The sequence below is a fragment of the Neltuma alba genome, unplaced genomic scaffold (genome assembly GCF_004799145.2).
Source record: "Neltuma alba isolate B1F8T4 unplaced genomic scaffold, ASM479914v2 tig00013420_pilon, whole genome shotgun sequence".
NCBI classification, from domain to species: Eukaryota; Viridiplantae; Streptophyta; class Magnoliopsida; order Fabales; family Fabaceae; genus Neltuma; species Neltuma alba.
The window spans coordinates 1-144,179 of record NW_021637673.1 but is presented as its reverse complement, the minus strand read 5'-3'; the positions used below and the strand labels follow the sequence as shown (position 1 = coordinate 144,179).

At 33.0% G+C, this 144,179-nt stretch overlaps 13 protein-coding genes and 1 pseudogene across 13 annotated transcripts in view; 1 reads left to right on the top strand and 13 right to left on the bottom strand.

Annotated features, from left to right (window-relative positions):
- LOC114737273 (uncharacterized) overlaps window positions 1–240 on the bottom strand; it is an 827-nt gene extending 587 nt beyond the window's left edge. The window contains exon 1 of the mRNA XM_028925183.1: window positions 127–240. Within this exon, the coding sequence (XP_028781016.1) occupies window positions 127–240 (114 nt within the window). The remainder of the gene's footprint in view (window positions 1–126) is intronic.
- Window positions 128–1,324, bottom strand: LOC114737260 (uncharacterized). The gene is made up of 4 exons (XM_028925170.1): window positions 1,283–1,324; window positions 815–931; window positions 572–700; window positions 128–480 (listed from the first exon to the last, which is right to left on the bottom strand). The coding sequence occupies exons 1-4, from the start codon at window positions 1,311–1,313 to the stop codon at window positions 380–382; spliced, it is 378 nt and encodes a 125-aa protein (XP_028781003.1). The 5' UTR covers window positions 1,314–1,324; the 3' UTR covers window positions 128–379.
- Window positions 1,325–2,361: 1,037 nt separating this feature from the next.
- LOC114737272 (uncharacterized) lies at window positions 2,362–3,017 on the bottom strand. The gene is made up of 3 exons (XM_028925182.1): window positions 2,828–3,017; window positions 2,675–2,757; window positions 2,362–2,583 (listed from the first exon to the last, which is right to left on the bottom strand). Exons 1-3 carry the CDS (start codon window positions 3,015–3,017, stop codon window positions 2,362–2,364), a joined length of 495 nt encoding a protein of 164 aa, XP_028781015.1.
- Window positions 3,018–7,903: 4,886 nt separating this feature from the next.
- Window positions 7,904–9,127, bottom strand: LOC114737271 (NF-kappa-B inhibitor alpha-like). The gene is made up of 2 exons (XM_028925181.1): window positions 8,756–9,127; window positions 7,904–8,041 (listed from the first exon to the last, which is right to left on the bottom strand). Exons 1-2 carry the CDS (start codon window positions 9,125–9,127, stop codon window positions 7,904–7,906), a joined length of 510 nt encoding a protein of 169 aa, XP_028781014.1.
- A 2,527-nt stretch (window positions 9,128–11,654) lies between these two features.
- Window positions 11,655–14,486, bottom strand: LOC114737270 (uncharacterized). The gene is made up of 6 exons (XM_028925180.1): window positions 14,327–14,486; window positions 13,651–13,770; window positions 13,018–13,167; window positions 12,573–12,898; window positions 11,866–12,485; window positions 11,655–11,658 (listed from the first exon to the last, which is right to left on the bottom strand). Exons 1-6 carry the CDS (start codon window positions 14,484–14,486, stop codon window positions 11,655–11,657), a joined length of 1,380 nt encoding a protein of 459 aa, XP_028781013.1.
- A 32,604-nt stretch (window positions 14,487–47,090) lies between these two features.
- Window positions 47,091–49,979, bottom strand: LOC114737269 (uncharacterized). Its single transcript, XM_028925179.1, has 6 exons — window positions 49,460–49,979; window positions 49,204–49,365; window positions 48,964–49,113; window positions 48,694–48,837; window positions 48,250–48,596; window positions 47,091–47,735 (listed from the first exon to the last, which is right to left on the bottom strand). Exons 1-6 carry the CDS (start codon window positions 49,977–49,979, stop codon window positions 47,091–47,093), a joined length of 1,968 nt encoding a protein of 655 aa, XP_028781012.1.
- Window positions 49,980–63,030: 13,051 nt separating this feature from the next.
- On the bottom strand, window positions 63,031–67,195 carry LOC114737268 (uncharacterized). Its single transcript, XM_028925178.1, has 6 exons — window positions 66,794–67,195; window positions 65,838–66,012; window positions 64,987–65,136; window positions 63,997–64,128; window positions 63,319–63,453; window positions 63,031–63,185 (listed from the first exon to the last, which is right to left on the bottom strand). The coding sequence occupies exons 1-6, from the start codon at window positions 67,193–67,195 to the stop codon at window positions 63,031–63,033; spliced, it is 1,149 nt and encodes a 382-aa protein (XP_028781011.1).
- Window positions 67,196–78,277: 11,082 nt separating this feature from the next.
- LOC114737267 (uncharacterized) lies at window positions 78,278–79,568 on the bottom strand. Its single transcript, XM_028925177.1, has 4 exons — window positions 79,049–79,568; window positions 78,793–78,954; window positions 78,553–78,702; window positions 78,278–78,441 (listed from the first exon to the last, which is right to left on the bottom strand). The coding sequence occupies exons 1-4, from the start codon at window positions 79,566–79,568 to the stop codon at window positions 78,278–78,280; spliced, it is 996 nt and encodes a 331-aa protein (XP_028781010.1).
- An 8,010-nt stretch (window positions 79,569–87,578) lies between these two features.
- LOC114737266 (uncharacterized) lies at window positions 87,579–88,933 on the bottom strand. Its single transcript, XM_028925176.1, has 4 exons — window positions 88,568–88,933; window positions 88,282–88,476; window positions 87,712–87,804; window positions 87,579–87,614 (listed from the first exon to the last, which is right to left on the bottom strand). Exons 1-4 carry the CDS (start codon window positions 88,931–88,933, stop codon window positions 87,579–87,581), a joined length of 690 nt encoding a protein of 229 aa, XP_028781009.1.
- Window positions 88,934–97,325: 8,392 nt separating this feature from the next.
- On the bottom strand, window positions 97,326–101,144 carry LOC114737265 (uncharacterized). The gene is made up of 4 exons (XM_028925174.1): window positions 100,955–101,144; window positions 98,094–98,285; window positions 97,666–97,988; window positions 97,326–97,571 (listed from the first exon to the last, which is right to left on the bottom strand). The coding sequence occupies exons 1-4, from the start codon at window positions 101,142–101,144 to the stop codon at window positions 97,326–97,328; spliced, it is 951 nt and encodes a 316-aa protein (XP_028781007.1).
- Window positions 101,145–110,483: 9,339 nt separating this feature from the next.
- Window positions 110,484–113,004, bottom strand: LOC114737264 (uncharacterized). Its single transcript, XM_028925173.1, has 6 exons — window positions 112,485–113,004; window positions 112,201–112,365; window positions 111,965–112,114; window positions 111,707–111,850; window positions 111,263–111,609; window positions 110,484–111,128 (listed from the first exon to the last, which is right to left on the bottom strand). The coding sequence occupies exons 1-6, from the start codon at window positions 113,002–113,004 to the stop codon at window positions 110,484–110,486; spliced, it is 1,971 nt and encodes a 656-aa protein (XP_028781006.1).
- Window positions 113,005–115,881: 2,877 nt separating this feature from the next.
- On the bottom strand, window positions 115,882–118,578 carry LOC114737263 (uncharacterized). The gene is made up of 6 exons (XM_028925172.1): window positions 118,013–118,578; window positions 117,758–117,913; window positions 117,293–117,409; window positions 117,057–117,179; window positions 116,623–116,960; window positions 115,882–116,493 (listed from the first exon to the last, which is right to left on the bottom strand). The coding sequence occupies exons 1-6, from the start codon at window positions 118,539–118,541 to the stop codon at window positions 115,882–115,884; spliced, it is 1,875 nt and encodes a 624-aa protein (XP_028781005.1). The 5' UTR covers window positions 118,542–118,578.
- A 2,132-nt stretch (window positions 118,579–120,710) lies between these two features.
- Window positions 120,711–122,829, top strand: LOC114737262 (probable GTP diphosphokinase RSH3, chloroplastic; annotated as a pseudogene).
- Window positions 122,830–129,523: 6,694 nt separating this feature from the next.
- LOC114737261 (uncharacterized) lies at window positions 129,524–140,648 on the bottom strand. The gene is made up of 2 exons (XM_028925171.1): window positions 140,142–140,648; window positions 129,524–129,769 (listed from the first exon to the last, which is right to left on the bottom strand). Exons 1-2 carry the CDS (start codon window positions 140,646–140,648, stop codon window positions 129,524–129,526), a joined length of 753 nt encoding a protein of 250 aa, XP_028781004.1.
- Between the last annotated feature and the right edge of the window lie 3,531 nt (window positions 140,649–144,179).

The window sequence follows — 144,179 nt, the reverse complement described above, 5'->3', positions numbered from 1 at the left end:
ACAAAACAAAATTTATAACATGAACTAGTGATCATCAAAATAAGAACAAAACATGTAAACCAAAATAATCTCCTAAACTAGCTCTTACATTAGGATCCAAGGGAGTACATATATAGGTTTTTGTACCTTAAACCAGAGGGCTTCATATTGCATTTGCATGAGAGAGCCATGAATTTGACGAGGCATGTGTTGGAGAAGAAAGGAGGCCATGTGCAGTACATTATTTCCATCGATATCCATAGCATCTCGGAGGGAATGTCAAAGAGGGTGATTCATCAATGACTTGAAAACATGGGTTTGTCTTTTTAGGACAGCCAAAAGGACGACTATGTTTCTTTTCTTTGGGTCAGTTTTGTTATAAATAGCCACTGGATAAACTTCAAGGATTCTCTTCACCACTTCTGTCAGACCATTCTTTGTTGCCACTAACAACGCTGTCGATTTTTTGTCCTTCTTTGACGCCGCTCTTGCCAATCAGATACAAATGGTTCATATATATTCCTAATCAATCAAATAACACTAGAATAAGTTGAAGAACTGCCTTTTAACATTGGTTTATATAATTATATTATACCTTGCTGGTTCTGTTTATCCCCAAGACTCTCATCTTGTCTGTAATCATACTCACAAGTTCGTTGCAGAAGTTCCTCCATTATCTGCCCACTCCATACATGTTTCTCTTTCATTCTCCTTATTGAACCTCTAATTTTCAGATATGAACCCAAAAAGAAATTAGAGTCGTTAATACATTATTAGTCAGCCAAGTGATTGTATTAACCACTCATTTGATTCCTTCAAAAAATAAAGCATCAACCTTGACTATGGTGGCCTATTGTTGGATCATCATCAGCTTTCAACCGGACAGAATTTCCAACCTCCAGAACGTGGGCCTCCACGTTAGCCTCAATTCTCAGCTTTTCTACACCAATGTCTTTACATAAAGAAAGCCTTCACTTCATTTCTTTTCATTAAAAACATAAGTGGAAATAAAAATAAATAACACAAATTCACAAGTTAGATAATTAATTTACGAATATTAAGAAACTTAGTTAAATTGATTATTTGTATCTCTAAAATATCTTTAATGGAATAATGAAAAAATTTTAACGCATGCAATTATTATTAGGAATATTTTAGAAATAAATAAATAAATACAAGAAATAATGTGAATTGAAATTTTATATTTAAGATCAAATTGAATTTTCAACTGGATTTTATATTTAGTACCCGAAGTGCATAACATAATATACGTATATTGCGATCGAGAGCAAATGATACTCACAACGGTACCGAAGTTTGTCCCACAAAGACATGGGCGTACTGCTTTCGAAAGCAGAAGGAACGGAGGCAAGGACATGAAGAGGCGTAACTCCATCATTATTCCCAACGCTGGCAATATTCTGGTCCTGATACAGATGAATGATCTCAAGTGCAAGATCTGTCCCAGATCATGCATGAATCATTAAAATATATACCTAGTTTTGTTCTCTTTAATTAAGCTGAAATAATGGGATTATTAGACTTAAAAACTCACATACCAAAGTATTCTCTTTGAATTGTGCAGGGAAGTATAGTGTCTCCATTAGCTCTTCTCCACCATGGACGCCGTAATAATTCTGTGCTGCTGTTCTGCATCTTCCTGCAAACTGAATGAAGATAGAGAAAGGTACGTTTACGGCCATTGAGAGCGGCCAAGAACAGAGGCGTGTCACCCAGCTTGTTACCTTTACAAGCCAAGGTTTCAAGGACCTGCAATATTCGCTTGCATATAGAGGGACAACCTCGTGTGGCAGCATAATGCAGAGGAGTATCTTGTTGGTCGTTCGTAGCTTCCAAGGTTTTGATGGCATCTTCGAGGTTGCTAACGTTGGTGTGTCCAATCTCATGAATCAGGTTTACAACCTTGACTTCTGGTGCTCCCAGGCTGATCGCCACGTGCAGTGCAGTGTCTTCAGATTTGGTGATCTTCATACTGCATTTGGAGTGCAGAGCCATATACTTCCCAAGGCATGTGTTTTGGTAGAAATGCTGCCATGTGCAACACATTATTTCCATCGGCATCCGCATCTTCTATGAGGCTATCCCAAGGTGGGTGTTTCATTAATACCCTCAACACATGGGTTTGCCTTTTTTGTACAGCCGTGTGTACTACGTTTCTCTTCTTTGGTTCTGTTTTGTCATATATCGCCACCGGAAGATGAATACAGGTTATGAATGGAGAGGGAGTAGACGCAAGGATTGCCAGAGGTGACTCGCCCCTCTCATTGGCAAGGACTGAGATGCCTCGGCAACATTGAATTATTATTAACGACAATTCTGCAAGTAGTGCACCAAAAGAATAAACATTAGCTAGCTACCCAGCTAGTAGCCCTTATTTGACAGATAGCTAGTTAATTCACTGGTGTACGTACCGAAGTATTCTCTCCTAATAGTGCAATGAGGCATAGAGTCCCCGTTGTTCCTTCTCCAATAGAGTGGGCTATCTTCACCTGCAGCAAGGTGGAGAACGAGGAAGGCCACTCGGTGATCATGAAAAGCAGCCAAGAAGAGAGGAGTCTCTTCGCTGTTATTACGCACCCCAATCTGCAGGGTTCAATATATTAATATTACAGCTGAGATTAATTCCCTTTAAGCAATGAAGTTGCGTAAAGAAAGATATCATTCTTATTATTACCAGTGATTTGTGGAACATTCCGATGATGGCAGCACAGATGCAGGCAGAGCCACGAGAGGCTGCGCAGTGAAGAGGAGTATCGCCTGTGTCAGACATTCAGTGACAGAATGTCTAGGGCTTCATCATCCCCCCGCTGCCGGGATTTGATTGCACCGATCAATCGTTCGACAGTAGCAGTGTCCTCTGTCTCAATGGCGGCGTACAATGCTGTGTCTCCCCACCTGTTGATCCTGCTCTTCCGAATCTCTGGATCATCGTAAATCTGCACAACACGCTTCCATTTGCGATTCTTCACTGCAAAACGCAGTTCCATTTCCTTACCCGTCAAATCGAACTCTCCCATTTCTGATGATTTTCCGACTAGCTTGCGTCGGGTGCAAGGGATCGATGGATGAATCGATCAGCGGGAATTAATTAATGATGACAGAGAGGGGATGGAGCTTTGAGATGATTTAAGTAGGCAAGCTGAAGCCTTATAATATTAGGGCCCCATAATGGGAGGAATATTACTTTCGTCTCATCATCCGTTGGAAAGAATATATATAATAACCTTCAAAATCTTAACGTGGGCCACTTTTTCATATATTCCAACTTGTCTGCAATTGTTTTTCAAATTAATTGTGCTTTACGATTAACATAAACAAGCTGCACATCGGTGTGGTTTTAACCAAAGGAAAGAGAGGGCTGTGCAATTCATCTTATCGTGCAAGTTTCAATTTGAGGGTAATTAAATAGCACTGCTTCTAGTTTTTACCGTAGATTAAAAGGTTAGATAAATTTATTAATTATAATAAATGTCATTTAATCTCTCTAAAATATTCTTGTGTGATATTAGATTATATATTAATTTATAATATATGTAAATTAGTTAAAAAATGATAAATATGATAAACAAATTAAATGGATCGAGGTGTTATATATTTATGATAAAATCCGAATAGTAACTATTTCCTATATTAAAAATTAGAGGGAGTATCTGTATATGTATACTTTATTTTTGTTTTCATTTTAAGGGATATTTCAAGTATAAGTTTTTTAAAGTAAAAAGAATGCTTATGCTTCCTGCCTTCAGTTCAAGGAAAAATAAAAGAGACCTGATTCCTTTCAGAAAGGAAAGAGAAAGAGAAAACTAAATGAAACGTTTGTTTGTTCGCTTTTCGTGTTACATATATGTTTTGGATGATTTTGATTTTCTTTTTGTTTCTTTTTCAAAATGTTTCTTGTTTTGGGACCCTTTTTTTGCTATCAATAATACACTACGGATTAAACAAACTTCAATGCCCTCACGAGGGCTTGTTTTGGGACCCTTTGATCATCATCTTCAGCTTAATTCTAACCTCTTGTTCCAAGAAAGTAGTCATGATGTGAACCTCACCATTCATATATAGCAACAGAAAACCAATTAAGTCCAACCTTTTAAGGAGTCAATATATGATAAATATTCATTCCGCCATGTCATATACCTTCTTAGGTCCACCTTCATAACACATAGGAGAGATGGAATTTTCCTTTTGTATAATTTCACATCATCCTGACTAATTATTATGTTATGGGGCAATATAAGTGACCTACCTGTGACAAAAGCTCTTTAATAATTTTCATGAACAAAACCAGGGTGAACTTTATTAAGCCTGCTGCACGGTACGTAATTCAGAGATACATTTATTACATATTTTAATATTATAAATGTTGATAAAATAATGAGGAGCAAATTCTAAATTGATCGATTTTATACTGAATAAGTGAGAACATTTAAAAAAGACAATGACCCTCTTGTCCTTAATATTAATCCTAGTTAACTAATTCATGAAAGTTAAAAAAATTAGTTAAGTCGTGTAAAAGATGCAAAGTAAATGGTGTGTGGTGGCTCTAAAATCAAAGTCCAAAATTAATCAATGAGGACCAGAACCAGGACGTGAACCACATGCATGCTTTGATGTGGTGTAATGAGGAAACGGTGAATATACGAGCTCGTTATATTTGGACTGTTCAAACATGATTTGGATGGTTTATATTTGATTTTGTTTTCATCTAAAATAAAAATAATTTTTTAATTATTATTTTTTTAAGAAAATAATTTTTTATTTTAAAATAATTAATTAAATTTTTTTAATCTAGACAGTTGAGACATAATAAGTTTGGGATTTATCACCTGAGTTGGTGAAATTGGATACATTTGTAGAGCCCACAAAAAACCATTAGCAAAGTTGTATTTTCCCATTGCAAGTGAATGGCAGACATAGGTATAAGGCTATGACGAGAAAGCTTGGCGACCAAGTGCAAGGCAGTATTGCCATGGACGTCGGATGCAAGGTGGAGATTCCGATTCCAGATGGGTGGCTTCTTCATGAATTGCATCAATAGGGTGGACTGTCTCTCTTCCACCGCCACCAACATCGCATTCTTCTTCTCATCACTTTCATCCTCAATTGCAAATGGCTTTTTTTCCAAGATTGCCCACACCATTTCGATCGCACCATACTTTGTTGCTCTCAACAATGCTGTCCATCCTAATAATGACGATGCACCATGCGCATGCATACTTATCATCAGTTACCCACATGTAAACAAAAATGATAAAATTAGTTAAAGAAAGTAATTTTTTTAAAATTTATTTTTAAGATCCGAGTGCCTTTATTATATGAAGGACGCAGCATTGGTAAGTTCGCCGGATGATCGTCGTCCATCCCCAACACCTTCATCTCCATCAAATTATCATAAAAAGCGTCATTGTCTACCAGCTGTTTCATGATCAGCGAACCAAATACATGTCTCTGCCAACCATGGACAGACATATTAAGCTTTTGAACCACTTTTTAATCGTGATTTATAAAATACGAAATGAATATGTATAAAGAGTTTTGTTTCGATTTACATAAAAAGCAATTAAAAGTGCTTATGATAATGATTCCAAACAAGCCCTCCTCCTTACCATATGTAAATCCTTTTTAACTAATTTTCACGTATAGTTAAATTATAACTAAATGTCTCAAATTAATAATTTTTTCAAGTTTATTCTTATTAAAATTCTCTCCCTGTATGTATAAATAATTTTTAACTCTGAATCTTCTTTCTTTCTTTTCTTTCCAATGATAATTAAATAAGAGTAAGATTGAAAAAATAATTATTAATGAGTAATAACCGTCTAAATGAACTTATGTTTCGAAATAAAAATATTTCTTCTATAAGCAACTTATAATAAGGAGTCGAATATTGGTAAATGAAAAGATCCAATTAAGCATTAAAATTAATAATTAATTACCTATGTCACTCCATAAAAGGGAGAATCGGGAGAATCCGAAAAGAGCTTCATGGGTGGTAAGCTGATCAGGCTGACTAGCATAATCCCAATCTGAACGCGCCCAAAACGTTGGGGAGAGACGGATCGGGATGACTTCGGAAATAGGAGAATGATCATTACGTCAGCAACGTCATTTTAATTAAGAAAAATTAATCTTCTTGGCTGCTTTATCAGTCATGACCAGTGATTTAATTATGATTGAGTACGACTGAATTTCTAAATATTTAACTGACTTACAAATGTTAACATTGACTTCTTTTATAATTTTTTCCACTCAAAAAATTAAAAACTCCTTTTAGAAATTTTATCCTTGTCATCCCTTGCTGTATGCAATTGGCAATATATATATATATATATATATATATAAATATGGATGAGCAGCCACATCAGATATGACTTCACATGAGGAGAGAAAGTGGGATCGAAAATTATGACCCAAGGAATCCTAACCTCAATTCACTTTTTTTTTTAATTTGTAATTCATTTTTTAAAATATTCATATTAATTACACATATCAAAAGATTTTTATTCAAAGATAGTCATGATTATATTAAAAAGAATACTTTAAGAAAATAAACTCATATTTGTTACAAATAATGAACTTAAATAATTTTTTTTTCATCCAATCAAATTAGTTAAGTAACTTTTATATTAAAGGTAAAAAAAAAAACTAATTAAAATTCTAGATGGATTGATGGAGGTGGGCGCACTTACAGTGGTAGAGAAGACTCTCCCACAAACTAAGGTGAGTGCCACTCCTAAATGCCGAAGGAATAGAGGCCAGGGTGTCCAGAGGTGCCTGCCCTTTTTCATCGATGATGGAAACCATGTCGGGGAGGAGACGCATTAATAGTAATGATAATTCTGCATTAATGATCAATTCAATTCAATTGCTGTCTCTTGGTTCTTAATGTAAAATCTAGTTTGATTTTTATTTTGATTCTAAATATAAGATCTCAATCAATTTTGTTTATCATATTTATGCATTTTTTTAGTAGTTCTTCTCATAATGATAGTTCTAGTTAATACACTTGATTAGTAAGGATATTTTAGAGAAAGCAACACCTACTCACTATAAATAACTAACTTAACTTATTTTCTTAATATACTTAAACTAGTCAATTATGTCTTCTATTTAGAATCGGAGGTACTATTACTATATTACTGTATAAAAAGCTAGATAATTAACTAATTTTTGAATATTAAGAAAATTAGTTAAATTAATCGTTTAAAATAAACATATGTTATTTTTCTTGACACAACCTTGTTAATCACGGGTACTTGAATTACCATAGTAACTCCTCAACATGTGCAATCACCGTAAAAATCACTCAAAGGCAAAATAGGTAAATATTAAAATAAAGTTAATTGGAGTCTTATATTTATGACTCAATTAAATTTTTAAGTAATTCTTATGTTAAAAATTGGAAGTAGTATATACTTTAATACTATTTATCAAGCAAAGGATTCCATTAGTTAACTAAACCATCATAGAATGTAAGTTTGAATAACGTATTATTCCATTCCATTCGATCCTAAACAAACAATACCTCTAGTCCAAAATATATTAGTCCTTTTTAACCATATCATCATCATTAGAACTATGGAAGAAAAAATAACTTGTAATTAAACCCGTCTGCAATTGAAATTCCCCCTCCCCCGCCGCCCGCCCACCCATATTAAGGATTTGAAAGAAAGAGAGAAAAGTATGAGGAGTCATATTTAAGCATTAATTAAAGGGATAAAATTAGCAAATAAGTATTCATTATTCTCAAAATAATTTATACTATGGACTAAAACAAATTTTCTAAAAAGTAACTTGCACTTTAAAGTGAAGGGAGTAGAAGACCTAATTAAGTAACTTATTTTTAAAATAAGTAAAATCACAAAATGAAGTACTTTCGCTGAAAGGTTAAATGAAGTGCAGATTACTCGTTGGGCTTCACGTAAGGAGCTGTGGCATGCTCAGGTTCTGCATGGCCATGGAGAAGGAGGAAGGCCGCTAGGTGACCATGAACAGCAGCCAAGAACAAAGGCGTCTCTCCCTCGTTGTTACGCACCAGAAGCTTAAGAATCAACATTCAATATGATCATCATCATCACTAAGTTTTAAATTTTATATAAAACAAGTGACGTCTCAATATATATTATGAAATAAAGCGAGTTTAAAATTTTTGGGCTAATGTAATTTTGGGTAATTCAAATTTGTTCTCATTTTAATTTTAGTCTCTCAAATTTCAAACTATAGGTTTTAGTCATTCAATGGGCAAGATGGTTTAAGTTTTTATTGAATTATAAGAATCAACATTTTAAATGAAAAGAAACTTGAGAGATCTAAAGCAAAATAAAAACAAACTTGAAGGACCAAAAATTGTATGAAACTAAATTTTTTTAGTGATTTCCTAAAAATATCTAAAACTGCAACATTAGATATCAAAATGTCACCTACTTTTTGTAAAATCTAATAATGAATAGGTAAAAAAAAAAAACATTTGAAAAGTTGAAGCACTGGAGATGGATGCCCCTTGCCCCTCTCTATGCCAGTTAGACTCCGCAATGTTAATAGTTAGAGTGAAATATTCTAACCACTATTTTGCTTTAATTACACATATTTTCTCTCAAATTTAAAATATATATATTAGTTGAGACCATTAATAGCGTCAAAAAATATTTTTAAAACAAAATTCATGAAGAATTAAAAAACAGAATGATTAAGATTCAATCTCATCATGCAGATGCGCCTGCATCATGTAATCAATAAAAGAGATTGAATTAATTACGGCGCGGGTTCTGTGTTGCGCGGCGGAAAGGGCATCAAGGATGCGGCGACACAAGAGGGAAGAGCCCCTATCGCCGGCGCAGTGAAGAGGAGTGTTGCCCCACTGATTCCTGGCTGACACAATCTGCAGGACGTCTTCTTCACCTCCGTGCATTGCTTCGAACAGCTCATGGACGGCGCGGGGTGGCGTCCCATAAATGATAGCTGCGTGCAGTACAGTGTCAGCCCACTTGTTCGTCTTGGCCAGCCACAGCTCTGCACATGGTGGGAGGCCCCTCACTGTGCGCAGCACAGCGCCCCAATCGCGCATCCTTAACCCAAGACGCAATTCCCTAATTGCCTCATTCTTCTTAACCTCCCCATCCAAATTCATCTCTCTCCGATGTGTATAGACAGACACGCGCACACACGTCAACAAGATCTCTACAGAAGAGATCTATATATAGGCTCCATCTAACACACACACCACTATTATATTGCTGTTTCTTGTGCATCACTCCGTTCCTATTTATAACTTATTTATACCAAAAATATATTAAATTGGTAATTTTTTTTTTAACAGTTGCCTTTGTTAAAGAAAGAGCACTAACAAATATGTTTTGCGGAGAATTGTAGTAAAGTCTCAAAAAAAATATAATTATTAAAAAAATCTATAACAACTGAGCAGCATTTAATAATTATTACACACCCCAATCTGCAGGGTTCAATATATTAATATTACAGTTGAGATTAATTCCCTTCAAGCAATGAAGTTGCACAAAGAACGACATCATTCTTCTTATTACCAGTGATTTGGGGAACAGTTTTGTAATGAGATCACAGATGAGGACAGAGCCACGAGAGGCTGCGCAGTGAAGAGGAGTATTGCCCGTGCCATTTTTCAGTGACAGAATGTCTGGGGCTTGTTCACCTTCCCGCCGGCGGGATTTGATTGCACGGATCAATCGTTTGACAGTAGTAGTGTCCTCTGTCTCAATGGCCGCATGCAATGCCGTATCTCCCCACCTGTTGATCTTGCTCTTTTGAACCTCTGGATCATTATAAATCTCCACAACATGATTCCATTTTCGATTCTTCACTGCAAAACGCAGTTCCATTTCCTTGCTCATCATCAAATCGAGCCCTTCCATTTCGGAAACAAAATGGAGCCGTGCCATTTCAAATCAAAACTGATTTTACTACTATCTTACGTGGGGTGCAAGGGATCGATGGATCGATCAGCAGGAATTAATGAATGATGACTGAGATCAAACGGAGCTTTGTGATGATTTAAGTAGGCAAGCTAAAGCCGTATAATATCATGGCCCCATGATGGGAGGAATATTACTTTCGTCTCATCCGTTGGAAAGAATATATCTATATAATAACCTTGAAAATCTTAATGTGGGCCACTTTTTCATATATTCCAACTTGTCTGCACAATTGTTTTGCTCATCAATTGTGTTTTAAGATTAACATAAACAAGCTGCACATCGGTGTGACTTTGACAAAAGAAAAAAGAGGGCTGTGCAGTTCATCACTTCATCTTATCATGCAAGTTTCAATTTGAAGGTAAATAACACTACTTCTGGCCTTTGCCGATATCTAAATTAGCTAAAAAAAATGATAAATATGGAAAACAAATTAAATGAATCGATGTGTTATATGTTTATGATCAAATTCAAATACTAACTAGTTCCTATATTAAAAATTAGAGGGAGCATTTACATATGTATACTTTTTTTTTTCGTTTTTAAGGGATATTTCAAGTGTAAGTTTTTTAAAGTAAAAATAATGCTGATGCTTCCTGCCTTCAGTTCGAGGAAAAAATAAAAGAGATATGCTTCTTTTCAAAAGCAAAAAAAAGGAAATTAAAGAGAAAATTAAATGACACGTTTGTTTGTTTGCTTTTCGTGTTTAAGGCATGTTTTGGAAGATTTAGATTTTCTTCTTCTCTTTCTGTTAAAAAAGAAAGATGTTTGTTTCTTTTTCAAAATGTTTCTTGTCTTGGGACCCTTTGAGCATCATCTTCATCTTAATTCTAACCTCTTGTTCCAAGAAAGTAGTCATGATGTGAACCTCATCCTTCATAGCAACAGAAAACCAATCAAGGCGTCAATGATAAATATTCATTCCACCATTAGGTCCGCCTTCATAACACATATAGCAGAGATGAAATTTTCCTTTTGCATAATTTCACAACATCCTGACTAGTTATGACGTTGTGGGCCAGTATATTGACCTACCCTTGACAAAAGCTCTTTAATAATTTTCATGAACAAAACCAGGGTAACTTTATTAAGCCTGCTGCATGGTACTTAATTTAGAGATACATTTATTACATATTTTAATATTATAAATGTTGATAAAATAATGAGGAGTAAATTCTAAATTGATCGATTTTATACTGAATAAGTGAGAACATTTAAAATAGATTATGACCTTGTCCTGAATATTAATCCTAATTAACTAATTTATGAAAGTTAAAAAAAAAATTAGTTAAGTTGATTTTTTTTTATTATCGTGTAAAAGATGCAAAGTAAATGGTGTGCGGCGGCTCTTAAATGAAAGTCCAAAATTAATCAACGAGGACAAGAACCCGGACGCGAACCCGCGCATGCTTTGATGTGGTGAAATTAGGAAATAGGCTCTGAGTGCTCATCAAAATAATAAGCATATAAACTCATTAGATCTAAATTGTTCAAACATGATTTGGATAGTCTATATTTAATTTCATTTTTGTCTAAAATAAAAATAATTTCTCAATTATTATTCTTTTCAAAAAATAATTTCTTATTTAAAAATAATTAATTAAAAGTTTTAAATCTGTCTGACATAACGAGTTTGGGATTTATCACCTAAGTTCGTGAAATTGGATACATTTGTAGAGCCCACAAAAAACCATTGGCGAAGTTGTATTTTCACCTAAAACAAAATAAAGTTATTTGTAAATAATCAAATGCTACTGTTTCACATAATAAAATTCTCTTTATTTTGCAAAGAAAACATAAAAACTATTTAAACTTCTCTTCCGATGCCTTTGCGTCTTCATTTTTCTTCTTGTTCTTCCCTTCGTCTCTCTCTTTCTTCTTCTTGTTCTTCTCCTCTTCATCTGGCGGTGTTTCTTCTAACTGTTCCACATGGAATGGCCTGGACAATGGCACACGAGAAAAACTGGCTCTGAGAAGACGGCAATAGAGTGGAATTTGAGTTGCCCCGTAAAAGCAGAGAGGGATCAAAGTGAGACCAACGTACAAGGGGACATACGCAGACGACTTGTTTCTGGGGCCAACAAGTTCAAAGGTATGCGCAGCACAGAAAGAAATCAACATGGACACAACTGAGAGAAACAGAGAAAATAAACCCAAGCAGAGTTTCAATGGCAGACGTCGCCGGTAATGCTTGGGCCGATCACTTTGAGAGCTGTAAATGGCGAGAAAGGCGGCGAGCGAAGTGACGGAGGAGCAAAAGGAAACCAGTGCCGTGATAGCAAACATGTGAAACCCAGAACGATTGCCTACAATCGGCCTGCCGTTGCCTCCGTCGTAGCCTCCCGGGACCTGGTAGCACGTTGCAAATGTAACACTGGAAATAAGCGTCGCCGCCACAATGTAATTTCCGGACATTTCCTTCACCCACTTGTTACTTTTTTGCACCAGATCATGGTGTTCCTCCGCGAAGACCATCCCCGGCGTTTTGCCTTCCTTATTTTGCCGTTCATTGAACTCCAGCGGCATCATATTCTTCACATACTGCATACATAAATACAAACGTACAGTTGAATAATTGTAGCTAGAAATTTAATTAAGCTAAGTGATCACGCACACGCACACACACACCTCAAACCAGTGTACTTCCCATTGCAAGTGAATGGCAGACATAGGTATATTCCTATGACGAGAAAGCTTTGCGACCAGGTGCAAGGCAGTATTGCCATGGATGTCGGTTGCATGGTGGAGATTCCGATTCCAGATGGATGGCTTCTTCCTCAATTGCATCAATAGGATGGACTGTCTCTCTTCCACCGCCACCAACATCACATTCTTCTTCTCATCAGTTTCATCCTCAAGTGCAAATGGCTTTCTTTCCAAGATTGCCCACACCATTTCGATTGCACCATATTTTGTTGCTCTCAACAATGGTGTCCATCCTAATAATGGTGACGCTGCATGCGCATACATACTTATATCTTACTTATTATCAATTACCCACACGTACACAAAAATAATAAAATTAATTAAAGAAAGTCATTTTTTTTAAAATTTATATGAAGGATCCAAGTACCTTTATATGAAGGATCTGGCATGAATAAGTTCGCCGGATGATCGTCCTCCGTCCCCAACAGCTCCGTCTCCATCAAACTATCATAAAAAGCGTCATTGTCTAGCAGTTGTTTCATGATCTGCATACCAATTACATGTCTCCTTTTCTTTTCTGCCAACCATAGACAGACATGTTAAGTTTTTAGGCAGTTTTTTATGGAATAAGCATGTATCAAGAGTTTTGCTTCGATAACTTAGGTGAAACCTGATTAAAAGTACTAATAATGGTCATGATTACAAACAAGCCCCATTACTTACCATATGTAAATCCGTTTTTAACTAATTTTCACGTATCAAGCAGTGATAGTTAAATTATGACTAAATGTGTCTAAAATTGATATGGTTAAATTCTTATTAAAATTCTCTCCCTGTATGTATAAATAATTTTTAACTCTGAATCTTCTTTCTTTCTTTTCTTTCCAATGATAATTAAATAAGAGTAAGATTGAAAAAATAATTATTAATGAGTAATAACCCTCTAAATGAACTTATTTTTCGAACTAAAAATATTTCTTCTATAAGCAACTTATAATAAGGAGTCGAATATTGGTAAATGAAAAGATCTAATTAAGCATTAAAATTAATAATTAATTACCTATGGTACCCCTTAAAAAGTAGAATCCGAAAAGAGCATCGCCGGGTAGCTGATCAGGCTGTTCGGGATCATCCAAATCTGAACGCTCCCTATGCCAAGGCAGGCGACTAATCGGGATGACTTCGGAAATAGGAGAATGATCATTACGTCAGCAACGTCATTTTAATTAAGAAAAATTAATCTTCTTGGCTGCTTTAACTTTTAACTTCTAAGGCAGTCATCACGAATACTTTAATTATCACTCAATACGATTCAATTCTTAAATGTATAACTGACTTAAAAATGTAATGTTACAGCCACATCAGATATGACTTCGCATGAGGAGATCGAGAAGGTGGGGATCCAAAATTATGACCCCCAGCAAGGAATCCTGACCCGAATTCACTTTTTCATCTCAAATTTATAATTTATTCTTTAAAGTATTTATATTAATTACACATGTTAAAGGATTCTCATTTGAAGATAGTTATAATTATATTAAAAAGAATACTTTAAGAAAATAAACTTATATTTGTTACAAATAACTAACTAAATCAAATTTTTTGTTTCACTCAAATTAGTTAAGTAATTCTTATATTAATGAATAGAAATAATAATTAATTATTTAATACGAGCAACGCTAAATAAAAAAAAATAATTAAAATTCTAGATGGATGATGGAGGTGGGCGCACTTACAGCGGTAGAAAAGACTCTCCCACCAGCGAAGGTGAGTGCCACTCCTAAATGCCGAATAGAGCTGGTAATACGGGCTGGGCCCGCGCCAGCCTGCCAAAAATGGCGGGCTCGGGTTGGCAAAATGCCAACCCGCCAAGGTGCGGGCTACTCCAGCCTGCATCGTTTTCAGCCCGCTCCGCCGCGGGCTAGCCCGCTTTTTTTTTTTTTTTTAATTTTTAGTTTTATATAATTTCTAATATATTATACAACATAATTGGAGGATTTTAACCCCCAAATTTCATATTTACATCTTCTCATCCATGTAATTGCATATGTAATACATACATAAAAGATCTACTTAATTAATTTGGATAAGAAAAATAGTCAAATTAATTATTTAGAAAAAATATGTGTTAGTTTTTTTAAAATATCTTCTCAAATTATAAATTAATCCTCACATTATTTTATTATAACTCATTACTCAAGTTTAAAACTCCAAGTCCAATTTTAACATTACAAACTAAGCTCAAACTTATACAAATAATATATTTTTTTTTAAAAAAAAAAAGTTAGGCGGGCTCGGGCTCGCAAAATGCCAGCCCGCCAAAGTGCGGGCTACTTCAGCCCGCACCGTTTTTGGCCCGCACCGCTGCGGGCTGGCCCGTATCCGCACCGCCATCCCGCATTCCCAGCTCTAATGCCGAAGGAATAGAGGCCAGGATGTCCAAAGGCGCCTGCCCTTTCTCATTGATGATGGAAGCCAGGTCGGGGAAGCGTCGCATTATTAGGTATGAAAATTCTGCATTAGTGATCAATTCAATTCAATTATATTACTATAAAAAGCTAGACAACTAACTAATTTCTAAATATTATGAAAATCAGTTAAGTTAATTAGTTGTAATAAATATATATTATTTTTTTTAAAATAACTCCTTAACATATGCAATCATCATTTTAAGGGCAAATATGAATAAATATTTGGAAAAAAATAGATTTGAGTTTTACATTTAGGACTCAATTATTTCTAGCTAACTCTTATATCAAGGATCAAAAGTAATATATACTCTAATACCTTTTATCAAGCAAAGGATTTCATTAATTAACTAAACCATCATAGAATATAATTTTGAATAAAGTATTATTCCATTCAGTCCTAAACATACAATATCTCTAGTGCGTAATATATAAGTCCTTTTTAACCATACCATCATTATTAGAACTACGAAAGAACAATTTACTTGCAAGTAAACCCGTCTTCGATTGAAATTTCCCCCCTCCGTTTTACCCATATCAAGGATTTGAAAGAAAGAGAGAAAAATATGAGGAGTCATATTTAAGCATTAATTAAAGGGATAAAATTAGCAAATAAATATTAATTATTCTCAAAATAATTTATATCATGGATTAAATTTTTTTCCTAAAAAGTCACTTACGTTTTAAAACGAAGGGAGTAGAAGACCTCATTAACTAACTTGTTTTTAAAGCAAGTAAAATCACTGACCGAAGTACTTTCGCTGAATGGTTAAGTGAAGTACAGAATCCCCATTGGGCTCCACGTAGGGAGTTGTGGTATGCTTAGGTTCTACAAAGTCACTGAGAAAGCAGAAGGCCCACGGGTGACCATGAACAGCAGCCAAGAACACAGGCGTCTCTCCCTCTTTGTTACGGTTCAGAACCTTAATAATCAACATTCAATATCATCATCATCATCAATAAATTTTAAATTTTATATAAAATAAGTGACATCCCAATATATATTATGAAATAATGCAACTTTAAATTTGTTGGGCTAATATAATATTTGGTAACTCAAATTTGTTCTCACTTTAATTTTGGTCTCTCAAGTTTTAAACTATAGGTTTTAGTCTTTTAACGAGCAAAATGGTATAAGTTTTTATTGAATTATAGGGACTAATATTTTAAATGAAAAGAAGTTTAAGAGACCAGAATCAAACTAAAAATAAACTTAAACGACCAAAAATTGTATGAACCTAAATTTTTTAATTATTTTTTTAAAAAATCTAAAACTGCATAGCTAATATATATTTATATATATATATATATATAGAAATTGTGAAGAATTCAAAACTGCAACATTAGATATCAGAATGTCACCTACTTTTTGTAAAATCTAATAATGAATAGGTAAAAAAAAAAACTTCAAAAGTTGAAGCACTAGAGATGGATGCCCCTTGTCCCTCTCTATGTTAGTTACACTCTGCAACTTTAATAATTAATTAGAGTGAAATATTCTAACCACTGTTTTATTTTGCTTTAATTACACATATTTTCTCCCAAATTTGAAAATATATATTTTAGTTCAGACTATCATTATCGTCAAAAAACATTTTAAAAAAAAAAGAATCATGAAGCATGTTTCTAAGTAAAAACAGAACAATTAAGATCCAGTCTCATCATGCAGATGCATGTGCATCATGTAATCAATGAAAGAGATTAAATTAATTACGGCGCGGGTTCTCTGTTCTGCGTTGCGAAGCGCACGAAGGATGCGGAAACAGCAGGTGTCAGAGCCCCTATAGGCGGCGCAGTGAAGAGGAGTGTTGCCCCACTGATTCCTGGCTGACAGAATCTTCAGGACGTCTTCTTCACCTCCGGGCATTGCTGCGAACAGCTTATGGACGATGTCGGGCGGTGTCCAATAAAGGATAGCTGCGTGCAGTACAGTGTCAGCCCACTTGTTCATCTTGGCCAGCCACAGCTCTGCAGGTGTTGGGAGGCCCCTCACTGTGCCGAGCACAGCATTCCAATCTCCCATGTTTACCCTAAGACGCATTTCCCTAATTGCCTCGTTCTTCTTAACCTCCTCAGCTAAATTCATCTCTCTCCGATGTGTATAGACACACACGCACGCACACTTCAACAAGATCTCTACAGAAGAGATCTATATGTAGGCTCCATCTAACACGCGCACCACTATTATATTGCTGTTTCTTATGTATCACTCCGTTCCTATTTATAATTTATTTATACCCAAAATATATTAAATTGGTAATATTTTTTAGCAGTTGCCTTTGTTAAAGAAAGAGCACTAAAAATATGTTTTAGGGAGAATTGTAATAAAGTCTCAAAAAAAATATAATTACTAAAAAATTTTATGACAATCGAGCAACCTGTAATAATAATAAGTTTTATAATAAAAAGCAGCAACTTCTAACTTGTTATTGAAATATTTTTGGTATTTATTTTCTTTTCTAAGGACCTTATTGTAATTATCCTTATGCTTTATATTTCTCTCATATATTTATCTTATCTCTCTCTACATTTAGGATGAAACTATAAAAAATTCATTAATTACCCTACAAGTTACTTATATTTACAAAATAACTTTTTTTTGTCTACAAGTAACTTATAAATAGTAACAGAGTAAGACGAATGTGTCAATACGTAGCTTTCTTGTTTCCTGTTGCTCCAAACAAGTCTGCTTCCTTTCTACACTTCTGGCCAAATTATTCTTTTCTTGGTGTAAGACAAAATAAAGCAAACAAGAACGGTAAAGGACCCCGCCATCTATCAGTCTTATGCTGGACTTTATTGATTGCCAATCTCATTACTCATTCCGTTTCTTTTTATGAGGAATAATTATCAAAATCATACTATTCAAAATATTAATTAACTTTAGTTAAAAGCAACAAATACCTAAGTAATTTTTTCCCTTACTTATGAAGAGAGTAAAAGAGAGATAACGAGTAAATATCTAGTATAAATAAGAATAATTTATTGCACATGAATAATAAGTAAACTGTGTATATATATAATTAATGAGGGTGAAATGAAAAGATTAGTTTAAAATTTTAGACAAAAAAATTTATTACCTTTAAACCGCGTGCATTTGTGAGCCGGTTACATCCCACTGAGTCCAAGAGGTTGGGTCCTATTATCCAAAAAGAAAAAAGGGGGTCTGGCAAATTAAAGAAACAAAAATTTAAATGTTGACCTTCCACATGAAATATTACTCATTTAGAAAATAGCCATATCATATTATTTATATATATCATAAATAATAATAGGACTCGACTCAGTTTGTAATTTTACGTAAGACACGTGTGCTCAACCACAAATTAACGAGAGAATTAAGATGACAAAATAATGGAAAAATAACAATAACAAAAATCTATTGAATTTCAAAGAGATAAATAAGTTACGCTGACTATTTTTGTAATAGTTTTGACTATTATTGTAATAGTTTTGACAAGTTAAAATATATTAAAATTACCTATTTATCATTGTCAAATTCAACTAGTATTTTTTTAATCATTTTTCCTGGAAATTTGTGATATGATTAAATAAAAATAAAGTGTGCGCATAATACATACCATATTATTATTATACTTTGACCAAATGATCAATTATATTAAAAAAAGGATAATTAAATAAAATTTGGTGATATTTCCTGATCTTCTATTCTAATGGCCAATGTACAATTGCATATGAAAATATGTATTGGAAATATATAATCCTTATATATTATTTATAAACTTTCGTGTATATATGAGGGAATTGAAAGCCAAAGGAAAGCAGAATTAGCTGATTTGTATTTGAATTTTAATTGTGCCGCTTTGATTAACAGAAATTCCAAACGAATCAGATGCTTCCTACTTTTCTTTTTGTCTGTTTCACTTGCTTGGAATGTAATCCATCCATGTTCTTCACTTTTATCGCATCATCCATTGAGGACAAGTCAACAAGTGGGCAAAAATAATTCCGCTAAAAAAAATACAGAAAAAGGGAAAGACAATTAGTTTCTTCATTTCGGATCATCATCCCTTCATTTCTCTTTTCGTGTTTCACGTTTCGGATTTGATTTTCTTGTTGTTTTTTTTTTTAAATTTCACAGACAGATTTATCTGTAAATTATATAAAACGTATTAAATAATTAACTTGAATGGAACATGGTCCTATTTAATTAAATTGGTAATTTTTTTCAAAAAAATTGCCCTTATTAAAGAAAGGGTATTAACAATATGTTTTAGGAAGAATTGCAATAAAGTCTCAAGGAAGAAATATAATTACTAAAAAATTCTGATAAAAACCGAGCAACTTATAATGATAAGTTTTATAGTAAGGAATGACAACTTTTAACTTGTTATTGAAACTTTTTGGTGTTTATTTTCTTTTCTTAAGATCTCATTATAATTATTCCTATGTTTTATATTTATCTCTACATTTATAAAGTTGATAGGGATAAAATTAAAAAAATTATTAATTACCCTTCAAATTACTTATATTTATAAAATAACTTTTTTCCCTACAAATAACTTATAAATAGTAACAGAATAATATGTGTGTGTATATAGCATCCTTACTTCTTGTTGCTCCAAGCAAGTCTGCTTCCTTTTTACACTTCTGGCCAAATTATTCTTTTCTTGGTGTAAGACAGAATAAAGCAAACAAGGGGGCTAAAGGGCCCCGCCATCTATCAGTCTTATGCTGGACTTTATTGATTACCAATCTCATTACTCATTCCGCTTCTCTTCATGAGGAATAACTATCAAAATCAAACTATTCAAAATATTAGTTAAATTTAATTAAAAGCGACAAATATGTAAGTAATTTTTTCCCTTACTTAAAAAAAGAAAAGAAAAAGAGAGATAATGAGTAAATATTTAGTATAAATAAGAATAATTTATTGCACATGAATAATAAGTGAAGTGTGTATATCTATATATATATATATATAAAATTAATGAGGGTAAAACGAAAAGATTAGTTTAAAATTTCAGACAAAAAAAATTTATTACCTTTAAACCACGTGCATTTTTTACTAAAGCATAACTATCCTCCTATTGAAAGTAATCATATTCGAAACACTGTCAGGTACTAAATGTGGACACCTCTCTCAGTGAAGATTCAAAACCACATGCATTTGTGAAACCATAACCGGTTACATCCGACTGAGTCCAAGAGGTTGGGTCCTATTCTCGAAAAAGAAAAAAGAGGGTCCGGCAAATTAAAGAAACAAAAATTAAAATGTTGACCATCCACATGAAATATTACTCATTTAGAAAATAGCCGTATCATATTATTTATATATATATATCATAAATAATAATAGGACTCGATCAGTTTGTAATTTTACAATAAGACACGTGTGCTCAACCATAAATTAACAAGAGAATTAAGACGACAAAATAATGGGAAAATAACAAAAAAATATCTATTGAATTTCAAAGAGATAAATAAGTTATGCTGACTATTTTTATAATAGTTTTGATTACTATTGTAATAGTTTTGGCAAGTTAAAATATATTAAAATTAGCTATTTATCATTTTGGAATTCAACTAGTAATTTTTTTATCCTTTTTCCTGGAAATTTGTGATATGATTAAATAAAAATAAAGTGTGTGCATAATATATACCAATTTATTTGGTCATTTAATTTACGGTTAATAAAAATAAAGTGTGTGCATAATACATACCAGTTTTGAACTTTACAAATTCAATTTGGTCATTTAATTTTGAAATATATACTTTTAATCTATTAACTGTAAAATTGCTAACCAAAAAGACAGTAAGATCTTAAATATTGATAAAACATTCCCAAATATTAACATAATATATTTAATTTTTAAAATAATTATGATTATTACAAAAAATATAAGTTAGGCCGATGATTTTAGAATTAAAGGATAAAATACATGTTTTTTCAAAGCTAAGAGACCAAATTAAAACCTTATATAAATTTACAGCACTAATTAAATGTATATTTTAATTTTAATTTTTTTTCATGAATGCATGATTGCACCGTTGATTTTCTATTTATGAGAACAATTCATCAAAACATAGAGTATAGGTAAACTCCGAGAGTTAATTATTAAATTTAATTTCAAGATAAAGTTAATGAAACTTGAGGGTTTGCAATGTGTAAAAGGCGTCTAAAGTCATCATACCTGAAACCAGTGAACTTCCCATTGCATGTGAACGGCTGGCATTGGTGCATTCCTATGACGAGAAAGCTTGGCTTCCTCATGAATTGCGTCAATAGGGTGGACTGTCTCTCTTCCACCGCCACCAACATCACATTCTTCCTCTCATCAGTTTCATCCTCAATTGCAAATGGCTTGTTTTCGAAGATTGCCCACACCATTTCGATCGCACCATACTTTGTTGCTCTCAACAATGCTGTCCATCCTAATAATGATGATGCTGCATGCGCATACATACTTATATCTTACTTATTATCAATTACCCACACGTACACAAAAATAATAAAATTAGTTAAAGTCATTTTTTTTGAAATTTACTTTTAGGATCCAAGTACCTTTATATGAAGGACGTAGCTCTTGTAAGTTCGCCGGATGATCGTGGTCCATGCCCAGCAGTTCCCTCTCCATCAAACTATCATAAAAAGCGTCATTGTCTAGCAGTTGTTTCATGATCCGCGAACCAATTACATGTCTCCTTTTCTTCTCTGCCAACCATAGACAGGAATGTTAAGTTTTTAGACAGCTTTTTAATTGTGATTTATGAAATACGGAGTAAGCATGTGTCTAGAGTTTTATTCCGATGACTTATATGAAACGTGATTAAAAGTGCTAATAATGATTGTAATTACAAACAAACACCCTTACTTACCTTATGTAAATCCCTTTTAACTGATTTTCATTTATCAAGCGGTGATAGTTTAATTAAAATTGAATATGTCTTAAATTGATTAATTTTCTTTTTCAAGTTTATTCTTATTAAAATTCTCTCCCTGTATGTATAAATCATTATTAACTCTGAATCTTCTTTCTTTTTTTCTTTTCTTCCCAGTGATAATTAAATAAGGTTAAGATTGAAAAAATAATTATTAATAGGTAATAACCCTCTAAATGAACTTATGTTTCGAACTCAAAATATTTCTTGTATAGACAACTTATAATAAGGAGTCGAATATTGGTAAATGAATTATTATTTATTTATGCTTCGAGGCGTGCAGGTGCAGGTTAAAAAAAAGACCTAATTAAGCATTAAAATTAATAACTAATTACCTATGGTACTCCTTAAAATGGAGAATCCGAAAAGAGCTACACGCGTGGGAAACTGATCACGCTGTCCAGCATAATGCCAATCTGAACGCGCCCAAAACGCCCAAAGCAGGGGCCAGGGACGAGCCGGGATGACTTCAGAAATAGGGGTATGATCATTACGTCAGCAACGTCATTTCAATTAATTCTCTATTCATGTAATAATATTATCATAATGATACCACTAATGATAATAATAATCTCAATGTTAAAATCACATTTGGTCGTTTAATTTTATACAATATTTTAGTTTGATCTCTTAAATTAAAATAAATTATATTTTTAACTTTTTAATTCTAAAATTATTAGTATTAAATGATAATTTTTTATATAAACCATAGTTGTTTTGAAAATTAAACATAATATATTTGTATTTCAAAATTTGTTATTAATGTCCAAGATCTCAATATTATCATTCTTTATAAACAATTTTAGAGTTAAAGGATTAAAAAAATACTTTTTAAAGTAAAGCAATCAAACTGAAACCTTATGTATGGCTGAAAAACTAAAAATATACTTTAACTTGCTTCCAAACAGTATTTTCAATTGTTAATATAAGAATTATATAACTAATTTGGAAAGATTAAAGAAACTAATTAAGTTGGTCAATTTGTAATAAATGTGTGATAAATTTTTCCTAAATTACCTTCTTTAGTAATGTGCATTGGAATTATTTCTTGGTGAGACCTCTAACAATCAATAGAGATATTTTAGATAAAATATTATAAATTTAGGAAAAAAATAAATTAAAATCTTATATTTAGGATAAAATTTAATCCTCTAGTTAAGCACCAGATGCAGTATTATACATCTTTTTGAAAAGTTAAGGTTAGGTTTTTAACTGTAATTTTCGGTGTTTGAAAAAAGAAAAAAGAGAGCTTATAAATTGAAACATAAGTGCTTTAATTTGTCACATGACTAAATTGAGATCACTTACAGGGGTACCAAAGCCTCTCCCACCACCTCAAGCGAGGGGCACTCCTGAACGCCGAAGGAATAAAGGTCAGGATGTCCAGAGGTGTCTGCCCTTTTTCATTGATGATGGAAACCAGGTCGGGGAGGAGACGCATTATTAGGAATGATAATTCTGTATTAATGATCAATTCAAGTCAATTATATTACTATAAAAGGCTAGATAACTAACTAATTTATAAATATTATAAAAACCAGTTAAGTTAGTTATTTATAATAAGTATATGTTGTTTTTTCTAAAATAATTTTTTTTTGTCACGTGTGTTTGCATTACAATAGTAACCCTTTAACACGTGCAATCATTATTTTAAGGGTAAAATGAATAAATATTTAGAAAAAAAATAGTTTTGAGTCTTATATTTATGATTTAATTAAATTTCTAACTAACTGTTATATTAAGGATGGGAAGTAGTATACACTCTAATACCTTTTATCAAGGATAGGATTTCATTAACTAACTAAACCATCATAGAATATAATTTTGAATAAAATATTATTCTATTCAGTCCTAAATAAACAATACCTCTGGTCCAAAATATATAAGTCCTTTTTAACCATGTCATCATTACTAGAACTATTCTAAACACGTCTTCGATTGAAATTTCCCCTCTCCCTTTTACCCATATTAAGGATTTGAAAGAAAGAGAGAAAAATATGAGGAGTCATCTTTAAGCATTAATTAAAGGGATAAAATTAGCAAATAAGTATTAATTATTCTCAAAATAATTTATACTATGGATTAAAAAAAAATCCTAAAAAGTAACTTACATTTTAAAGCGAAGGGAGTAGAAGAACTGATTAACTAACTTATTTTCAAAGTAAGTAAAATCATTGACCGAAATACTTTCGCTGAATGGTTAAATGAAGTACAAAATTCCCACTGGGCTTCAGGTTCTACGAAGTCACTGAGAAAGCAGAAGGCCCTTGGGTGACCATGAACAGCGGCGAAGAACACAAGCGTCTCTCCCTCTTTGTTACGCTTCAGAACCTTAATAATCAACATTCAACATCATCATCATCATCAATAAATTTTAAATTTTATATAAAATAAGTGACATCCCAATATATATTATGAAATAATACAACTTTAAATTTTTGGGCTAATATAATCTTTGCTAATTCAAATTTGTTTTTATTTTAATTTTGGTCTCTCAAGTTTCAAAGTATAGATTTTGATCTTTCATTGGACAATATGGTATAAGTTTTTATTTAATTATAGGGACTGGTATTTTAAATAAAAAGAAAATTGAGAGACCAGGGCCCAAATAAAAACAAACTTAAAGGACCAAAAATTGTATTAACATAAATTTTTTAATGATTTTTTTAAAAATATCTAACACTGCACAGTTAATATATATTTATATATATAGAAATTGTGAAGAAGTCAAAACTGCAACATTAGATATCAGAATGTCACCTACTTTTTGTAAAAGTTAATAATGAATAGGTTAAAAAAACAAGTCAAAAGTTGAAGGCCTAGGGATGGATGCCCCTTGCCCCTCTGTATGCTAGTTACACTCTGCAACGTTAATAATTAGAGTGAAGTGTTCTAACCAGTAACCACTATCTTATTTTGCTTTAATTACACATATTTTCTCTCAAATTTAAAAATAAATATTTTAATTCAGACCATTAATATCGTCAAAAAATATTTTTTAAAAAATTCGTGAAGCATGTTTTTAATTAAAAACAGAATAATTAAGATCCAATCTCATGATGCAGATGCGTGTGCATCATGTAATCAATAAAAGAGATTAAATTAATTACGGCCCGGGTTCTCTGTTCATCGGTGGGAAGGGCATGAAGGATGCGGCGACACAACAAGGGAGAGCCTCTATATGCGGCGCAGTGAAGAGGAGTGTTGCCCACAGAATCTTCAGGACGTCTTCTTCACCTCCGGCCATTGCTTCGAGCAGCTCATCGACGATGCGGGGTGGTGTCCAATAAAGGATAGCTGCGTGCAGCACAGTGTCAGCCCACTTGTTCATCTTGGCCAGCCACAGCTCTGCACATGGTGGCCGGCCCCTCATTATGCCCAGCGCAGCCTCCCAATCTCGCCTCTTTGACCCAAGCCGCAATTGCCTCATTTCCTCAACTAAACTCATCTCTCTCCGATGTGTTCAGACGGACACACACACACTATTCAACAAAAACTCTACTATTGCTGTTTCTTATATATCACCCTGCTTACTATTTGTAAGTCATTTATATTTTAAACCTGTAATTCAAACAATACATTAAATTGATAATTCTTTTTTTCCCCACATTGGCCTTTATTAAAAAAAAGTATTAATAATATGTTTTAGGAAAAATTATAACAAAGTCTCAAGAAAGAAACATAATTACTAAAAAATTATAATGACAATTGAGCAGCCTATAATAATAAGTTATATAGTAAGGAGCGACAACTTCTAACTTGTCATTAAAATTTTTTGATATTTATTTTCTTTTTTTAGGATTTCATTGTAATTATCCCTATGCTTTATATTTCTCCCATATATTTATCTTATCTCTCTCTGCATTTAGTATAAAACCAAAAAAAAAAATATTAATTACCGTACAAGTTATTTATACTCGGGGAAAGTTAACAGAGTAATACGTGTGTGTCTATACGTGGCTTCCTTATTTCTTGTTGCTCCAAGCAAGTCTGCTCCCTTTCTACACTTCTGGCCAAATTATTCTTTTCTTGGTGTAAGACACGATAAAGCAAACAAGAACGGTAAAGGACCCAGCACATGCCGGACTTTATTGATTAGCTATCTCATTGCTCATTTCGTTTCTTTTTATGAGAAATAATTATTAAACTCATACTATTCAAAATATTAATTAAGTTTAATTAAAAACAACAAATACGCAAGTAATTTTTCCCCTTGCTTATGAAGAGAGTAAATGAGAGATAATAAGTGAACGTTTAGTATAAATAAGAATAATTTATTGCAAATGAATAATAAGTGAAGTGTGTGTGTGTATTTCATGAGGATAAAATGAAAAGATTAGTTTAAAATTTTGGACAAAAAATTTATTACTGTTAAACCACGACGAGAGAGATTGTTGCTTTAAAAGGAAAAATTAGAGGAGCTGAGGAGGTATTACTTGACATTACTGTACGTGCATTTGTAAAACCATAGCCGGTTAGATCCGACCGGGTCCAAGACGTTGGGTCTTATTGTCCAAAAAGAAAGAAAGAGGGTCCGGCAAATTAAAGAAACAAAAATTAGAATGTTGACCTTAAGCCATATTATATTACTCCTCCGGTCCTTATTATAAGACCCAATTTGACTTTTTATTTGGTCCTAATTATAAGACCCAATCCATTTTGTTTCTTATATTTATGCATTTTTTTCCAAGATAATCCTTCTAATAATGATAGTTTTAGCCAATATACTTAATTAGCAAGGATATTTTAGGAATGACAACACTTATTTATTATAAATAACCAACTTAACTTACTTCCTTAATCTCCTCAAATAAGTCAATTGGGTCTTATAATTAGGACCGGAGGAGTATTTATATATGTCATAAATAATAATAGGACTCGACTCAGTTTGTAATTTTGCACAAGACACGTTTGCTCAACCACAAATTAACGAGAGAATTAAGATGACAAAATAATGGGAAAATAACAAAAAAAATCTATTAAATTTCACAGAGATAAATAAGTTATGCTGATAGTTTTAACTATTATTCTAATAGCTTTGACAAGTTAAAATCTATCAAAATTACTTATTTGTCATTTTGAAATTCAACAAGTACTTTTTTTTTAATCATTTTTCCTGAAAATTTGTGATATGATTAAATGAAAATAAATTGTGTGCGCATAATACATACCATATCATTATTATACTTTGATAAAATGATCAATTATATTAAAACAAAAAGATAATTACATAAAATTTGGTGATATTTCCTGATCTTCTATTCTAATGGCCAAGGTACAATTGCATATGAAAAGAAGTATTAGAAATATATAATCTTTATATATTATTTATAAACCTTCGTGTATATATGAGGGAATTGAAAGCCAAAGGAAAGAAGACTTAGCTGATTTGTATTTGAATTTTAATTGTGCCATTTTGATTAACAGAAATTCCAAACGAATCAGATGCTTCCTACTTTTCTTTTTGTCTGTCTCGCTTGCTTGGAATGTAATCCATCCATGTTCTTCACTTTTATCGCATCATCCATTGAAGACAAGCTAACCAGTGGACAAAAAATAATTCCTCCCTAAAAAAAAAACAGAGAAAGGGAAAGACAACTAGCTTCTTCTTCTTGAATCATCATCCCTTCATTTCTTTTTTCGTGTTTCACGTTTCGGATTTGATTTTCTTCTTTTTTATTTTTTTAATTTCACAGACGGATTTATCTGTAAATTATATAAAACGTATTAAATAATTAACTTGAATGGAACAACGTCCTATTTAATTAAATTGGTAATTTTTTTTAAAAAAATTTGCCCTTATTAAAGAAAGGGTATTAACAATATGTTTTTAGGAAGAATTGCAATAGTCTTAGTTAAGAAATATAATTACTAAAAAATTCTAATGACAGTTGAGCAACTTATAATGATAAGTTCTATAGTAGGAAATGATAACTTTCAACTTGTCATTGGAACTTTTTAGTTTTTTTTTTTGGGAATCTTATTGTAATTATTCTTATGTTTTATATTTCTCTCTACATTTATAAAGTTGACAGGGATAAAATTAAAAAAAAATTATTAATTACTCTACAAGTTATGTATATTTATACAATAATTTTTTTCTTACAAATGACTTATAAGTAGTAACAGAATATGTGTGTGTGTATAGCTTCCTTATTTCTTGTTGCTCCATAAACAAGCCTGCTACCTTTCTACACTTCTGGCTAAATTATTCTTTTCGTGGTGTAAGACAAAATAAAGCAAACAAGGGCGTTAAAGGACCTAACCATCTACCTGTTATATCCTGGACTTTATTGGTTACTTTTCCTATTACTCATTCCGTTTCCTTTTATAACAAATAATTATCAAAATCGTATGATTCGAAATATTAATTAAATTTAATTAAAAACAATAAATATGCAAGATATGTACAGTAAATTTCCCCTTACTAATGAAGAGAGTAGAGGAGATCAGAGATACTCATGAGCTAATATTTATTATAAAGAGATAATAAGCATAAATAAGAGTAATTTATTGCAGAGGGATAATAAGTAAAGTGTGTGTATATATTTAATGAGGGCAAAATGAAGATATTAATTTAAAATTTTAGACAAAAATTTTATTACTTAAAAATCATCATAAGAGAGATTCTTTCTTATTAAAAAAATTAGAGGAAGTATTACTTGACATTGTACGTGAATTTGTGAAATCATATTGTCCAAAAGGAAAGAAACAGGGTCCGGCAAATTAAAGAAACAAAAATTTAAATAATAGGACTCGACTCGTTTTGTAATTTTACATAGGTTAAAGTATACTTTTAATTTTTTAACTTTACATGAGGTTTTACTTTGGTCTTTTAATTTTAAAAAGTAAACTTTTAGTCATTTAACCTTGAAACTGTTAACACAAAACAATGATATTGAGCTCTTAAATATTGATATAATATTACTAAATGCTAATATATTAAGTTTAATTTTCAAAATAATTATGATTGTTATAAAAAAAATATCATTTAAAATGAACAATTTTAAAGTTAAAGAACTAAAAGTATACTTTTTAAAATTAAGAAGCTAAACTGAAACATTGCATAAAGTTAAGGAATCAAATGAATACTTTAGCTTTTTACATAAGACATGTATGTTCAACTATAAATTGGTGAGAGAATCAAGACGATAACGTAATGGGAAAATAACCACACACAAAAAAGTATACTCTCATTTATAAGACACTTCTAACATGTTTCATATAGACCAAAAAAAAATTTAAATTACATTAACTCTTCATTAAAATATAGCAATTTTTCAACTTTACTCCTATTTAATATATACACCTTTAAAAAAAAAACTACCCACACTATAGTAAATGAAGGACAATGTAGTATATTCACAATAAAAATTTAATAAAATAACTTATAAATAGGACCCAAAAAACTATCTCTCTTTGTCTTATAAATAGGACCAAAGGAGTATATTAAATTTCAAAAAAATAAATAGGTTATGCTAACAGCTTTTGTAATGTATTGTAATAGTTTTGATAAGTTAAAATCTATCAAAATCACTTATTTATTATTTTAAATTCAACAAGTACTTTTTTTAAAACATTTTTCCTGAAATAATCCTCCACAAAATGTTAATCATTGCAAATCTTACGACACTATGGTTGCATAGAAATTACTTCCTCATGTTTTTAATATAAGATTTCATTTAACTTTTATTCTGATCCTAAATATAAGACCCTAACTCATATTTAATCATTTTTTTAAAATAATTCTTGTAATACTGGTAGTTATAGCCAATATACTTGATTAGTAAGGATATTTTTAAAAAGACAATATATATTTATTACAAATAATTAAATTAACTAGTTTTTATAATATAATCAAATTAGTTAACTAGTTTTTTTTATTAAGGACCGGAGGTAGTATTACTTCCGGTCTTTAATATAAGAGCTAGTTTAATTTTTAATTTGGTCTTAAATATAAGACTCAAATTCACTTTGTCTCTTATATTTATTTATTTTTTTAAGGTAGTCTAGTTCTAACTAATACACATGACTAGTAAGGGTATTTTAGAAAAGACAACACCTATTTATTATAAATAACTAACTTAACAAAATTTTTTAATTTATTCAAATTAGTCAAATAGCTTTTATATTAAAGATCATATTAGTATTATAACATTCACATCAGGGATCATTGGAGGCACAATAGAGGAGTCCTAGATTAAATATGCACATATCCTTTCTGGTTTGAATATATACATGCATGCACGATCAGCATAAATATTATATTCGATTAAGCATGCAGTACAGTGTCGGCCCACTTGTTCATCTTGGCCAGCCACAGCTCTGCACATCGTGGAAGGCCCATCATTGTGCCCAGCACAGCCTCCCAATCTCGCATCTTTACCCGAAGACGCATTTTCCTAACTGCCTCAATCTTCTAAGCCTCCCCAACTAAATTCATCGCTCTCCGATGTGTATAGACAGACACACACACAAACACTTCAACAAAAACCCTACAAAAGAGATCTATATACAGGCTCCATCTAACACACACCCTACTATTGCTGTTTCTTATATATCACTCCGTTTCTATTTACAACTTATTTATACACCAGGCCCGTAATTCCAAAAGTATATTAAATTGGTGATTTTTTTTTTTAACATCTGCCTTTGTTAAAGAAAGGGTATTAACAACATATTTTAGAAAGAATTGCAATAAAGCCTCAAGAAAGAAACATAATTACCAAAAAATTCTAATGACAACTGGACAGCTTGTAATGATAAGTTCTGTAATAGAGAATGACAACTTTTAACTTGTTATTAGAATCTTTTGATATTTATTTTCTTTTCTTAGGACCTCATTATAATTATCCCTATGTTTTATATTTTTCTCAAATATTTGTCTTATCTCTCTCTACATTCAGGATAAAAAAAAAAAAAATCAATAATTACCCTACAAATTACTTATATTTAAGAAATAACTTTTTTCCTACAAATAACTTATAAACAGTAACAGAATAATATGTGTGTGTATATATAGCTTCCTTATTACTCGATGCTCCAAACAAGTCTGCTCCCTTTCTACACTTCTGGCCAAATAAGACAAAATAAAGCAAACAAGGGCGTTAAAGGACCCCGCCATCTCTCAGTTATATGCTGGACTTTATTGATTAACCATCTCATTGCTCATTCGGTTTCTTTTCCTAAGGAATAATTATCAAAATCATACTATTCAAAATATTAGTTAAATTTAATTAAAAGCAACAAATACGTAAGTAATTTTTTTTCCTCACTTATGAAGAGAGTAAAAGAGAGATAATGAGTAAATATTTAGTATAAATAAGAATAATTTATTGCAAATGAATAATAAGTCAAGTATATATATAATTAATAAGGGAAAAATGAAAAGATTAGTTTAAAATATTAGACAAAAAATTTATCACTTTAAAGCCACGACGAGAGAGCCCGTTGCTTTAGAAGAAACCATAGCCGGTTACATCCGACTTAGTCCAAGAGGTTGGGTCTTATTGTCCAAAAACAAAAAAGAGGGTCCGGCAAATTAAAGAAACAAAAATTAAAATGCTGACCTTCCATATGAATTATTACTCATTGAGAAATAAGCCATATTTTATTATTTATATATATCATAAATAGTAATAGGACTTGACTCAGTTTGTAATTTTACATCGGACACGTATGCTCAACCACAAATTAACGAGAGAAATAAGACGACAAAATAATGGGAAAATAACCAAAAAAATATATTGAATTTCTAAGAGATATATAAGTTATGCTGACTACTTTTGTAATAGTTTTGACTACTATTATAATAGTTTTGATAAGTTAAAATATATTAAAATTACTTATTTGTCATTTTAAAATTCAACAAGTATTTTTTATTATTTTTCCTGGAAATTTGTGATATGATTAAATTCTAATGGCCAATGTACAATTGCATATGAAAATATGTATTAGAAATATATAATCTTTATATATTATTTATAGACTTTCGTGTATATATGAGGGAATTGAAAGCCAAAGGAAAGCCGAATTAGCTGATTTGTATTTGAATTTTAATTGTGCCATTTTGATTAACAGAAATTCCAAACGAATCAGATGCTTCTTACTTTTCTTTTTGTCTGTCTCACTTGCTTGGAATGTAATCCATCCATGTTCTTCACTTTTATCGCACCATCCGTTGAAGACAAGTCAACAAGTGGGCAAAAGTAATTCCTCTTAAAAAAAAAAACAGAGAAAGGGGAAGACAATTAGTTTCTTCTTTTTGGATCATCACCCCTTCATTTCTCTTTTCGTGTTTCACGTTTCGGATTTGATTTTCTTCTTTTTTTATTTTTTTAATTTCACATACAGATTTATCTGTAAATTATAAAAACGTATTAAATAATTAACTTGAATGGAACAACGTCCTATTTAATTAAATTGGTAATTTTTTTAAAAAAATTTGCCATTATTAAAGAAAGGGTATTAACAGTATGTTTTAGGAAGAATTGTAATAAAGTCTTAATTAAGAAATATAATTACTAAAAAATTCTAATAACAACCAAGCAACTTATAATGATAAGTTCTATAGTAAATAATGACAACTTTTAATTTTTCATTAGAATTTTTTGGTATTTATTTTCTTTTTTTGAATCTTATTGTAGTTATTTTTATGTTTTATATTTCTCCCTCCATTTATAAAGTTGACCAGGATAAATTTTTAAAAAAATTTATTAATTACCCTACGAGTTACTTATATTTGTAAAATAATTTTTTTCTTACAAATGACTTATAAATAGTAACAGAATGCGTGCGTGTGTGTGTGCATATATAGCTTCCTTATTTCTTGTTGCTCCATAAACAAGCTTGCCGCCTTTCTACCCTTCTGGCTAAATTATTCTTTTCGTGGTGTAAGACAAAATAAGGCAAACAAGGGCGTTAAAGGACCTAACCATCTGCCTGTTATACCCTGGACTTTATTGATTACTTGTCCTATTTCTCATTCCGTTTCCTTTTATAACAAATAATTATCAAAAACGTATGATTCGAAATATTAATTAAATTTAATTAAAAACAATAAATATGCAAGATATGTACAGTAATTTTCCCCTTACTAATGAAGAGAGTAAAGGACATCAAAGATGCTCATGAGCTAATATTTATTATAAAGAGATAATAAGCATAAATAAGAGTAATTTATTGCAGAGGGATAATAAGTAAAGTGTGTATATATATTTAATGAGGGTAAAATGAAAATATTAATTTAAAATTTCAGACAAAAAATTTGTTACTCAAAAATCATGATGAGAGAGATTCTTTCTTATTAAAAAAATTAGAGGAAGTATTACTTGACATTGTACGTTAATTTGTGAAATCATATTGTCTAAAAGGAAAGAGAGAGGGTCCGGCTAATTGAAGAAACAAAAATTTAAATAATAGGACTGGACTCAGTTTGTAATTTTACATAGGCTAAAATATAATTTTAGTCTTTTAATTTTATATAAAGTTTCATTTTAATCCTTTAACTTTAAAAAGTAAACTTTTAGTCATTTAACCCTGAAATTGTTAACACAAAACAATGATATTGGGCTCTTAAATATTGATACAATATTACTAAATACTAATATATTAAATTTAATTTTCAAAACAATCATGATTGTTATAAAAAATCATCATTTTAGACGAATAATTTTAAAGTTAAAGGATTAAGAGTATACTTTTCAAAGTTAAGGGATTAAACTGAAACATTGCATAAAGTTAAGGGACCAAATGAATACTTTAGCTTTTTAGATAAGACACGTATGTTCAACTATAAATTGGCGAGAGAATCAAGACGATAACATAATGGGAAAATAACCCAAAAAAAAAAAAGTATACTCTTGCCTATAAGACACTTTTAACATATTTCATATAGATCAAGAAAAACTTTGAATTACATCAACTCTTCATTAAAATATAACAACTTTCCAACTTTACCCCTATTTAATATATATACATTTAAAAAAAAAATAACTACCTCCACTATAATAAATGAAGGACAATATAGTACATTCATGATAAAAATTTAATAAAATAACTTATAAATATGACCAAAAAAATTTTCTCTCTCTGTCCTATAAATAAGACCAAATGAGTATATTAAATTTCAAAAAGATAAATAGGTTATGCTCATAGCTTTTATAATGTATTGTGATAGTTTTGATAAGTTAAAATCTATCAAAATCACTTATTTATTATTTTGAAATTCAACAAGTACTTTTTTTTAATCATTTTTCCTGAAATAATCCTCCACAAAATGTTAATCATTGCAAATCTTATGACACTATGATTGCATAGAAATTACTTCCTTCTGTTCTTAATATAAGATTTCACTTAACTTTTATTTTGATCCTAAATATAAAACCCCAACTCATATTTAATCATTTTTTTCAAAATAATACTTATAATAATAGTAGTTATAGCCAATACACTTAATTAGTAAGGATATTTTTGAAAAGACAGTATCTATTTATTACAAATAACTGACTTAACTAGTTTTTATAATATAATCATGGGAAAATTAATCTTTTAGTCCCTATAGTTTTCACTCATTTGTAACTCAGTCCCTATACTTTGACTTGGTGTAACTCAGTCCCTCTAGTTTTGACTCGGTTGTGACTCAGTCCCTGAAGTTTGACTTGCTGCAACTTGGTCCCTATAGTTTTGTCTATTTCATAGTTTAGTTGTGTTTTTGAGAAATAAAATTATATATCTAATAAAAGGAGGGACTAAATTATAAAATGGTTAAAAGTATAAGGACCGAGTTGCAGCGAGTCAAACTTTAGGGATTGAGTTACAATCGAGTCAAAACTAGAGGAACTGAGTTGCACCGAGTCAAAGTATAGGGACTGAGTTACAAATGAGTGAAAACTATAAGGACCAAAAGATTAATTTTCCCTATAATCAAATTAGTTAACTAGTTTTTTTTTTTTTAAATAAGGACTGGAGGTAATACTACTTCTAGTCTTTAATATAAGAGCTAGTTTAATTTTTAATTTGGTCTTAAATATAAGATCCCAATTCACTTTGTCTCTTATATTTATCTATTTTTTTAAGGTAGTCTTTGTAGTAGTTGCTCATATTAAATATTTCATCAAATAGTAGTTTTAGCTAATACACATGACTAGTAAGGGTATTTTAGAAAAGACAACACCTATTTATTATAAATAACTAACTTAACAAAATTTTTTAATTTATTCAAATTAGTCAACTAGCTTTTATATTAAAAATCATGTTAGTATTATAACATTCACATCAGGGATCATTGGAGGCACAATAGAGGAGTCCCAGATTAAATATGCACATATCCTTTCTGGTTTGAATATATACATGCATGCACGATCAGCATAAATATTATATTCGATTAAGCATGAAAGTTTTAAGTTAAATATATTCTCTGGTAAAAAAAAAAGGTTAACTATATTCAAAATTTTGTGATATGATTAAACGAAAATAAAGTGTGTGGGCATAATACATACCATATTATCACCATGCTTTGATCAAATAATCAATTACATCAGTAAAAACATAATTACATAAAGTTTGGTGACATTTCCAAATCTTCTATTCAAATGGTCAATGTACAATTACATATTAGAATATGTAATAGAAATATATAATCCTTATATATTATTTATAAACTTTCGTGTATATATGAGGGAAAGCCAGAGGAAAGCGGAATTAACTAGTTTGTATTTGAATTTTTATTGTGCCATATATATTAACAAAAATTCCAGGCGAATTAATTCGAAAGCACAGATGCTTCCTACTCTTCTTTTTGTCTTTGTTACTTGCTTGGAATTTGGTCCATCGATATTCTTCATTTATATCGCATCATCCATTGAAGACAAGCCAACAAGGGGGCAAAAAATAATTCCCTTAAAAAAAAAAAAAGCAGAGAAAGGGAAAGACAATTAGTTTCTTCGTTTAGAATCATCATCCCTTCATTCACTTTTTCGTGTTTCATGTTTCGGATTTGATTTTCTTCTTTTTTCAATTTCACAGATAGATTTATGTATAAATTATATAAAATGTATTAAATAATTAACTTAAATGGAACAAGGTCCTATTTAATTAAATACTACCTTTGGTCCTCAATGTAAGAGCTCGTTTAACTTTTATTTTAGTCATAAATATAAAACCTAATTCATTTTGCCTCTTATATTTATTCATTTTTTTTCAAAGTAATCATTGTAATAATGACAGTTCTATTCAATTTACTTGATTAGTAAGAATACTTTAAAAAATATAATATCTATTTACTACAAATAACTAATTTAACTAATTTTTTAACTATTTAAATTAATCAACTAATTTTTATATTAAAGACTGGAGTTATTATGTTGGATCTACTTGTCTATAGCAAATAACACCACAAGGAGGTGGAGAGGATGATGATATAGCCAAATCTAGCCAGGGCAAGCTTACTCGTACTGTCAATTCCAATTTAAGAAATTTTTTGACTTGCTTCATGAACTAAATAATTTTAGTTAACTCCACTAATAATATTTATCACTCGTAAAAAGTTATACTAGCTCCCTCATATCCCTAATATAAGAGCATTGATGGTTTAATTTGGTTTTAAATATAAGATCTTGATTTACTTAATCTCTCATATTTATTATTTTATTTTTTCTAAACTAATTTACTTAACTTATAAAATGATATATAATGTCATATCATATATGCATATTTTAGTAAGATCATGTCAAATTTGTCACAGTTAATTCATTTATTTAATTTTCTTAATTAATTTCTTTAAATTAGTTAAATAGTTTTTATATTAATAATGTGGAAGAGCATAATACATGTCATACATAGAATGATACTTTTGTATAATTTCACATCATCCTGACTAATTATGATGTTATGGGGCAATATAATTGACCTACCTTTGACAAAAGCTCTTTAATAATTTTCATGAACAAAACCAGTGTGAACTTTATCAAGCCTGCTGCATGGTACGTAATTCATAGATACATTTATTACATATTTTAATATTATAAATGTTGATAAAATAATGAGGAGTAAATTCTAAATTCATCGATTTTATACTGAATAAGTCAGAACATTTAAAAAAGACAATGACCCTCTTGTCCTCAATATTAATCCTAGTTAACTAATTCATGAAAGTTAAAAAAAATTAGTTAAGTTGATTATTTTTTATTATCGTATAAAAGATGCGAAGGGTGTGTGGTGGCTCTAAAATCAAAGTCCAAAATTAATCAATGAGGACCAGAACCAGGACGTGAACCACATGCATGCCTTGGTGTGGTGAAAAGAGGAAACGGTGAATATACAAGCTTGTTATATTTGGACTGTTCAAAGATGATTTGGATGGTTTATATTTGATTTTGTTTTCATCTAAAATAAAAATAATTTTTTAATTATTATTTTTTTAAAAAAATAATTTTTTATTTTAAAATAATTAATTAAATTTTTTTTAATCTAGACAGTTGAGACATAATGAGTTTGGGATTTATCACCTGAGTTGGTGAAATTGGATACATTTGTAGAGCCCACAAAAAACCATTAGCAAAGTTTTATTTTCATCTAAAACAAAATAAAGTTATTTGTAAAAAATCAAATCCTAATGTTTCACATAATAAAATGGGAAAATTCCAAAAAAAGTGATTGTTGAATTTTAAAATTTTAAATTAAGAATTATCATAAAAATATGTCATCATTTACTTTTCAAATGTAGTTATGTTTTTACGAATGTAGTAACTAATACTGATTTGAAATTTTAAAATTCAACAATCATTTTTTTATGATTTTTCCTAATAAAATTCTCTTTATTTTGCAAAGAAAGCATAAAAACTACTTAAACTACTCTTCCGATGCCTCTGCGTCTTCATGTTTCTTCTTGTTCTTCCCTTCGTCTTTATCTTTCTTCTTCTTGTTCTTCTCCTCTTCATCTCGTGGCGTTTCTTCTAACGGTTCCACATAGAATGGCCTCGGGATTGGCATAGGAGAAAAACTAGCCTCGAGAAGACGACAATAGAGTGGAATTTGAGTTATCGCGTAACAGTAGAGAGGGATGAAAGCGAGGCCAACGTACAAGGGGACATACGCAGATGACTTGTTTATGGGGCCAAAAAGTTCAAAGGTATGCGCAGCACAGAAAGAAATCAACATAGACACAACTGAGAGAAACAGAGAAGCTAAACCCAAGCACAGGGACCACGGCAGAAATCTCCAGTACATGTCGGGCCGATCACTTTGAGAGCCGTAAATGGAAAGAAAGGCGGCGAGGGAAGTGACGGAGGAGCAAAAGGAAACCAGTGCCGTGATAGCAAACATGTCGAATTCATAACGGTTGCCTACAATCGGCCTGCCGTTGCCTCCGTCGTAGCCTCCCGGGATCTGGTAGCACGTTGCAAAGGTAACGCCGGAAATAAGCGTCGCCGCCACTATGTAATTTCCGGATATTTCCTTCACCCATTTGTTACTTTTTTGCACCAGATCATGGTGTTCCTCCACGAAGACCATCCATGGCGTTTTGCCTTCCTTATTTTTCCGTTTACTGAACTCCGGCGGCATCATATCCTTCACATACTGCATACATAAATACATACGCATGTACAGTTGAATGATAGCTAGAAATTACTCGTATTAATTAAGCTAAGTGATCACACACACACCCACACACCTCAAACCAGCGGATTTCCCATTGCAAGTGAATGGCAGACATAGGTATAAGGCTATGACGACAAAGCTTGGCGACCAAGTGCAAGGCGCAGTATTGCCATGGACGTCGGATGCATGGTGGAGCTTCCGATTCCAGATGGATGGCTTCTTCATGAATTGCTTCAATAGGGTGGACTGTCTCACATTCTTCTTCTCATCAGTTTCATCCTCAATTGCAAACGGCTTTTTTCCCAAGATTGCCCACACCATTTCGATCGCACCATATTTTGTTGCTCTCAACAATGGTGTCCATCCTAATACTGATGCTGCATGCGCATGCATACTTATGATCAGTTACCCACATATAAATAAAAATAATAAAAATAATTAAAGAAAGTCATTTTTTAAATTTATTTTTAAGATCCAACTACCTTTATGTGAAGGACGCAGCATTGCTATGTTCGCCGGATGATCGTCGTCCATCTCCATCAAATTATCATAAAAAGCGTCATCGTTTACCAGTTGTTTCATGATCAGCGAACCAAATACATGTCTTCTTTTCTTCTCTGCCAACCATAGACAGACATATTAAGCTTTTGAGCCACTTTTTAATCGTGATTTATAAAATACGAGGTGAGTATGTACGAGGAGTTTTATTTTGATTTACATAAAACGTGATTAAAAGTACTTATGATCATGATTCCAAACAAGCCCTCCTACTTACCATATGTAGATCCTTTTTAACTAATTTTCACATATAGTTAAATTATAACTAAATATGTCTCAAATTGATAATTTTTTTCAAGTTTATTCTTATTAAAATTCTCTCCCTGTATGTACATATAATTTTTAACTCTGAATCTTCTTCCTTTCTTTCTTTTCTTTCCAATGATAATTAAATAAGAGTAAGATTGAAAAAATAATTATTTGTAAGTAATAACCCTCTAAATGTACTTATGTTTCGAACTAAAAATATTTATTGACCAACAAAAAAAAAGAACTAAAAATATTTCTTCTATAAGCAACTTATAATAAGGAGTCGAATATTGGTAAATGAAAAGATCTAATTAAGCATTAAAACTAATAATTAATTACCTGTGGCACTCATGAAAGAGGCGAATCCTAAAAGAGCTTCGTGGGTGGGAAGCTGATCAGGCTCTTGCTCCCTATACGAACGCCGGGGACGAATCGGGATGACTTCGGAAATAGAAGTATGATCGTTACGTATACGTCAGCAACGTCATTTTAATTAAGAAAAATTAATCTTCTCGGCTGCTTTAACTTTTAAGTCAGTCATGGCCAGTGATTTAATTATGATTGAGTACGACTCAATTTCTAAATATTTAACTGACTTAAAAATGTTAACATTGACTCCTTTTATAAATTTTTCCACTCAAAAAATTAAAAACGCCTTTTAGAAATTTTATCCTTGTTAGCCATTGCTGTATCCAATTGGCAAATATATATATATATATATATATATATCTCTCTCTCTCTCTGAATGAGCAGACACATCAGATATGACTTCGCATGAGGAGAGAAGGTGGGATCGAAAATTATGACCCAAGCAATCCTAACCTCAATTCACTTTAATTTAGTTCATTTTTTAAAATATTCATATTAATTACACATATCAAAAGATTTTTATTCAAAGATAGTCATGATTATATTAAAAAGAATACTTTAAAAAAATAAACTTATATTTGTTACAAATAATTAACTTAAATATTTTTTTCATCAACTCAAATTAGTTAAGTAACTCTAATATTAGGGATCAAAGATAGTAATTAATTAATAAGAATAAAACTAAATAAAAAAAGAAAATTAATTAAAATTCCAGATGGATTGATGGAGGTGGGCGCACTTACGGCGGTAGAGAAGACTCTCCCACAAACTAAGGGATAGAGGCCAGGATGTCCAGAGGTGCCTGCCCTTTTTCATCGATGATGGAAACCATGTCGGGGAGGAGATGCATTAATAGTAATGATAATTCTGCATTAATGATCAATTCAATTCAATTACTGTCTCTGGTTCTTAATATAAAATCTAGTTTGACTTTTATTTTGATCTTAAATATAAGACTTCAATCTACTTTGTCTCTCATATTTATACATTTTTTATCCAGCCAATACACTTGATTAGTAAGGATATTTTAGAAAAAACAGTACCTACTTATTATAAATAACTAATTTAACTTATTTCCTTAATCTACTCATCAAACTAGTCAATTAGCTCTTATATTTAGCATCAGAGGTACTATATTACTATATAAAAAGCTAGATAACTAACTAATTTATGAATATTAAGAAAATCAATTAAATTAGTCATTTGAAATAAATATATGTTATTTTTCTTGACAGAACCTTGTTAATCACGGGTACTTGAATTACTATAGTAACTCCTCAACATGTGCAATCACCATAAAAATCACTCAAAAGCAAAATAGATAAATATTAAAAAAATTAATTTAGGTCTTATATTTATGACTCAATTAGTTTTTTAACTAATTCTTATGTTAAAAATTGGAAGTAGTATATACTTCAGTACTCTTTATCAAGCAAAGGATTCCATTAACTAACCAAACCATCATAGAATGTAATTTTGAATAACGTATTATTCCATTCCATTCGATCCTAAACAAACAATACCTCTAGTCCAAAATATATTAGTCATTTTTAACCATATCATCATCATTAGAACTATGGAAGAAAAAATAACTTGTAATTAAACCCGTCTTCAATTGAAATTCCCACCCCCCCCAACCCATATTAAGGATTTGAAAGAAAGAGAGAAAAATATGAGGAGTCATATTTAAGCATTAATTAAAGGGATAAAATTAGCAAATAAGTATTCATTATTCTCAAAATAATTTATACCATGGATTAAAACAAATTTTCTAAAAAAGTAATTTACATTTTAAAGTGAAGGGAGTAGAAGACCTAATTAACTAACTTATTTTTAAAATAAGTAAAATCACAGACCGAAATACTTTCGCTGAATGGTTAAGTGAAGTGCAGATTCCCCATTGGGCTTCACGTAAGGAGCTGTGGCATGCTCACGTTCTGCATGACCATAGAGAAGGAGGAAGGCCGCCGGGTGACCATGAACAGCAGCCAAGAACAAAGGCGTCTCTCCCTCGTTGTTGGGCACCAGAAGCTTAATAATCAACATTCAGTATCATCATCATCATCAATAAGTTTTAAATTTGATCTAAAACAAGTGACGTCTCAATATATACTATGAAATAATGCGAGTTTAAATTTTTTGGGCTAATGTAATTTTTAGTAACTCAAGTGTGTTTTCATTTTAGTTTTAGTTTTTCAAGTTTCAAACTATAGGTTTTAGTCATTTAATGGGCAAGATGGTTTACGTTTTTATTGAATTATAAGGACTAATATTTTAAATGAAAAAAAACTTGAGAGATCTAAAACAAAATAAAAACAAACTTGAATGACCAAAAATTGTATGAACCTAAATTTTTCAATGATTTTTTTTAAAATATCTAAAACTGCACAGTTAATACATATATTTATATATATTGAAATTGTGAAGAATTCAAAACTGCAACACTAGATATCAGAATGTCACCTACTTTTTTGTAAAATCTAATAATGAATAGGGAAAAAAACATTTGAAAAGTTGAAGCACTAGAGATGGATGCCCCTTGCCCCTTGCCCCTCTCTATGCCGGTTACACTCCGCAATGTTAATAGTTAGAGTGAAATATTCTAACCACTATTTTGCTTTGATTACACATATTTTCTCTCAAATTTAAAATATATATATTAGTTGAGACCATTAATATCGTCAAAAAATATTTTTTTAAAAAATAGAATCAAGAAGCATGCATGTTTTTAATTAAAAACAGAATAATTAAGATCCAATCTCGTCATGCAGATGCGTGTGCATCATGTAATCAATAAAAGAGATTAAATTAATTACGGCGCGGGTTCTCTGTTCATCGGTGGGAAGGGCATGAAGGATGCGGCTACACAAGAGGGAAAAGCCCCTAACGGCGGCGCAGTGAAGAGGAGTGTTGCCCCACTGATTCCTGGCTGACAGAATCTCCACGACGTCTTCTTCACCTCTGGGCATTTCTTCGAACAGCTCATCGACGGTGCGGGGTTGTGTCCCATACATGACAGCTGCGTGCAGTACAGTGTCAGCCCACTTGTTCATCTTGGCCAGCCACAGCTCTGCACATGGCGGCAGGCCCCTCATTGTGCGCAGCACAGCCCCCCAATCTCGCCCCTTTGACCCAAGACGCAGTTCCCTAATTGCCTCATTCTTCTCAGCGTCCCCAACTAAATTCGTCTCTCTCGGATGTGGATAGACAGACACACTCACATACATAATTCAACAGGATCTCTGCAGACGCGCACACACACATACTTCAACAGGATGTCTACAAAAGAGATCTATATATAGGCTCCATATAACACACGCTACTATTGCTGTTTCTTATATATCACTCTGCTTCTATTTATAACTTATTTATACCAAAAATTGCAATATGTTTTAGGAAGCATTGCAATAAAGTCTCAAAAAAGAAATATAATTACTAAAAAATTCAATGACAATTTGAACAGTCTGTAATAATAATAAGTCCTATAGGAAGGAGCAGCAACTTCTAATTTTTTATTGAAATTTTTTTGTGTTTATTTTATTTTCTAAGGACCTTATTGTAATTATTTTTACATTTCTGTCATCAATTTATCTTACCTCTCTCTATAAATGGTAACAGAGTAACACGTGTGCGTTGATATGTAGCTTCCTTACTTCTTGTTGCTCCAAGCAAGTCTGCTCCCTTTCTACACTTCTGGCCAAATTATTCTTTTCTTGGCGTAAGACAAGATAAAGCAAACAAGAACGGTAAAGGACCCAGCATATGCCGGACTTTATTGATTAGCTATCTCATTGCTCATTTCGTTTCTTTTTATGAGAAATAATTATTAAAATCATACTATTCAAAATATTAATTAAAAACAACAAATACGCAAGTAATTTTCCCCCTTAGTTATGAAGAAAGTAAAGGAGAGATAATGAGTGAACAGTTAGTCTAAATAAGAATAATTTATTGCAAATGAATAATAAGTGAATTGTGTGTGTATATATATTTCATGAGGATACAATGAAAAGATTAGTTTAAAATTTTGGACAAAAAATTTATTACTGTTAAACCACGACGAGAGAGATTGTTGCTTTAAAAGGAAAAATTAGAGGAGCTGAGGAGATATTACTTGACATTACTGTACGTGCATTTGTAAAACCATAGCCGGTTAGATCCGACCGGGTCCAAGACGTTGGGTCTTATTGTCCAAAAAGAAAGAAAGAGGGTCCGGCAAATTAAAGAAACAAAAATTAGAATGTTGACCTTCCACATGAAATATTGCTTAAGCCATATTATATTATTTATATATATATCATAAATAATAATAGGACTCGACTCAGTTTGTAATTTTACACAAGAAACGTATGCTCAACCACAAATTAACGAGAGAATTAAGAAGACAAAGTAATGGGAAAATAACAAAAAAAAATCTATTAAATTTCAAAGAAATAAGTAAGTTATGCTCACTACTTTTGTAATAGTTTTAACTATTATTCTAATAGCTTTGACAAGTTAAAATTTATCAAAATTATTTATTTGTCATTTTGAAATTCAACAAGTATTTTTTTATCATTTTCCTTGGAAATTTGTCATATTATTAAATGAAAATAAAGTGCGTGTGCATAACACATACCATATTATTATTATACTTTGATCAAATGATCAATTATATTAAAATAAAAAGATAATTACATAAAATTTGGTGATATTTCCTGATCTTCTATTATAATGGCCAATGTACAATTGCATATGAAAATAAGTATTAGAAATATATAATCTTTATATCTTATATATAAACTTTCGTGTATATGCATGTGAGGGAATTGAAAGCCAAAGGAAAGCCGAATTAGCTAATTTGTATTTGAATTTTAATCGTGCCGTCTTGATTAACAGAAATTCCAAACGAATCAGATGCTTCCTACTTTTCTTTTTGTCTATCTCACTTGCTTGGAATGTAATCCATCCATGTTCTTCACTTATATCGCATCATCCCTTGAAGACAAGTCACCAAGTGGGCAAAAAATAATTCCTCTGAAAAAAAAAAAAACAGAGAAAGACAAGTAGTTTCTTCTTTTTGGATCATCATCCGTTCATTTCTTTTTTCGTGTTTCACGTTTCGGATTTGATTTTCTTCTTTTTTATTTTTTTTAATTTCACAGACAGATTTATCTATAAATTATATAAAACGTATTAAATAATTAACTTAAATGGAACAAGGCCCTATTTAATTAAATATGTTGGATCCACTTGTCCATAACAAATAACACCACGAAGAGCCAGAGGATGATGATATAGCCACATCTAGCCAGATCAAGTTTACTCATACTGTTCGGAATTGATTCAAGGAAGTCTTTGACTTACCTCATGTATTAAATAATTTTAGCTAACTCCTCTAATAATATTTATCACGCGTAAAAAGTTATATTAGCTTCCTCATATCTCTAATATAAGAGCTTGTTGATGATTTGATTTGGTCTTAAATATAAGATTTTAATATACTCAATCTCTCATATTTATTATTTTATTTTTTAAAATTAATTTACTTAACTTATAAAATGATACCCAATCTAATATTATATATACATATTTTAGCGAGATCATGTTGCATTTGTTGTAATCAATTCATTTACTTAACTTTCTTAATTAATCCTTTCAAATTAGTTAAATACTATCTCCAATCCTTAATATAAGAGCTAATTGACTAATTCGAGTAAATTAAGAAAGTTTGTTAGATTAGTTATCTGTAAGAAATAGGTATTACCTTTCTTAAAATATCTTTACTAATCATGTGCGTTAGCTAGAATTATCATCTGATGAAATTCTTAACATGTGCAACTAACTACTACAAGGACTACCTTGAGAAAAATAGATAAATATAATAAACAAAATAGATCGGGATTTTATATTTAGGACCAAGTTAAAAATCAAAATAGCTCTTATATTAAGGACAGGAGGTAGTAGTTCTTATATTAATTATATGAGAGGGTATAATAATACATGCCATACATATAATGATATAATGATACTTTGGAAAAAAGAAGACAGCGGGTCCTTATTAAGTGCCCCCACAGCAAGCATAGCCATGTAATTAACTCGTGTTATATTCCAATTTCCTGAGTTTGCAACTTTGGGTGGTCGCGCGGTACGTACGAGAATATCTTTGTCACATACATAGTGTATATATGGAGAGATGGAAAAAAGAAAACACACAGAAAGAAATCAGTACGTATTTCTTGTATTTTTATTTAGAATTTATAATTAATGAGGGGTATATGCACGGTATGCTATTGATGAATAAATAATATGAACAAGACAATAAAAGAATTGCTAGGTTTGTTAACCTCTTAAATAGGCCTCCTCCCATATATTTGAATTTACCTGCCACAAAAAATTTCTTAGTAAGACAAATTATCATGTAAACCATAGAAGGTTTTTGTTTTTTTATTCTGGACATCGACACTCCAATTTCATTTAAACCCCAAATATCCGAAGCACGAAACAGATCAGACTTGTATGCAAAAGGCAGACCCAATACCATAGGCCTCTCACAGACACCCAAACGAGAGAAAAAGGACCAAAATAAGCACAGCCGATCATTAAACTGCATTTGTATGATTTCTTTTCCCCTTTTTATGATAAATCTAAGAGTTAGAAATAATTAGAAGACAATGGGTCATGTTTTGTATGAAACATTGAGAATAAGAGGTAAAGATTGAAATCGTGATTAAAAAATATCATTAAAGAGTGTATAATACAAGTAACTACTTATTTTATGGGACTGAGCGTGTAGAAGGGATTGGACAATACCATCTCTCCCTATAGTATATTCCAATCTCACCTAGATGGGTTTGCTTAATCTCAAGTAATAAGCAATTTCTCATACTAAACTTTTTTTTTATTAATTTTTTTAATCCAATCCTAATTTTTTTATAAGTATTATTAAAGCCATTTTGTTAATATTAAAGCACAATTGATGAACAAAACAACTGCAGACAAGTTGGGATATATGAGACGAAAGTGATATTCCTCCCGTGGGGCCATGATATTGCCTCTTTAAGTGATTGGAAACAGAAATTAAGAGACATTATTTGAATATTTGTCCTTCATGTAATATTAATGCATTAGAACATGTGATAGTGTCTAGAAACATAATCCGATACTTAGTTATAGGCATTTGAGTATTCATCTAACTGAAAGGCACGTAATTACATAAAAGTAAGATATGACCAATTGAATTTGAATTTGAATGAAGGAAAAATAAAAAACCTTTAAGAAGAGCTAATTAAGACACAACAATATTCGAATCTGATTCAATCAAATGGCAATATGAGGGGAAAAAAATCGTACAGTCAATAAAAGAAACAATATCCTACCTTCCGCTTCTTTTTTTGGGAATAGTGATCGTTAAGCTCTCTCCCATGTATCTTGGCTGTGGCACCTTCTTGAAAGAGGCTCTGACCAGATCCCAGTAGAGTGGAATCTGAGCTAATGTGTAAAACAACAATGGTAGGAAAATCAAACTGTACATTGGGATAAGCTTGGCTTTCATTTTGGGGTCAACTTCCAGTGAATGGGCCGCAACAAAAGACACTATCATTGAGACGATAGCGACATAAAATGAGGTTAACGCAAAACATAGTTTCAGCGGCAAGTTCCTACGAAAATCATCTGGTTGCTTCCGTGAACTGTAAACCGCCAAGAAGGCTGCCAAGGAAGTGGTAGAGAAGCAAAACGACACGAAAATGGCGATCAGAAAAACATTTAGTGCACATTGGCCTTCCAACGGCGGTCTTCCAGTAGCATCATTTGTGCCTCGTGGGACAGTGTACGATGTTGCGTGGGTGACGCCAGCAGTAAGTGCTGCAACTATGGAGTAAGAACTTGAAGTGTCCTTCATCCACTCGTTACTTTCCTTCAATAATTTCTTGTGCTCTGCCACGAAGATTTCCTCCGGAGTGTCACCTTCTTTGTTTTCCATGGCGTATAGATATGGGGGTACGTGTTCTTTCGTATACTGCAATCCAATTCAGATATGTTATAATGTCAATGTTAGATCTATCTTATTTCCTTTGGACTAATGTTTTTGCAAGATTGATTTTTTTAATCCAAATTAACTTCTGCGAACTGAAGTAGAGGAGGTAAAAGTCAATTGGTGCAATGTAATATATTGGGATTGGTTTTTACAAAGAAGCCAGTTTGACAGAATCTTGTTTGAATGATATGTTGAAAGATCAGTTTTAAAATATTCATCTTGTCTAGACATTGATCAAATTAGTATTTTGGCAGTAAATGGACTTTTCAGCTCCAGAATCCAAGTTAAACATGATTTTTCACTATAAAAAAACTATGCCAAACATGCTCTTAGATGAACTTAGTGCTTGTTTGGATTAGCTTAAAAAGACAATTCTGCACCATATTACATAAATAAGTGAGGGAATTTTTGTGTCATAAAGTGTCAAAAGTGATTATTTTAAGAAGTTCCAAACACCTACAGTCACATAGCTAAACTAAGTTTAAGTGTTTTCTACCTGGAACCACTTGGCTTCATGTTGCATTTGGAGTGCAGAGCCATATACTTCCCAAGGCATGTGTTTTGGTAGAAATGCTGCCATGTGCAACACGTTATTTCCATCGGCATCCACATCTTCTATGAGGCTATCCCAAAGTGGGTGTTTCATTAATTCCCTCAACACGTGGGTTTGCCTTTTTTGTACTGCCGTATGTAATACGTTTCTCTTCTTTGGTTCTGTTTTGTCATATATCGCCACCGGAAGTCTGTCAAAGATTTTTTTCACCAGCTCCAGCAGACCGTACTTTGTTGCCACCAACAATGCTGTCGATTTATTGTCTTTTTTCGAGGATGACGACGACTTTCCTGCCAATGATGTTTCATTAACAAACTCATCAGAAAATTCGAGTCCAAATCTGAACGAAAGGTTCTAATATCCTCTTTCACATATAGGTTGGTTTACCTTGCCTATTAGTAAGATCCGTAACATTGCTTGGACAGAATGCAATCTGATTTTCGTTGTACTTATACTCAGAATTTAGCTCTAAAAGTTTGTCCATGATTAGCCTCCCCCATAGATGTTTCTCTTTTATCTTCTTTATTGACCCTTTAGTCAAACAGATGAAAGCCAAAGAAAAAGAAAGTCATCAACAACACAGCAAAGAAAGGCAAAAAAAAAAACAAAGAAAAAGGTTAAAGCATCAAGCTTATTGAGGAAGGCATATATATGAACCTAGCTTCGTCATCTCAAGGCACAGTTCTGGTGCGGCATCATGGATCTTCCTCAAAGAGTCAGATTTTCCTACCTCCAAACCTTCATTCTGAGTTTGATCATCAATTTTCAGCTGCTCTACATCTAAATCTTCAGTTGACAAACAATATACTGAGACAAGTCATAGCAATCACACAACTAATTAAATTATCAAGCACACTGGGATTTACAATAATACTTGACAAAATGTCAAATACTTACGCCTGTACAAGATTCCTTGGAACCATGTTAGGCGTGCACCCCTGAAAGCTGATGGAACAGAAGCAAGGACTTGAAGAGGCGCAACTCCTTCTTCGTTCTCATAGCTAACGATGATCTTTTCACCATCATCACTATAGAGGCAAATTATATGATATGCCAGTCCTACCCACCCGAGCAAGTTTACAAACACACTATATGTCAGAAGCTAATTCATAAACGTTTCAGACTTACTGTATATATCATGAACTTAACATACCAAAGTATTCTCTTTGAATGGTACAATGCAGAATAGTGTCCCCATTGTCCCTTCTCCAGAGTTCTGAAAACTTGGTTGTGGGGATCTTACTACAAACAGAATGAAGATACTGGAAAGTGTCTTTGTGACCGTTAAGAGCAGCGAGGAAGAGAGGCGTCTCTCCCTCTTTGTTACTTTTAAGAACGAGCCTTTCATCAAAGAGTAGTATTCGTTCACATATAGAGGTTGAGCCTCGGGCGGCAGCACAGTGCAAAGGAGTATCCTGCTGTTTATTCTGAGCTGTGATAATCTCCATGGCAACTTCTGGGTTGTTCTTCCGAATATCATTAATGAACTCCATAACAATGGCCTCTGGTGCCTCCAGAGTGATAGCCAAGTGCAGTACATTGTCTTCTGATTTGGTGATCTTAGCGGCATGAACATCTGGATGCTGCCTCATTATCTCCACCACTTCATCCCAATTTCGTCCCAACACGTCTCTGTAAAGATTATGCTTTTCTTCCATATGAGAAGAAGCCATTGGTCCCCTCATACTGCTACTGATGTGGATCTTGAAGTGATTGTTTTGGTGTGTAGCTACAAGCAGAGAGAAATAAGTACGATTGCTAGTTTGAAATACAAATCTCCAATAATCTTTGTCTATTTATACTAATTAAGCGAGGAAAGGTAACCAGTTGCTTTCTTATAATACAAGCCATACATTATTGTCTTTACTTCCTGATCGGGTAACTTAGCTTTCTTATAGTACAAGCGGTATATAGAATGTTACTTTGGAGAAAGAAGAAAGCAGAGTTAACTGTTGTTTGTTGTGACATTTCGTTGAACAGAAACACAAGGGCAACAGACCAGAAGAATTGAGTGAGAATAGCAATTAACATAATGTAATATACTACTAATTAAACCTTTCAAAGTCTACGTTAATCGCAAAATAATGCTGATATATATATATATATATATATAATTATACAGCAAAGTTTTGAAGCTCTACTTGATCTTAAATATAGGATCAAGATGTATTAGTTAATTTTTTTTTCCATGGTTTCTCTATTGTTTTTTTTTAACCCCTTTCTTGTAATCTAATCCTTGGTATTATTTATCATATCATTCCTCCATTAAAAAGGGAAAGTTAATTTTTTTTTCTTTTGAAAATAATGAGGAGTAAATTCTAAATTGATCGATTTTATACTGAATAAGTGAGAACATTTAAAATGGACAATGACCCTCTTGTCCTGAATATTAATCCTAGTTAACTAATCCATGAAAGTTAAAAAAATTAGCTAAGTTGATTATTTCTTATTATCATTTAAAAGATGCAAAGTAAATGGCGTGTGGTGGCTCTAAAATGAAAGTCCAAAATTAATCAATGAGGACCAGAACCAGGACGTGAACCACATGCATGCTTTGATGTGTGGTGAAATTAGAATGGCCTGGAGAATGGCACAATTGGAAGGCTAGCTACGAGAAGTTGCCAGTAATAAAGTGGGATTTTTGTTGCAATGTAAAAGCAAAGAGGTATGGAAGTGACAGAAAGGTACAAAGGGATACATCCAGACTTGTGGTTGCGATAAAGCTCAAAGACGTGGGCAGCACAGAAGGAAATCAACATGGAGGCAATGGAGACAAACAAGGAGAAAAGGCCAACAAGAAGCTTCAAGGGCAAAGCTCGACGATAATGCCTGTACTGATCACTTCGTGAAGAGTAAATGATGGCTAGGAAGGCAACGAGAGAATTGATGGAGAAGCAAAAGGAAACAGGCGCCGTTATATGAAACAATTAAAATGCAGTGCTGGTAGATCGTACAATTGGTGTGCCGTTTTGGCCGTCATAACCCCCTCGGAATTGGCAGCACGTCGCAAAATTCCCACACATTTCCTTCACCCCCTTATCACTTTCTTCTAACATCCCACCGTGTTCCTCTTCATAGATCATCCTTGTTGGAGTCTTGCCGTCAACGTTTGGTTCATTCATGAGTAAGCGGGCATAAGTCCATGCACATACTGTGAATGAATAATGTTAATAACAATAGGTTAAGATGCATCCAGCACTTTCAACTAAGGTTTCAGCATTACTTACTATTATAAACTAATATTCTACAGCAATAATCATCCTAAACTTAAAATACTGGGCGCTAATGAAAAAATTACTTCATCAAGATGTTTCGGATGCGCTTCGTAAACCTATAATACGATTACAATAATAATAAACTTTATCCTACTAGGTGAGGTCGGTTACATGGATACTACGTGCTCTATCAATGGCATAACCAAATTCTTAAATCGGCCAGTTGCTATCCAACATGTTTCATTCAATGACTTCATTAAATATTCTTTTTAGTGTTTCCCAATCCTTTTTCAATCAGAGGACTCCATGATAATTAAATTAAATGAATTAAACAAACCTCAAACCAGTGCACTCCCCACTGCAAGTGAATGAGAGACGCAGAGATCCTGGGATTAACAGAACGCTTTGCGGACAAGCGTAACGCAGTATTTCCCTTCACATCCTTTACCTACTTGAGGCGCTTGTCAGTCCAACTTGGGTGCTTTGTCACTTCCTTCAATAATTCTGATTGCCTTGCCTCTATTGCCACCAGCACTATGTTCTTTTTCTCACTGGTTTCATCATCTATTGCAATAGGCTTTCGTCTTAGGATATCCCTCCCCAACTCCGTGCACTGTTTTTAGTTGCGCTCATCATTGCTGTCCATACTTCCTCAATCCCTTCACCAACACTCCTGTCTTTCTGCTCATATGCTTCCCTTATCTCCATAACACGTACATCTGTGTCAAGCAGGACGTCGTACCAAGAGTCTCCCTGTACAAGTTGTTCCATGATCTCCGAACCAAGTAGGCGTCTCTGCATCTTTTCTGCGTACATTAGTAGCCATTTAATTTGTTAGGTCACACACACACACACACACACACACACACACATGTTTCTTATTATGTGTCCATTTCATTAATTAAGATAACATGATCAACGCGAATTAACCTCCTCTAGGGAATCTGAAAACAGCTGCATGGACGGGGATGAATTTTCTCTATAATAATTTTCTTCGTCGGTCTGTCATGCATCATCTCTGAATCTCCAAGCTCCGTAATGCTGAATTCTTCTCTACGATCATGATCATCGCCGGTATTCTCGGAATTTTCACCATAAATTACTTCAGATGGATGTATTCTACTTATGGTTAGATGATCGATCACACACATAACTATTTATTCTAACTTGAATAAACATACACACACACACTACTTCATATTCTTAATATAAGAGCTAGCTGACTAATTTGAATAAATTAAGAAAACTAGTTAAATTAGTTATTTGTAATAAATAGGTGTTGTCTTTTGTAAAATATCATTGCTAATCAAGTGTATTGACTAGAACCACTATTATTACAAAAACAATCTTAGAAAAAAATAGATAAATATGAGAGACAAAATGAATTGAGATCTTCTATTTAGGACCAAAATAAGAGTTAAACAAGCTCTTATATTAAGGACCGGAGCTAGTATAATGGAAATGCGTTTGTACTTACATCAGACGAAAAGTCTCTCCCACCAGCTAGGATGAAAAACGCCGCTTATGAATGCAGAGGGAGTAGACGCAAGGATTGCGAAAAGTGACTCACCCTTTTCATTGATTAAAAAAAAGATGCCTGCGCCATGATCAATTATTTCAACGACATTTCTGCAGGCACCCAAAAAAAATTATTATTATTATTCTTAGTTAGCTACTAGTCCTTACTTGATAGCTAGTTGACTCCTGATGTACCGAAGTATTCTCTTTGAATAGTGCAATGAAGCATAGTCTCGCCATCGTTCTCCAATAGCATGAGCCATCTTCACCAGCAGCATCGCGCAGAAGGAGGAAGGCTTCTTGGTGATCTGTTAGAGTTTTGGTGTGTGAGTGTGTCAAAAGAAAGCTTATAGTATTCAAGATTTACTAAGATTTGAGCCTGAGCTAATAAAATGGCTAAAAAAAGGACTTTGTAGAATTAACGTTAGAGATAACCGTTGAAGTATTTATATGTCTTAATTAGTCACTTTTATTCTTTCATAAATCAAATTCAATGGTATTAAAATCTTTTAATTCACTTTAATCAATTGTTTAAAAACCGCCCTTTTAACTGTCATTAAAACTATCTTTAATCACCATTATGGCAGCCTAACAGTTGCATATTATGTGCCTATAAAAGGCAATGCGGGATGCATGGTTAGAGTGCATTGACTTCTGTCACTGAGCTTTCCTCCTCTTTCTCTTTTCCTGAGTTTTAAATTTTCATTATTCTGTCACCTTACTCTATGTAGAAAGGGTTCGTTTAATCCTAGAGAGCGCCGCCTTTATTTTAATTTTGTGTGGTAGACTAACTTTTAAAGACATTCCAATTATATTTCTATTATTTTTGCAGGTGTTCTCAACATGATCATGAAGAGTAGCCAAGAAGAGAGGCATCTCTCCGTCAATGTTACGCATCCAATCTCGGCTCATCAATGAACGCACTGCATCACTGTTTTGCCTTAAATTAAGTTGCATGATGAAAGAAAGAAAGACATCATGCTTAGCAGTGATTTGCAGAATAGTGACATAATGCATTCACGGATGACCTGATTGAGAGCCACGAGAGGCTGTGAGGTCAAGGGGAGTATCCCCAGATATATATCTGAGTGACAGAATGTCTAGGGCTTTGTCTCCCTAGGTTTTTGTTGATTGCATTGATCATGATGTATCAATGGTCACACGCAATGCTGTGTCTCTATTGACATATTGCTGTATTTTAGATATTGGGCCGAGGGCCCATTTAGGTTCGATTAGCATTGTTGGTTTTGTGCCCAGTATAAGTAGGTGGGTCACTTTCTGTTATGGACTACTATTTTTCAATTCCATAATAAAGTTTTGCATTCTTTGGGCATGTTCCATGTCTTTCATCATGGTATTAGAGTCAGGTCTTGAAGGTCCATTACCATCTGAAGAAGACGACGTCATTTTGTCTATCTTGATCAGTCAATCCAGAGCACGAGCGAAGTCTTTGTGTTCGTGCCCTGATTCGTCCATTTCGTTGCGTCAAAGCCAGTAGATTAAGTCACCGTTTTCCACCATGGGAGACTCGAAGAACTTGGGTGATTCTGCTGGCGAAATTCTCAGCTTCAACCATCTGTTGTACCTCCATCCTTCTGATACACAAGGGGCAACCATCGTGACACAGGTTCTCATCAGCGTCGAGAATTATAATGTGTGGAGTCGAGCCATGAAAATAGCTCTGCAAGTAAAGCACAAAGTGGGTTTTGTTAACGGTTCTTACCCGAAAGAGATGCAAGATGACGATCTCAAGGATCAGTGGGAGTGTTGTAATGCCATGGTGTTGTCGTGGATTGTAAATTCAATCTCAAAGGAGCTTGCAAATGGTGCCATTTTCTTCCAAGATGCTCAGTTGGCGTGGCTTGATCTGCAAGAATGTTTTGACAAGGCAGCATATTTGAGAATGTTTTTCATTCATAGGGAGATATCCTCCCTTTGATAGCTCTCTCTCTCAGTATCCAGCTATTTCACTCGTCTGAAAGAACTTTGGGAGGAGCAATCCTCTTTGGTTTCCATTCCTTCTTGTAAATGCGAGACATCCAAGATTTACAGGGACGTGATCCAACAACAAAAGCTCCTTCAATTTTTGATGGGTCTTAATGATACCTATAGTCAAGCACGTAGTCAAATTTTGGTAATGAGCACACAACCCTAGGTAAATCAAGCATATGCAATGATCTGTGAAGTTGAGGCTCAGAGATCAATCTCCAATTCAAGTCTCAGTAGCCCAATAGAAGGAATTGCCATGGTCATGCAAGGCAGAGGACGTGGCAGAGGAAGGGGGAGAGGAAGCTCCAATTTGGAATGTTCACATTGCCATAAGAAGGGGCATGTGAAAGACAATTACTACCAAATTATTGGTTATCCACTTGATTTTAGAGGAAACAAGAATAGAGCACCAAGAATAGACAATGCAAATCAAGTGGAGGTAGAGACCTTGAAGACAATGTTATTCAGGTTGGGGGCTGTTGGTATTTTTTGCCCTCCAACTTGAGGGGGGTATTGACATATTGATGTATTTTAGATATTGGGCCGAGGGCCCATTTAGGAACCATTTAGGTTTGGTTAGCATTGTTGGCTTTGCACCCAGTATAAGTAGGTGGGTCACTTTCTATTCAAAGGTGTAATGGACTACTGCTTTTCAGTTCAATAATAAAGTTTTGCATTCTTTGGGCCTGTTCCATGTTTTCCATTAGTCTCCCCACTTGTTGATCCTAGTCCTCTCAATCTCTTGATCATACTCATTGACAATATCCATAACACGCTTCCATGCTCGTCTCTTCACTGCAAAGCGCAGTTCCATGCCTTACCGTTTCTATCAACGCTTCCATGTAATGAACGGAGCGGACGGCCCAATACAAGGTCCCATAACAACCCATGAAGAAATGGATGCGGTCAGGCCCAGACGAAGTCAGAGAATGAGAAGAAGAACCTGGAATCTGAGGGACCTAACCGAATCAGCATAAAAGGATCAGAGTTGGTTATAGAGGGCATGATTGGTTTTGATTCAGAATCTCTCTCTATGGTCTTTCTCTCTCCTCTGTGGCTTCTTTTTGTTTTTCTCTCTGATAATCGTTTCAACCCTGTTGCATTACCGATTACGTCGCTATTGCTTGATATATATTTGTATCGGCTGAGGTTACAACTGTAACAGATTCATTAATAGAAATATACATTCAGCCTCTTGATTTTGTGATCATAACAGATTTGGTACTTTCATTGAGAGAGAAACGATCGCTGACAACACTAGAATGAAGGAGCTACAAGCTGAACAGAGGAAAACCAACGAGTTTATTAAAGATGCTAAGGAGCGTTTCAGCAAGATAGAAGGCATGTTCGAGAAAATGATGCTTCGAATGGATGCCATGCATCAAAAGATTGAATCCTCTGGAATACATTCCCAAGAAGGATCGCTTTCATCTGAAATACTCGTTGTGCAACTAGTAGCTTATGTAAGCAAGCAGATTAGGAGGACAAGGAGAAGATAGCGTTCAGGACACACCAAGGGTTATATGAATGGATGGTTATGCCCTTCGGGCTCACCAATGCACCGGCAACATTTCAGGCACTTATGAACTCCCTCTTTAAACCATATCTGCGGCGCTTTGTGCTCATTTTTTTTGACGACATTCTGGTTTACAATGCCACCTGGGAGTTGCACCTGGATCATGTAGAGATTGTACTAGACACACTGGCTAGACACCGGTTATTCGCTAAAATGACCAAGTGTGTATTTGGGCAATGCTGTATTGATTACTTGGGAGATGTCATATTGAAGAAGGGAGTAGAAATGGACAAGTCCAAGATAACAGCTATTAAGCAGTGCCCAGTTCCACAGAATGTTACACAACTGAAGGGGTTCCTAGGACTAAGTGGCTATTACTGACGGTTCATTCAGGGGTACACTCAAATTGCAAGCCCTTTGACAAAATTACTGACCAAAGATGGGTTCCAATGGAATGATGAGGCCCACCTGGCTTTTAAAACTCTAAAAGAAGCGATCGTCCATGCCCCAGTGTTAACTCTACCAGATTTCTCCAAACCATTTGTGTTGGAAACAGATGCTTCAGGGGTGGGAATTGGGGCCGTGCTTAGTCAGGAGGGGCGACTTGTCGCATTTTTCTCAAAAAAATTATCCACCAAGATGCAAGCATAATCGGTGTATGTCCGAGAGCTGTTCGCAATCACAGAAGCTATTGCTAAGTTCCGTCAGTACCTCTTTGGCCACTATTTTGTGATTCGCACAGATCACGCTAGCCTGAAGCATCTAGGCGACCAAGTGATCCAGACTCCAGAACAAGAGGCATTCCTACCCAAGTTGCTCGGTTACCGATTTGACATTGAGTATAAACTAGGAAGGCATAACCAAGCCGCAGACGCTCTGTCCCGAGTTTCTTGCATGGCTCTTTCTTCATTACAGAACACGTTCATGGACAGGGTGTACGAGAAGGTGCGTACCTCAACCTAGATTCAAGAATTAAAGAACAAGATTATGCGAGATCCATCTATGGCAGGTGACTATCAACTGAAGCAAGCCGATTTATATTGGAGGAACCGATTGGTGATCCCTCATGATGTCCCTGAACTAATTAACAACATCCTATATGAATTCCGTGCTCCGGTCTTGGGAGGACATGCTGGGTATCTCTGCACTTTTCATCGAATTGCCCGGTTGTTTTACTGGCCCCGGATGAGACAGAGTGTGCGCCGATATGTGTGATGTTGTACTGTCTGTCAACAAGCTAAGGTGTCTCAGCTGCATCCCGCAAGGCTATTGGACCCACTACCCATCCCGGAAAGAATCTGGGAAGACATTGCTCTAGATTTCATTACCAGACTACCACCAGTGAAGGGACACTCTGTTATTATGGTCGTGGTGGACCGATTGTCAAAGTATGGTCACTTCATATCATTACCGGCTACTTTCACGAGTCATATGGTAGCGGAGGCTTTCCTCCAAAATGTTGTCAAGCTGTATGGGATCCCAAATACCATTGTCTCTGATCGAGACTGTACTTTCACAAGTTCTTTTTGGCGTCACTTGATGAGGTTGCAAGGCTCCACTCTCTGTTTTTCATCAGCTTACCACCCCCAGTCAGACGGTCAAACAGAAGCACTCAACAAAAGCCTCGAGCTCTATCTCCGATGCTTTGTGCATGAGCATCCACGACATTGGCTGCAGTATTTGCTGTGGGCGGAATACTGGTACAATACCTCGTTTCAAACAGCGATTGGCATGGTTCCTTTTAAGATCGTGTACGGGAGGGATGCCCCACCAGTATTACGGCATACCACTCAAGAAGATACACCAAAAGATGTCTACCAACAGCTCCAGCAGAGGGATGAGATATTGGAAACACTTAAGAAAAACTTACAACGAGCTCAAGAAAAGATGCGATACTATGCCAATCAGAAACGAACAGACATCGAATTTCTGGTGGGGGACTTAGTTTGGGTCAAACTTCAACCGTACCGACAGCACTCAGTCGAACTTCGAAAATACTAGAAACTTGCTTTACGATATTTTGGCCCATTCCGTGTTCTGGAGCTCATCGGCAAGGTCGCTTATAAATTAGAGTTGCCTGCAAATGCTAAGATCCATCCCGTTTTTCATATTTCTCTTCTGAAGAAATTCGTCGAGAACAATGAGTTACAGCCATCAATTCCCCTTCCTTTATTATCTCTGCCGAAAGGACCTGTGGTACAGCTTGAAATTATTCTGGGTACACGTTTCATCCAACAAGGCGACAAGTGGGTGCAGCAGTGCTTGGTTTAGTGGAATGGCCCCACCCCAAATTCGTGGGAAGATAGAGATCGGTTGTTGAACCTGTATCTTGACTTGGACCTTGAGGACAAGGTCCTGGTTAATGGGGGGAGTGATGTAATGAACGGAGCGGACGGCCCAATACAAGGTCCCATAACAACCCATGAAGAAATGGATGTTGTCAGGCCCAGACGAAGTCAGAGAATGAGAAGAAGAACCTGGAAGCTGAGGGACCTAACCGAATCAGCATAAAAGGATCAGAGTTGGTTAGAGAGGGCATGATTGGTTTTGATTCAGAATCTCTCTCCGTGGTCTTTCTCTCTCCTCTGTGGCTTCTTTCTGTTTTTCTCTCTGATAATCCTTTCGACCCTGTTGCATTACCAATTACATCGCTCTTGCTTGATATATATTTGTATTGGCTGAGGTTACAACTGTAACAGATTCATTAATAGAAATATACATTCAGCCTCTTGATTTTGTGATCATAACATTCCATTACTAAGTAAAACAGATTTTACGACCAAATACATGGTGCAAGAGACCGATCAGCTGGAATCAATGATGACTGAGACGAGACAGAGCCTTGTAATTTAAGTAGACAAACTAAAGTCATATTGTGAGGACACAAATCGTGGCCCAGTGGGAATATTACTTTCGTCTCAGCCGTTAGAAACAATATATATGCATATATATCATAGCCTTGAAAATCTTAATGTGGACCGCTTTTTCATGGATTCCAACTTTTCTGCAGTTGTTTTGCTCAATTATGCTTTGGAAAACAGAAATGAATTGCGGATCGGCGTGGTTTTAATAAAGAAAGAAAAACGAGGCTGTGCAATATACCTTAATTATTAGGCAAGTTTTAATTTGAAAGTAAATACTACTACTTCTTGTCTTTAAAATAGGAGGTGCTTAATTAATTTGAGTTGATTAAAATTTTTTTTATAAATTTGTCAATCATAATAAATGTGACCCAATCTCCCTATAATACTCGTGTAACATTTTATAAGTTAAATTAGTTTAGATGAAAATGAGAAGTATAAGAAACAAATTTAGTGGATGAGGTTACATGCTTCCTGTCAAAAAAGAAAGAAAATTAAAGGACGCGTTTGTTTGTCTCTTTTGTGTTTCGTGTTCTGGATCACATTTTGATTTTCTTCTTCTCCTTCTTTCAAAAACCAAAAAGGAGAGGGGGAAAAAACAGAGGGATACGTGTTTTCTTTGTTTCTTTTTAATATTTCTTGTTATGGACCATTTCATCATCATCATTCTAAAACCTCTTGCTCCAAGAAAGCAGTCATGAACCTCATCATTCCTAGACACAGAAAAGCTAGTTTTTAACTTGAGACTCATTGGATAAATTTGTTTGGAAAACCAATTACCTCCATCCCTTTGACAAAAGCTCTTTAATTTTCATGAACAAAACCAGGGTGCTGCATAATACAGCACGCAAGTGAGAAGAGACACATTTATAACATATTTTAATATTATTAGTGTTGAAAAATAATGATGACGAGTGGATTCAAGACTGATCAATTTTACACCAAATAATGAGAACATTTAAAATATATAATGACCATCCAGTCCTAAATATTAAACAAAATTAACTAATTCATGAAAATTAAAAAAAAATCGTTAAGTTAATTATTTCTTATGTTAAAAAATGCAAAGTAAATTTTGTGTGGTGGGTCTAAAATCGAAGTTCCAAAATTAATCAGTGAGAACCAGGAGAGAACATGTTTTGATGTGATGAAATTAGGGACATTTGCAGGACCCACAAAAAACCATTAGCATCTTAAACAGAAGTTATTTATAAATAATCCAATGCTAGAGTTTTACACCATTAATAAAATTCTCTTTAAACTGAAAAGAAAGCATAAAAACAAAGTGATAAAGCATTTAGGACTTGTTTGGTTGGAGGAGAAGGATAGGAGAGGGGAGGGGAGGGAAAATGAGCCCTTCCTCCTCGTTTGGTTAAAAATTTTGAAGAGGAGGCAACCCAAAATGTTCCCTCCCCCCCCCCCAAAATTTTAGCACCCCCTCCCAAATTGGAATTTTTTGAAGAGGAGCTAAATTTTTAGACCATCATCCCTTTATGATTTTTTTAATATCCACTACTACCCATAAAATATATTATTATAATATTTATTTTCAATGAAAATATATTATCCTAAGTGAAAAATAAAAAATATATAAATTATTATAATTAAAAAATATATGATAATAAAAATTAATTAAACAAAAAATTATAATATTATAAAATTAATTGTTTTTTATAAATATATTATTTATTAAATATATTTTAAAACTGAAAAAAGCATAGCCTAAAGAGAATAAAATTTTAATTTTTTTAGAGGATATAAAATTTGTTGATTTGATTATTTCAAATATATTATTATATTAATTAGAATAAAAAAATATTGTACCAATTTTTTAATGCACATATTAACATGATAAGAATGAATTTTTATTAAATTATATAATTTAAATTAAGTTGTAAATTAATTTATACAATATATCAATAAAAAATATAAACTAATATGTAAGGTAAAATGGTAAATTGATTACTACTATCCCTTTCCTCCTCTTCTTGAACCAAACAAGGATTATTAAATATCCCTATCTCTTTTTCCTTTTAATCAAACCAAATAAGGTGAGGATAAAATCTTCCCCGCCCCACTCTCCCATCCCTTCCCTACCCTCCCTTCAAACCAAACAGACCCTTAAAATAATTCCATATCCGGACGATGTCTATTCGTGTTTCTTCTTGCACTTGGCTTTCCTTCGGCGGTGTTTCTTCTTGTACTTGCTTTTCTTTCAGCGGTGTTTCTTCAAATTGTTCCGCATAGAATGGCCTGGGGAGTGGCACTTTAGAAAAACTGGCTTTGATAAGATGCCAGTAGAGCGGGATTTGTGTTGCTCCGTAAAACCAGAGAGGGAACAAAGTAAAACCAAAGTACAAGGGGACATACTTAGACCGCTTGTTTAGGGGGCCAATAAGTTCAAAGGTATGCGCAGCACAGAAAGAAATCAACATGGACACAACTGAGAGAAACAAGGAGCACAAACCCAGGCACAGAATCAGTGGCAGACGTCGACGGTAATTCTCGGGCCTATCACTTTGGGAGCTGTGAACAGCGAGAAAGGCGGCGAGGGAAGTGACGGAGGAGCAAAAGGAAACCAGTGCTGTGATAGCAAACACGTTGAATTCAATACGAGAGCCTACAATCGGCTTGCCACTGTCTCCGTCATAGCCGCCCGGAATCTGGTAGCACGTTGCAAAAGTAACACTGGAAATCAGCGTCGTCGCCACAATATAATTTCCCGACATTCCCTTTATCCACTCGTAACCTTTTTGCATCAGATCACGGTGTTCCTCCTCGAACATCATTCCCGGACTTTTGCCTTCCAGATTTCCCCGTTCATTGAACTCCGGCAGCATCATATTCTGCACGTACTGAATGCGTACATACATACATACATATATTTCAACTGTTAGTGATAGAATTATTAATGAATTTTAACCGAATGTCATGTTTGAAGACACCTCCATGTAGAGTGTATATTGTTCTAATTACACGTAATATTATTAAATTTTAGCTAAAGTATACATCTGATCTTTTAACTTTACAGATTCAATTTGGTCATTTAATTTTGAAAAATATATTTGTAGTCTATTAACCGTAACATTGCTCTCAAAAAAAAAAAGATAATAAGATTTTAAATGTTGATAAAACATTCCCAAATATTAACATAATATATTTAATTTTTAAAATAATTATGATTATTACAAAAAATTATCAGTTAGGTCGATATTTTAGAATTAAAAGATAAAATGCATGCTTTTTTAAAACTAAAAGACCAAATTAAAACCTTATATAAACTTAAAGCACTAAATATATATTTTAATTTTAAATTTTTTTCATGAATACATGATTGCACCGTTGATTTATTATTTATGAGAACAATTCATCAAAATATAGAGTACAGGTAAACTCCAAGAGTTAATTATTAGATTTAATTTCAAGATATAAAAGGTGCCTAAAGTCATCATACCTGAAACCAGTGAACTTCCCATTGCATGTGAACGGCTGGCATAGGTGCATTCCTATGACGAGAAAGCTTTGCAACCAAGTGCAAGGCAGTATTGCCATGGACGTCGGTTGCATGGTGGAGATTCCGATTCCAGATGGATTGCTGCTTCCTGAATTTCTCCAATAGGGTGGACTATCTCTCTTCCACCGCCACCAACATCACATTCTTCTTCTCATCACTTTCATCCTCAATTGCAAATGGCTTTTTTTCCAAGATTGCCAGCACCAATTCGATTGCACCATATTTTGTTGCTCTCAACAATGGTGTCCATCCTAATAATGATGATGCTGCATGCACATACATACATATATCTTACTTATTATCAATTACCCACACGTAAACAAAAATACCAAAATTAATGAAATAAAGTCTTTTTTTTTTAATTTATTTTTAGGATCCAAGTTCCTTTATATGAAAGACCTAGCATTGGTAAGTTCGCCGGATGATCGTGGTCCAGCACCAACAGCTCCCTCTCCGTCAAACTATCATAAAAAGCGTCACTGTCTAGCAGTCGTTTCATGATCCGCCAACCAAACACATGTCTCCTTTTCTTCTCTGCCAACCATAGACAGACATGTTAGATTTTTAGGTAACTTTTTAATTATGATTTATAAAATACAGAGTAAGTATGTGTCAGTAGTTTTGTTCCGATGACTTATGTAAAACGTGATTAAATGATTACAAACAAGCCCCCCCTACTTACCATATGTAAATCCCTTTTAACTGATTTTCATGTATCAAGCGGTGATAGTTTAATTATAATTGAATATGTCTTAAATTGATTAATTTTTTTCTGCAAGTTTATTCTTATTAAAATTCTCTCCCTGTATGTATAAATCATTATTAACTCTGAATCTTCTTTCTTTCTTTTCTTCCTAGTGATAATTAAATAAGGTTAAGATTGAAAAAAAATAATTATTAATAAGTAACAGCCCTCTAAATGAACTTATGTTTCGAACCAAAAATATTTCTTCTATAAGCAACTTATAATAAGGAGTCGAATATTGGTAAAAGAATTATTATTTATTTATGCTTCGAGGCGTGCGAGTGCAGGTTCAAAAAAGATCTATTTAAGCATTAACATCAATAACTAATTACCCATGGTACTCCTTAAAATGGAGAATCCGAAAGGAGCTTCAGGCGTGGGAAGCTGATCAGGCGGTCCATCATGATCCAAATCTGAACGCCGCAAACAGGGAGGCCAGGGAAGAATCGGACGAATCGTGATGACTTCGGAAATAGAAGTATGATCATTACGTCAGCAACGTCGTTTCAATTAATTCTCTATTCATGTAATAATACTATAATAATGATACTACTAATGATAATAATATTTTCAATATTAAAATGTACATTTAGTCTTTTAATTTTATATAATATTTTATTTTAATCTCTTAAATTAAAAAATTATATTTTTAGCTTTTAAATTATAAAATTTTTAATATTAAATGATAATTTTTTTATATAAATTATTGTTGTTTTAAAAATTAAATTTAATATGTTTATATTTAAGAAAGTTTTATAAACATTCAAGATCTCAATATTATTATCTTTTATTAACACTTTTAACGTTAAAGGATTAAAAAAATACTTTTTAAAATTAAGCGACTAAATTGAAATCTTATATATGGTTGAAAGACTAAAAATATATTTTAAATTAACTAATTCCAAATACTATCTCCAGTTGTTAATATAGAAGTCGTATAACTAATTATAAAAATTAAAAAAAAAAATTAAGCTGGTCAATTTGTGATAGATGTGTATTAAATTTTTTCTAAATTATCTTCTCTAGTAATGTGCATTGGAATTATTTCTTTGTGAAACCTCCTACAATTAATAGAAATATTTTAGATAAAATATTATAAATTTAGAAAAATAAATTAAGATCTTATATTTAGGATAAAATTCAATCCCCTACTTAAGCATTGGATGCAGTATTATATATGACTAGATGGAGTACATCTTTTTGAAAAGTTAAGGTTAGGTTTTTAACTGTAATTTTCAGTGTTGGATAAAAGAAAAAAGAGAGCTTATAAATTGAAACATAAGTGCTTTAATTTGTCACATAATTAAATTGAGATCACTTACAGGGGTACCAAAGCCTCTCCCACCAGCTCAGGTGAGTGGCACTCCTGAATGCCGAAGGAATAGAGGCCAGGACGTCCAGAGGTGCCTGCCCTTTTTCATTGATGATGGAAGCCAGGTCGGGGATGTGACGCATTATTGCGAATGATAATTCTGTATTAATGATCAATTCAAGTCAATTATATTACTATAAAAAGCTAGATAGCTAACTAATTTATGAATATTATAAAAACCAATTAAGTTACTTATTTGTAATAAGTATATGTTATTTTTTCTAAAATAACTTTTTTAGTCACGTACATTCGCATTACAATAGTAACTCCTTAACACGTGCAATCATTATTTTAAGGGCAAAGTGAATAAATATTTAGAAAAAAATAGATTTGAGTCTTATATTTATGACTCAATTAAATTTCTAACTAACTCTTATATTAAGAATCGGAAGTAGTATACACTCTAATACCTTTTATCAAGTAAAGGATTTCATTAATTAACTAAAATATTAGTCCTAAACAAACAATGCCTCTAGTCCAAAATATATAAGTCCTTTTTAACCATACCATCATTACTAGAACTATGAAAGAACAATTAACTTGTAACTAAACCCGTCTTCGATTAAAATTTCCCCTCGCTTTTACCCGTATTAAGGATTTGAAAGAAAGAGAGAAAAATATGAGGAGTCATCTTTAAGCATCAATTAAAGGGATAAAATTAGCAAATAAATATTAATTATTCTCAAAATAATTTATACTATGGATTAAAATTTTTTCCTAAAAAGTAACTTACATTTTAAAGCGAAGGGAGTAGAAGAACTAATTAACTAACTTATTTTTAAAGTAAGCAAAGTCACTGACCGAAGTACTTTCGTTGAATGGTTACATGAAGTACAGAATCCCCATTGGGCTTCATGTAGGGAGCTGTAGTATGCTCAGGTTCTACAAAGTCACTGAGAAAGTGGAAGGTCTTCGGGTGACCATGAACAGCAGCCAGGAACACAGGCGTCTCTCTCTCTTTGTTACGCTCCAGAACCTTAATAATCAACATTCAATATCATCATCATCATCAATGAATTTTAAATTTTATATAAAATAAGTGACATCCCAATATATATTATGAAATAATGCAACTTTAAATATTTTGGGTTAATATAATCTTTAGTATTTCAAATTTGTTCTCATTTTAGTTTTGATCTCTCAAATTTCAAACTATATGTTTTCGTCCTTTAATGAGTAATATGGTCTAAGTTTTTATTGAATTATAGGGACTAATATTTTAAATAAAAAAAGTTGAAAGACTAGAACCAAAATAAAAATAAACTTGAAGGACCAAAAATTGTATAAACCTAAATTTTTTAATGATTTTTTTTAAAATATCTAACACTGCACAGTTGATACATACATACATACATATATATATATAGAAATTGTGAAGAATTCAAAACTGCAACATTAGATATCAGAATGTCACCTACTTTTTGTAAAATCTAATAATGAATAGGTTAAAAAAACATGTCAAAAGTTGAAGCCCCAGGGATGGATGCCCCTTGCCCCTCTCTATGCCAGTTACACTCTGCAACGTTAATAATTAAGTGAAGTATTCCAACCACTGTTTTATTTTGCTTTAATTACACATATTTTCTCTCAAATTTAAAAACATATATTTTAGTTCAGACTATTAATATCGTCAAAAAATCTTTTTAAAAAAAATTCATGAAGCATGTTTTTAATTAAAAACAGAATAGTTAAGATTCAATCTCATCATGCAGATGCGTGCGCATCATGTAATCAATAAAAGAGATTAAATTAATTACGGCGCGGGTTATCTGTTCATCGGTGGGAAGGGCATGGAGGATGCTGCGACACAACAAGGGAGAGCCCCTAGAGGCGGCGCAGTGAAGGGGAGTGTTGCCCCACTGATTCCTGGCTGACACAATCTCCATGACGTCAAATTCATGTCTCCGCATTTCATCCAACAGCTCATCGACGACGGCGGTTGGTGCCCTATAAGTGATAGCTGCGTGCAGTAAAGTGTCAGCCCACTTGTTCATCTTGGCCAGCCACAGCTCTGCACATGGTGGCAGGTCCCCCACTGTGCGCAGCACAGCAACCCAATCTCGTATCTTTACCCCAAGACGCATTTCCCTAATTGCCTGATTCCTCTCAACCTCCCCAACTCTTTCTTTTTTGGTCCAAACCTCCCCAATTAAATTCATCTCTCCGATGTTTATAGACAGACAGACAGATAGACAGACACAGACACACTCTTCAACAAAAACTCTACAAAAGAGATCTATATATAGGCTCCATCTAACACACGCTACTATTGCCGTTTCTTATGTATCACTCCGTTTCTATTTATAACTTATTTATACCCCCAAGCCTGTAATTCCAAAAATATATTAAATTGGTTTTTTTTTTTTGCATTTATCTTTGTTAAAGAAAGGGTATTAACAATATATTTTAGGGAGAATTGTAATAAAGTCTGAAGAAAAAGATATAATTACCAAAAAATTTTAATGACAACTGAGCAGACTATAAGCCTATAATGATAAGTTCGATAATAGAAAATGACAACTTCTAATTTGTTATTAGAACCTTTTAGTATTTATTTTCTTTTTTTAGGATCTCATTATAATTATCCCTCTGCTTTATATTCTCTCAAATATTTATCTTATCTCTCTCTACATTTAGGATAAAAAAAAAATCAGAGTAATAAATTGCCCCACAAATTACTTATATTTAAGAAATACTCCTCCGGTCCTTAATATAGGACCCAATTCTTAAATTGGTTTTGACCTTAAATATAAGATCTATTTCTCTTATTTATCAATTTTCTTTAAATTACCCCTATGGATACGCTCTCAACCCTAATCACGTAGAAAAGGGAAATGTGATATTAAGAAAGATGATTATGGTGTTTTAGGAAAAATATATCACTTTTCTTATTGTTAACTAACTTACCTAACTTCCTTAATATAATTAAATTAGTTAAATGGATCTTATATTAAGGACCGGAGGAGTACTTTTTTCCTACAAATAACTTATAAATAGTAACAGAGTAATATGTGTGTGTATAGCTTCCTTATTTCTTGTTGCTCCAAACAAGTCTGCTCCCGTTCTTCACTTCTGGCCAAATTATTCTTTTCTTGGTGTAAGACAAAATAAGGCAAACAAGGGCGTTAAAAGGACCCTGCCATCTATCAGTTATATGCTGGACTTTATTGATTACCTGTCTCATTAATCATTCCGTTTCTTTTCAATGAAGAATAATTATCAAAATCATACTACTCAAAATATTAGTTAAATTTAATTAAAAGCAAAAAATAATTTTTTTCTTACTTATGAAGAAAGTAAAAGAGAGATAATGAGTAAATATTTAGTATAAATAAGAATAATTTATTGCAAATGAATAATAAGTGAAGTATAGATATATAATTAATGAGGGTAAAATGAAAAATTTAGTTTAAAAGTTTAGACAAAAAATTTATTACTTTTAATCCACGACGAGAGAGATTGTTGCCTTAAAAGAAAAAATTAGAGGAAGGATCACTTGACATTATTGTACGTGCATTATTTGTAAAACCATAGCCGGCTACATCCAACTAAGGCCCTGTTTGGATAGCAGGCCACCCAAACTATGGTTTGGGGAAAAAAAACCCAAACAGGCGCAAATTATCTGAAACCATAGTTGGGGTCAAAACCATGGTTTTAGAACCCAAAACCATGGTTTCAGGAGAAGTAAATTCATTCTGCTTTTGACTCAAATTGGAGAGTATGATTGTGCTTATTAGAGTAAATCTGAACAATAATATGACTTTAACACCCCTTAATTAATTTTTTATAAACATATTTAATCTTATATCTTATAAATAAATATACACATATTAATTATTTATTAATTACATTATCTTATGTGTTATTAATTATGTTGGTAAAAAATATATTATTAACAATTTTATTCCTTCAAATTAAAATATATCATACAATCTATGTTTTATGTAATTATCATATTAACTTATGCTTTTTTTAATAATTTGTACATATAAAAAATGCTTTTGATAACAACTATCCAAACACTCTCACTTCTCAGAATCACTTTTTTACAAAATCTATTTTTTCCAGAATCTATTCTCCAGAAGATATTCTCCAAACCATGGTTTGGTTTCATCCAAACACTCCCTCAGGACGAAACAAAAATTAAAATGTTGACCTTCCACATGAAATATTACTTAGGCCATATTATATTATATTATATATATATCATAAATAATCACAGGACTCGACTCAGTTTGTAATTTTACACGAGACACGTATGCTCAACAACAAATTAACGAGAGAATTAAGACGACAAAATAATGGGAAAGTAACAAAAAAAATATCCATTGAATTTCAAAGAGATATATAAATTATACTGACCACTTTTATAATAGTTTTGACTACTATTGTGGTAGTTTTAATAAGTTAAAATCTATCAAAATTACTTATTTATCATTTTGAAATTCAACAAGTATTTTTTTGTCATTTTTCCTGAAAATTTGTGATATGATTAAATGAAAATAAAGACTGCGTGGATAATACATGCCATATTATTATTATACATTGATCAAATGATCAATTCTATTAAAATAAAAAGATAATTACATAAAATTTGGTGATATTTCCTGATCTTCTATTCTAATGGCCAATGTACAATTGCATATGAAAATATGTATTAGAAATATATAATCTTTACATTTATAAACTTTCGTGTATATATGAGGGCAAGCCAAAGGAAAGCAGAATTAGCTAATTTGTATTTGCATTTTAATTGTGACATTTTGATTAACAGAAATTCCAAAGGAATCAGATGCTTCCTACTTTTCTTTTTGTCTGTCTCACTTGCTTGGAATGCAATCCATCCATGTTCTTCACTTTTATCGCATCATGACATCATCCATTGAAGACAAGTCAACAAGTGGGCAAAAAATAATTCCTCTCTGAAAAAAAAAAAAACAGAGAAAGGGAAAGACAATTAGTTTCTTCTTTTTGGATCATCATCCCTTCATTTCTCTTTTCGTGTTTCACGTTTCGGATTTGATTTTATTCTTTTTTTTTAAATTTCACAGACAGATTTATCTGTAAATTATATAAAACATATTAAATAATGAACTTGAATGGAACAAGGTCCTATTTAATTAAATTGGTAATTTCTTTTAAAAAAAGTTGCCCTCATTAAAGAAACGCTATTAACGATATGTTTTAGGAAGAATTATAAAGTCTCAAGGAAGAAATATAATTGCTAAAAAATTCTAATGACAATTGAACAGCTTGTAATGATAAGTTCTATAGTAGAGAATAATAATTTCTAACTTGTCATTGGAATTTTTTGATATTTATTTTCTTTTCTTGAAATCTCATTATAATTATTCCTATGTTTTATATTTCTTTCATATATTTATCTTATTTCTCCATACATTTATAAAGTCAATAGGAATAAAATTAAAAAAAATTTATTAATTACCCTACAAGTTATTTATATTTATAAAATAACTTTTTTTCTATAAATGACTTATAAATAGTAACAAAATAATGCAAACAAGGGCGTCGCTCCATAAACAACCCTGCTCCCTTTCCACGCGTCTGGCCAAATTATTCTTTTCCTGATGTAAGACAAAATAAAGCAAACAAGGGCGTTAAAGGACCTAACCACCTACCAGTTATATGCTGGGCTTTATTGATTACTTATCTTATTACTCAGTCTGCTTCCTTTTATAACAAAAAATTATGAAAATCATATGATTCAAAATATTGATTAAATTTAATTAAAAACAATAAATATGCATGTACAGTATTTTCCCCTTACTTATGAAGAGAGTAGATGAGATCACAGATACTCATGAGTTAATATTTATTATAAAGAGTGCAGAGAGATAATAAGTAAAGTGTATATATATTTAATGAGTATAAAATGAAAAGATTGATTTAAAATTTCAGACAAAAAATTTATTACTTAAAAATCATCATAAGAGAGATTCTTTCTTATTAAAAAAAATTAGAGGAAGTATTACTTGACGTTGTAAGTGAATTTGTGAAATCATATTGTCCAACGAGAAAGAAGAGGGTCCGGCAAATTAAAGAAACAAAAATTAAAATAATAGGACTCGACCCGGCTTGTAATTTTACACAGGACGTGTATGTTGAACTATAAATTAGCGAGAGAATCAAGACGATAAAATAACGGGAAAATAATAAAAAAATTATATATTAAATTTCAAAAAGATAAATAGACTATGCTGACCGCTTTTGTAATGATTTTGACTACTATTGTAATGATTTTGATAAGTTAAAATCTATCAAAATCACTTATTTATCATTTTGAAATTTAATAAGTACTTTTTTTTAATCATTGTTCCTGAAATAATTCTCCACACAATGTTCATTGCAAATCTTATAACATTATGATCGCATAGAAATTACTACTTTCAGTCCTTAATATAAGAGTTCATTTAATTTTTATTTTAGTCCTAAATATAAAACTCCAATTCACTTTATTTTTCATATTTATCTATTTTTTTTCAAAGTAATCCTTATAATAATGATAGTTGTAGCTAATACACTTGATTAGCATGAATATTTTTCAAAAGACAGTATCTATTTATTACAAATAACTAATTTAACTAGTTTTTTAATTAATGAAATTAGTCAACTAGTTTTTTTATTAAGGACTGGAGGTAGTATTACCTTCAATCTTTAATATAAGAGCTAATTTGATTTTTTAATTTGGTCTTGAATATAAGATTCTAATCCACTTTATCTCTTATATTTATTTATTTTTTTCAAGGTAATCTTTGTAGTAGTTGCTCATATTAAATGTTTCGTCAAATGGTAGTTCTAGCTAATACACATAACTAGTAAGGGTATTTTAAAAAAGACAACACCTATTTATTACAAATAATTAGCTTAAAAAATTTCTTAATTTATTCAAATTAATTAACTAGCTCTTATATTAAGGATCGAGGTAGTCTTATAACATTCACATCAGGGATCATTGGCTGCACATTAGAGGAGTCCCAGATTAAATATGCACATATCCTTTCTGGTTTGAATATATACATAAATGCATGATCAGCATAAACATTATTGTTATTAATATAAGATCTATTTAACTAATTTGATTATATTTAGGAAGTTAAGTAAGTTAATTAATTATAAAAAATATGACATACTTTTTCTAAAACATTATAATCATCTTTTTTAATGTCCTTCCTCCCTCACTTACTTGATTATGGTTGAAAAAGTATCCCTAAGCATAATTTAGAAAAAATTGATAAATATGAAAAATATGTCTTATATTTAGAATCAAAATTAATTTAACAATTATATCTTATATTAAAGATCGGAGGAGTATATTCGATTAAGCATGTTTAAGATAAATATATTCAAAAATTTGTGATATGATTAAATGAAAATGAAGTGTGTGTGTGCATAATACATACCATATTATCATCATGCTTTGATCGATGATCAATTATATCAGTAAAAACATAATTACATAAAGTTTGGTGATATTTCCTGATTTTCTATTCAAATGGTCAATGTACAGTTACATGTGAAAATATGTATGAGAAATATAATTAGGACCGGAGGAGTATTATTTATAAACTTTCGTGCACATATGAGGGAAAGCCAGAGGAAAACAGAATTAACTAATTTGTATTTGAATTTTAATTGTGCCATTTAGATTAGCAAAAATTCCAAGCGAATTAATTCAAATGCACAGATGCTTCCTACTTTTCTTTTTGTCTGCCACTTGCTTGGAATTTGATCCATCCCTATTCTTCATTTATATCGTATCATCCATTGAAGACAAGTCAACAAGTGCGCAAAAAATAATTCCTTTTAAAAAAAAAACAGAGAAAGGGAAAGACAATTAGTTTCTTCATTTTGAATCATCATCCCTTCACTTACTCTTTCGTGTTTCGCGTTTCGGATTTGATTTTCTTCTTTTTTATTTTTTGAATTTCACAGATGGATTTATCTATAAATTATATAAAATGTATTAAATAATTAACTTAAATGGAACAAGGTCCTATTTTATTAAATACTAGCTGCGGTCTTTAATATAAAAATTCGTTTTACTTTTATTTTGGTCCTAAATATAAAAACTCAATTCACTTTGTCTCTTATATTTATTCATTTTTTTAAAGTAGTCATTGTAATAATGATAGTTCTAACTAATACACTTGATTAGCAAGAATACTTTAAAAATGACAACACTTATTTATTATAAATAATTAACTTAACTAATTTTTTTAATCTATTTAAATTAGTCAATAAGCTCTTATATTAAGGGCTAGAGGTAGCGTGTTGGATTTACTTGTCTATAGCAAATAACACAACAAAGAGGTGGAGAGGACGATGATGTAGCCAACTCTAGCCAGGGCAAGTTTACTCATGCTGTCAATTCCAATTTAAGAAAGTTTTTGACTTCATGAACTAAATAATTTTAGTTAACTCCACTAATAATATTTATCACCCGTAAAAAGTTATACTAGCTCCCTCTCCCTAATATAAGAGCTTTGATGGTTTAATTTGGTCTTAAATATAATATCTTGATCTACCTAATCTCTCATATTTATTATTTTATTTTTTCTAAACTAATTTACTTAACTTATAAAATGATATATAATGTACTATTATATATGCATATTTTAGTAAGATCAGGTCAAATTTGTTTAGTTAATTCATTTATTTAATTTTCTTAATTAATTTTTTCAAATTAGTTAAATAGTTTTTATATTAATGATATGGAAGAGTATAATACTATCCGGTCCTTATTACAAGACTCTGTTTGACTTTTATGATGGTTCTAAATATAAGACCCTCATCTATTTTGTCTCTCATATTTACTCAATTTTTTCCAAGATAGTCCTTCTAATAATTAGAGTTTTAACCAACATACTTGATTAATAAGGATATTTTAGGAAAGACAACATCTATTTATTACAAATAACTAACTTAACTTCTTTTCTTAATTTTCTCAAATTAATCAACTGGCTGTTATAATTAGGACTGGTGGTAGTACATGCTATATATAGACTGATACTTTGGAAAAAGGAGAAAGCATAGGCGTGTAATTAACTCGTGTTTTATTCCAATTTTCTGAGCTTGCCACTTTGCGTGGTCGCGGGGTACAATAATATATATCTTTGCACTTATGTAGTGTACATACGGAGGGATGATTTTTTTTTTTGGGGGGGGGGGGGGGAAGAAGACAGAAATCAGTACGTATTTCTTGCATTTGAGGGATATATGTACGGTATGCCATTGATGAATAAATAATGTGAATACGACTATAAAATAATAATTGCCAAGTTTTTTAATCTCTTAAATAGGCCTCCTCTCATATATGATCTCTAACTCTTAATATAAGAGTTAACTTGACTTTCAATTTGATCCTAAATATAAGATCTCAATCTATTTTGTCTGCAATATTTATTTATTTTTCCATCAAGTAATCCCTATAGTGGTTGCATATGTTAAGGATTTACTATCAATTTGTAATTCAAACACACATGATTAATAAAAGTATTTTAAGAAAGATAATATTTATTATTACAAATAACTAACTTAACTAACTTTTTTAATCTTCCTAAATTGGTCAACTAGATATTACGCTAAGGACAGGAGATAGTATTTGAATTTTATTCGCTACGAAAATTTCTTAATAAAACAACTTATCATGTAAACCATAGAAGGTTTTTGTTTTTTATTCTGCCCATCGACATTCCAATTTCATTGAAACCACAAATAGCAAAAACACTAAGAGCCTGTTTGGCTCACCATGTTTGAAAGATTTGTGGTGTTTGAGTTGGCGATGGAGCAATCTGATTTTTGTATAAAAAGCTATAATAACTTATAAGTAAAAATGAGCTACTTATGACTAATGACTTATGATTTTTGAAATATGGAAAGAGAAAAAGTTAATAAATTTATTATCTCCTCTGGTTCTCATTATAAGCTTCAGATAACTAATGACCGATAACGAAAAATCAATTAAAATTAGTTGAAAGTAATAAATAAGTTAGAAATATACTTTTGTTTTCAAATATGTCTCTTATAATAAATGATAAAAAATATATATGAGATCAACATGAGCTTATAAATAATTTATTATTACATTATGTAAATTGAAAACTTTTTATTTTTCATTATTTAATAAAAGTTTTACTCATTTTGGTATTTTTACAAATTAAAACTACTTATTCAATCATAATCCAAACAACTTACTTTCACAAATTAACTTTTATAAAATCCAATCCAAACACAATTAACATTACTCAATTTAACTTTTATCCAACCTAACTTTTTTAAAAGTTAACTTGACAACAAGCTACTTTTCCAATCGCTAATCCAAATACTACCTCCGGTCCTAATTATAAGACCCAATTGACTTATTTGAGGAGATTAAGGAAGTAAGTTAAGTTAGTTATTTGTAATAAATAAGTGTTGTCATTCCTAAAATATCCTTGCTAATTAAGTGTATTGGCTAGAACTATCATTATTAGAAGGACTATCTTGAAAAAAAATGTATAAATATGAGAGACAAAATGGATTGGGGTCTTATAATTAGGACCAAACAAAAAGTCAAAAGGGGTCTTATATTAAGGACAGGAGGTAGTAGATCCTAAATAGACTTGTATGCAAAAGGCAAACCCAATACCATTGGACTCCCTCCCTACACACACAAACGAAAAGAAAACGACCAAAATAAGCATCCCCGATCATTAAACTGCATATGTATAATTTCTTTTCATGTTTTTATGATAAATATAAGTTTTATAAATAATTAGAAGACAATAAGTGTGTGAAATTTTGATACTCCTCTGGTCCTATTTATAAGGCACTTACAACATGTTTTACACAAATCAAGAAAAATCTTAAACTGCATTAACTCTTTGTTAAAATATAGTAACTTTCTAACTTTACCAATATTTAATATATGCCCCTTTCAAAAAAATAACTATGTAAACTATAATAAATGAAGGACAATATGGTAAATTCACAGTAAAAATTTAATGAAGTGACTTATAAATAGGACAAAAAAAAAATTCTCTCTCTGTCCTATAAATAGGGCCAAAGGAGTAAGTATTATTAAAGCCACACCGATGTGCATCTTGTTTCTGTTAATATTCAAGCAGCATTGATGAGCAAAACAATTGCAAACAAGTTGAGATATATGAAAAGTGGCCCATATTAAGATTTTCAAGGTTACCATGAATACATACATATACATATATATATTTATATATGTTCTTTCCAACGTATGAGACGAAAGTAATATTCCTCCCATGGGCCCATGATATTGCCTTTTTTAAGTAATTGGAAGAAGAAATTAAGAGACATTATTTGAATATTTGTCCTTCACATATTAATGCATAGAACATGTGATAGTGTCTACGAACACAATCCGATACGTAGTTATAGGAATTTGGGTATTCATCTAACTGAAAGGCACGTAACTACATAAAGTAAGATATGGCCAATTGAATTTGAATCTCAATGAATGAAAAAAAAAAAAAAACACTTTAAGAAGAGCTAAGACACAACAATATTCGAATCTGATTCAATCCAATGGCAATATGGAAAAAGAAAATTGTACAGTCAATAAAAGAAACAATATCCTACATTCCACTTCTTTTTTTGGGAATAGTGATCGTTAAGCTCTCTCCCACGTATCTTGGCTGTGGCACCTTCTTGAAAGAGGCTCTGACCAGATCCCAGTAGAGCGGAATCTGAGCTAATGTGTAAAACAACAATGGTAGGAAAATCAAACTGTACATTGGGATAAGCTTAGATTTCATTTTGGGTTCAACTTCAAGTGAATGGGCCGCAACAAAAGACACTATCATTGAGACGATAGCGACATAAAATGACGTTAACGCAAAACATAGTTTCAGCGGCAAGTTCCTACGAAAATCATCTGGTTGCTTCCGCGAACTGTAAACCGCCAAGAAGGCTGCTAAGGAAGTGGTAGAGAAGCAAAACGAGACGAAAATGGCGATCAGAAAAACATTTAGTGCACTCTGGCCTTCTAACGGCGGTCTTCCAGTGGTATCATTTGTGCCTCCTGGGACAGTGTACGATGTTGCGTAGGTGACTCCAGCAGTAAGTGCTGCAACAATGGAGTAAGAACTTGAAGTGCCCTTCATCCATTCGTTACTTTCCTTCAATAATTTCTTGTGCTCTGCCACGAAGATTTCCTCCGGAGTGTCACCTTCTTTGTTTTCCATGGCGTATAGATATGGCGGTACGTGTTCTTTCATATACTGTAATCCAATTCAGATATATTATAATGTCAATATAATGTTAGATCTATCTTATTTCCTTTGGACTAATGTTTTTGCAAAAGTGATTTTTTTTAATCCCAATTAACTTCTGCAAACTGAAGTAGCGGAGGTAAAAGTCAATTGGCGCAGTGTAATTTATTTGGATTGGTTTTTATAAACAAGCCAATTTGACAGAAACTTGTTTGAATGATATGTTGAAAGACCAGTTTTAAAATATTCAAATTTTAAGAAGAATCTAATATCAAAGGCCTTGAGGTAAAAAATTCATCTTGTCTAAACATTGATCAAACTAGTATTTTGGCAGTAAATGGACTTTTCAGCTTCAAAATCCAAATTAAACATGATTTTTCACTATATAAAAACTATGCCAAACATGCTCCTAGATGCACTTAGTGCTTGCTTGGATTAGCTTAAAAAGACAATTCTGCACCATATTACATAAATATGTGAAGGAATTTTTGTATCATAAAGTGTCAAAAGTGATTATTTTAAGAAGTTCCAAACAGCTACAGTCACATAACTGAAGTTTAGGTGTTTTCTACCCGGAACCACTTGGCTTCATATTGCATTTGGAGTGCAGAGCCATATACTTCCCAAGGCATGTGTTTTGGTAGAAATGCTGCCATGTGCAACACGTTATTTCCATCGGCATCCACATCTTCTATGAGGCTATCCCAAAGTGGGTGTTTCATTAATTCCCTCAACACGTGGGTTTGCCTTTTTTGTACTGCCGTATGTACAACGTTTCTCTTCTTTGGTTCTGTTTTGTCATATATCGCCACCGGAAGTCTGTCAAGGATTTTTTTCGCCAGCTCCAGCAGACCATACTTTGTTGCCACCAACAATGCTGTCGATTTATTGTCTTTTTTCGAGGATGACGACGACTTTCCTGCCAATGATAATTCATCAACAAACTCATCAGAAAATTCGAGTCCAAATCCGAACGAAAGGTTCTAGTATCCTCTTTCACATATAGGTTGGTTTACCTTGCCCATTAGTAAGATCTGTAAAATTGCTTGGGCCGAATGCAATCTGATTTTCGTTGTACTTATACTCAGAATTTAGCTCTAAAAGTTTGTCCATGATTAGCCTACCCCATAGATGTTTCTCTTTTATCTTCTTTATTGACCCTTTAGCCAAACACATGAAAGCCAAAGAAAAAGAAATTCATCAACAACACAGCAAAGAAAAAAAATGGTTAAAGCATCAAGATTATTATTGAGGAAGGGATATATATGAACCTAGCTTCGTCATCTTCAGGCACAGTTCTGGTGCGGCATCATGGATCTTCCTCAAAGAGTCAGATTTTCCTACCTCCAAATCTTTATTCTGAGTTTGATCATCAGTTTTCAGCTGCTCTACATCTAAGTCTTCAGTTGACAAACAATATACTGAGACAAGTCATAGCAATCACATAACTAATTAAATTATCAAGCATACTGGGATTTACAATAATACTTGACGAAATGTCATATTCTTACGCCTGTACAAGAGTCCTTGGAACCATGTTAGGTGTGCACCACTGAAAGCTGATGGAACAGAAGCAAGGACTTGAAGAGGCGTAACTCCTTCTTTGTTCTCATAGCTAACGATGATCTTTTCATCATCATCACCATAGAGATCAATTATATGATATGCCAGTCCTAGCCACCAGAGCAAGTTTACAAACACACTATATGTTAGAAGTTAGTTCATAAACGTTTCAGACTTACTATATATATCATGAACTTAACATACCGAAGTATTCTCTTTGAATGGTACAATGAAGAACAGTGTCCCCATTGTCCCTTCTCCAGAGTTCTGAAAACTTGGTTGTGGGGATCTTACTACAAACAGAATGAAGATACTGGAAAGTATCTCTGTGACCGTTAAGAGCTGCTAGGAAGAGAGGCGTCTCTCCCTCTTTGTTTCTTTTAAGAACGAGCCTTTCATCAAAGAGTAGTATTCGTTCACATATAGAGGTTGAGCCTCGGGCGGCAGCACAGTGCAAAGGAGTATCCTGTTGCTTATTCTGGGCTGTGATAATCTCCATGGCAACTTCTGGGTTGTTCTTCCAAATATCACCAATGAGCTCCATAACAATGGCCTCTGGCGCCTCAAGATTGATAGCCAAGTGCAGTACATTGTCTTCTGATTTGGTGATCTTAGTGGCATGAACATCTGGATGCTGCCTCATTTTCTCCACCACTTCATGCCAATTTCGTCCCAACACGTCTCTGTAAAGATTATGCTTTGCTTCCATATGAGAAGAAGCCATTGGTCCCCTCATACTGCTACTGATGTGGAGCTTGAAGTGATTGTTTTGGTGTGCAGCTAGAAGCAGAGAGAAATAAGTACGATTGCTAGTTTGAAATACAAATCTCCAGTCATCTTTGTCTATTTATACTAATTAAGCGAGGAAAGTTAACCAGTTGCTTTCTTATAATACAAGCCAGATATTATTGTCTTTACTTCCTGATCGGGTAACTTAGCTTTCTTATAGTACAAGCGGTATATAGAATGTTACTTTGGAGAAAGAAGAAAGCAGAGTTAACTGTTATTTGTTGTGACATTTCGTTGAACAGAAACACAAAGGGTAACAGACCAGAAGAATTGAGTGAGAATAGCAATTAACATAATGTAATATATTAATTAAACCTTTCGAAGTCTACGTTAATCGCAAAATAATGCTGATATATATATATATATATATATATAATGATACAGCAAAGTTTTGAAGCTCTACTTGATCTTAAATATAGGATCAACATGTATTAGTTAATTTTTTTTCATGGTTTCTCTTTGTTGTAATTTTTTTTTAACCCCTTTCTTGTAATCTAATCCTTGGTATTATTTATCATATCATTCCTCCATTAAAAAGGGAAAGTTAAATTTCTTTCTTTTGAAAAGAAAAGGAAAATTGAATAACACGTTTCTTTTCCTTCTCGTGCGAAACGTTTGCACTTTTTGAGGTAAAATCACTCACATTCATATATTTTAAACATATATTTTCCTAAAATTGGACCCCACAAAGAGAATACAACTGGAAATATCAATGAAAGAGACATTTTTCTGAAATTTAATTAATCATGAAATTTACATGAATATTTCGTTTTGAAATATAAAAGACGAAGAGATCAAGAAATTAAAACGTTATACAATTTCGTTAAAGTGTGCATAAACTTATGATTTGCGTCCGTATATCCAAGAACTGAGTTGATTGCAAATTTTCTGAAAAAAAATTTAAATATGGTTTGCATAATATATGATATAACAAAAGTTTTTGCGTACAAAATGATAATATGACTTTATCTTTTACACTTTTCCTAAAAGATAAAGCATTGAGTTTGAATGTCCACAAAACGAGTAATGTTGAGCTCTATTCATAAACACCCCCTTGAGTATGATTATCTTCTTCTCTCTCTCCCTTTTTTTTTTTTTTGCTAACGAGTGTGATTATCTAATAAACTAATGAACATTTTCATAAAAACTGTGACACCATTAATTCTAATTTATAGGGCTTTCTTAAAATAATACTCTTCTGGTCCTTAATGTAAGACTTAATTAATAAATTTGGGTAGATTAAGGATATTAGTTATAGTTAATATGATATAGATATATTTTTAAAACACCTTAATCATTTTTCTTAATTCCGTTATTTCCTCTCTTACTTGATTATTGTTGAAGAAATATTAATGAGTTTAATTTAAGAAAAATTGATAAATACATAAAATAAGTTTTATAAGTAAAACTAATATCAACTTTCAAATTAGATTTTATAAACATCAGATGAGTACAGTTTTTAACTGGTGGCGGTTCCAAGTTACCACACTTTATTTTTGTTTCATAGCGTTCCAAATGTGACTTTAGATGTTATTTTTATATGACTTTAATGATTTTGATATATATGTGTGTGTGACTTTAGTAATCACCCTTTTGTTTCTTTTTATTATTATTATTATTCTTTTTCTTGGTGTAAGAGAAATGATAGAAGATCCTTCAACGTCTCTCTCCTTGTCCCATCTTGACGAATAAAAGTAAACTCTTACATACGTAACATAGAAGTGTGTCCATATGGGAGCTATGTAAGTCTCAATTTTAGTGATTAATGTCATAAATTAATGCTTCATTTCCAAAAAGTAAATTTTGCAACAAATTAAAAATTAAAAACTTTCAAGATTTCACGTACAGGAACTCACAATAGAGAAGATAGATCATCAAACATAGCACAAACTTGATGCTTCTGGGTTTGAAACCCCGAGAAGAATAGTTGCCATGTAACTGTTGGGCTTGGCCCCTTTATTTCACCAAAAAAAAAAACAAACAAATATTGTAGAACCAGAAGAACAAACATGCATGGCTGCATCTAGCCACATAGTAACATTGTCTCCTACGTATCTTGGCCGAGGCTCTTTGGAAAGAGTGGTTCTGAGAAGATTCCAGTACAGTGGAATCTGTTCATAAGTGTACAGACACAGTGGAATCAACGCCAAAGCATAAGGGCTAATCTTATGCTTGATTCTGTGATCAAGTTCAAAGAAATGCGCAGCGCAGAAAGATACCAACATTGAGACAACAGATAGATAAAACGTAGTTAAGCCAAAACAAAGCTTCAGAGGCAAACTTCGAAGATAATCAACGGGTTGCTTTCGAGAACTGAAGACAGCCACGAAGGCGGCCAGGGAAGTTATAGAGGAACAGAAGGAAACCAGGCCAGAACGGAGAAAACGAGATGTCAAATGTAAGATGGCCTCGTAAGTGAGGTCTTCCATTGTCATCAGTGCCTCCTGGGACAGCGTACGATGTGGCGTAGGTGACACTGACAATGAGTGCTGCAACTATAGCGTAAGAACCAGGAGTGTCCTTAATCCATTCGTTGCTTTCCTTGAGAAGGTCCTTGTGCTGTTCTGCGAAGATCTCATCTGGAGTGTCTCCATCTTTGTTCTCCTGAGAACTCAGGTGAGCTGGCATGTTTTCTTTCACATACTTTAACAAGACAAAATTTATAACATGAACTAGTGATAATCACAATAAGAACAAGACACGTAAACCAAAATAACCCACTAAACTACATTATTAGGATAAGAGGAGTATCTATAGTTTTGTGTACCTTAAACCAGAGGGCTTCATATTGCATTTGCATGAGAGAGCCATGAATTTGACGAGGCATGTGCTGGAGAAGAAAGGAAGCCATGTGCAGTAAATTATTTCCGTCGAGGTCCACAGCCTCTACGAGTGAATGCCAAAGAGGGTGATTCATCAATGACTTAAAAACGTGGGTTTGTCTTTTTAGGACAGCCAAAAGGACTGTGTTTCTTTTCTTTGGGTCAGTTTTGTCATAAATAGCCACTGGATAAACTTCAAGGATTCTCTTCACTTCTGTCAAACCATTCTTTGTTGCCACTAACAACGCTGTCGATTTTTTGTCCTTCTTTGTCGCTGCTTCTGCCAATCAAATACAAATGGTTCATATATATTCTTGGAAAAATTGGGGATAAACCCCTCATTAAAAATTTATTTGGTAAATGGGACCTAGGATGATTGATTGCACAAGAAAATATCTGTTGCATACAAAGAAAGGTAAGTCGCATAAAGGGAAGATAGTTTGCACAAAAAATTATTGGATATAAGGAATTTATTTACACATAGGGAAGATACTTGCATATAAAATAATTTTATTTGTACAAAGAAATATTGTGTTGCACATCACATAAAGGAAAATCATTACATATAAGGAAAGATAAATTGCACACGAAGAAAGTTAAGCTGCACATGATGGAAGTTAAATTATACAAAATCTGTAGATCCTATTTGCTAATTAAATTTTCAATGAGGGATTTATCCCCAATTTTCCCTATATTCTTAATCAATCAAATAAAACTAGAATAAGTTGAAGAATTGCCTTTTATTATACCTTGCTGGTTCTGTTTATCCCCAAGACTCTCATCTTGGCTGTAATCATACTCGATCACAAGTTCGTTGCAGAAGCTCCTCCATGATCTGCCCGCTCCATACATGTTTTTCTTTCATTCTCCTTATTGATCCTTCAATTTCCAGACATGAAACCAAAAAGAAATTAGAGTCGTTAATTGATAGAGTATTCGTCAGCCAAGTGATTGTATTAACCACCATTGATTTGATTCCTTCAAAAAGTAAAACATCAACCTTGACTCTGGTGGCCTATTGTTGGATCATCATCAGCTCTCAACCAGACAGAATTTCCAGCCTCCAGAACGTGGGCCTCCATGTTTACCTCAATTCTCAGCTTTTCTACACCAACGTCTTTACACAAAGAGAGCCTTCACTTCAGTACTTTTCATTAAAAGCATAAGTGGAAATAAAAATGAATAACACAAAATCAAATGACTGTATTTGTACACGAGCTAGATAATAAATTAATGAACATTAAGAAAATTAGTTATTTATAATAAATAGGTGTTGTTATTATTAAAATATCCTTCATATGCATTAATAGAATGAAAATCTTTTATCATGTGCAATCATTATTAGAACTACTTTAGGAAAAAAAAAGAATAAATACAAGAGATAATGTGAATTGGGGTATTATATTTAAGATCAAATTGAATTTCTAACTCTTGTACTTAGGACTCAAGGTAGATAATATAATAAACATATACTGTGATTGAGAGCAAATGATACTCACAACTGTAACGAACTTTGTCCAACAAAGACATGGGAATACCGCTTTCGAAAGCAGAAGGAATGGAGGCGAGGACATGAAGAGGGGTAACTCCATCATTATTCCTAACACTGGCAATATTCTGGTCTTGATACAGATGAATGATCTCAAGTGCAAGATCTGTCCCAGATCATGCACGAATCATTAATATATATGCCTAGTTTTGCTCTCTGTGGTTAAGCTGAAATAATGGGATCATCTGATTTAAAACTCACATACCAAAGCATTCTCTTTGAATTGTGCAGTGAAGTATAGTGTCTCCATTAGCCCTTCTCCACCATGGACGCCATAATAATTCTGTGCTCCTGTTCTGCATCTTCCTGCAAACTGAATGACGATAGAGAAAGGTACATTTACGGCCATTGAGAGCGGCCAAGAACAGAGGCGTCTCACCTAGTTTGTTAGGTTTACAAGCCAAGGTTTCATGGAGCTGGAATATTCGCCTACATATAGAGGGACAACCTCGTGTGGCAGCATAATGCAGAGGAGTATCTTGTTGGTCATTCGTAGCTTCCAAGGTCTTGATGGCAACTTCGAGGTTGTTAACGTTGGTGTGTTCAATCTCAAGAACCAGGTTTACAACCTTGTCTTCTGGTGCTCCCAGACTGATCGCCACGTGCAGTGCAGTGTCTTCGGATTTGGTGATCTTCATAGCCTGAATCTGTGGATGACTTCTGTAAAACTCTGCAGCTTCATCCCATTTTTGTCCCAACACTGCTTTGCACAGTTCTTGCCTCCTTACCTCCATTTCTGGATTTCTCTTCTCTTATGTCTAGCCACATATATAAGTGAGTGTGTGGGTGGTTGTGCGTAGAGGTTTCCTTTCAAATTACTATATACAGACGTGATTCATGTCTTCTTTGATTTGAGCTTTCAAATGGTCACTTCCTTTTGGAAGGGGAAACAGAAGGTTTGCATTTATACTTTGCTTTGTTGTCACTATCCTGTTGCCCCATAGGTTACAATTACATAAAAATAATATGGTTGGTCTTGATTCCTTTATAATTAATTGAATATAATATAACATACACAGTTCAAGTGGGAATTTTAATTTTACACAAGAAAGTGACAAGCAACAAGCAACAATAACATACAACTTCTAGTTTCAATTATAAAACCTTATTTATAGACTACAAACAAAATCTTATAATTAGAACTGAAGATAGTACTAAATTAGTAAAAAGAAAATTCAAATCATTAAAAATTATATCACTTTGTCTTCCATTTTTCCCCCAAAATATCTCTATTTATTATAAAGGTTCCCACTGAGAAATAATTTTAATTATCTAATATATATGATTAAGGAGGATGGAGGTGTAATATTTTACAATGGCTGGCAAAAAATTTCAATATCTTAGAATAGGAATACAAATTTGATTACCGTAAGAAAGTTTCTTATTTTGATAAGGAAATTATATTTATAATTAAATTAGAGTAAAAAATAAAATAAAGATAAAACAATTGCAATTTATTTGTCTTATTACATCAAATCCAAAAATCTCAATAAAAAAAATATCAAAAAAATAATTGTTAAATTTCAAAATGACAAATCAGAAATTATTACAAAAATATGTTATTATTTACTTTTTAAGTTTAGTCATTTTCTTTACTATTATAATAACTAATACTGATTTGGAATTTTAAAATTCAACAGTTTTTTTTTAAATTTTCTTTAAAAAAAAGTTTACTGGACGATTTTATCAGGCAGGCAGAGCATCTGCTATTATTAAAATATTAATTAATCTTGATTCGAGATCTCACCTAATTTTTTTCTTTTTACAAAAAAGAGCACCGCTTTATTCCCTCGTATTATATTCTCATTTCTCATACCCTTTGTTTTTTTTTTTTTTGGCCAACCTCATATCTACGTTTTCTAACTCTCTTTCTTTTACCAGAGTTTTTAACCCTTAAGTTTTGTCTAGATTTATCGAGCAGAAACCCAGATCCGATCCCATCCATGGCATTCGGACCAAAAAAAAAGAAATATGCTTGCGGTCGAGGGGCAACTCAGTAATTGCACATTTGCTTTCCATGGCCCCTGCCCCTGGAGAAAGCCAATTCCGCGGAGCCACTGAAAATAACATACAAGATGCAGCTTTTCTCCCTTTCTCCATTGCCCATGTTTTCATACTCTCTTTCCTTGAAAGCTTTAGGGTTAATATCTTGTAATTTCTCCTCTATTTAGGGCTCTTTCTTCATTGTTTGTTATATCTTCCCATCTTTGTAGACATTATTATGTAAATACACTAGTTCAGTTCCTCCTCCTTTACTATAAATTCCAATCAGATTTTGATTTTGAATCTTTGAATTCCCTCCGTTTCCTCTCTGTACAGACAGACAAGTTAGATACTTTTCTTCTGGTTGTGTCACTTTTCTGAAACTCGGCATCGGTGAATAGTAACTAGGTCGGTGAAAAAGAGTAAAGTGATTTGGGTGTCTGAAAATCATTGGGCTGTCCAGAAATTGCTTCCTGGTTTCTGAAAGAGCTTGTAAATAATTAGGTTATTCTGCAGAATTGGTTGGGGTTATTCGAGTATATCTGAAAAAAATTTCTTATTCCTTGAGCTGGGAATCTCTAATCCAACTGTAGAAGAAGCAGACGCTGCAAGTTATCGAGCATGGCGGTTTCGACTATAGCTTTATACGGCAGCGCTCCAAGCAGTGTTTGTTCGACACCGCAATCCTGCCAGATCAATGGGCATGCGTCTGACTTAGAATTGGGGTCTCGATCTTCTTCGTTGTCTTCGAATACGGCATCCACGTCTCAGAAGTCATTAATGGGTGGCCTTTCCTGCTTGTTCTCTTCACCGACGGTTAAGCATGCCCCGTTATCGAGCTTATCTGGCGGAGGAGAAGAACTGGGCACTTTGAGCCACGACCGAGTGGAAGAATTGAGCAGCTCCTTTTCATATTCTCCGAGTGATTTTGCGGCTTGAAATTTGGAATTTATACCCCAAAATGTCTTTAGTTAGAACTTTTGGAGTTGTGATGGTTTTACCCTTTGAAGATCCTCACTAGTCTTTATGGCATTTCATCAGGTTTCTAATTTGAGCCACTTAAGCAAGCTTGCACGGGATAATGATACTGCTAGCAAATCAGCTGAGGCAGACCGGCTGCATACTGTGTTCCTTGCCATGGCTGATGCAAGAGCTGTCCTTATTAAATTGGCAGATCGGTTACATAATATGATGACACTAGACGCATTGCCATTAGAAAAGCAACAAAGGTTTGCAAAAGAGACCTTGGAGATTTTTGCATCTTTGGCTAATCGCTTGGGAATATCCAGTTGGAAGGAACAGTTAGGAAATTTGTGTTTTAAGTACCTCAACCCAGATCAGTACAAGGAGCTGTCATCAAAGCTGGTGGAGTCAATTGATGATGTATTGAAGACAAACAACATGGAGATAATGGAGACAAACAAGGAGAAAAAGCCAACGAGAGGCTTCAAGGGCAAAGCTCGACGATAATGCCTGTACTGATCACTTCGTGAGGAGTAAATGGCAAGGAAGGCAGCCAAAGGAGTGATGGAGAAGCAAAAGGAAACAAGTGCGGTTATAGCAAACAATTGAAATGCGGTGTTGGTAGATCCTACAATTGGTTTGCCCTTTTGGCTGTCATAACCCCCTGGGATTTGGAAGCAAGTCGCAAACGTAACACTGGAAATAAGCGTGGTGGCAACCATGTAATTCCCACACATTTTATCCACCCAGATTTCAGTTACTTTCAACATCCGACCGTGTTCCTTCTCGAAGATCATCCTTGGAGTCTCGCCCTCACAGTTTGGTTCATTCACGAAGTAAGCGGGCATAAGTCCCTGCACATACTGTGAATGAATAATGTTAATAATATACTATTTCTTGTCCTTAATATAAGAACTAGTTGATTAATTTGAGTAGATTAAGAAAACTTGTTAAGTTAATTATTTGTAATAAATAGGTATTTTTCTTAAAATATCATTGCTAATAAAGTGTATTAACTAGAATTATCATTATTATAAAGATTACTTTAGAAAAAAAAAAGATAATTATGAGAGAGAAAGTGAATTATGGTCTTATATTTATAATCAAAATAAAAATCAAACGAGCTCTTATATTATTAGAGATAGTATACGAGATATATATATATAGTTGCAATTTAATAATACGTTAGAGGTGACTCGCCCTTCTCATTGGCAAGGACTGAGATGCCTCGGCAACGTTGAATTATAATCAACGACAATTCTGCAAGTAGTGCCCCAAAAGAATAAAAATTAGCTGGCTAGTAGCCCTTATTTGATTAGATAGCTAGTTACTGCATTGGTGTCCGTACCGAAGTATCCTCTCCTAATAGTGCAATGAAGGATAGTGTCACTGTTGTTCCTTCTCCAATGCAGTGGGCTATCTTCACCGGCAGCACGGTGGAGAACGAGGAAGGCCTGTCGGTGATCCTGAAGAGCATGCAGCCAAGAAGAGAGGAGTCTCTCCGTTGTTATTACGCAACCCAAGATCTGCAGGGTTCAATATATTAATATTACAGTTGAGATTAATTCCCTTCAAGTAATGAAGTTGCACAAAGAAAGACATCATTCTTATTATTACCAGTGATTTGTGGAGCATTGTGATGATGGCAACACAGATGAGGAAAGGAGAGGCTGCGCAGTGAAGAGGAGTATTGCCTGTGTCATTTTTCAGTGACAGAATGTCTAGGGCTTCGTCATCTCCCCGCTGCTGGAATTTGATTGCATCGATCAATAGTTTGACAGTAGTAGTGTCCTCTGTCTCAATGGCGGCGCGCAATGCCGTGTCTCCCCACCTGTTGATCCTGCTCTTCTGAACCTCTGGATCATTATAAATCTCCACCACATGATTCCATTTTCGATTCTTCACTGCAAAACGCAGTTCCATTCCCTTGCTCATCATCAAATCGAGCGCTTCCATTTCGGAAACAAAACGGAACTCTGCCATTTCAAACTAAAACTGATTTTACGACTATCTTACGTGGGGTGCAAGGGATCGATGGATCGAACAGCAGGAATTAATTAATGATGACTAAGACCAGACGGAGCTTTGTGATGATTTATGTAGGCAAGCTAAAGCCGTATGATATCATGGCCCCATGATGGGAAGAATATGATTACTTTCGTCTCATCCGTTGGAAAGAATATATATTATACTACCTCCGGTCCTTAATATAAGTCCCTGTTTGACTTTTATTTTGGTCCTAAATATAAAACCTCAATCCACTTTATCTCTCATATTTATACTTTTTTTTTTAAAATAGCCCTTCTAACAATTATAGTTTTAGTCAATACACTTGATTAGTAAGGATATTTTAGGAAAGACAACACTTACTTAGGACAAAGAACTAACTCAACTTACTTCCTTAATCTCCTCAAATTAGTCAACTGACTCTTATAATTAGGACCGGAGGTAGTAATAACCTTGAAAATCTTCATGTGGGCCACTTTTTCATATATTCCAACCTGTCTGCAGAATTGTTTTGCTCATCAATTGTCTTCTAAGATTAACATAAACAAGCTGCACATCGGTGTGACTTTTAAGAAAAGAAAAAAGAGGGCTGTGCAATTCATCTTATCATGCAAGTTTCAATTTGAAGGTAAATAACACTTTACCATTAAATTTGAGTAGATTAAAAAGTTAGATGAGTTTATCAATTATAATAGATGTGATTTAATCTTCCAAAAATATCCCTACGTAATATTAAATTATATATTAATTTATAAGATATCTAAATTAGTTCAAAAAAATGATAAATATAAGAAACAAATTAAATGGATCGAGATGTTATATATTTATGATCAAATGCAAATCCTAACTAGTTCCTATATTAAAAATTAGAGGGAGTATCTTCATATGTATACTTTGTTTTTTTTTTCCCTTCCCATTTTAGGGGATATTTCAAGTATGAGTTTTTAAAAGTAAAAATAATGCTTATGCTTCCTGCCTTCAGTTCAAGGAAAAATAAAAGACACCTGCTTCCTTTCAAAAAGGAAAGAGAAAGAGAAAATTAAATGACACGTTTGTTTGTTTGCTTTTCGTGTTTCATACATGTTTTGGATGATTTTGGTTTTCTTCTTCTCTTTCTGTTTTTTTTTTTTAAAAAAAAAGATGTTTGTTTCTCTTTGAAAATGTTTCTTGTTTTGGGACCCTTTGATCATCATCTTCATCTTAATTCTAACCTCTTGTTCCCAGAAAGTAGTCATGATGCGAACCTCATCATTCATAGCAACAGAAAGCCAATTAAGTCCATCCCTTTAAGGAGTCAATGGATGATAAATATTCATTCCACCATGTCATATACCTTCTTAGGTCCCCCTTCATAACACATATAGGAGAGATGAAATTTTCCTTTTGTATAATTTCACATCATCCTGACTAACTATGATGTTATGGGGCAATATAATTGACCTACTCTGACAAAATCTCTTTAATAATTTTCGTGAACAAAACCAGGGTGAACTTTATTAAGCCTGCTGCACGGTACGTAATTTAGAGAGACATTTATTACATATTTTAATATTATAAATGTTGATAAAATAATGAGGAGTAAATTCTAAATTGATCGATGAGTGAGAACATTTAAAATAGACAATGACCCTCTTGTCCTGAATATTAATCCTAGTTAACTAGTTCATGAAAATTTAAAAAAATTAATTAAGTTGATTATTTTTTATTATCGTGTGAAAGATTCGAAGTAAATGGTGTGTGGTGGCTCTAAAATGAAAGTCCAAAATTAATCAATGAGGACAAGAATCAGGACGCGAACCCCGTGCTTGCTTTGATGTGGTGAAATTAGGAAATGGGTTCGAGTGCTCATCAAACATGATTCGGAGAGTACATATTTAATTTCGTTTTCGTCTAAAATAAAAATAATTTTTTAATTATTATTCTTTTCAAAAAATAATTTTTTATTTAAAAATAAATAATTAAAATTTTTAATTTTAAATATAAATGGTTAAAACCTAATGAGTTTGGGATTTATCACCTGAGTTGGTGAAATTGAATACGGAACGAGTTTCAGTGCGAAGTGGCTTGATGAGTATAAGGAGCTCAGCTCATCTTTCCTACGCACCGTTTCATTAAAGTTCAAAATGATCTTGACCGTTCGATGATAAGCGATCTAGAATTTGTCTTCTGTCTTCGTTCCCCCTTCTTCTTCGGCATCATCTTCATGCGCAGGTGAACACCTGATCAATAATCTCAGCAAGATGCTTCAGGAGGTGCCTATAGAGAGTAGGTTTGAAGGATCTTGCTTGATAGTTGGGGTGCAAAGTGCTGCGGCTTTCACTTCTCTGGCTTGAAAAATTCGTTGTCTTGATCTTTCAGAGACATTTTTTCTGATTCTGCTTCTGCTTCTGCTTCTGCTGGGACAGTTGCCGTTGGTATTTTTCCCTTTTTTTTTAATGAAAAGGCAAAATGCATTAATTAAGTAGGGATACAGATTTAAAGGTTCATTACACTAGAAAAAAACAAGACTACCCGAAGCAGCTACTTTAAAATGATCAAAAGTAAAAGTCTAAGAGCTGCAGAAAGTTCGAGACGATGACATCCCGTGATTGTGCTTTGGGGCAGATTGAGACTTGCTTTTTAATTGAGAAAATATCCAGTTTTTCTTGAATGGCTGCCTCATGAAAAGGAGAGTTGGTATCCAATAACCAAAGCTGCCCTTAAACAACAGCGGAGGAGGTTTATGTTGAAACATTCGAGTTTTCTCCAGGAGACTTTGATTAAAGACTGGCCCTGGTACTTTCTTCGAAGAAGAAGAGAAGCGAAAATTTGGAACTTGCATATTATTAAAAAAGAAAAAAAAATAGAACTTGCCTTGAATGGAGGGAACATCCTTGACTTTATCTCAGAGAACGAGGTCGCATGGCAATTGAATAGAGGGAACTCGTTCTTGACTTTGTTAAAACGATGCGCATAAATGATGAGCTCTCAGTGCTCATCAGCATGCTTAGCACCGAAACTGAGTCGATTGAATACATTTGTAGAGCCCACAAAACACCATTAGCAAAGTTGTATTTTCATCTAAAACAAAATAAAGTTATTTGTAAATAATCAAATGCTACTGTTTCACATAATAAAATTCTCTTTATTTTGCAAAGAAAGCATAAGAACCATTTAAACTTCTCTTCCCATGCCTCTGCGTCTTCATTTTTCTTCTTTTTCTTCCCTTCGTCTTTATCTTTTCTTCTTCTTGTTCTTCTCCTCTTCATCTGGCGGCTTTTCTTCTAACGGTTCCACATAGAATGGCCTGGGGAGTGGCATAGGAGAAAAACTAGCATGGAGAAGATGCCAATAGAGTGGACTTTGAGTTGCCCAGTAAAAGCAGAGAGGGATCAAAGTTGTTAGAACATTAATATAAATATTATTTGTATAGTTTTAAGCTTATCATATACAGCTGTATAGTTCAACACGTGTAGGGCTCTCTTTTATTCATTTGTAATATTCCCTTTGTATTGTACGAAGATTCTCTATTCTTTCTGATATATATAATACAGGAGGCCAGAGCACAATAGATGGTCTCGGCATATTCAATATTTTACCCTAGCCTTTCTTTCTTGGTACCAGAGCCTTACCCTACCATGTCTGACTCAACGGCGGCGACCTCTGATGGTTTTTCTTCACAGAGCCCAAAAACATATTCATTGTTTAACTCCTCCAGTCAAACAAGTGCGATTAAGCTGGATCGCACTAATTTTCTTTTTTGGGAATCTGTTGTTTTCCCTCTGATCGAAGGCAATAAGCTTGAAGCTCATATCAGCTCCTCTGCTACCCCTCCACCGAAACTCATTCCAGAAGCTGCTGGTGTGAAGGTGAATCCCGCTTTTGAAGAATGGTATGCTACTGATAGGATGCTCGTTGGCTGGCTGCGGAATACTATGACGCAAGACGTTGGTACCCAGCTTTTGCATTGCAAAACGGCACTTGAGTTGTGGAATGGAGCCCGCTCTCTGACTTGTGCTGCGATCAAGGCTCGCACAATGGTTCTCAAATCTGAACTCACACAGACCCGCAAAAATGGGATGAAGATGGAGGAATATTTAGGTAAAATGAAGAACTTAGCAGACCAGCTTGCTCTTGCTGGTACCCCTGTATCCGACGAGGATCTCGTTTTACATACCTTAAATGGTTTGGATGCTGACTACAATGCTGTGGTTGTCAAGCTAGTTGATAAAGTCGATCTCACCTGGATTGATGCTCAGGCCTCCCTTCTTGCCTTTGAAACAAGGTTGGAGCAGCTCAATCATTTTTCTTCATTGTCCCTGCAACCTTCTGCCAACTTTGCTCAAAACCGTCGTGACTCTGTTTTTCGCTCCTCTGATTTTTCTCGTCGTGACTACACTGGTGGTTCCTGGAGGGGCATCCGAGGGTCGCGAGGTAGACGCTCACGTGGTCGCAGAGGGGGAAACAGCCACAATCGTGACAGTGATGGTGGTCGTCCGTATTGTGATCTTTGTGAACATTTTGGACATATTAGTGCTCATTGTTTCCACAGGTATGACAGAAATTTTCGTCCTCCCTCTGAATATGGCAGAGCTCACAATGGTTATTCAAATGGGTACTCCCCTCAAGCATTTTATGCAAACTCTCAGACTGTGGCTGACCCAAATTGGTACATGGACAGTGGTGCCAATTATCACGTGACACCACATCCAGAAAACCTTGATAATGTTACTCAAATTGGTAAGTCTCACATCACTACCTGTACTGGAGAAAAGAGCCAAGTAACTGGTATAGGTTCTACCTCTGTTTCTTGTTATAATTCCAATCTTCATCTTAAGGATGTGCTTGTAGTTCCCTCTGCAACTAAAAATTTGATGAGTGTTAACAGACTTGTTGAGGATAATTACGTTGATGTTAAATTTTCTGACTCTGGCTGCACTGTGAAGGACAAGGTAACCGGTCAACTGTTGATGCAAGGGCTACCGAAGCAAGGAATATATCCAATGTTTAATGGACAGAAGTTTCAGCCTCAAGTTCATACAGCACGTTTTGGAGTTTCTGGAGAGGAAGACTTTATTAGATGGCATTGCAAATTAGGACACCCCAGTAGTAGAGTTCTAAAGAAAATATTGAATCAATGTAATGAGAAAGTTTCTGTTAATGAAAACTTTGTTTGTGAAGCATGCCAATTTGGTAAATCTAAATTGTTACCTTTTCCTCAGTCTGTCTCTCATGCATCTTCTCCGTTAGAATTAGTCCACACGGACCTTTGGGGTCCATCTCCAGTGCAGTCAATACATGGACATCGTTTTTACATTCATTTTGTCGATGACTATAGCAGATATACATGGATATATCCACTGAAAAATAAAGGAGAAGCAGTCAATGCCTTCAATACTTTTAGAGCTCTTGTTGAGAATCAGCTTAATGCAAAAATCAAAGAACTACAGTGTGATAATGGATCTGAATATAAGCCTTTTATTCCTGTGGCTCAAGCTGCGGGAATTAATTTGAGATATACTTGTCCATATTCATCACCACAAAATGGCAGAGCGGAGAGAAAACACAGGCATATTGTAGAAATGGGATTGACTTTATTAGCTCAAGCAAGAATGCCTCTTACTTATTGGGTTGATGCTTTTCAGGCTGCTGTGTTTCTAATAAATCGCCTTCCAACTCCAGTGCTAAATGGTATAACGCCTCTGTTTCAACTATACAGAGTAGAACCAGATTATCATAGTATACAACCTTTTGGTTGTGCCTGTTATCCGTGTCTCAAGCCCTATAACAATCATAAGTTTCAATTTCATAGTCAGAAGTGTGTATACCTTGGACCTGCAGCTCAACACAAAGGGTTCAAATGCTTGAGTGCCACTGGTCGAATATATATTTCTCGACATGTTGTGTTTGATCCATCACTTTTTCCTTTTGTAACAGGATTCTTGAATCGCAGATCTTCTAATCCAGAATCTGGTGGTGATATTTCTCTGCAGATGCTTAATTCTCCTCGGCTAGATGCTTCAGAGATGAGTCCTTCATCTTCCTCAACAGAGACTTCTTTATTGGGTTCTATTCCAGCAGCACGTGACTCTCCTTTACCAGTCATTAATCGATCAGTGCAGAATGGGTCCCATGACAGAGATGCATCTCCAACGGCTAGCTCTATGGATCAAAATTCTCTACTAAACTCTCCTTCTATTTCCAACTCTTTGGACTCATCGGCCCAAGAAGTCCAGCCTCCACATGTCCAAGGAAATCAGCATCACATGATCACTCGATCCAAGGATGGAATATTTAAGCCCAAACATCCTTTTATTGGGCTCCTCCAATCTGAAAATCAGAATTCTCTCATTAGTGCGTCTGAACCACTCACTGTTGGTGAAGCCTTACAGATGCCTCACTGGTTGCGAGCAATGAAGGATGAGTTTGCTGCCTTGCAGAAGAATAGAACATGGATCCTAGTTCCTCGTAATAGCTCTCAAAAACTTGTCGACTGCAAATGGGTGTTTAAAACTAAATTCAAGGCTGATGGGTCAATTTTAAAGCATAAAGCTCGTTTGGTGGCTAAAGGTTTTCAACAAGTACCAGGGATAGACTATGGAGAAACCTTCAGTCCAGTTATCAAACCGACAACTATTCGTGTTGTGCTTACAATTGCAGCGACTTTCAATTGGGAGGTAAGACAATTTGATGTGAACAATGCATTTTTAAATGGGTATCTTAGAGAGGACGTTTTTATGCATCAACCGGAAGGTTTTCATGATCCACAGAGGCCGAATCATGTGTGCAAGTTGATTAAAGCCATTTATGGACTTAAACAGGCTCCAAGGGCCTGGTTTGATCGACTAAGAGACACTTTGCATCAATGGGGTTTTCAAAATGCCAAGAGTGATATCTCTTTGTTCTATTTGCGTACAAATTCTGTCATAGTCTTTGTGCTAATTTATGTTGATGATATTCTTGTGACTGGTAATAACTCTTCATATTTGAAGCAATTTATTCAGAGGATGAATGCTATGTTTTCATTAAAGGATCTAGGACCTCTGTACTACTTTCTTGGCTTGGAAATTTACAGAGATAGGTCCGGTTTTTATTTGAATCAAAGTAAATATATACAGGATATCTTGAAGAAGTTTGGTATGCTAGATTGTGCACCTGTGAGTACACCAATGGTTACAGGACGCTATTTCTCCATCAACGATGGTGAGCTCATGAAAGACCCCTCATTATACAGAAAAGCTATTGGGTCTCTGCAATATCTCACTACAACACGTCCAGACATAGCTTTTGCAGTCAACAAACTCAGTCAATTTATGTCAAAGCCAACTGATGTTCATTTTCAAGGAGTAAAGAGAATTTTACGATATCTCAAAGGGACTCATTATCTCGGTTTAAACATTAAGCCTATTTCTTCTCCTCAGTTAGTGGCCTTTACAGATGCAGACTGGGCTACCGATGTTGATGATAGAAAATCCATGGCTGGAGTGTGTGTGTACTTTGGTGGAACACTGGTTTCTTGGATGTCTCGTAAGCAACGGGTTGTGTCTAGATCTAGCACAGAATCTGAGTATAGGGCACTCGCTGATGGTGCAGCTGAAATTAAATGGTTAAGTTCATTATTGTGTGAACTTGGACTCAGGATAAAACAGCCTTCGATAGTTTGGTGTGATAATCTTAGTGCCAGAGCACTTGCAGCAAACCCAGTTCATCATGCAAGAAGCAAACACATAGAAATTGATATTCACTTTATTAGAGATCTAGTTCTTTCTGGCTTTCTGGATGTTCGATATGTACCCTCTTCACATCAAGTTGCTGATTGCCTAACAAAAGCATTGTCTCACTCTCAATATTCTGATTTCAGAAACAAACTCGGACTGTCGAAGACACCCTCTCGTTTGAGGGGGAATGTTTGAACATTAATATAAATATTATTTGTATAGTTTTAAGCTTATCATATACAGCTGTATAGTTCAACACGTGTAGGGCTCTCTTTTATTCATTTGTAATATTCCCTTTGTATTGTACGAAGATTCTCTATTCTTTCTGATATATATAATACAGGAGGCCAGAGCACAATAGATGGTCTCGGCATATTCAATATTTTACCCTAGCCTTTCTTTCTAAAGTGAGGCCAACGTAGAAGGGGACATACGCAGACGACCTGTTTATGGGGCCAAAAAGTTCAAAGGTATGCGCAGCACAGAAAGAAATCAACATGGACACAACTGAGAGAAACAGAGAAGCTAAACCAAAGCACAGGGACGACGGCAGAAGTCTCCAGTACATTTCGGGCCGATCACTTTGAGAGCCGTAAATGGAAAGAAAGGCGGAGAGGGAAGTGACGGAGAAGCAAAAGGAAACCAGTGCCGTGATAGCAAACATGTAGAATTCATAGTTTGCCTACAATCGGCCTGCCGTTGCCTCCGTCGTAGCCTCCCGGGATCTGGTAGCACGTTGCAAAGGTCACGCCGGAAATAAGCGTCGCCGCCACTATGTAATTTCCGGATATTTCCTTCGCCCATTTGCTACTTTTTTGTAGCAGATCATGGTGTTCCTCCATGAAGACCATCCGTGGCGTTTTGCCTTCCTTATTTTTCCGTTTACTGAACTCCGGCGGCATCATATCCTTCACATACTGCATACATAAATACATACGCATGTACAGTTGAATGATAGCTAGAAATTACTCGTATTAATTAAGCTAAGTGATCACACACACACACACACACATCAAACCAGCGGATTTCCCATTGCAAGTGACTGGCAGACATAGGTATAAGGCTATGACGACAAAGCATGGCGACCAAGTGCAAGGCAGTATTGCCATGGACGTCGGATGCATGATGGAGCTTCCGATTCCAGATGGATGGCTTCTTCATGAATTGCTTCAATAGGGTGGACTGTCTCTCTTCTACCGCCACCAACATCACATTCTTCTTCTCATCACTTTCATCCTCAACTGCAAATGGCTTTTTATCCAAGATTGCCCACACCATTTCGATCGCACCATTTTTTGTTGCTCTCAACAATGGTGCCCATCCTAATAATGATGCTGCATGCACATGCATACTTATCATCAGTTACCCAAATGAAAACAAAAATAATAAAATTAATTAAAGAAAGTCATTTTTTTAATTTATTTTTAAGATCCAAGTACCTTTATTATATGAAGGACGCAGCATTGGTAAGTTCGCCGGCTGATCGTCGTCTATCCCCAACACCTCCATCTCCATCAAATTATCATAAAAAGCGTCATTGTCTACCAGCTGTTTCATGATCAGCGAACCAAATACATGTGTCTTTTTCTTCTTTGCCAACGCTAATCCAAACACATGTCTCAATATCTTCTCTGCCAATCATGGACAGACATATTAAGTTTTGAGTCACTTTTTAATAATGATTTATAAAATACGAGGTGAGTATGTACGAGAAGTTTTGTTTTGACTTACATAAGACATGATTAAAAGTACTTATGATCATGATGCCAAACAAGCCCTCCTACTTACCATATGTAAATCATTTTTAACTAATTTTCACGTATGGTTAAATTATAACTAAATATGTCTCAAATTAATAATTTTTTCAAGTTTATTCTTATTAAAATTCTCTCCTGGTATGTATAAATAATTTTTAACTCTGAATCTTCTTTCTTTCTTTTCTTTCCAATGATAATTAAATAAGAGTAAGATTGAAAAAATAATTATTAATGAGTAATAACACTCTAAATGAACTTATGTTTCGAACTAAAAATATTTCTTCTATAAGCAATTTATAATAAGGAGTCGAATATTGGTAAATGAAAAGATCTGATTAAGCATTAAAATTAATAATTAATTACCTATGTTACTCCCTAAAAGGGTCGATCTGAAAGTGAAAAGAGCTCCATGGGTGGGAAGCTGATCAGGGTGTCTAGCATTATCCCAATCTGAACGCGCCCGAAAGGAATGCGAGGGACGGATCGGGATGACTTCGGAAATAGGAGTATGATCATTACGTCAGCAACGTCATTTTAATTAAGAAAAATTAATCTTCTTGGCTGCTTTAACTTTTAAGTCAGTCATGACCAGTGATTTAATTACGATTGAGTACGACTCAATTTCTAAATATTTAACTGACTTAAAAATGTTAACACTGACTCCTTTTATAAATTTTTCCACTCAAAATTAAAAACTCCTTTTAGAAATTTTATCCTTGTCATCCATTGCTGTATCCAATGGGCAAAGTATATATGTGTGTGTATCTGAATGAGCAGCCACATCAGATATGACTTCGCATGAGGAGAGAAGGTGGGATCGAAAATTATGACCCAAGGAATCCTAACCTCAATTCACTTTTTTTTTTAATTTGTAATTCATTTTTAAAATATTCATATTAATTACACATATCAAAAGATTTTTATTCAAAGATAGTCATGATTATATTAAAAAGAATACTTTAAGAAAATAAACTCATATTTATTACAAATAACTAATTTAAATAATTTTTATTTTCATCCACTCAAATTAGTTAAGTAACTCTAATATTAGAGATCAAAGATAGTAATTAATTAATAAGAATAAAACTAAATAAAAAAAGAAAATTAATTAAAATTCCAGATGGATTGATGGAGGTGGGCGCACTTACAGAGGTAGAGAAGACTCTCCCACAAACTAAGGGGAGTGCCACTCCTAAATACCGAAGGAATAGAGGCCAGGATGTCCAGAGGTGCCTGCCCTTTTCAATCGATGACGGGAACCATGTCGGGGAGGAGACCCATTAATAGTAATGATAATTCTGCATTAATGATCAATTCAATTCAATTACTGCCTTTGGTTCTTAATATAAAATCTAATTTGATTTTTATTTTGATCATAAATATAATCTATTTTGTCTCTCATATTTATGCATTTTTTTTAGTAGTCCTTCTAATAATGATAGTTCTAGCCAATACACTTGATTAGTAAGGATATTTTAGAAAAGATAACACCTACTTATTATAAATAACTAACTTAACTTATTTTTTTAATTTACTCAAACTAGTCAACCAACTCTTATATTTAGAATCGGGGGTACTATATTACTATATAAAAAGCTAGATAACTAACTAATTTATGAATATTAAGAAAATTATTTGAATTAGTCATTTGAAATAAATATATGTTATTTTTCTTGACACAACCTTGTTAATCATGGGTACTTGAATTACTATAGTAACTCCTCGACATGTGCAATCACTATAAAAATCACTCAAAGGAAAAATAGATAAATACTCCTCTAGTCCTATTTATAAGGCACTTCCAATATGTTTCACACAGACTAAGAAAAATCTTAAAATACATTAACTCTTTATTAAAATATAGCAACTTTCTAACTTTACCCCTATTTAATATATACTCCTTTCAAAAAAAAAAACTATCTACACTATAATAAATGAAGGACAATATAGTACATTCATGATAAAAATTTACTGAAATGACTTATAAATAGGATAAAAAAAAGCCTTTTCTCTTTGCCCTATAAATAGGACCAGAGAAGTATTAAAAAAAAGTTAATTGAGGTCTTATATTTATGACTCAATTAAATTTTTAACTAATTCTTATGTTAAAAATTGGAAGTAGTATATACTTTAGTACTATTTATCAAGCAAAGGATTCCATTAATTAACTAAACCATCATAGAATGTCATTTTGAATAACGTATTATTCCATTCCATTCGATCCTAAACATACAATACCTCTAGTCCAAAATATATTAGTCCTTTTTAACCATATCATCATCATTAGAACTATGGAAGAAAAAATAACTTGTAATTAAACCCGTCTTCAATTATTAAGGATTTGAAAGAAAGAGAGAAAAATATGAGGAGTCATATTTAAGCATTGATTAAAGGGATAAAATTAGGAAATAAGTATTAATTATTCTCAGAATAATTTATACTATGGATTGAAAAAAATTCTAAAAAGTAACTTACATTTTATAGTGAAGGGAGTAGAAGACCTAATTAACTAACTTATTTTTAAAATAAGTAAAATCACAGACCGAAGTACTTTCGCTGAATGGTTACGTGAAGTACAGATTCCCCATTGGGCTTCACGTAAGGAGCTGTGGCATGCTCAGGTCCTGCATAGTCATAGAGAAGGAGGAAGGCCGCCGGGTGACCATGAACAGCAGCCAAGAACAAAGGCGTCTCTCCCTCGTTGTTGCGCACCAGAAGCTTAATAATCAGCATTCAATATCATCATCGTCATCATCAATAAGTTTTAAATTTTATATAAAGCAAGTGACGTGTCAATATATAGTATAAAATAATGCGAGTTTAAATTTTTTGGGTTAATATAATCTTTGATAAGTCAAATTTGTTCTCATTTTAATTTTGATCTCTTAAGTTTCAAACTATAGATTTTGGCCATTCAATAGACAAGATGGTTTAGGTTTTTATTGAATTATAGGAATCAATATTTTAAACAGAAAGAAACTTGAGAGACCTAAACCAAAATAAAAACAAATTTGAAGGACAAACAATTGTATGAATCTAAATTTTTTAATATTTTTTTAAAAAATATCTAAAACTGCACAGTTAATATATATATCTATATATATAGAAATTGTGAAGAATTCAAAACTGCAGCATTAGATATATGTCACCTATTTTTTGTAAAATCTAATAATGAATAGGGGGAGAAAAAACATTTCAAAAGTTGAAGCACTAGAGATGGATGCCCCCTTGCCCCTCTCTATGCTAGTTACACTCTGCAACGTTAATAATTAGAGTGAAATATTCTAACCACTATTTTATTTTGCTTTAATTACACATATTTTCTTTCAAATTTAAAAATATAGATATTTTAGTTCAGACCATTAATATCGTTAAAAAATAATTTTAAAAAAAAAGAATCATGAAGTATGTTTTTAATTAAAAACAGAACAATTAAGATTCAATCTCATCATGCAGATGCGTGTGCGTCATGTAATCAATAAAAGAGATTGAATTAATTACGGCGCGAGTTCTGTGTTGTGCGGTGGAAAGGGCATCAAGGATGCGGCGACACAAGGGGTAAGAGCCCCTATCGGCGGCGCAGTGAAGAGGAGTGTTGCCCCACTGATTCCTGGCTGACAGAATCTCCACGACGTCTTCTTCACGTCTGGCGGTCTGGGCATTTCTTCGAACAGCTCATCGACGGTGCGGGTTGGTGTCCCATAAATGATAGCTGCGTGCAGCACAGTGTCAGCCCACTTGTTCATCTTGGCCAGCCACAGCTCTGCACATGGCGGCAGGCCCCTCGTTGTGCGCAGCACAGCCCCCCAATCTCGCATCCTTAACCCAAGACGCAATTCCCTAATTGCCTCATTCTTCTTAAGGGGGTGTTTGGATAAAAACCAAACCATGGTTTCAGAAGTGTTTTTACTGTTTACGAAGTAAATATGTGGAGGAGATTACCTCGTTTTGCGGAAAAGTGCTTCTGAAACCATGATTTTGGGTTTTCCAAACACCCCCTTAACCTCCCCATCCAAATTCATCTCTCTCCGATGTGTATAGACAGACACGCACACACAACTCAACAGGATCTCTACGGAAGAGATCTATATATAGGCTCGATCTAACACACGCCCCTATTATATTGCTGTTTCTTATATATCTCTCCGTTCCTATTTATAACTTTTTTATACCAAAAACATATTGAATTGGTATTTTTTTTTAACAGTTGCCTTTGTTAAAGAAAGAGCACTAACAAATATGTTTTAGAGAGAATTACAATAAAGCCTAAAAAAAAAAATAATTACTAAAAAATTCCATAACAACTGAGCAGTCTGTAATCATAATAAGTTTTATAATAAAGAGCGGCAACTTCTAACTTGTTGTTGAAATATTTTTGGTATTTATTTTCTTTTCTAAGGACCTTATTGTAATTATCCTTATACTTTATATTTCTCTCATATATGTATCTTATCTCTCTCTATGTTTCGGATAAAACTTAAAAAAATTTATTAATTATCCTACGAGTTACTTATATATAGAAAATAACTTTTTTTCCTACAAATAACTTATAAATAGTAACAGAGTAACATGCGTGTGTGTCGTTATGTAGCTTCCTTATTTCTTGTTGCTCCAAACAAGTCTGCTTCCTTCCTACACTTCTGGCCAAATTATTCTTTTCTTGGTGTAAGACAAAATAAAGCAAACAAGGGAGTTAAAGGACCCCGCCATTTGCCAACAAAAATTAATCTAGTTGGTAAAGAGTCGATTCATAACCTATAAGGTCATGAGTTTGAATGTCACTGCCGATATGAGGATCTTGTTGGTGGACAATCTATAAATACCTCTGTAAGTGTTCTCTTAGCCTGAAAACATGCCCTGACCTTAGTGAACCCTTAGAACCCAGTCCACCTAAACTTTTTTCCACCGAAAAAAAGGACCCCGCAATCTATCAGTCTTATTCTGGACTTCATTGATTGCCAATCTCACTACTCATTCCGTTTCTTTTCATGAGGGATAACTATCAAAATCATACTACTCAAAATATTAGTTAAATTTAATTAAAAGCAACAAATACAAAAAGTAATTTTTTCCCTTACTTATGAAAAGAGTAAAAGAGAGATAATGAGTAAATATTTAGTATAAATAAGAACAATTTATTGCACATGAATAATAGGTGAAGTGTGTGTATATATATAATTAATGAGGGTAAAATGAAAAGATTAGATTAAAATTTTAGACAAAAAAATTTATTACCTTCAAACCACGTGCATTTGTGAGCCTGTTACATCCGACTGAGCCCAAGAGGTTGGGTCCTATTATCCAAAAAGAAAAAAAAGGGTCCGGCAAATTAAAGAAACAAAAATTAAAATGTTGACCTTCCACATGAAATATTACTCATTTAGAAAATAGCCATATCATATTATTTATATATATCATAAATAATAATAGGACTCGACTCAGTTTGTAATTTTACATAAGACACGTGTGCTCAACCACAAATTAACGAGAGAATCAAGATGACAAAATAATGGGAAAATAACCAAAAAAAAATCTATTGAATTTCAAAGAGATAAATGAATTATGCTGACTATTTTTGTAATATTTTTTACTAGTTAAAATGTATTAAAATGATCTATTTATCATTTTGAAATTCAACTAGTATTTTTTTACCATTTTTGCTGGAAATTCGTGATATGATTAAATAAAAATAAAGTGTGTGCATAATACATACCATATTATTATTATACTTTGATCAAATGATCAATTATATTAAAACAAAAGGATAATTACATAAAATTTGGTGATACCTGATCTTCTATTCTAATGGCCAATGCACAATTGCATATGAAAACATGTATTAGAAATATATAATCTTTATATATTATTTATAAACTTTCGTGTATACATGAGGGAATTGAGAGCCAAAGGAAGCAGAATTAGCTAATTTGTATTTGAATTTTAATTGTGCCATTTTGATTAAGAGAAATTCCAAAGGAATCAGATGCTTCCTACTTTTCTTTTTGTCTGTCTCACTTGCTTGGAATGTAATCCATCCATGTTCTTCACTTTTATCCCATCATCCGTTGAAGACAAGTCAACAAGTGGGCAAAAATAATTCCTCTGGAAAAAAAAAAACAGAGAAAGGGAAGGACAATTAGTTTCTTCTTTTTGGATCATCATCCCTTCATTTCTCTTTTCGTGTTTCACGTTTCGGATTTGATTTCTCTTCCTTTTTTTTTTTTAAATTTCACAGACAGGTTTATCTGTAAATTATATAAAACGTTTTAAATAATTAACTTGAATGGAACAAGGTCCTATTTAATTAAGCCGGTAATTTTTTTTAAAAAAAATTTGCCCTTGTTAAGGAAAGGGTATTAACAACATGTTTTAGGAAGCATTATAAAGTCTCAAGGAAGAAATCTAATTGCTAAAAAATTCTATTGACAGCTAAACAGCTTGTAATGATAAGTTCTATAGTAAAGAATAATAACTCCTAACTTTTTATTAGAACCTTTTGGTATTTTTTTTTCTTTTCTTAGAATCTCATTGTAATTATTCCTATGTTTTATATTTTTCTCATATATTTATCTTATTTCTCTCTACATTTACAAAGTTGATAGGGATAAAATTGAAGAAAATTTATTAATTACCCTATAAGATACTTATATTTATAAAATGACTTTTTTTTCTCCCACAAATGACTTATAAATAGTAATAGAATAATGCTTATATATATATATATATATAAATATCTTCCTTATTTCTTGTTGCTCCATAAACAACCCTGCTCCCTTTCTACGCTTCTGGCCAAATTATTCTTTTCCTGGCGTTAAAGGACCTAACCATCTACCAGTTATATGCTGGGCTTTATTGATTACTTATTACTCATTCCGCTTCCTTTTATAACAAATAATTATGAAAATCATATGATTCAAAATATTGATTAAATTTAATTAAAAACAATAAATATGCAACACATGTACAATAATTTTCCCCTTACTTATGAAGAGAGTAAAGGAGATCAGAGATACTCATGAGTTAATATTTATTATAAAAAGATAATAAGCATAAATAAGAGTACTTTATTACAGAGAGATAATAAGTAAAGCGTATATATATATTTAATGAGGGTAAAATGAAAAGATTGATTTAAAATTTCAGACAAAAAATTTATTACTTAAAAATCATCATAAGAGAGATTCTTTCTTATTACAAAAAAATTAGAGGGAGTATTACTTGGCATTGTACGTGAATTTGTGAAATCATATTGTCCAAAAAGAAAGAAGAGGGTCCGGCAAATTAAAGAAACAAAAATTAAAATAGTAGGACTCGGTTTGTAATTAGCGAGAGAATCAAGACGATAAAATAATGGGAAAATAACCAAAAAATATATATTAAATTTAAAAAAGATAAATAAGTTATGCTGGCTTTGTAATAATTTTAACTGCTATTGTAATGGTTTTGACAAGTTAAAATATATTTAAATTATTTACTTATCATTTTGAAATTCAACAAGTACTTTTTTTAATCAATTTTTCTGAAATAATTCTCCACACAATGTTCATCATTGCAAATCTTAATATTATGATCGCATATAAATTACTACCTCCGGTATTTAATATAAGAGTTTGTTTGATTTTTATTTTAATCCTAAATATAAGACTCTAATTCACTTCGTCTCTCATATTTATCCATTTTTTTCTAAAGTAATTCTTGTAATAATGATAGTTGTGGTCAATGTACTTGATTAGTAAGAATATTTTGAAAGATAATACCTATTTATTACAAATAACTAACTTAACTAGTATTTTTAATCTAATTAAATTAGTCAACTAGTTTTTTATTAGGGATTAGAGGTAGTATTACTTCCGGTCCTTAACATAAGAGCTAGTTTGATTTTTAATTTGGTCTTAAATATGAGACTCAAATCCACTTTATTTCTTATATTTATCTATTTTTTTAAAGCTAATCTTTGTAGTAGTTGCTCATATTAAATATTTCATCAAATGGTAGTTCTAGCTAATACACATAACTAATAAGGGTATCTTAAAAAGACAACACCTATTTATTACAAATAATAACTTAACAAAATTTCTTTATTTATTCAAATTAGTCAATTAACTGTTACATTAAGTATCAGGTTAATATTATAACATTCACGTGAGGGATAATTGGCGGCACATTAGAGGAGTCCCAGATTAAATATGCACATATCCTTTCTGGTTTGAATATATGCATACATGCACGATCAGCATAAATATTATATTCGATTAAGAATGAAAGTTTTAAGGTAAAGATATTCAAATATTTGTGATATGATTAAATGAAAATAAAGTGTGTGTGCATAATATGATAATACATACCATATTATCATCATGCTTTCAAAAGATCAATTATATCAGTTAAAAAAGTTCGGTGATATTTCCTGATCTTCTATTCAAATGGTCAGAGTGCAATTACATATGAAAATATGTATTAGAAATATATAATCCTTAGAGTATTTATAAACTTTCGTGTATATATGAGGGAAAGCCAGAGGAAAGCAGAATTAACTAATTTTTATTTGAATTTTAATTGTACCATTTAGATTAACAAAAATTCCAAGCGAATTAATTCAAATGCACAGATGCTTCCAGCGTTTCTTTTTGTCGGTGGCACTTGCTTGGAATTTGATCCATCCATATTCTTCATTTATATCGTATCATCCATTGAAGACAAGTCAACAAGTGGGCAAAAAATAATTCCTCTTAAAAAAAAACAGAGAAAGGGAAAGACAGCTAGTTTCTTCGTTTTGAATCATAATCCCTTCATTTACTTTTTCGTGTTTCACGTTTCGGATTTGATTTTCTTCTTTTTATTTTTTTAATTTCACAGATAGATTTATCTATAAATTATATAAAATGTATTAAATAATTAACTTAAATGGAACAAGGTCCTATATAATTAAATACCACATCTGGTCATTAATATAAGAACTTGTTTGATTTTTATTTTGATCCTAAATATAAGACCCCAATCCACTTTGCTTTTTATATTTATTTATTTATTTTTAAAGTAGTCATTGTAATAATGATAGTTCTAGTTAATACATTTGATTAGTAAGGATATTTTAGAAAAGACAATACTTATTTATTACAAATAACTAATTTAATTAATTTTCTTAATCTATTCAAATTAGTCAACTAATCAACTTGTTCTTGTATTAAGGACTAGAGATAGTATGTTGGATCTACTTGTCTATAGCAAATAACACCACAAAGAGGTGGAGAGGATGATGATATAGCCGAATCTAGCCAGGGCAAGTTTACTCACACTGTCAATTCCAAGTTAAGAAAGTTTTTGACTTACTTCATGAACTGAATAATTTTAGTTAAGTCCACTAATAATATTTATCACCCGTAAAAGGTTGTACTAGACTACTAGCCCCCTCATGTCCCTAATATAAGAGTGTTGATGGTTCAATTTGGTCTTAAATATAAAATCTTGGTTCACCTAATCTCTAATATTGATTATTTTATTTTTTCTAAACTAATTTACTTAACTTATAAAATGATATATAATGTAATATTATATATGCATATTTTAGTAAGACTATGTCAAATTTGTTATAGTTAATTCATTTATTTAATTTTCTTAATTAATTTTTTCAAATTAGTTAAATAGTTTTTATATTAATGATATGGAAGAGTATAATACATGCCATACATAGAATGATAATTTGGAAAAAGGAAAAAGCATAGACGTGCAATTAACCCGTGTTTTATTCCAATTTTCTGAGTTTGCCACTTTGCGTGGTCGCGTGGTACAATAATGTATATCTTTGCACTTATGTAGTGTATATACGGAGGGATGATTTAAAAAACAAAGAAAGGAAGAAATCGGTACGTATTTCTTGTATTTGAGGGATATATGTACGGTATGGCATTGATGAATAAATAATGTGAATACGACTATACAATAATAATTGCTGAGTTTGTTAATCTCTTAAATAGGCCTCCTCTCATATATAATCTCCAGTTTTTAGTATAAGAGCTAATTTGACTTTTAATTTGATTCTAAATATAATATCTCAATCCATTTTATTTCTAATATTTATTTATTTTGCCTTCAAGTAATCCTTATACTGGTTGCATATGTTAAGGACTTACTATCAATTTATAATTCAAATATATATGATTAATACAGGTATTTTAAGAAAGATAATATTTATTATTATAAATAACTAATTTAACTAACTTTTTAAATCTCCCTAAATTAGTTAACTAGATCTTATATTAAGGACATGATATAGTATTTGAATTTTATTCGCTACAAAAATTTCCTAATAAAACAAATTATCATGTAAACCACAGAAGGTTTTTGTTTTTTATTCTGCCCATCGACATTCCAATTTCATTGAAACCACAAATAGCAAAAATACTAAGGTTACGTTTGGTATGGAGTATTGAAAATAAGGAATAATGATTAAGATTGGGATTGAGATTGAAAACATATGTTAAAAAGATGCTTAGCATAAGTGATTTCTTATCACATGGGGTTAAGCAATCCCATATAGATAGGATTGGAGAATACCACCTCCTCTTATGGTATTCCCTAATCTCATATATATGGGTTTGTCTAATCCCAAGTATCATACAATTACTCATACTAAATATCCTTTTAATATAGTTTTACACTTTCAATCTCAATCTCAATCTCTTATTTTTAATGTTTCGTACCAAACGAAATCTAAGAGCCTGTTTGGCTCACTGTTTAGAGGGCAATAAGTTACTTTTTTTCAAATAGAAGCATGTTTGAAAGATTTGTGGTGTTTGAGTTGGCAATGGAGCAATCTGACTTTCGCATAAAAAGCTATAATAAGTTATAAGTAAAAATTAGCTATTTATGACTTATAACTTTTGAAATATGGAAAAAGAAAAAGCTAAGCAATTTACTATCTCCTCTTATTCTTATTATAAGCTTCAAATAACTAATTATGGATAATGAAAAATCAGTTAAAATTAGTTGAAAGTAATAAATAAGTTATAAATATACTTTTTGTTTTCAAATATGTCCTTATAATAAATGATAAAATATATATATAAGATCAACATGAGTGTATAAATAATTTAAAATTATTATATTATGTAAATTGATATTTTTTTATTTTTCATTATTTAATAAAAGTCTTACTCATTTTGATATTTTTACAAATTAAAATTACTTATTCAATCATAATCCAAACAACTTACTTTCACAAACTAACTTTTATAAAATATAATCCAAACACAATTGACATTACTCAATTTAATTTTTATTCAATCTAACTTTTTCAAAAGCTAAATTGACAACAAGCTATTTTTCTAATAGCTAATCCAAATGGACCCTAAACAGACTTGTATGCAAAAGGCACACCCAATACCATTGGACTCCCTCCACACACACGCACGAACGAACAGAAAGCGATCAAAATAAGCATCCCCGAAATTATATGTATAATTTCTTTTCCTGTTTTTATGATAAATCCTAGTTTTAGAAATAATTAGAAGACAATAAGTGTGCGAAATTTTGATAAGTATTATTAAAGCCACACCGATGTGCATCTTGTTTCTGTTAATATTAAAGCAGCATTGATGAGCAAAACAATTTCACACAAGTTGAGATATATGAAAAGTGGCCCACATTAAGATTTTCAAGGTTACTATATATACATACATATACATATATATTTATATATGTTCTTTCCAACGTATGAGACGGAAGTAATGTTCCTCCCATGGGCCCATGATATTGCCTTTTTTAAGTAATTGGAAGAAGAAATTAAGAGACATTATTTGAATATTTGTCCCTCACATATTAATGCATAGGACATGTGATAGTGTCTACGAACACAATCCGATACTTAGTTACAGGAATTTGGGTATTCATCTAACTGAAAGGCACGTAACTACATAAAGTAAGATATGACCAATTGAATTTGAATCTGAATGAATTGAAAAAAAAAAAAAAAAACACTTTAAGAAGAGCTAAGACACAACAATATTCGAATCTGATTCAATCAAATGGCAATAGGGAAAAAGAAAATTGTACAGTCAATAAAAGAAACAATATCTACATTCTGCTTCTTTTTTTGGGAATCGTGATCGTTAAGCTCTCTCCCATGTATCTTGGCTGCGGCACCTTCTTGAAAGAGGCTCTGACCAGATCCCAGTAGAGTGGAATCTGAGCTAATGTGTAAAACAACAATGGTAGGAAAATCAAACTGTACATTGGGATAAGCTTAGCTTTCATTTTGGGGTCAACTTCAAGTGATTGGGCCGCAACAAAAGACGCTATCATTGAGACGATAGCGACATAAAATGACGTTAACGCAAAACATAGTTTCAGCGGCAAGTTCCTACGAAAATCATCTGGCTGCTTCCGCGAACTGTAAACCGCCAAGAAGGCTGCCAAGGAAGTGGTAGAGAAGCAAAACGAAACGAAAATGGCGATCAGAAAAACATTTAGTGCCCTTTGGCCTTCTAACGGCGGTCTTCCTGTAGTATCATTTGTGCCTCCTGGGACAGTGTACGACGTTGCATAGGTGACTCCAGCAGTAAGTGCTGCAACAATGGAGTAAGAACTTGAAGTGTCCTTCATCCACTCGTTACTTTCCTTCAATAATTTCTTATGCTCTGCCACGAAGATTTCCTCCGGAGTGTCACCGTTGTTGTTTTCCATGGCGTATAGATATGATGGCACGCGTTCTTTCATATACTGCAATCCAATTCAAATATATTATAATGTCAATGTTAGATCTATCTTATTTCCTATGGTCTAATGTTTTTACAAAAGTGATTATTTTAAGAAGTTCCAAACGGCTACAGACACGTAACTAAAGTGTTTTCTACCTGGAACCACTTGGCTTCATATTGCATTTGGAGTGCAGAGCCATATACTTCCCAAGGCATGTGTTTCGGTAGAAATGCTGCCATGTGCAACACGTTATTTCCATCGGCATCCACATCTTCTACGAGGCTATCCCAAAGTGGATGTTTCATTAATTCCCTCAACACATGCGTTTGCCTTTTTTGTACTGCAGTAAGTACTACGTTTCTCCTCGTTGGTTCTGTTCTGTCATATATCGCCACTGGAAGTCTGTCAAGGATTTTGGTCACCAGCTCCAGCAGACCGTACTTTGTTGCCACCAACAATGCTGTCGATTTATTGTTTCTTTTCGAGGATGACGACGACTTTCCTGCCAATGATGTTTCATTAACAAACTCATCAGAAAATTCTAGTCTGAATCTGAACGACCGGTTCTAATATCCTCTTTCACAGATAGGTTGGTTTACCTTGCCCATCAGTAGGATCTGTAACATTGCTTGGACAGAATGCAATCTGATTTTCGTTGTACTTGTACTCAGAATTTAGCTCGAAAAGTTTGTCCATGATTAACCTACCCCATAGATGTTTCTCTTTTATCTTCTTTATTGACCCTTTAGTCAAACACATGAAAGCCAGAGAAAAAGGAAGTCATCAACAACACAGACAAGGGAAAAAAAAAGGTTAAAGCATCAAAGAATATTATTGAGGAGGGCATAGATATGAACCTAGCTTCGTCATCTTCAGGCACAGTTCTGGTGCGGCATCATGGATCTTCCTTAAAGAGTCAGATTTTCCTACCTCCAAATCTTCATTCTGAGTTTGATCATCAATTTTCAGCTGCTCTACATCTAAGTCTTCAGTTGACAAACAATACACTGACACAAGTCATAGCAATCACATAACTAATTAAATTATCAATCACACTAGGATTTACAATAATACTTTAAGACAAAATACTTACGCCTGTACAAGACTCCTTGGAACCATGTTAGGCGTGTACCACTTCTGAAAGCTGATGGAACAGAAGCGAGGACTTGAAGAGGCGTAACTCCTTCCTTGTTCTCATAGCTAACGATGATCTTTTCATCATCATCACCATAGAGGCAAATTATATGATATGCCAGTCCTACCCGCCAGGGCAAGTTTGCAAACACACTATATATCAGAACTTAATTCAAAAACGTTTCAGACTTACTCTGTGTATCATGAACTTAACGCACTATATATATCATGAACTTAACATACCAAAGTATTCTCTTTGAATGGCACAGTGAAGAATAGTGTCACCATTTTCCCTTCTCCAGAGTTCTGAAAACTTGGCTGTGGGGGTCTCACTACAAGCAGAATGAAGATACTGGAAAGTTTCTTTGTGACCGTTAAGAGCAGCTAGGAAGAGAGGCGTCTCTCCTTCCTTGTTTCTTTTAAGAACAAGCTTTTCATCAAAGAGTAGTATTCGTTCACATATAGAGGTTGAGCCTCGGGAGGCAGCACAGTGCAAAGGAGAGTCCTGTTGCTTATTCCGAGCTGTGACAATCTCCATGGCAACTTCTGGGTTGTTCTTCCGAACATCATCAATGAGCTCCATAACAATGGCCTCTGGTGCATGAAGAGTGATAGCCAAGTGCAGTACATTGTCTTCTGATTTGGTGATCTTAGTGGCATGAACATCTGGATGCTGCCTCATTATCTCCACCACTTTATCCCAATTTCGTCCCAACACTTCTCTGTAAAGATTATGCTTTGCTTCCATATGAGAAGAAGCCATTTGTCTCCTTATACAGCTACTGATGGGGAACTTGAAGTGATTGTTCAGTAGGTAGCTAGAAGCAGAGAGAAATAAGTACGATTGCTAGTTTGCAATACAAATCTCCAGCTGTCTGTCTCTGTTTATACTAATTAAAGGAGCAAAGTTAATCAGTTGCTTTCTTATAAAACAAGCCATACATTATTGTCGTTACGTCCTTATCGGGTAACTTAGCTTTCTTATAGTACAAGCCATATATAGAATGTTACTTTGGAGAAAGAAGAAAGCAGAGTTTCGTTCCAATTTTATCGTATGTTCCCAGAGGGACAAGAAGAAAGCAGAGTTAACTGTTGCTTGTTGTGACATTTCGTTGAACAGAAACACAATGGGTAACAGACCTGAAGAATTGAGTGAGAATAGCAATTAACATAATGTAATACATAAATTAAACCTTTCAAAGTTTACGTTAATCGCAAAATAATGGTGATATATATATATAGATATATATATAATTGTACAGCAAAGTTTTGAAGCTATACTTGATCTTAAATATAGGACCAAGATGTGTTAACTTTTTTGATATTCATGGTTTCTCTGTTGTTGTAATTTTTTTTGTGGGGAACCCTTTTTTTTGTAATCTAATCCCTGGTATGATTTATCATATTATTCCTCCATTAAAAAAGGAAAAGTTAATTTCTTTCTTTTGGAAGGAAAAGGAAAATTGAACACGTTTTTTTTTTCCTTTTATCGTGTAAAACTTTTGCATACTTTAAGGTAAAATCACGTTACATTTATTTTAAACCTATATTTTCCTAAAACTGGACCCCACAATGAGACTTCGAATGGAAATATTAATTCGAGCGAGATTTTTCTGAAATTTAATAATCATGAAATTTATATGAATATTTTTTTTTGCAATATAAAAACGAAGAGATGAAGAAAATTAAAAAAGTTTTACAATTTCGTTGAAGTGTGGATAAACGTATGATTTGCCTCCATATATTCCAAGTTTCTAAGAACTGAGGTTGAATGCAAATTTTCTGAAAAAAGACTTTAAATATGGTTTGCACTATTATAACAAAAGTTTTTACAAAATGATAATTTGATTTAATCTTTTATACTTTTCCTCAAAAATAAAAGCATTGATGAGTTTGAATGTTCATAAAATGAGTAACGCTGAGCTCTATATATAGACAATAAAGAGACGTGACCTATGAATCATAGTATAACCAAAAATATCCATCAAATGATTATCTAAACTAATGAACATTTTCATAAAAATTTTATACCATTAATTCTAAGGAAAATACTTATGTCAAGTTCATTAGGTGAGGTATTTATCCAATCATATTCTGTCACATGTATAATGTATTATTTGGCTTCATCACCATTTAAACCCCCACAATCTGTTTAATCCCCGTTAGTCTGAAAAAATTATTTTAAAACAAGAAAACGTCAAAAAGCCCTAGAGCATTGTTGATCCATCAAACAAAGGACGCGACGGGTGGCGAAGAAGAGCACTTACGGCAAAGGGTGAGAAAGCATGCTGCGTGAAGATATTGCCATTCTTTTGTTTTGATTTCTTGGGGTTTCTTTGATTATTTTACTGAGAAAGACGTTGAATCACGTCAAAGTTCTTTCTGATATCCAGTATGTTGAAATCAATATAGCTTCCTTACAAGATAGTGGCATGCTGGATATTTTCAAGCACTTTCAAGGAGTAGAAAGGCATTGGCATGGAAGCTATGTTCATCTCCCCAAAAATCTAAACAGTAAAATTTGTTCCTAATCAAAAATCGAAACAAAAGAATTTTGCAGAAGCAATACCCTTCGTGTAGCAATCTTTCTTGCCCACAAAATCCCTTTGTGTGCCCTTTGCTGCCAGTGCTCTTCACCGACCATCGCTTCCTTGGTTTGTTAGATCGCATAAACGATGCCCAGGTTTTTTTTGACAGTTTTTTCTTTGAAAAATATTTTTCCTGAGTAATGGGGATTAAACGGATTGGGGGGTTAAATGGTGATGAGGCCAAATAATACATGTAGCAGAATATGATTGGATAAATGGACAAACTTGACCTAATGAACTTGACATAAGGATTCTCCTAATTCTAATATGCAGGGCATTCTTAAAATAATATAATTTTTTACTAGTGGTGGTTACAACTTATTACCACACTATTTTTGTTTCACAGCGTTAAAAATGTGACTTCAGCTATTATTTTTATATGGCTTTAATGATTTTGATATATATATATATATGACTTTAGTATTATTAACACTTTTTTGTTTCATTTATTATTATTATTATTATTATAATATATGGCTTTAGTATTATTACCACTTTTTTGTTTCATTTTTTGAATTATTCTTTTCTTGGTGTAAGAGAAATGATGGAAGATTCTTCAACGTGTCTCTTCTTGTGCCATCTTGACGAATAAAAGCAAACTCTTACATACGTAACATAGGAGTATCCACATCACAAATTCAGGCCGAATTAAGCAAGTTCAAATGTATGGATATATATATACACACACCCGCACGCACATATATGTACGCTTATGTATATTTCTTACTTTTCTGTTTTTGCCTCGTACGTGCTTGCTTCTATAAAGCAATAAAATTCCATATGTGTTCTTGATTTACTTTAATTCTGATCGGGGAGGTCCCTCCATTGTACATATATATGGGAGCTATATATGTCTCAATTTTAGTGATTAATGTTATAAATTAATGCTTCATTTCCAAAAAGTAAATTTTGCAACAAATTAAAACTTAAAAAACTTTCAAGATTTCACGTACAGGAACTCACAATAGAGAAGATAGATCATCAAACAGAGCGCAAGAGCAAATATTGCAGAGCCAGAAAGAAGAAGAAACATCATGCATGGCTGGATGTAGCTACATGGTAACATTGTCTCCCACGTATCTTGGCCGAGGCTCTTTGGAAAGAGTGGTGCTGAGAAGATTCCAGTACAGTGGAATCTGTTCATAAGTGTACAGACACAGTGGAATCAACACCAAAGCATAAGGGCTAATCTTATGCTTGATTCGGTGATCAAGCTCAAAGAAATGCGCAGCGCAGAAAGAGACCAACATTGAGACAACAGATAGATAGAACGTAGTTAACCCAAAACAAAGCTTCAGAGGCAAACTTCGAAGATAATCAACGGGTTGCTTTCGAGAACTGAAGACAGCTACGAAAGCGGCCAAGGAAGTCATGGAGGAACAGAAGGAAACCAGAACGGAGAAAACGAAGATGTCGAATGTGAGATGGCCTCGTAAGTGAGGTCTTCCATTGTCATCAGTGCCTCCTGGGACAGTGTTCGATGCGGCGTAGGTGACACTGACAATAAGTGCTGCAACTATAGCGTAAGAGCCAGAAGTGTCCTTAATCCATTCGTTGCTTTCCTTGAGGAGGTCCTTGTGCTCTTCTGCGAAGATCTTATCTGGAGTGTCTCTATCTTTGTTCTCCTGAGAACGCAGGTGAGCTGGCGTGTTTTCTTTCACATACTTTAACAAGACAAAATTTATAACATGAACTAGTGATCACCACAATAAGAACAAGACATGTAAACCAAAATAATCCCCTAAACTAGCTCTTACATTTAGGATAAGAGAAGTACATATAGTTTTTTGTACCTTAAACCAGAGGGCTTCGTATTGCATTTGCATGACAGGTCCATGAATTTGACGAGGCATGTGATGGAGAAGAAAGGATGCCATGTGCAGTACATTATTTCCGTTGATGTCCACAGCCTCTACGAGTGAATGCCAAAGAGGGTGATTCATCAATGACTTAAAAACATGGGTTTGTCTTTTTCGGACAGCCAAAAGGATTATGTTTCTTTTATTTGGCTCAGTTTTGTCATAAATAGCCACTGCATAAACTTCAAGGATTCTCTTCACCTCTTCTGTCACTCCATTCTTTGTTGCCACTAACAACGCTGTCCATTTTCTGTCCTTCTCTAAGGCCGCTCCTGCCAATCAAATACAAATGGTTCATGTATATTCTTAATCAATAGGATAAGTTCAATAATTGCCTTTTATCATTGGTTTATAAAATTATATTTTACCTTGCTGGTTCTGTTCCCCAAGACTCTCATCTTGGCTGTAATCATACTCACAAGTTCGTTGCAGGAGTTCCTCCATGATCTGCCCACTCCATACATGTTTCTCTTTCATTCTCCTTATTAAACCTTTAATTTCCAGATGTGAACCCAAAAGAAATTAGAGTCGTTAATACAGTATTAGTCAGCCAAGTGATTGTATTAACCATTCATTTGATTCCTTCAAAAAATAAAGCATCGACCTTGACTATGGTGGCCTATTGTTGGATCATCATCAGCTTTCAACCAGACAGAATTTCCAACCTCCAGAACGTGGCCCTCCACGTTAGCCTCAATTCTCAGCTTTTCTACACGAATGTCTTTACATAAAGAAAGCCTTCACTTCAGTTCTTTTCATTAAAAACACAAGTGGAAATAAAAATGAACAACACAAAATCACGAGCTAGAGAATTAATTTACGAATGTTGAGAAACTTAGTTAAATTAATTATTTACGTCTTTAAAATATCTTTAGTATGCATTAGAATAATGAAAAAAATTTTACATGTGCAATTATCATTAGGATTATTTTAGCAAAAAAATAATAATAATATAAATTAGGATCTTATATTTAGGATCAAATTGAATTTTTAACTGGCTTTTATATTTAGGACCGAAGGTACATAACATAATATACATATATTGTGATTGAGAGCAAATGATACTCACAACGGTAACGAAGTTTGTCCCACAAGGACATGGGAGTACCGCTTTCGAAAGCAGAAGGAATGGAGGCAAGGACATGAAGAGGCGTAACTCCAGCATTATTCCTAACACTGGCAATATTCTGGTCTTGATACAGATGAATGATCTCAAGTGCAAGATCTGTCCCAGATCATGCATGAATCATTAATGTATATGCCTAGTTTTGTTCTCTGTAATTAAGCTGAAATAATGGGATTATTAGACTTAAAACTCACATACCAAAGTAATGTCTTTGAATTGTGCAGTGAAGTATAGTGTCTCCATTAGCTCTTTTCCACGATGGACGCCGTAATAATTCTGTGCTGGTGTTCTGCATCTTCCTGCAAACTGAATGAAGATAGAGAAAGGTACGTTTACGGCCATTGAGAGCGGCCAAGAACAGAGGCGTCTCACCTAGCTTGTTAGGTTTACTAGCCAAGGTTTCATGGACCTGCAATATTCGCTTACATATAGAGGGACAGCCTCGTGTGGCAGCATAATGCAGAGGAGTATCTTGTTGGTCATTCGTAGCTTCCAAGTTTTTGATGGCAACTTGGAGGCTGTTAACGTGGGTGTGTTCAATCTCATGAACGAGGTTTACAACCCTGTCTTCTGGTGCTCCCAGACTGATCGCCACGTGCAGTGCAGTGTCTTCCGATTTGGTGATCTTCATATCCTGAATCTGTGGATGACTTCTGTATAACTCTGCAACTTCATCCCATTTTTGTGCCAACACTGCTTTGCACAGCTCTTGCCTCCTTTCCTCCATTTCTGGATTTCTCTTCTCTTATGTCTAGCCACACACATATATATATATATATATATATGTGTGTGTGTGTGTGTGAGCATGTGGGTGCTCGTGCTTCGAGGTTTCCTTTCATATTACTATATATAGACGTGATTCATTTCTTCTTTGATTTGAGCTTTCAAATGACTTTTCCTTTTGGAAGGGGAAACAAGGTTTGCATTTATACTTTGCTTCGTTGTCACTATCCTTTTGCCCCGTAGGTGACAATTACATAACAATAATATGGTTGGTCTTAATTCCTTTATAATTAATTAAATATAATACTCATCTGATTCTTAACATAGGACCCAATTGTTGAGTTGGTTTTGGTCCTAAATATAAGACCCATTTCTCATATTTATCAATTTGCTCTAAATTATCCCTATAGATACTCCCTCAACCATCATAATCAAGTAAAAGAAAGATATGAGGTATTAAGAAAGATGATTATGGTGTTTTAGGAAAAATGTCACATTTTTTATCATTAACTAACTTACCTAATTTTTTTAATCTAATCAAATTAATTAAATAGATCTTATATTAAGAATCGGAGGGGTATAACATACATAGTTCAAGTGGGAATTTTAATTTTACACAAGAAAACGACAAGCAACAAACAACAATAACGTATACTACTTGTTATTCTAATTATAAAATCTTATTTATAGATTATAAACGATATCTTATAATTACGATAGGAGATAATATTAAATTAGTAAAAAGAAAATTTAAATAACTAAAAATTATACTACTTTGTCTTCTATTTTTTTTCCAAAATATCCTTGTTTATTGTAAGGGTTCTCACTGAGGAATAGTTCCAAGTGTCCAATGTAAATAATTGAAGAGGATAATTTAGGGACATTAACATGTATTTGTGACAAACATCAACTTAACTAATTTTTTTAAACTTTTTTTAAATTAGTTAACTACACCTTATAATATTTCAATATCTCAGAATAGGAACCCAAATTTGATTACGGTAAGAAACTTTCTTATTTTGATAAGGAAATTATATTTATAATTAAGTCCAAGTAAAAAATTAACTAAAGATAAAACAGTTGCAATTTGTTTGTCTTATTACATCAAATCCGCAAAATCTCACTAAAGAAAAAAAATCCAAAAAAAATATTGTTAAATTTCAAAATGACAAATCAGGAATTACTAACAAAATGTGTTGTTATTTGCTTTTTGAAAGCAGTCATTTTCTTTACAAATATAGTAACTAATATTGATTTGAAATTTTAAAATTTAACAGTTTTTTTGGATCTTCTCAAAAAAAGAAAAGGCTACCTTGACATTTATCAGGCAGGCAGAGCATATGCTATTATCAAAATACTACATTCGGTCTTAATTATAAGATCTAGTTTATAATCTACAAATAAGGTCTTATAATTAGGGTCGGAGATAGTATTAATTAATCTTGATTTGAGATCTCACCTAATTTTTTTTCTTTTTACGAAAAATAAGCATCGCTTTATTCCCCTATATTTTATTCTCATGTCTCATATCTTTTTTTAGTTTTGTTTTTGGCCAACCTCATATCACTATTTTCTAACTCCTTTTCTTTTATCAGAGTGTTTTAACTCTTGAGTTTTATCTAGATTTATGGAGCAGAAAACCAGATACCATCCATGGCATTCGGACCAAAAAAGGAAATCTGCTTGCGGTGGAGGGGCAACTCAGTAATTGCACATTTGCTTTCCATGGCCCCTAGAGAAAGCCAGCTCCGCGGAGCCGCTGAAAAAAACAAACAAGACGCTGCTTTTCTCCCTTTCTCCATTGCCCATCGTTTCATACTCTCTTTCCTTGAAAGCTTTAGGGTTAATATCTTGTAAATTCTTCTCTGTTTCGGGCTCTTTCTTCATTGTTTGTTACAAACTCCCATCTTTGTAGACATTATTATGTAAATACACTAGTTCAGTTCCTCCTCCTTTACTATAAATTCCAATCGGATTTTGATTTTGAATCTTTGAATTCCCTCAGTTTCCTCTCTGTGCAGACAGACAAGTTGGATACTTTTCTTCTGGTTGTGTCACTTTTCTGAAACTCGGTATCGGTGAATAGTAACTAGGTCGGTGAAAAAGGGAAAACTGATTGGGGTATCTGAAAATCATTGGGCTGTCTAGAAATTGCTTCCTGGTTTCTGAAAGAGCTTGTAAATAATTAGGTTATTCTGCAGAATTGGTTGGGGTTATTCGAGTATATCTGAAAAAAATTTCTTATTCCTTGAGCTGGGAATCTCTAATCCAACTGTAGAAGAAGCAGACGCTGCAAGTTATCGAGCATGGCGGTTTCGACTATAGCTTTATACGGCAGCGCTCCAAGCAGTGTTTGTTCGACACCGCACTCCTGCCAGATCAATGGGCATGCGTCTGACATAGAATTGGGGTCTCGATCTTCTTCGTCGTCTTCGAATACGGCATCCACGTCTCAGAAGTCATTAATGGGTGGCCTTTCCTGGTTCTTCTCTTCACCGACGGTTAAGCATGCCCCGTTATCGAGCTTATCTGGCGGAGGAGAAGAACTGGGCACTTTGAGGCACGACCGAGTGGAAATTGAGCAGCTCCTTTTCATATTCTCCGAGTAAGTTTGCTGGTTCTTCTTGGAAAAGAGACCCGAGTCCAGTTTCGGTCTTCCAAGGGCCAATTTCTTGTAGAAGTAGCGATATCATCGGGAATATGAGTTACCAGACCTCAATTCGAGGTGGGACATCTAAAATGTTCGATGGGTTTGTGAGAAATGCAGTAGGAACCTGCTTAGATCATGATTCGCCAAGTGTTGAGCTTTCTCGTGGTGGCTTAGATTTGGCTTCATCTACGTTAGAGGATGAATTGACCTTCAATTTTGAAGATGTTTTTGTGGGGGATAGATCTGAGCCATACGCTAAAGAGTTGCTACGGGATGCCCAATTGAGGCACAAAATCTTTTGTGAAGACGTCGTAATTAAGGCTTTTTATGAAGCCGAGCAAGCCCATAGAGGGGAGGTAAATGGGAATTTTGATACTTCAAAGATACTATGTTTCATGGTCTTAATGATGTGAGTTTAACTGTTTGAATCCTTTTCTGTAGATGCGTGGTGATCCATATTTGCACCATTGTGTGGAAACAGCAGTTCTTCTTGCTTTGATTGGTGCCGATCCAGAGTTGTTGCTGCAGGGCTTCTGCACGACACCCTTGATGATTCCTTTGTGACATACGATTATTTATTGAGGACGTTTAGTACTGGAGTTGCCGATTTAGTTTAAGGGTGAGGAAAATGTCTACTGATTCTTATCCATAACATTAGATGTACTGCAATTATGCATTTTTAATCCGTATGTTCTAAATTAGCACTTAGATTAACCTCTCCTTTGTACTCGATGTCAAGTTTATTGCAGTATTAATACTTCTATGCATTTATGGATTGTGTAGGTTGATAGGTAGAATTTGGTCAAATTTAATATAGATGGGCCTTAATGAAGATTGAGCTAGGCTTTTCCCCCCTAGGTTGGTTCAGTTGGTATAGATTCCTTTATTTAAACGACATAAGGTGTCCAAAGTAGCTAGGATTCAGCTTAATTGGAGTACACGGCAGGATTCAAGCGCTTACTTACTGATTCTATATGGTTGTAGTAGCAATAGAACCTTCTATATGTTTAGGGATGAATTTCTTTTTCTTTCTTTCTAGCACATAGGGATTTTTATAATGCTTTTGTTATCTAATGTGCTGACTTTATTTGAATTGTGATTTTGCGGCTTGAAATTTGGAATTTATACCCCAAAATGTCTTAGTTAGAACTTTTGGATTTGTGATGGTTTTACCCTTTGAAGATCCTCACTAATCTTTATGGCATTTCATCAGGTTTCTAATTTGAGCCACTTAAGCAAGCTTGCACGGGATAATGATACTGCTAGCAAATCAGCTGAGGCAGACCGGCTGCATGCTGTGTTCCTTGCCATGGCTGATGCAAGAGCTGTCCTTATTAAATTGGCAGATCGGTTGCATAATATGATGACACTAGACGCATTGCCATTAGAAAAGCAACAAAGGTTTGCAAAAGAGACCTTGGAGATTTTTGCACCTTTGGCTAATCGCTTGGGAATATCCAGTTGGAAGGAACAGTTAGGAAATTTGTGTTTTAAGTACCTCAACCCAGACCAGTACAAGGAGCTGTCATCAAAGCTGGTGGAGTCAATTGATGATGTATTGAAGACAAACAACATGGAGATAATGGAGACAAACAAGGAGAAAAAGCCAACAAGAAGCTTCAAGGGCAAAGCTCGACGATAATGCCTGTACTGATCACTTCGTGAGGAGTAAATGGCAAGGAAGGCAGCCAAAGGAGTGATGGAGAAGCAAAAGGAAACAAGTGCAGTTATAGCAAACAATTGAAATGCGGTGTTGGTAGATCCTACAATTGGTTTGCCCTTTTGGCTGTCATAACTAGGGGTAGAAATAGGTCAGACGGCCTGTGACCTGGCCTGGCTTGGTCTGGCCTATTTAACTATCAGAGCAGGCTCAAGCTTGTAAAAGAGCCAGTTTACCTTATCAGGCCTGAGCCTGTTAGGCCTGTTAGGCGGCCTGAGCCTGTTATTATTTTTTTTTGAGGTTAAAATTGTAAATTCACATGTGTTAGAAATTTAACCTAAGTCACTACTCCCATTTCTTATTTGGCTCTGCAATTCCCTTCTTCCCTTCCTGCCTTCTCTAGTTGGTGCTCGGCAAACAGCAAACGACAAAACTCAGAAGGTAGTCAGCGGCAGCACTCACAGCGGCACATTTAGGTACCCATTAGCTAGTCGCACATGCTTTCCTTCTTCCCTTCTTCTTCCATTTTGTTCTTCGCTTGATTGCATCTGCAATAGGTGGATTCAAGTTGACGCTCTGCTACCTCTGCATTTTTTATCCGTCATATATATATATATATATATATATATCTAGTCAAGCTCTACCTATTGATTCTTTCATTTCTGGATTGAGAATACTGAATGTTGTAGTCTGATTGTTGGTTCTAATTTGCCGACACCGTGCAAAGACCAAGTGTTGTAGCCCTCATTTGTTCACAGATTTGTCTCCTGAAGCTCTCACATTCAGAAGTATGCGTTTATGTGTATACAAGTTAAATTTGAGTCAAAATAATTTGTGCTGGTAGTTTAACCCTCAACTGCCTCAAAACTCAATTCTTTCTGTAGATACTATCTTTCTGTTGTACTGCAGGTCATTTAACTACAAGTCATGATTCAGATATGAACTTTTGCAGTTTTCGAGTTCATGTCATATATTTTCATGGATATGCTTGTATTCTGTGTTAGAAGGCTATTCCAAAATTGAACGAATAATGATGAGATTTGCGTTAACAACCTTGAAAATTTATCATTGAAACAGTGAACCGTATCCTTATACCTTTTGCAACTCTGAAGTGGCGCAAGTTATTTTCATGTGTTAGTTTTTCAATAGATGCTCTTGTCTGTTCTATATGCCATTATAATTTTTTTTATCTGATTTTGATAAAAGTTACTCCTCCGAATCTTGCTGAACATTGGGATCAAAAGGGTCTCCAATTACCCAAGCTTTGAATATTCAGTATATTAATTATGGTTTGAAAAAGAAATTAAAGTTACAAATTTTGAATTCTAAAAATAATACCATTTCTTATATTTATTAGTTATTAAATTTTGTTATGATCAAATATATATTTGCTTTCTTCTTCTCAGGTGTTTGAACAAGAAGAAGAAATTGTGTTGAAGATTTAATGCTTTGTTATTTGATGATTTGTTGTAATTGTATCAATTTGATTATTTCATATTTTTTTGTTTGTATTTTGGATGATTTGGATTAAGTTATTGTAATTTTGAATTGACTTATATATGTTTACAATTTATTAAAAATACAGGTTTTTTAACAGACCATAAGCCAGGTCAAGCCAGACCTAATTACAGGTCAGGTTTAACTAATAAAAAGCCTGTCACAGGTCACAGGCCAGGCTCAGGCTAACAGGTCTCATCACAGGCCTGATCTGGTCTGTTTCTACCCCTAGGCATGACCCCCTCGGATTTGGAAGCAAGTCGCAAACGTAACACTTGGAAATAAGCGTGGTGGCAACCATGTAATTCCCACACATTTTATCCACCCAGATTTCACTTACTTTCAACATCCGACCGTGTTCCTTCTCGAAGATCATCCTTGGAGTCTCGCCCTCACAGTTTGGTTCGTTCACGAAGTAAGGGGGCATAAATCCCTGCACATACTGTGAATGAATAATGTTAATAATATATTATTTCTGTTCTTTAATATAAGAACTAGTTGATTAATTTGAGTAGATTAAGAAAACTTGTTAAGTTAATTATTTGTAATAAATAGGTGTTGTTTTTCTTAAAATATCATTGCTAATAAAATGTATTGACTAGAATTACCATTATTATAAATATTACTTTAGAAAAAAAAAAGATAATTATGAGAGAGAAAGTGAATTATGGTCTTATATTTAGAATCAAAATAAAAATCAAACGAGCTCTTATATTATCAGAGGTAGTATACGAGATATATATATATATATAGTTGCAATTTAATAATATGTTAGAGGTGACTCGCCCTTCTCATTGGCAAGGACTGAAATGCCTCGGCAACGTTGAATAAAAATTACTCCTCCGGTCCTAATTATAAGACCCAATTGATTTATTTGAGGAGATTAAGGAAGTAAGTTAAGTTAGTTATTTATAATAAATAAGTGTTGTCATTCCTAAAATATCCTTGCTAATTAAGTATATTGGCTAAAACTATCATTATTAGAAGGATTATCTTGGAAAAAAATGCATAAATATAAGAGACAAAATGGATTGGGTCTTATAATTAGGACCAAATAAAAAGTCAAATTGGGTCTTATAATAAGGACCGGAGGAGTAGCTAGCTAGTAGCCCTTATTTGATTAGATAGCTAGTTACTGCATTGGTGTCCGTACCGAAGTATTCTCTCCTAATAGTGCAATGAAGGATAGTGTCACTGTTGTTCCTTCTCCAATACAGTGGGCTATCTTCACCGGCAGCACGGTGGAGAACGAGGAAGGCCTGTCGGTGATCCTGAAGAGCATGCAGCCAAGAAGAGAGGAGTCTCTCCGTTGTTATTACGCAACCCAATCTGCAGGGTTCAATATATTAATATTACAGTTGAGATTAATTCCCTTCAAGTAATGAAGTTGCACAAAGAAAGACAACATTCTTATTATTACCAGTGATTTTTGGAACATTGTGATGATGGCAACACAGATGAGGAAAGAGCCACGAGAGGCTGCGCAGTGAAGAGGAGTATTGCCTGTGTCATTTTTCAGTGACAGAATGTCTAGGGCTTCGTCATCTCCCCGCTGCTGGGATTTGATTGCATCGATCAATAGTTTGACAGTAGTAGTGTCCTCTGTCTCAATGGCGGCGTGCAATGCCGTGTCTCCCCACCTGTTGATCCTGCTCTTCTGAACCTCTGGATCATTATAAATCTCCACCACATGATTCCATTTTCGATTCTTCACCGCAAAACACAGTTCCATTCCCTTGCTCATCATCAAATTGAGCGCTTCCATTTCGGAAACAAAACGGAACTCTGCCATTTCAAACTAAAACTGATTTTACGACTATCTTACGCGGGGTGCAAGGGATCGATGGATCGATCAGCAGGAATTAATTAATGATGACTAAGACCAGACGGAGCTTTGTGATGATTTAAGCAGGCAAGCTAAAGCCGTATGATATCATGGCCCCATGATGGGAAGAATATGATTACTTTCGTCTCATCCGTTGGAAAATATATATATTATACTACATCCGGTCCTTAATATAAGACCCTATTTGATTTTTATTTTGATCCTAAATATAAGATCCCAATCCACTTTGTCTCTCATATTTATACATTTTTTTCCAAAATAGCCCTTCTAACAATTATAGTTTTAGTCAATACACTTGATAAGTAAGGATATTTTAGAAAAGACAACACCTATTTAGGACAAATAACTAACTCAACTTACTTCCTTAATCTTCTCAAATTAGTTAACTGGCTTTTATACTTGGGACCGGAGGTAGTAATAACCTTGAAAATCTTCATGTGGGCCAGTTTTTCATATATTCCAACCTGTCTGCAGAATTGTTTTGCTTATCAATTGTCTTCTAAGATTAACATAAACAAGCTGCACATCGGTGTGACTTTAACAAAAGAAAAAAGAGGGCTGTGCAATTCATCTTATCATGCAAGTTTCAATTTGAAGGTAAATAACACTTTACCATTAAATTTGAGTAGATTAAAAAGTTAGATGAGTTTATCAATTATAATAGATGTGATTTAATCTTCCAAAAATATCCATACGTAATATTAGATTATATATTAATTTATAATATATCTAAATTAGTTCAAAACAATGATAAATATGAGAAACAAATTAAATGGATCGAGCTGTTATATATTTATGATCAAATGCAAATCCTAACTAGTTCCTATATTAAAAATTAGAGGGAGTATCTTCATATGTATACTTTGTTTTTTTTTTTTTTCCTTCCCATTTTAGGGGATATTTCAAGTATGAGTTTTTAAAAGTAAAAATAATGCTTATGCTTCCTGCCTTCAGTTCAAGGAAAAATAAAAGACACCTGCTTCCTTTCAAAAAGGAAAGAGAGAGAGAGAATTAAATGACACGTTTGTTTGTTTGCTTTTCGTGTTTCATGCATGTTTTGGATGATTTTGGTTTTCTTCTTCTCTTTCTGCTTTTTTTTTTTTTAAAAAGAAGATGTTTGTTTCTCTTTGAAAATGTTTCTTGTTTTGGGACCCTTTGATCATCATCTTCATCTTAATTCTAACCTCTTGTTCCAAGAAAGCAGTCATGATGTGAACCTCATCATTCATAGCAACAGAAAACCAATTAAGTCCATCCCTTTAAGGAGTCAATGGATGATTAATATTCATTCCACCATGTCATATACCTTCTTAGGTCCACCTTCATAACACATATAGGAGCGATGAAATTCTCCTTTTGTATAATTTCACAACATCCTGACTAACTATTTTCGTGACAAAAGCTCTTTAATAATTTTCGTGAACAAAACCAGGGTGAACTTTATTAAGCCTGCTGCACGGTACGTAATTTAGAGAGACATTTATTACATATTTTAATATTATAAATGTTAATAAAATAATGAGGAGTAAATTCTAAATTGATCGATGAGCGAGAACATTTAAAATAGACAATGACCCTCTTGTCCTGAATATTAATCCTAGTTAACTAGTTCATGAAAATTTAAAAAAAATTAGTTAAGTTGATTATTTTTTATTATCGTGTGAAAGATTCGAAGTAAATGGTGTGTGGTGGCTCTAAAATGAAAGTCCAAAATTAATCAATGAGGACAAGAATCAGGACGCGAACGGAACGAGTTTCAGTGCGAAGCGGCTTGATGAGTATAAGGAGCTCATCACTGCTACGCACCGTTTCATTAAAGTTCAAAATGATCTTGACCGTTCACTGATAAGCGATCTAGAATTTGTCTCTTGTCTTCGCCCCCCCTTCTTCTTCGGCATCATCTTCATGCGCAGGTAAACACCTGATCAATAATCTCAGCAAGATGCTTCAGGAGGTGCCTACAGAGAGTAGGTTTGAAGGATCTTGCCTAATAGTTGGGGTGCAAAGTGCTGCGACTTTGACTTCTCTGGCTTGAAAAATTCGTTGTCTTGATCTTTCAGAGACATTTTTTCTGATTCTGCTTCTGCTTCTGCTGGGACAGTTGCCGTTGGCATTTTTCCCTTTTTTTTAATGAAAAGGCAAAATGCATTAATTAAGTAGGGATACAGATTTAAAGGTTCATTACACTAGAAAAAAACAAGACTACCCGAAGCAGCTACTTTAAAATGATCAAAAGTAAAAGTCCAAGAGCTGCAGAAAGTCCGAGACGATGACATCCCGTGATTGTGCTTTGGGGCAGATTGAGACTTGCTTTTTAATTGCGAAAAATATCCAGTTTTTCTTGAATGGCTGCCTCATGAAAAGGAGAGTTGGTATCCAAACCAAAGCTGCCCTTAAACAACAGCGGAGGAGGTTTCTGTTGAAACATTCGAGTTTTCTCCAGGAGACTTTGATTAAAGACTGGCCCTGGTACATTCTTTGAAGAAGAAGAGAAGCGAAAATTTGGAACTTGCATATTATTAAAAAAGAAAAAAAAATAGAACTTGCCTTGAATGGAGGGAACATCCTTGACTTTATCTCAGAGAACGACATCGCATGGCAATTGAATAGAGGGAACTCGTTCTTGACTTTGTTAAAACGATGCGCATAAATGATGAGCTCTCAGTGCTCATCACCATGCTTAGCACCGAAACTGAGTCGATTGAATACATTTGTAGAGCCCACAAAACACCATTAGCAAAGTTGTATTTTCATCTAAAACAAAATAAAGTTATTTGTAAATAATCAAATGCTACTGTTTCACATAATAAAATTCTCTTTATTTTGCAAAGAAAGCATAAAAACTACTTAAACTACTCTTCCGATGCCTCTGCGTCTTCATTTTTCTTCTTGTTCTTCCCTTCGTCTTTATCTTTCTTCTTCTTGTTCTTCTCCTCTTCATCTCGTGGCGTTTCTTCTAACGTTTCCACATAGAATGGCCTGGGGATTGGCATAGGAGAAAAACTAGCCTCGAGAAGACGACAATAGAGTGGAATCTGAGTTCTCGCGTAACAGTAGAGAGGGATGAAAGTGAGGCCAACGTACAAGGGGACATACGCAGACGACCTGTTTATGGGGCCAAAAAGTTCAAAGGTATGCGCAGCACAGAAAGAAATCAACATAGACACAACTGAGAGAAACAGAGAAGCTAAACCCAAGCACAGGGACGACGGCAGAAGTCTCCAGTACATTTCGGGCCGATCACTTGGAGAGCCGTAAATGGAAAGAAAGGCGGAGAGGGAAGTGACGGAGGAGCAAAAGGAAACCAGTGCCGTGATAGCAAACATGTAGAATTCATAGTTTGCCTACAATCGGCCTGCCGTTGCCTCCGTCGTAGCCTCCCGGGATCTGGTAGCACGTTGCAAAGGTAACGCAGGAAATAAGCGTCGCCGCCACTATGTAATTTCCGGATATTTCCTTCACCCATTGGTTACTTTTTTGCACCCGATCAAGGTGTTCCTCCACGAAGACCATCCATGGCGTTTTGCCTTCCTTATTTTTCCGTTCACTGAACTCCGGCGGCATCATATCCTTCACATACTGCATACATAAATACATACGTATGTACAGTTGAATGATAGCTAGAAATTACTCGTATTAATTAAGCTAAGTGATCACACACACACACACACACATATCAAACCAGCGGATTTCCCATTGCGAGTGACTGGCAGACATAGGTATAAGGCTATGACGACAAAGCATGGCGACCAAGTGCAAGGCAGTATTGCCATGGACGTCGGATGCATGGTGGAGCTTCCGATTCCAGATGGATGGCTTCTTCATGAATTACTTATCATTGCTCTCAACAATGATAAGTTCTATAGTAGGAAATGATAACTTTCAACTTGTCATTGGAACTTTTTAGTTTTTTTTTTTGGGAATCTTATTGTAATTATTCTTATGTTTTATATTTCTCTCTACATTTATAAAGTTGACAGGGATAAAATTAAAAAAAAATTATTAATTACTCTACAAGTTATGTATATTTATACAATAATTTTTTTCTTACAAATGACTTATAAGTAGTAACAGAATATGTGTGTGTGTATAGCTTCCTTATTTCTTGTTGCTCCATAAACAAGCCTGCTACCTTTCTACACTTCTGGCTAAATTATTCTTTTCGTGGTGTAAGACAAAATAAAGCAAACAAGGGCGTTAAAGGACCTAACCATCTACCTGTTATATCCTGGACTTTATTGGTTACTTTTCCTATTACTCATTCCGTTTCCTTTTATAACAAATAATTATCAAAATCGTATGATTCGAAATATTAATTAAATTTAATTAAAAACAATAAATATGCAAGATATGTACAGTAAATTTCCCCTTACTAATGAAGAGAGTAGAGGAGATCAGAGATACTCATGAGCTAATATTTATTATAAAGAGATAATAAGCATAAATAAGAGTAATTTATTGCAGAGGGATAATAAGTAAAGTGTGTGTATATATTTAATGAGGGCAAAATGAAGATATTAATTTAAAATTTTAGACAAAAATTTTATTACTTAAAAATCATCATAAGAGAGATTCTTTCTTATTAAAAAAATTAGAGGAAGTATTACTTGACATTGTACGTGAATTTGTGAAATCATATTGTCCAAAAGGAAAGAAACAGGGTCCGGCAAATTAAAGAAACAAAAATTTAAATAATAGGACTCGACTCGTTTTGTAATTTTACATAGGTTAAAGTATACTTTTAATTTTTTAACTTTACATGAGGTTTTACTTTGGTCTTTTAATTTTAAAAAGTAAACTTTTAGTCATTTAACCTTGAAACTGTTAACACAAAACAATGATATTGAGCTCTTAAATATTGATATAATATTACTAAATGCTAATATATTAAGTTTAATTTTCAAAATAATTATGATTGTTATAAAAAAAATATCATTTAAAATGAACAATTTTAAAGTTAAAGAACTAAAAGTATACTTTTTAAAATTAAGAAGCTAAACTGAAACATTGCATAAAGTTAAGGAATCAAATGAATACTTTAGCTTTTTACATAAGACATGTATGTTCAACTATAAATTGGTGAGAGAATCAAGACGATAACGTAATGGGAAAATAACCACACACAAAAAAGTATACTCTCATTTATAAGACACTTCTAACATGTTTCATATAGACCAAAAAAAAATTTAAATTACATTAACTCTTCATTAAAATATAGCAATTTTTCAACTTTACTCCTATTTAATATATACACCTTTAAAAAAAAAACTACCCACACTATAGTAAATGAAGGACAATGTAGTATATTCACAATAAAAATTTAATAAAATAACTTATAAATAGGACCCAAAAAACTATCTCTCTTTGTCTTATAAATAGGACCAAAGGAGTATATTAAATTTCAAAAAAATAAATAGGTTATGCTAACAGCTTTTGTAATGTATTGTAATAGTTTTGATAAGTTAAAATCTATCAAAATCACTTATTTATTATTTTAAATTCAACAAGTACTTTTTTTAAAACATTTTTCCTGAAATAATCCTCCACAAAATGTTAATCATTGCAAATCTTACGACACTATGGTTGCATAGAAATTACTTCCTCATGTTTTTAATATAAGATTTCATTTAACTTTTATTCTGATCCTAAATATAAGACCCTAACTCATATTTAATCATTTTTTTAAAATAATTCTTGTAATACTGGTAGTTATAGCCAATATACTTGATTAGTAAGGATATTTTTAAAAAGACAATATATATTTATTACAAATAATTAAATTAACTAGTTTTTATAATATAATCAAATTAGTTAACTAGTTTTTTTTATTAAGGACCGGAGGTAGTATTACTTCCGGTCTTTAATATAAGAGCTAGTTTAATTTTTAATTTGGTCTTAAATATAAGACTCAAATTCACTTTGTCTCTTATATTTATTTATTTTTTTAAGGTAGTCTAGTTCTAACTAATACACATGACTAGTAAGGGTATTTTAGAAAAGACAACACCTATTTATTATAAATAACTAACTTAACAAAATTTTTTAATTTATTCAAATTAGTCAAATAGCTTTTATATTAAAGATCATATTAGTATTATAACATTCACATCAGGGATCATTGGAGGCACAATAGAGGAGTCCTAGATTAAATATGCACATATCCTTTCTGGTTTGAATATATACATGCATGCACGATCAGCATAAATATTATATTCGATTAAGCATGCAGTACAGTGTCGGCCCACTTGTTCATCTTGGCCAGCCACAGCTCTGCACATCGTGGAAGGCCCATCATTGTGCCCAGCACAGCCTCCCAATCTCGCATCTTTACCCGAAGACGCATTTTCCTAACTGCCTCAATCTTCTAAGCCTCCCCAACTAAATTCATCGCTCTCCGATGTGTATAGACAGACACACACACAAACACTTCAACAAAAACCCTACAAAAGAGATCTATATACAGGCTCCATCTAACACACACCCTACTATTGCTGTTTCTTATATATCACTCCGTTTCTATTTACAACTTATTTATACACCAGGCCCGTAATTCCAAAAGTATATTAAATTGGTGATTTTTTTTTTTAACATCTGCCTTTGTTAAAGAAAGGGTATTAACAACATATTTTAGAAAGAATTGCAATAAAGCCTCAAGAAAGAAACATAATTACCAAAAAATTCTAATGACAACTGGACAGCTTGTAATGATAAGTTCTGTAATAGAGAATGACAACTTTTAACTTGTTATTAGAATCTTTTGATATTTATTTTCTTTTCTTAGGACCTCATTATAATTATCCCTATGTTTTATATTTTTCTCAAATATTTGTCTTATCTCTCTCTACATTCAGGATAAAACAAAAAAAAAATCAATAATTACCCTACAAATTACTTATATTTAAGAAATAACTTTTTTCCTACAAATAACTTATAAACAGTAACAGAATAATATGTGTGTGTATATATAGCTTCCTTATTACTCGATGCTCCAAACAAGTCTGCTCCCTTTCTACACTTCTGGCCAAATAAGACAAAATAAAGCAAACAAGGGCGTTAAAGGACCCCGCCATCTCTCAGTTATATGCTGGACTTTATTGATTAACCATCTCATTGCTCATTCGGTTTCTTTTCCTAAGGAATAATTATCAAAATCATACTATTCAAAATATTAGTTAAATTTAATTAAAAGCAACAAATACGTAAGTAATTTTTTTTCCTCACTTATGAAGAGAGTAAAAGAGAGATAATGAGTAAATATTTAGTATAAATAAGAATAATTTATTGCAAATGAATAATAAGTCAAGTATATATATAATTAATAAGGGAAAAATGAAAAGATTAGTTTAAAATATTAGACAAAAAATTTATCACTTTAAAGCCACGACGAGAGAGCCCGTTGCTTTAGAAGAAACCATAGCCGGTTACATCCGACTTAGTCCAAGAGGTTGGGTCTTATTGTCCAAAAACAAAAAAGAGGGTCCGGCAAATTAAAGAAACAAAAATTAAAATGCTGACCTTCCATATGAATTATTACTCATTGAGAAATAAGCCATATTTTATTATTTATATATATCATAAATAGTAATAGGACTTGACTCAGTTTGTAATTTTACATCGGACACGTATGCTCAACCACAAATTAACGAGAGAAATAAGACGACAAAATAATGGGAAAATAACCAAAAAAATATATTGAATTTCTAAGAGATATATAAGTTATGCTGACTACTTTTGTAATAGTTTTGACTACTATTATAATAGTTTTGATAAGTTAAAATATATTAAAATTACTTATTTGTCATTTTAAAATTCAACAAGTATTTTTTTATTATTTTTCCTGGAAATTTGTGATATGATTAAATTCTAATGGCCAATGTACAATTGCATATGAAAATATGTATTAGAAATATATAATCTTTATATATTATTTATAGACTTTCGTGTATATATGAGGGAATTGAAAGCCAAAGGAAAGCCGAATTAGCTGATTTGTATTTGAATTTTAATTGTGCCATTTTGATTAACAGAAATTCCAAACGAATCAGATGCTTCTTACTTTTCTTTTTGTCTGTCTCACTTGCTTGGAATGTAATCCATCCATGTTCTTCACTTTTATCGCACCATCCGTTGAAGACAAGTCAACAAGTGGGCAAAAGTAATTCCTCTTAAAAAAAAAAAACAGAGAAAGGGGAAGACAATTAGTTTCTTCTTTTTGGATCATCACCCCTTCATTTCTCTTTTCGTGTTTCACGTTTCGGATTTGATTTTCTTCTTTTTTTATTTTTTTAATTTCACATACAGATTTATCTGTAAATTATAAAAACGTATTAAATAATTAACTTGAATGGAACAACGTCCTATTTAATTAAATTGGTAATTTTTTTAAAAAAATTTGCCATTATTAAAGAAAGGGTATTAACAGTATGTTTTAGGAAGAATTGTAATAAAGTCTTAATTAAGAAATATAATTACTAAAAAATTCTAATAACAACCAAGCAACTTATAATGATAAGTTCTATAGTAAATAATGACAACTTTTAATTTTTCATTAGAATTTTTTGGTATTTATTTTCTTTTTTTGAATCTTATTGTAGTTATTTTTATGTTTTATATTTCTCCCTCCATTTATAAAGTTGACCAGGATAAATTTTTAAAAAAATTTATTAATTACCCTACGAGTTACTTATATTTGTAAAATAATTTTTTTCTTACAAATGACTTATAAATAGTAACAGAATGCGTGCGTGTGTGTGTGCATATATAGCTTCCTTATTTCTTGTTGCTCCATAAACAAGCTTGCCGCCTTTCTACCCTTCTGGCTAAATTATTCTTTTCGTGGTGTAAGACAAAATAAGGCAAACAAGGGCGTTAAAGGACCTAACCATCTGCCTGTTATACCCTGGACTTTATTGATTACTTGTCCTATTTCTCATTCCGTTTCCTTTTATAACAAATAATTATCAAAAACGTATGATTCGAAATATTAATTAAATTTAATTAAAAACAATAAATATGCAAGATATGTACAGTAATTTTCCCCTTACTAATGAAGAGAGTAAAGGACATCAAAGATGCTCATGAGCTAATATTTATTATAAAGAGATAATAAGCATAAATAAGAGTAATTTATTGCAGAGGGATAATAAGTAAAGTGTGTATATATATTTAATGAGGGTAAAATGAAAATATTAATTTAAAATTTCAGACAAAAAATTTGTTACTCAAAAATCATGATGAGAGAGATTCTTTCTTATTAAAAAAATTAGAGGAAGTATTACTTGACATTGTACGTTAATTTGTGAAATCATATTGTCTAAAAGGAAAGAGAGAGGGTCCGGCTAATTGAAGAAACAAAAATTTAAATAATAGGACTGGACTCAGTTTGTAATTTTACATAGGCTAAAATATAATTTTAGTCTTTTAATTTTATATAAAGTTTCATTTTAATCCTTTAACTTTAAAAAGTAAACTTTTAGTCATTTAACCCTGAAATTGTTAACACAAAACAATGATATTGGGCTCTTAAATATTGATACAATATTACTAAATACTAATATATTAAATTTAATTTTCAAAACAATCATGATTGTTATAAAAAATCATCATTTTAGACGAATAATTTTAAAGTTAAAGGATTAAGAGTATACTTTTCAAAGTTAAGGGATTAAACTGAAACATTGCATAAAGTTAAGGGACCAAATGAATACTTTAGCTTTTTAGATAAGACACGTATGTTCAACTATAAATTGGCGAGAGAATCAAGACGATAACATAATGGGAAAATAACCCAAAAAAAAAAAAGTATACTCTTGCCTATAAGACACTTTTAACATATTTCATATAGATCAAGAAAAACTTTGAATTACATCAACTCTTCATTAAAATATAACAACTTTCCAACTTTACCCCTATTTAATATATATACATTTAAAAAAAAAATAACTACCTCCACTATAATAAATGAAGGACAATATAGTACATTCATGATAAAAATTTAATAAAATAACTTATAAATATGACCAAAAAAATTTTCTCTCTCTGTCCTATAAATAAGACCAAATGAGTATATTAAATTTCAAAAAGATAAATAGGTTATGCTCATAGCTTTTATAATGTATTGTGATAGTTTTGATAAGTTAAAATCTATCAAAATCACTTATTTATTATTTTGAAATTCAACAAGTACTTTTTTTTAATCATTTTTCCTGAAATAATCCTCCACAAAATGTTAATCATTGCAAATCTTATGACACTATGATTGCATAGAAATTACTTCCTTCTGTTCTTAATATAAGATTTCACTTAACTTTTATTTTGATCCTAAATATAAAACCCCAACTCATATTTAATCATTTTTTTCAAAATAATACTTATAATAATAGTAGTTATAGCCAATACACTTAATTAGTAAGGATATTTTTGAAAAGACAGTATCTATTTATTACAAATAACTGACTTAACTAGTTTTTATAATATAATCATGGGAAAATTAATCTTTTAGTCCCTATAGTTTTCACTCATTTGTAACTCAGTCCCTATACTTTGACTTGGTGTAACTCAGTCCCTCTAGTTTTGACTCGGTTGTGACTCAGTCCCTGAAGTTTGACTTGCTGCAACTTGGTCCCTATAGTTTTGTCTATTTCATAGTTTAGTTGTGTTTTTGAGAAATAAAATTATATATCTAATAAAAGGAGGGACTAAATTATAAAATGGTTAAAAGTATAAGGACCGAGTTGCAGCGAGTCAAACTTTAGGGATTGAGTTACAATCGAGTCAAAACTAGAGGAACTGAGTTGCACCGAGTCAAAGTATAGGGACTGAGTTACAAATGAGTGAAAACTATAAGGACCAAAAGATTAATTTTCCCTATAATCAAATTAGTTAACTAGTTTTTTTTTTTTTTAAATAAGGACTGGAGGTAATACTACTTCTAGTCTTTAATATAAGAGCTAGTTTAATTTTTAATTTGGTCTTAAATATAAGATCCCAATTCACTTTGTCTCTTATATTTATCTATTTTTTTAAGGTAGTCTTTGTAGTAGTTGCTCATATTAAATATTTCATCAAATAGTAGTTTTAGCTAATACACATGACTAGTAAGGGTATTTTAGAAAAGACAACACCTATTTATTATAAATAACTAACTTAACAAAATTTTTTAATTTATTCAAATTAGTCAACTAGCTTTTATATTAAAAATCATGTTAGTATTATAACATTCACATCAGGGATCATTGGAGGCACAATAGAGGAGTCCCAGATTAAATATGCACATATCCTTTCTGGTTTGAATATATACATGCATGCACGATCAGCATAAATATTATATTCGATTAAGCATGAAAGTTTTAAGTTAAATATATTCTCTGGTAAAAAAAAAAAGGTTAACTATATTCAAAATTTTGTGATATGATTAAACGAAAATAAAGTGTGTGGGCATAATACATACCATATTATCACCATGCTTTGATCAAATAATCAATTACATCAGTAAAAACATAATTACATAAAGTTTGGTGACATTTCCAAATCTTCTATTCAAATGGTCAATGTACAATTACATATTAGAATATGTAATAGAAATATATAATCCTTATATATTATTTATAAACTTTCGTGTATATATGAGGGAAAGCCAGAGGAAAGCGGAATTAACTAGTTTGTATTTGAATTTTTATTGTGCCATATATATTAACAAAAATTCCAGGCGAATTAATTCGAAAGCACAGATGCTTCCTACTCTTCTTTTTGTCTTTGTTACTTGCTTGGAATTTGGTCCATCGATATTCTTCATTTATATCGCATCATCCATTGAAGACAAGCCAACAAGGGGGCAAAAAATAATTCCCTTAAAAAAAAAAAAAGCAGAGAAAGGGAAAGACAATTAGTTTCTTCGTTTAGAATCATCATCCCTTCATTCACTTTTTCGTGTTTCATGTTTCGGATTTGATTTTCTTCTTTTTTCAATTTCACAGATAGATTTATGTATAAATTATATAAAATGTATTAAATAATTAACTTAAATGGAACAAGGTCCTATTTAATTAAATACTACCTTTGGTCCTCAATGTAAGAGCTCGTTTAACTTTTATTTTAGTCATAAATATAAAACCTAATTCATTTTGCCTCTTATATTTATTCATTTTTTTCAAAGTAATCATTGTAATAATGACAGTTCTATTCAATTTACTTGATTAGTAAGAATACTTTAAAAAATATAATATCTATTTACTACAAATAACTAATTTAACTAATTTTTTAACTATTTAAATTAATCAACTAATTTTTATATTAAAGACTGGAGTTATTATGTTGGATCTACTTGTCTATAGCAAATAACACCACAAGGAGGTGGAGAGGATGATGATATAGCCAAATCTAGCCAGGGCAAGCTTACTCGTACTGTCAATTCCAATTTAAGAAATTTTTTGACTTGCTTCATGAACTAAATAATTTTAGTTAACTCCACTAATAATATTTATCACTCGTAAAAAGTTATACTAGCTCCCTCATATCCCTAATATAAGAGCATTGATGGTTTAATTTGGTTTTAAATATAAGATCTTGATTTACTTAATCTCTCATATTTATTATTTTATTTTTTCTAAACTAATTTACTTAACTTATAAAATGATATATAATGTCATATCATATATGCATATTTTAGTAAGATCATGTCAAATTTGTCACAGTTAATTCATTTATTTAATTTTCTTAATTAATTTCTTTAAATTAGTTAAATAGTTTTTATATTAATAATGTGGAAGAGCATAATACATGTCATACATAGAATGATACTTTTGTATAATTTCACATCATCCTGACTAATTATGATGTTATGGGGCAATATAATTGACCTACCTTTGACAAAAGCTCTTTAATAATTTTCATGAACAAAACCAGTGTGAACTTTATCAAGCCTGCTGCATGGTACGTAATTCATAGATACATTTATTACATATTTTAATATTATAAATGTTGATAAAATAATGAGGAGTAAATTCTAAATTCATCGATTTTATACTGAATAAGTCAGAACATTTAAAAAAGACAATGACCCTCTTGTCCTCAATATTAATCCTAGTTAACTAATTCATGAAAGTTAAAAAAAATTAGTTAAGTTGATTATTTTTTATTATCGTATAAAAGATGCGAAGGGTGTGTGGTGGCTCTAAAATCAAAGTCCAAAATTAATCAATGAGGACCAGAACCAGGACGTGAACCACATGCATGCCTTGGTGTGGTGAAAAGAGGAAACGGTGAATATACAAGCTTGTTATATTTGGACTGTTCAAAGATGATTTGGATGGTTTATATTTGATTTTGTTTTCATCTAAAATAAAAATAATTTTTAATTATTTTTTTTTAAAAAAATAATTTTTATTTTAAAATAATTAATTAAATTTTTTTTAATCTAGACAGTTGAGACATAATGAGTTTGGGATTTATCACCTGAGTTGGTGAAATTGGATACATTTGTAGAGCCCACAAAAAACCATTAGCAAAGTTTTATTTTCATCTAAAACAAAATAAAGTTATTTGTAAAAAATCAAATCCTAATGTTTCACATAATAAAATGGGAAAATTCCAAAAAAAGTGATTGTTGAATTTTAAAATTTTAAATTAAGAATTATCATAAAAATATGTCATCATTTACTTTTCAAATGTAGTTATGTTTTTACGAATGTAGTAACTAATACTGATTTGAAATTTTAAAATTCAACAATCATTTTTTTATGATTTTTCCTAATAAAATTCTCTTTATTTTGCAAAGAAAGCATAAAAACTACTTAAACTACTCTTCCGATGCCTCTGCGTCTTCATGTTTCTTCTTGTTCTTCCCTTCGTCTTTATCTTTCTTCTTCTTGTTCTTCTCCTCTTCATCTCGTGGCGTTTCTTCTAACGGTTCCACATAGAATGGCCTCGGGATTGGCATAGGAGAAAAACTAGCCTCGAGAAGACGACAATAGAGTGGAATTTGAGTTATCGCGTAACAGTAGAGAGGGATGAAAGCGAGGCCAACGTACAAGGGGACATACGCAGATGACTTGTTTATGGGGCCAAAAAGTTCAAAGGTATGCGCAGCACAGAAAGAAATCAACATAGACACAACTGAGAGAAACAGAGAAGCTAAACCCAAGCACAGGGACCACGGCAGAAATCTCCAGTACATGTCGGGCCGATCACTTTGAGAGCCGTAAATGGAAAGAAAGGCGGCGAGGGAAGTGACGGAGGAGCAAAAGGAAACCAGTGCCGTGATAGCAAACATGTCGAATTCATAACGGTTGCCTACAATCGGCCTGCCGTTGCCTCCGTCGTAGCCTCCCGGGATCTGGTAGCACGTTGCAAAGGTAACGCCGGAAATAAGCGTCGCCGCCACTATGTAATTTCCGGATATTTCCTTCACCCATTTGTTACTTTTTTGCACCAGATCATGGTGTTCCTCCACGAAGACCATCCATGGCGTTTTGCCTTCCTTATTTTCCGTTTACTGAACTCCGGCGGCATCATATCCTTCACATACTGCATACATAAATACATACGCATGTACAGTTGAATGATAGCTAGAAATTACTCGTATTAATTAAGCTAAGTGATCACACACACACCCACACACCTCAAACCAGCGGATTTCCCATTGCAAGTGAATGGCAGACATAGGTATAAGGCTATGACGACAAAGCTTGGCGACCAAGTGCAAGGCGCAGTATTGCCATGGACGTCGGATGCATGGTGGAGCTTCCGATTCCAGATGGATGGCTTCTTCATGAATTGCTTCAATAGGGTGGACTGTCTCACATTCTTCTTCTCATCAGTTTCATCCTCAATTGCAAACGGCTTTTTTCCCAAGATTGCCCACACCATTTCGATCGCACCATATTTTGTTGCTCTCAACAATGGTGTCCATCCTAATACTGATGCTGCATGCGCATGCATACTTATGATCAGTTACCCACATATAAATAAAAATAATAAAAATAATTAAAGAAAGTCATTTTTTAAAATTTTTTTAAGATCCAACTACCTTTATGTGAAGGACGCAGCATTGCTATGTTCGCCGGATGATCGTCGTCCATCTCCATCAAATTATCATAAAAAGCGTCATCGTTTACCAGTTGTTTCATGATCAGCGAACCAAATACATGTCTTCTTTTCTTCTCTGCCAACCATAGACAGACATATTAAGCTTTTGAGCCACTTTTTAATCGTGATTTATAAAATACGAGGTGAGTATGTACGAGGAGTTTTATTTTGATTTACATAAAACGTGATTAAAAGTACTTATGATCATGATTCCAAACAAGCCCTCCTACTTACCATATGTAGATCCTTTTTAACTAATTTTCACATATAGTTAAATTATAACTAAATATGTCTCAATTGATTAATAATTTCAAGTTTTCTTATTAAAATTCTTCCCTGTATGTACATATAATTTTAACTCTGAATCTTCTTCCTTTCTTTCTTTCTTTCCAATGATAATTAAATAAGAGTAAGATTGAAAAAATAATTATTTTAAGTAATAACCCTCTAAATGTACTTATGTTTCGAACTAAAATAATATGATGAACAACAAAAAAAAAGAACTAAAAATATTTCTTCTATAAGCAACTTATAATAAGGAGTCGAATATTGGTAAATGAAAAGATCTAATTAAGCATTAAAACTAATAATTAATTACCTGTGGCACTCATGAAAGAGGCGAATCCTAAAAGAGCTTCGTGGGTGGGAAGCTGATCAGGCTCTTGCTCCCTATACGAACGCCGGGGACGAATCGGGATGACTTCGGAAATAGAAGTATGATCGTTACGTATACGTCAGCAACGTCATTTTAATTAAGAAAAATTAATCTTCTCGGCTGCTTAACTTTTAAGTCAGTCATGGCCAGTGATTTAATTATGATTGAGTACGACTCAATTTCTAAATATTTAACTGACTTAAAAATGTTAACATTGACTCCTTTTATAAATTTTTCCACTCAAAAAATTAAAAACGCCTTTTAGAAATTTTATCCTTGTTAGCCATTGCTGTATCCAATTGGCAAATATATATATATATATATATATAATCTCTCTCTCTCTCTGAATGAGCAGACACATCAGATATGACTTCGCATGAGGAGAGAAGGTGGGATCGAAAATTATGACCCAAGCAATCCTAACCTCAATTCACTTTAATTTAGTTCATTTTTTAAAATATTCATATTAATTACACATATCAAAAGATTTTTATTCAAAGATAGTCATGATTATATTAAAAAGAATACTTTAAAAAAATAACTTATATTTGTTACAAAAATTAACTTAAATATTTTTTTCATCAACTCAATTAGTTAAGTAACTCTAATATTAGGGATCAAAGATAGTAATTAATTAATAAGAATAAAACTAAATAAAAAAAGAAAATTAATTAAAATTCCAGATGGATTGATGGAGGTGGGCGCACTTACGGCGGTAGAGAAGACTCTCCCACAAACTAAGGGATAGAGGCCAGGATGTCCAGAGGTGCCTGCCCTTTTCATCGATGATGGAAACCATGTCGGGGAGGAGATGCATTAATAGTAATGATAATTCTGCATTAATGATCAATTCAATTCATTACTGTCTCTGGTTCTTAATATAAAATCTAGTTTGACTTTTATTTTGATCTTAAATATAAGACTTCAATCTACTTTGTCTCTCATATTTATACATTTTTTATCCAGCCAATACACTTGATTAGTAAGGATATTTTAGAAAAAACAGTACCTACTTATTATAAATAACTAATTTAACTTATTTCCTTAATCTACTCATCAAACTAGTCAATTAGCTCTTATATTTAGCATCAGAGGTACTATATTACTATATAAAAAGCTAGATAACTAACTAATTTATGAATATTAAGAAAATCAATTAAATTAGTCATTTGAAATAAATATATGTTATTTTTCTTGACAGAACCTTGTTAATCACGGGTACTTGAATTACTATAGTAACTCCTCAACATGTGCAATCACCATAAAAATCACTCAAAAGCAAAATAGATAAATATTAAAAAAATTAATTTAGGTCTTATATTTATGACTCAATTAGTTTTTTAACTAATTCTTATGTTAAAATTGGAAGTAGTATATACTTCAGTACTCTTTATCAAGCAAAGGATTCCATTAACTAACCAAACCATCATAGAATGTAATTTTGAATAACGTATTATTCCATTCCATTCGATCCTAAACAAACAATACCTCTAGTCCAAATATATTAGTCATTTTTAACCATATCATCATCATTAGAACTATGGAAGAAAAAATAACTTGTAATTAAACCCGTCTTCAATTGAAATTCCCACCCCCCCCAACCCATATTAAGGATTTGAAAGAAAGAGAGAAAAATATGAGGAGTCATATTTAAGCATTAATTAAAGGGATAAAATTAGCAAATAAGTATTCATTATTCTCAAAATAATTTATACCATGGATTAAACAAATTTTCTAAAAAGTAATTTACATTTTAAAGTGAAGGGAGTAGAAGACCTAATTAACTAACTTATTTTTAAAATAAGTAAAATCACAGACCGAAATACTTTCGCTGAATGGTTAAGTGAAGTGCAGATTCCCCATTGGGCTTCACGTAAGGAGCTGTGGCATGCTCACGTTCTGCATGACCATAGAGAAGGAGGAAGGCCGCCGGGTGACCATGAACAGCAGCCAAGAACAAGGCGTCTCTCCCTCGTTGTTGGGCACCAGAAGCTTAATAATCAACATTCAGTATCATCATCATCATCAATAAGTTTTAAATTTGATCTAAACAAGTGACGTCTCAATATATACTATGAAATAATGCGAGTTTAAATTTTTGGGCTAATGTAATTTTTAGTAACTCAAGTGTGTTTTCATTTTAGTTTTAGTTTTCAAGTTTCAAACTAAGGTTTTAGTCATTTAATGGGCAAGATGGTTTACGTTTTTATTGAATTATAAGGACTAATATTTAAATGAAAAAAAACTTGA

Coding starts and splice junctions, on each gene's coding strand:
- LOC114737263 (XM_028925172.1), bottom strand. CDS start 118,541: ATGGAGGAAAGGAGGCAAGAGCTGTGCAAAGCAGTGTTGGCACAAAAA. Junction 117,410..117,757: donor GGACAAACTTCGTTACCGTT/GTGAGTATCATT, acceptor CTTTATGTAAAG/ACATTCGTGTAGAAAAGCTG. Junction 117,180..117,292: donor AATAGGCCACCATAGTCAAG/GTCGATGCTTTA, acceptor TGGAAATTAAAG/GTTTAATAAGGAGAATGAAA.
- LOC114737264 (XM_028925173.1), bottom strand. CDS start 113,004: ATGGCTTCTTCTCATATGGAAGCAAAGCATAATCTTTACAGAGAAGTG. Junction 111,851..111,964: donor CCTGAAGATGACGAAGCTAG/GTTCATATCTAT, acceptor GTTTGACTAAAG/GGTCAATAAAGAAGATAAAA. Junction 111,610..111,706: donor AGATCCTACTGATGGGCAAG/GTAAACCAACCT, acceptor CATCATTGGCAG/GAAAGTCGTCGTCATCCTCG.
- LOC114737271 (XM_028925181.1), bottom strand. CDS start 9,127: ATGAATTTGGATGGGGAGGTTAAGAAGAATGAGGCAATTAGGGAATTG. Junction 8,042..8,755: donor CGCAACACAGAACCCGCGCC/GTAATTAATTCA, acceptor TTGATTCTTAAG/CTTCTGGTGCGTAACAACGA.
- LOC114737266 (XM_028925176.1), bottom strand. CDS start 88,933: ATGGCAGAGTTCCGTTTTGTTTCCGAAATGGAAGCGCTCGATTTGATG. Junction 88,477..88,567: donor CAATGCTCCACAAATCACTG/GTAATAATAAGA, acceptor TGAACCCTGCAG/ATCTTGGGTTGCGTAATAAC. Junction 87,615..87,711: donor AACACGGTCGGATGTTGAAA/GTAACTGAAATC, acceptor TCCAAATCCCAG/GGGGTTATGACAGCCAAAAG.
- LOC114737267 (XM_028925177.1), bottom strand. CDS start 79,568: ATGGCTTCTTCTCATATGGAAGCAAAGCATAATCTTTACAGAGACGTG. Junction 78,703..78,792: donor CCAAGGACTCTTGTACAGGC/GTAAGAATATGA, acceptor GACTTGTCTCAG/TATATTGTTTGTCAACTGAA. Junction 78,442..78,552: donor CCTGAAGATGACGAAGCTAG/GTTCATATATAT, acceptor GTTTGGCTAAAG/GGTCAATAAAGAAGATAAAA.
- LOC114737272 (XM_028925182.1), bottom strand. CDS start 3,017: ATGGGAGAGTTCGATTTGACGGGTAAGGAAATGGAACTGCGTTTTGCA. Junction 2,758..2,827: donor TACTGTCGAACGATTGATCG/GTGCAATCAAAT, acceptor TGTCTGACACAG/GCGATACTCCTCTTCACTGC. Junction 2,584..2,674: donor GAATGTTCCACAAATCACTG/GTAATAATAAGA, acceptor TGAACCCTGCAG/ATTGGGGTGCGTAATAACAG.
- LOC114737269 (XM_028925179.1), bottom strand. CDS start 49,979: ATGGCTTCTTCTCATATGGAAGAAAAGCATAATCTTTACAGAGACGTG. Junction 48,838..48,963: donor CCTTGAGATGACGAAGCTAG/GTTCATATATAT, acceptor GTTTGACTAAAG/GGTCAATAAAGAAGATAAAA. Junction 47,736..48,249: donor ATGAAGCCAAGTGGTTCCAG/GTAGAAAACACT, acceptor ATTGGATTGCAG/TATACGAAAGAACACGTACC.
- LOC114737270 (XM_028925180.1), bottom strand. CDS start 14,486: ATGCAGGCTGGAGTAGCCCGCACCTTGGCGGGTTGGCATTTTGCCAAC. Junction 13,771..14,326: donor GGAGAGTCTTTTCTACCGCT/GTAAGTGCGCCC, acceptor CTATTTCCGAAG/TCATCCCGATTAGTCGCCTG. Junction 12,899..13,017: donor GCCAGATCCTTCATATAAAG/GTACTTGGATCC, acceptor ATGCGCATGCAG/CGTCACCATTATTAGGATGG.
- LOC114737261 (XM_028925171.1), bottom strand. CDS start 140,648: ATGGTCTTCGTGGAGGAACACCATGATCTGGTGCAAAAAAGTAACAAA. Junction 129,770..140,141: donor TCTATTGTCGTCTTCTCGAG/GCTAGTTTTTCT, acceptor TTATGTATGCAG/TATGTGAAGGATATGATGCC.
- LOC114737265 (XM_028925174.1), bottom strand. CDS start 101,144: ATGCTGATTATTAAGCTTCTGGTGCGCAACAACGAGGGAGAGACGCCT. Junction 98,286..100,954: donor CATTCAGCGAAAGTACTTCG/GTCTGTGATTTT, acceptor CATGATTGGCAG/AGAAGATATTGAGACATGTG. Junction 97,989..98,093: donor GCGTCCTTCATATAATAAAG/GTACTTGGATCT, acceptor ATGTGCATGCAG/CATCATTATTAGGATGGGCA.
- LOC114737260 (XM_028925170.1), bottom strand. CDS start 1,313: ATGTCTTTGTGGGACAAACTTCGGTACCGTT. Junction 701..814: donor AATAGGCCACCATAGTCAAG/GTTGATGCTTTA, acceptor TGAAAATTAGAG/GTTCAATAAGGAGAATGAAA. Junction 481..571: donor TAAACAGAACCAGCAAGGTA/TAATATAATTAT, acceptor TGAACCATTTGT/ATCTGATTGGCAAGAGCGGC.
- LOC114737268 (XM_028925178.1), bottom strand. CDS start 67,195: ATGAATTTAATTGGGGAGGTTTGGACCAAAAAAGAAAGAGTTGGGGAG. Junction 66,013..66,793: donor ATGAACAGATAACCCGCGCC/GTAATTAATTTA, acceptor TTGATTATTAAG/GTTCTGGAGCGTAACAAAGA. Junction 63,186..63,318: donor GGCGAACTTACCAATGCTAG/GTCTTTCATATA, acceptor ATGTGCATGCAG/CATCATCATTATTAGGATGG.